Source organism: Labeo rohita, chromosome 18, assembly GCF_022985175.1.
Source record: "Labeo rohita strain BAU-BD-2019 chromosome 18, IGBB_LRoh.1.0, whole genome shotgun sequence".
In the NCBI taxonomy this organism is placed as follows: Eukaryota; Metazoa; Chordata; class Actinopteri; order Cypriniformes; family Cyprinidae; genus Labeo; species Labeo rohita.
Window position 1 is genome coordinate 3840594 of NC_066886.1, and position 144179 is coordinate 3984772.

The window sequence follows — 144179 nt, forward strand, 5'->3', positions numbered from 1 at the left end:
GCTCAAACTTTTTTCTGACCAGTTCAATATTGGATGTTATGTCGTCAAAACATAAATAGTTACTGTCATGGTTTCAACTTTGGTTTAAACGCATTTTATCTTTAAGATAACAGCACTTTGAGCAATGTCAACAGACAGCGCACAAGATTTAGCCATGAAAGCCATTGTTTAAACACTTAATAAAACCATCAAAATTCAGAAGACACACACAAAAAAATCTGTCCATTTTGTGGTTTATTTAAGCAATAAAACATGAGGAAGAGCGTTGTTGTTGCTCCAAACAGCAAAAAACAGCAGGACTGCCAGTTTAATATTGCTTGTACACAACAGTTCCATAAATAAGAGTTAATATTGAGTAACTTACTTAATAATTTACCCAACTTCCCAGATACTTTGTGAATATTTGCTTTCAACAAAAATAGTTCCAAACAAAGCGATATTAAAACACACCTTAAGCCTCTCTGTGCAACACACTGCAAGTGTTTAGCTCCTCAGTAAATCGGTGTTTGAACAAATCGGCTGAATAAACAGTTCAATGATTCATTCACAAAGTGTTACATGTTTGGTTCCTGGATGAATCAGTGTGTTTGAACAAATTATTTAAATGAATGATTCAATGACTCACTCATAAAGGCTTGTTTCAGTTCTGAATAAATCACGTTTTTTGAAAGAATCAAATCACAATTCAATAAATCATGAAGTCACTTAATCGCCACCTACTGGCTATGTAACCTGCAAAAATAGTCATGGAAAAATCCCCAAAAAACAGCTGTTGAATAAAACAATATAAACACATTTAAATGTTGAATGACATTTTTGTTCACTCCAGCAACAAACAAATACTTGATGTTCAATGTAAAACCTGCATTCTGAAGCCAAACCAGATGAGAACCACTGTCATTACTGTACTCTGCCTCTGAAACAACACTCACTCCAAACAGCTGAAAGAGGTTTGGTTTTGAGGGTAAACCATCTGTGTTTTTTTTTATAATTGAATGAGAGGTGAAAAGTGGTGTGGAGGTGGAAGGGATCAAAGGGTTTTGTGCACGGTGCACGATTGCAGGAGTTGCACTGCGGAGCGTGCGTGCTTCAGTCAATAGCACTTTACGACTGAAAGTGAATCGATGAGCCACAAAGGTAATGCAATGCAAGGCCTTTTCCTGAGAAGATGGACAGATGCCTGAAAGAGTAAAGCTCGCTGGCATCACACGGTAAGAGCTGTAGCGCGGAGGAAAAATGTATGTGCATGGGGGTGTATTCAATAGAGAAGGTAGGTACAGATGGATGATATTCAAGGTTTGACTTTGAGAGCGCTGTATGGAATCCACTTCAGGTCTGAAGTATAAGATGACAGGAAAAGAGCTCTGGTTGTATTTTAGCTGTGTGTAACAGCAAGAGTGTATTGAAATCAAGATGCTAAAAGCTTTCAAATGATTGCAAATTGATGTTTGCTACCAGTTTTAAAATACTTATGTAATGTGATGCATTTCAATGAGAAACGGGATATCTAACAAAAAAAAAAAAAAAAAATGTGAGTTGGGACTGCATTTTATCCACTAGGATTTGATTGGATTGTGAAATTGGATGATTTCACAATGACAGATCAGAAGGAAAACATGCAAAAAGCAATAGCTAAACAGCTATTTGGCTACTGGTCAAGGCTACAGCAATGTCTTTTTATTTTAACAACTTCCATAAATAAAGAATTGGATTTCAATGGTTTTAGAAAAATAATGAAAATGAAATAAGAACAGTAAAATAACAACAAGATTTGTTTTTTTGTTTTTTTGTTTTTTTTTTTTGTAAAATAACCATTTTTTACAATATTTGCAAATATTTTTGTTTTAAAAAAGGCACACCTTCAATCTTACTTGTATAACTAACATGTTAAAAATGCAGAAAAATGCTTCTTATCACATTCAATTATGAATTAGGCTACATGAAGCAATAGGGCCCTATGAAATCTGTTTTATTTTTTCCAAATTCCATTTTTTCCATTTTAATTTTTCTCAACACCTTTGTTTTGGTTAAACTAAATTTTATTAATCAAAGAGCATGTCTAATTAATTAAAATCATGAAACTTATACAATTTCACATCAATTTAATAAAGGTTTAACAAAAATGACATGTTTAGGGCCCTATGAAATGTTTTCTTTTTTCTCACCATATGTTTTATTGTTATCAAATTTTGTGTTTTAGGAATTTACTATTAAAATTAAAACATGGAAGAAATGTTGTGTAATTACACCCTAAAAAAATAATGTTTGTTTCATTTTAGTGGTCCACTTCCAGAACAACAATTCAAAACATTATCTTGTCATCCAAGATGTTTATGTCTTTCTGTCTTCAGTCGTGATTAAACTATGGTTTTTGAGAAAAACATTTCAGGATTTTTCTCCATATAATGGACTTCATTGGTGCCCCAATTTTGAACTTCCAAAATGTAGTTTAAATGCAGCTTCAAAGGGCTCTAAACGATCCCAGCCAAGGAAGAAGGGTCTTATCTAGTGAAACGATCTGTCATTTTTTTTGGGAAGATACATTTTTTAAATACTTTTTAAGCACAAAAGCTTGTGTAGCACAGGCTCTGTGCTGTGCCTTTTGAAGCTGCATTTAAACTACATTTTGGAAGTTCAAAATCGGGGCACTAATGAAGTCGATTATATGGCTTTCCTCAAAAAACATAATTTCTTTTACGACTGAAGACAGAAAGACATGAACATCTTGGATGACAAGGGGGTGAGTAAATTGTTTATAAGTATTTGTAAATTGTTGTTCTGGAAGTGGAGTTCTCCTGAAACTGAAAGCAGTTCATGTAAACGCCCCTAAATAATGTCAATGGAAAAGCAGACAAATCCATTTAATTTGGTATTTAGAATAACATCCACAGTAAGACCAGTAATTTTCTTTAAGGAAGTAAACAATGGTGTGAAATGGTGCTATAGTACTATAGTTTTTGGTGCAACACCAAGTCTAAGTGACATTGCAGTTTGGTTCATTTGGCTGGCAAGAAAGTGGCTTTTCTTGTTTGTTTTTAAACATAAACCAGATGTAACAGTCTGTCAAAGAATGGCTGTTTAACTGAGTTTTTTTTTTTTTTTTTTTTTTGGCACCGTTGGGTCTGAACCCATCACAGCAGGCCACACCGCGGCCCCATAAGTGAAGGTGATTAATGACACCTTTTAATTTTCATTGTTCATATCGTCCCTAACCAAACATTGGCATTACATGCACTAAAAATGTCAGCGGTGACCCTTTACTAAACAGCTCTGTGTATGTTACAGAAGGGCACTCAAAAGTGGCCCCTGAACGAAATTGATTTCATCCCCGAGAAGCGCTGGAAAGGAAAGGAACGAGTGCAGAAAGAAGGGTCCTTTAGAGCCAACGTCGCAGAACGCCTGAGCAGCAAAAAATGGCGGAAGGCTTGAAGATTCAATTAACTGGACTGAATTAAACTTTGCCTTTTTGTTACCACAGAACCTTCTTCTATTGCCCCTGGAGTTTTTAATTAGATTTCCACTCTCCTTCAGGCCTCTTATAGTGAACTGCTTTCTGATGGATTTTGGATGGAAGAGGCGGATGGGAGTTCTGTCAAGAGCCCTACGCTCTCCAAATCTGCCAATCAAAGCCACACATAACCAGACCGCACAGAAATGCTACGTGAGAATTAAAAATTGGAGAAGACCTTCCACTTTAATGTATTTCAAACTACATTTTTGAAAGAAAATGTGAGTGGTGTTCTTTTAGCTTACCAGTCCAAGTCAAAAGAGTCCACTTCCATATCTGTACATTATTAGAGGATAAAACAGAGATAACTAGTTACTACTGGCACTCAGTTGACATAAAATAACATGCATTAAAGATGCTATCAAAGGTGGAAAGTAATATATAAATGTGTTTATCGCCATGCTGAAACGTGGTGCTGGAGAGATAAGAGTCACTGTCTAAAATAACAAGGCCTTTGTGTTAAGGCTCACTGTCAACTCTTTTAACACCCAATTTGCTGTGGAGGAAGTTGTGTCACCGATCTTGTTAAGCATATAAAGAAAAAGCCACATGCAGGACCATACCGATGACACAAAAACATCCAAAAACTCCAGAAATGTGGTGATACCACCTACTGATGCCTGGCGTATATCAGTTAAAAAAAAAAAAAACGGGTTGAACATCTAATTTAAACCTACAAAACAACAGTTTTAGACTTTGATATTAAAAAAATATGTAAAATAAATGAGTATATATCACATATTATATCTAGGTCACAAATTAATTGACTTAATTAAAAAGAAGGAAAAATAAAATGAATATATATTTTTTTATTTAATTAAATTCACTATACATTTTATTTTATATAAATTGTATTGAATGCATTTGTAATAAATAAAAAATAAATAAATAGGAATATTTTCACTTGTGGTCTTGTGAACAATGTAACAATTTTTGCTTGTCAATTTTATAAATAATTACAAAGAAACACCCAAAAGTATTATTGAATTAAAACAAAATTAATAAATAATAAATTATATATATACATATATATAAGTATATTCATTATATATATATATATATATATATACACACACACACATATATATATAAAATCTATGACCAATTGTTATTTGCAAAAATAATTTCTAACTAGAAAGACTGAAATAGTATTTTCTTGTAAAATATTTGTTGTATTTACATATGAAAAGCCATTTTTGCATTACAAAAATTCCATTATGGAGGGAAAATTATGTATATATATATATATATATATATATATATACACATATGTATATATTATGTATATATATATATATATATATATATATATATATATATATATATATATTTTTTTTTTTTACCTTTTTTAGGACATTAATCAAAAAAAAACATGCACATGACCATGACCAAAAAAATATCCATGCATATGTATATAAAATCAGTTATTCTCAATCGGAGCAATTGTTACTGTTGTATTTGAGCAATACAACAGTGTAACAAATGCGCAAGATGTTAATACACAATAAATGAACGCTTTTTGAAGAATTGGTCCCTAGGTAAGGTTCAACAGTTCTTTTGACCTGTTCCAGTGTTTTCAGAGCTGATTTTAGATCTTTTTCATCAAAAAGCACTTCACATTAGCCACACATTCAACAACGCTCAACTCTAAGTCACATTTGACAGCTTCAGGTCACTGCGGCATCCGCAGATGCATTAAACATTAAACACATAACTAGTTAAGAACAGAATAGATTATAATGAAGTACATCAAATGTTAGTTAACAGAGGCATTATTTGCCCTCACATCTGGGACATTTGTGAGATTTCAATTGCTATTTTTTAGCATGGTTAACTTCTAACCCTGCTGCCCACGTTTTTTTTTTTTTTTTTTTTTTTGCTGCTGTGCAAAACACTGTCTAAAGGTGCAACGGTTAAAACAATTCATTAAGAGGAAACAGCACATGCACAAGGTTAAAACCAGGCATGAATCCAATTATAAAGTTTCACACTTTCAGACAAGCAGCTGATGGCTGACGCAAAAGTGCAGCGTTCGCCACGTACGCTTTCAGCTGCTCTCAACAATTATAAAAATAACACCAGTGCTGTTGACAGCGAGGCAGTATGGATTTCTCCCAACCTTTAGGTGACTCGAGGTAGATGGGAGATACAGAATCAGTATTTTGCTGAGAGGGCAACTCTATTGATCGACATCAAGAAATACATAGAGATTTATCGATCTGATGTCTGCGGAAGGGCCGGCTCACCGTGTAACCGCCTAGCGGCTGAAATTTCGCTTAGAAAGGCCCACACAATCATTGCGATCATTAAACTGCCATTTCCCGCACAGAAAGAGAGTTATTAATGGCAAACTGATTATAAATGAATCCGTCTATGAAAGATAAATGCACTACATCAAGACGCAATCCATTATATTCTCTTCAAAAGACTTATTTCATCACTCTTCTTCCAGGTGGAGCGATTCTGAGTCGGCCAAACCAATTTGAGAAGAAATAATAACGACGTGCTTAAGACAATCATGCAGAAACTCTTTTAATGAGCAGCAAACATTAAAAGTTCACTTTATGCTCAGCTCAACTCTGAAAATAGCTCAGCGGTAGTGACAAAGGATAATTGATTTTAACAGCAAGGCAAAGAGAAAACCATTTTTAGATAGTAAGGAATTATTTAAAGAACAAAGTGTGGATGATTTAAAGAGTAAAACACAAGGCGGGTATCTCTCCATCTCCTCATTTCTTTCAAACCTCTTCGCTTTAAAACTCCTATAGTGTCTTTACTTGTTCGGTCCCCTTTGGTCTTTTATATAAAATAAAAGTGCAAGCACAAAGTTTTATATAAGTTTGCTATACAAAGACAGAGAGATCAAATGGAATAAGGTTTTGATGCTCTCTGGTGGCTGAAGTTCAATATTCCAGTGTCTCATTAGAAGAAAAACAGTGTTATTTGTATTTGAGAAAAAGATGAGGGCAAGTGGAGATCACGTCCTCAACTGAGGCCTGACTCTTCATTCTGTCAGATGAGCACTGTTTAGACAAACACATACAGCATTAAAGAGACAGTTCAGCCGAAAATAAAAATTCTGTCATCACTTATTCACCTTTAAGTTGTTCCAAACCTGTACGAATTTCTTTCAGCTTGAAGATTAAAGATATTTTGAAGAAAAATACCATGCAAGTCAATGGCTAAGGTTGAAAGTTCAGTTACCAACATTCTTCAAAATATGTCCTTTTGTGTTCAACAGAAGAGCAACTTAAGCACGAGTAAATTATGGCAATTTTCACATTTTTGGGTAAAGTCCATTCAGAAATAGTTTTTAGAGTTGATGCTGTATTGAAAGTGACTAATCACATGTTGAAATGCTAGAAAAAGTCCAAACAATCAGAACTTTTTTTTAGACTGACGAAATTTCAATAATACTCAATGTAAATTTTGAAATCCCCAATACTTATTTTAATCAACATCAAGATTTTAGGTTAAAATGAATACACTGTTAATGTAAAATAAAAAATAAATTAATTATTAAATTTTTTTTTTTTTTTTTTTTTTTTTTTTTTTTACAAAAGTTGTAAATAAAATGATTGAGGTTTTATTTTAAAAATACTACTTAATTTGAATTAAATGAGAAATTTTGAAGTAGAAAGGCTGTTTTATTCTTTTTAATTTTTCATTCATTTATTTATTTATTTTCATACAATGAAAAATAATTGGTCTATAAACAAGAAACAATTTGCACTCAGAAATTACTAGTAAATTTCACAAATAATTACAAAGAAGCTGCAAGTAACACACGGAATTAATCATCATCACAGGAATAAATTACATTTTACAATGTATCACAAAGAAAATAGTTATGTTAAATCTAAAATAAGTTTTTACTGTATTTGTGATCAAATAAATGCAGCCTAGTTGAGCATACAGATTAATACAGAACAATTTTAAATCATTTAAAAACTTTAAGTATTAAATTTATAGTAAGTAAAAATGTATACACTGTTTAAAAAAAAAACGTTTTACAAAGGTGTAAATAAAAGAGATTATTGAAACATGTTTTATTATTATTATAGTATATTGTTAGTATATTATTTCTACTTTAAAGAAAACATTACTTGCTGTTTCTTTACATTTTTGTGAAATTTACTAGTACGAGTGAAAGTTGTTTCTACGCCAATTGTTTTTCAGCATATGAAAATTAAAAACAGAAAAATGAATGAACAGAAAGTCTCTGATTTAAAGTATTTGTTAATAAAACAACAGTTACTCGAGTATGTTTTAAGACGGTACTATTTCAGGCTTTCTACTTTAAAATTTCACATTCAATTGTGTTGTCTTTTGTAATTATTGTGAAATTTAATAGCAATTTCTACGTTTTTCAGTGTGCACTTTGTTTTTCTTCTTCACTCACAAATTGCTTGTAAATTTCACTATTAATTATAAAGAACCACCAAGCAACACAATGCATTAAACATGAAATTAAGTAGAAAGACTGAAGTAGTATTTGCTTGTAAAACATGCTCTTTACAGTAGATGGAATTTATCATATTTTTATGATTGCCTTTGTATAAAAATGTCTTTTCAGTTTAGTCAATTTTGGCCATATTCATTCTTCCATTTCCTTCAGCATTAAAAACCTAATTAAAACAACCTTTGTCAACCTGTCATCTGTTATTCTGTCGGTAGGTTAACACTGAGGTTCACGCAGTTTCTCTTAGTCATTCTCATCCCCTCCAAACACGCAGAGTGAAAATGTGAATCCTCACTCAGCCACATCAGCGGGGAGTTTCCATCAGAGCCAAAATGAATATCAAAAGCAAAACACGACTCGTTTATTTACAAAAGCCTCTCTATTATTTTAGCTTTACCCCCAGAGTAAACAGATAGAGAGAAACATTAGGAAGAGACCGAAACGCTGTCGCCTGCATCTTTTGGATGTGCACGCAATGTTAAAACTCAATCAAAATTTCAGTCAGTTTTCCCCGAGCTTAGGAATGTGTTAAGATAAGCTGCCCTCCTGTAACTGCAAGTGAGACTCAATCTAGAAAGAAAAACAGACAGGGAGTTGAGTCATTCTGTTTAACTTTGTATATAAAGTGTATGCCTTGAATGGATAAAGTGACTTTGGATATAGCCTGTGTCTGCCAAATGCATAATAATGTTGATTACCACAAAAAATTAAAAAATACATGGGGTCTGACAATAAACAAATAAAATACACAATTTTAAAAGTATACTTACAGGAATTACATTAGTAGCACATCCACTTATTTAAAATATGTTTTGTTAATTGACTGACTGCCTCACTTTTCATTTCCATGCTTGCTTGCATTAATCTTTGGTTGCACAAGTTAATCTTTGTTTATTTGTTTGATTTTGTGGTTGTATGTTTGTATTTTGTTAATGTTATCTATAAACTTGGGTTTATGAAAGGCGCTATATAAATAAAACATTACTTACTTACACTTAGAAAAGTATTTCCACTTTAAAATAAATAAATAAAGACAACTTTACAGCTCAAATAATAATTAATAACTTAACTTAATAAATAATCATAATTTAAATAATAATTTTAAAATATTACTATTCAAATGTTTGGGGAATTTTTTTTTTTTTTTTTTTTTTTTTTGAAAAATACTTTTATTCAGCAAGGATTATTAAATTGATCAAAAGTGAGAGTAAAGACATCTATAATTTAACAAAATATTTTTATTTCACATAAATGTTGTTCTTGTGACATTTCTATTCATATGAAGCAGCACAACTGTTTTCAACATTGATAATAATAATAAATGTTTCTTAAGCAGCAAATCAGTATATCAGAATGATTTCTGAAGGATCATGTGACACTGAAGACAGGAGTAATGATGCTGAAAATTCAGCTTTGCATCACAATAATAAATTACATTTTACATTATATTTACATAAAAAAAGAGGTATTTTAAATCATAAAACATTTCGCAATATTGATGTTTTTACTGTATTTGTAATCAAATAAACAGCCTGGTTGAGCTTAAGAGACTTTTAAAATCATTAAAAATTATTGTATCTGCTTTCAAACACTTCAAAACAACATGACTTATTTTAAACTAAAGTTATGCTAGTTTTAATTACTTTACTTGCGTGAATTATTATGAATATACTTCCCAAAGAGCAAATACATAAACAGAAATATATAATTATACATACCAAATATCATCAAAAAGGCTGACAAATATCGAAGTGTATTTTTTTAAGCTATATGGCCCAACCCTAGCCTACAGTGAACTGAGTTATAAAGACTTAAGAAGTTTGTGAAGCTGCTAATTAGCAGCTGTGTTTTTGAAATGACAAACCCCAGAGACTCGACAACGCAAAACTGCCACAACTAAGAAGACTGCATGGCAGTAAATGAAAACCTGCTGCAGGCCTTCACTGCTGTTGTTCCTCACACTCAACTTGCTGGACTGGGGTAAACACTGAGGTTGTGAGATAAAAAAAAAAAAAAAAAAAAAAAAAAAAAAAAGAAAAGCAGCAGCCCTTTTATTTCATTTTTAAAACACCCCTCTGGAGGTTAGAGTACACCAGTTGTCGTGTTTCTTTTATAATGTCGAATGGAAGTTCAGAAGAAGTTCATTTGGAGTTTCTACAGCTTTTAAGAAGAGTGTCTGTATCTTTTCTTCGTTTTTCTTTTATCTGGACCTTTTTCCTGGACTCTTTTGTCCGTAGAGGTCAAACCATGAAAGAATAAAGCAGCGGTCACAAGCAGAGAGTGTCTCTCCAAAGACATTATCCTTCCTTAATACTGTATGTCCCGGATCAAAGCACAATCCCGCAGTAACAGCTGGAACATTCGCTCTGGAAAGAGAGAAAGTTCAGCTGTGTGCTCGTCTAATCTTCAAAACGTGCTTCGTCTAAACTGGCCCCTTTCTCTCATATGCTGCACTGGGATGTCACACTAATTGCAGTGAATTGGTTCATTTGTACGCTTCGTATAATTCAAGCTGCTGGCAAAGAACCATCTGAATTAAACTCTTCACTAAAGTGAATCAGATTTACTGATTATTTTTTTTATTTATTTAGAAAACCAGTTAATTTTGAGCAAGTGAAGTTGAATTTACATTTGTTGGTTCAAGTTCAATGCCATCACCCTAATTAAGATCTATAAAAATAAATGATATAAAAAAAATAATGTATTTATAAAAATGTGTATTTTTTAAAAAATATATTGAAAAATATAAAAAAATTAAAATTTTATTTTGTATAATTTTAAGTTATATTTTAAATAATATAACTTTTCTTTTAGATTTTTATATATATATATATATATATATGTGTGTGTGTGTGTGTGTGCGTGTGTGTATTTATACATGTACATATATATCTATGTTTTTTTTTTTATTCACTAACTAAAATAATTCTTCTAAAGCTTAAATTAGAGATGAATCATCTGTCTAGACTCTGTTACTCACAAGACAAAGACAGGTCATAAAACTAATGTAATGTCTTTAGGAAACTTAATGGCAAAATAAAAAGTGCATTTAAATGATTACAATGTTCTAGATGTGGCTAGAATTCATGACTATTTGATATATTACCCAGTCTAGTCCTGCATATCAACAGCAGGTCCATATTGCAAATCCCTTCACTTTGTTTCTATTAACACGGAAGAATAAGTCTATGATCTTATTCTGTCAGTGTGCAGTTCTTTGCCTGCTTCCCCTTTATCTAAATTAACATACTCACTCCCCATTTGTACACCTCACAAAGAAGCTGAAAACAAATGACAAAGCCAGACAGGAGGTGAAAGAAAGAAGGTAGCAATCAGAGAAATCGATATCTAGAGATATTGTTCAGTGGCACATAATGAGATTTTCATGACATGATGGGGGAGTTATTGAATTTGGTGAGACAGCAACATGCTTTTGATGACTGTCGATCTGTCCAGGATAAATCTGAGGATCAAACACATTGTTGGTCATTTAACCTTCTCACCTGCCCAGTCGATGTTTCAAGCGTGTCGCATCGAATTAGCTAGCAGAATTCACCCATTCATCTGGCTCTGATTGATGCAGAAGAACAGACTGGTCAAGTCAAGAAGATGAAGCTGCAGTAGATGGCAGCTGTTTCTACACATGAAAATCCTAAGAATGAGAGAATGAAGGAGGTTAATTGTCAGTCATAAGGTGACATAAGGTTTTGTAATTAGAAAATACTGAAAATGTGTCATTTTTCTGGGAATAATGGATAATTCTTCCGTCTAAATTCTTTCTTTGATGCACACTGGCATAATCTTAACCACACAACAATAAAAGGAGTGAAAAGTGGGAGCACGAATTAGCTGTTAATGAGAACACAAAGCATCTGCTGTCTCCTTGTCACAATAGTTTCCCCAATTCATGCATCTGCTGTAAACACATTTCAGTTTACCCTGGCCGTCCTCTCATTCAATCAGAGACCGAAGAGACTCTATTGTGTACAAATGCTATTTTACAGATCACAATTAAATTCCAGTCAACGGATCTGATTAACTTTTAATAAGCCTACTAGCCTAAATTGTAATCCGTCTACTTCCGGTGCCACTAGTCTCACTAAGCGAACTTACAAGTACACAAATGAGCCTTTTTATACATTTTTTAATACCTCAGGAATCCATACTGCAACTAAAACGGCAGCAAACGCTCCAAATAATAACATCAAACACAGAAAATAAATTAAAATACAATCAAGACACCTTTGTGTGTGTCCTTACCAGTCAAATCTTGCGTCAGTGTTTGGCGCTCAAACTAGCACGGCGCTTGACGTGATATCTAATTCGTGAACAAATGACTCTTATGAATCGGTTCATTTTTAATGAGTCAAACAGATTCTCGTTCGTTGGTAAACGTTTTGAATCTTATACGTTGGTAAACGTTTTCACTCAATCGTTCAAAGCCGTTACTGACTCTTATTAAATCGCGAGTCATTTTAAAAAAAGAGTCTCGTTCGTTGGTAACGTTAAACATTTTGAATCAGACTCACTCGGCTCACTCACTCAATCGTTCAAGGCCGTTACTGACTCCCTTACTGAACCGTTAATCATTTTAAAAAGATTCTCGTTCATCGGTAAATGTTTTGAACCAGACTCACTCGACTCACTCATTCAATCGTTCAAGGCCGTTACTGACTCCCTTACTGAACCGTGAATCATTTTAAAAAGATTCTCATTCATTGAATCAGAATCAGACTCAATCGTTCACTGACTCCCTTATTGAACCGTGAATCATTTAAAAAGATTCACGTTCAATCGACTCACTCGGCTCACTCACTCAATCGTTCAGGGCCGTTACTGACTCCCTTACTGAACCGTTAATCATTTTAAAAGATTCTCATTCATCGGTAAATGTTTTGAATCAGACTCACTCGGCTCACTCATTCAGTCGTTCAAGGCCGTTACTGACTCCCTTATTGAACCGTGAATCATTTAAAAAAGATTCTCGTTCATTGAATCAGACTCACTCGGCTCACTCACTCAATCGTTCAGGGCCGTTACTGACTCCCTTACTGAACCGTTAATCATTTTAAAAAGATTCTCATTCATCGGTAAATGTTTTGAATCAGACTCACTCGGCTCACTCATTCAGTCGTTCAAGGCCGTTACTGACTCCCTTTACTGAACCGTGAATCATTTCAAAAAGATTCTCATTCGTTGAATCAGACTCACTCGGCTCACTCACTCAATCATTCAAGGCCGTTACTGACTCCCTTATTGAACCGTGAATCATTTAAAAAAGATTCTCGTTCGTTGAATCAGACTCACTCGGCTCACTCACTCAATCGTTCAGGGCCGTTACTGACTCCCTTAAACGTGAGTCAACTTAAAAAGATTCTCGTTCGTTGGAAAACGTTTTGACTCAGACTCACTCGGCTCACTCACTCAATCGTTCAAGGTCGTTACTGACTCCCTTATTGAACCGTGAATCATTTAAAAAAGATTCTCGTTCGTTAAATCAGACTCACTTGACTCACTCACTCAATCGTTCAGGACCGTTACTGACTCCCTTACTGAACTGCGAGTCACCTTAAAAAGATTCTCGTCCATTGGTAAATGTTTTGAATCAGACTCACTCGGCTCTCTCACTCAATTGCTCAGGGCGTTACTGACTCCCCTATTAAACCGTGAGTCATTTTAAAAAGATTCTCGTTCATTAGTAAATGTTTTGAATCAGACTCACTCGGCTCACTCACTCAATCGTTCAGGGCAGTTACCAACTCCCTTATTGAACTGTGAGTCATTTTAAAAAGATTCTCGTTCGTTGGAAAACATTTTGAATCACATTCACTTGGCTCACTCACTCAATCATTCAAGGCCGTTAATGACTTCCTTATTGAACCGTGAGTCATTTTCTGTTTATGTCTGATTCTAAATGAATTAGGAACTGTTAATTCGTGATACTGGTTGCTGTAATTAAAAAATATGTCCACAACAGATCTGAGTTGCAATAAAGTGTATTTTAACAATAATACAAATATTTCACAAAAATACTGGTCGTTTTTTGTAAAGTGAAGTCAGTTTGGAACATGGATCTATTGTTTGGGATTGGTGATGCTTGGAATCATATTCAACACAATTATTTTAATAATATATTTTTTTTTTTTAAGTGATATTTAAATGACATACATATAATCAAGTGGAAACTATTTTTAAAAAGTAAATGTTTAATGGGCTTTTTGTTTAATGGGTTCTTTTTTACAACAATTCTGTTTCAAAAAGGAATATGTCAACACAGCTTTCTGTAATAAGGATACTGTACAATCCTTTGGATAAAAGCATCAGCTAAATGTCAAATTAGCAATTGGCACAACTCGTTGTGTCTGTACAAAAGGAAGAAAGCTGTCGTCGGTCTATCTTGTGTTAGGTTCCAGTTCCCTTTTGCCATTCGAGTCACACACAGACTTCAACTAAACGCAGCATTTTAACACACTTAATCTCAAAGGCCTGGTGACGAGTGAGGGCACACAGGTCAAAGCACACACTCAGTCGCTCCATGAGCTTTAATTGACTGTCGCTGGAGACGTTCATGCGTTCTCTTCCTACACCATGCTTGAGAGGCATCGCCCCACTATATAAAAAACCACTGTAGCCTTCATAGTGACCATTCAGGATTCAAGAAATTAGGGAGCTGTTTGAGACATCTCTTTACCTATTTCCCACAGAGAGAAACATCTTGATGTTCTAAGCACAAGGATAAAAGACCTCGACGACTCTCCACGGCTTCCACATCCCTCTGAGATGTATCAATACATCACTAAAATGGATTCTTGGCCTAATGTGTTTAACTACTGTAGCTCTACCCCTCCCTCCTGCATTGGCACAGTCCAGGTTACTGCGCTGGCAGCAGCCAACTAAGGGAAATGGGGGAATACAAGGTTAATAAGAAACCCATCTTCTTGGCACAGGATTGAGTCCATCGGACTAATTAAAATCAGGTCAAATGAAATGATGGGAGCCTAATGTCATCCTGCGTATCCATGTGTATCATTTCTCTGTGTGCATAAAGAGATGATGGTTTCTTGCTTCTCACAGCAAAATTTACAGTAACGGTTGGACAGACACAGAACATTTGATTCTGATTGCTCAATCATAGCACATATTTTTATATAATGATCGCTAAACTGTATATTTGACCTACATACTAATGCTACTTTCTTCATAGTGCAAATTAGAATTGCTCCTTGTGACTCAAAATGACTGCACAAAAATGGCTTTGAAGAACTTCAGTGGACTAATTATCATCAACACTCAATAAGTATGAAAAATAAACACTGTCAGTGTTACTCTCAACAGCTATAAACTATTGTGAGAAGTCATTAGAAATCAGACGCAACAGAATAGAAGATTTCATGTCCAATTAGATGAACGCATCAAGTGTATTCAATTTACTGCCATTAAACATACAGTAAATTATTGAACTTTTTTCAATGCAATATAATCAAATATATACATGCCATTCTTTATAAACAAAAACAGGATTTTCTGAAAATAAAGTAGCAGGAAGCATCTAAAGTTGTAAATACAATAGTGGTCAAAAGTTTTGAGTAATTAAGACTTTAACATCACTGTTGAAAAGTTTTTATTTTATTTTATTTGAGCAAAAATATAGTAAAAATCTCATATTGTCAAAACGTTTACTGTTGTGGAAACTGATTCTCTACCATTAAAATGTGTAGAGTAAGATTTTTAAAAATAAATTAATACTTTTATTTTATTAAGGGTGCATTAAATTGATCAGAACTGACATTAAACGTTTATAATATTATAAAAAAAAAGTTAAAATAAAGCTTTTGAACTTTCTATTCAAGGAATCATGAAAAAAAGAAACCTTTTTTTATTTTATTTTATTTTTATTATTTTTATTATTTTATTTTATTTTGAGGGTTGTTAAATAAGTCTCTTATGCTAACCAAGACTTCATTTATTCGATCAAAAATATAGTAAAAATCTCATATTGTCAAAACGTTTATTGTTGTGGAAACTGTGATTCTCTACCATTAAAATGTGTAGAGCAATATTTTTAGAAAATAAAAATAAATTAATACTTTTATTTTATTGAGGATGCATTAAATTGATCAAAACTGATATTAAACATTTATAATATTCTAAAAAAGGTTACAATTAATCTTTTGAACTTTCTATTCAAGGAATCAAGGAAAAAAAGAAACATTTCTTGAGCAGCAAATCAGCATATTAGTATTATTTCTGAAAGGATCATGTGACACTGAAGACACTGTATTTTTTAATTTAATTTAATTTAATTTAATTTAATTTAATTTAATTTAATTTAATTTAATTTAATTTAATTTAATTTAATTTAATTTAATTTAATTTTGTGGGCTGTTAAATAAGTCTCTTACGCTAACCAAGACTTAATATATTAGATAAAAAATGTAGTAAAAAAATCTCATATTGTCAAAATGTTTTTGACGCTTAATATTTTTGTGGAAACTGTGATTTTCAACACTGATAATAATAAGACAAATTTCTTGAGCAGCAAATCAACATATTAGAATGATTTCTGAAGGATGTAATGATGCTAAAAAAAAATGCAGCTTTGCATCACAGGAATAAATTATATTTTAAAAAATATTCAAATAGAAAATTATTTTAAATTGTGAAAATATTTCATAACATTACTGTTTTTGCTGTACTTTAAATTAAACAAATGCAGCCTTGCTGAGCAAAAGAGGGTCTTAGAGACCCCAAACTTTTAAACAGTAATGTATTTTGTAAAACTCTTGCTCCATTTTAAAATCAAACTAACGGTCGCTAATGAAACAGGTCGAGTTGTCCTCCCTCATTTGTTTTCTGCTATTCTTGTCTTCAGTAATGAGAAGCACCTGTTATCTGGCCCCTGTCCTCAGTGCCCATTACGGTGGTCCGCTTCAGCTCTCCCACCCACTGAGAAAGCACCACACACCCCGTTCATTAGCTCATCCTTCCCAGCACACCTGATTGGAGGACAATGAGACGCGACAAATAAACAGCCTACGTGACCTTCCGGTACATGAAAGAACGGTCTAATGAAAGCACAGCGAGTGCCTCAATTAGCTCGCAGATTGTTTGTTCATGCAACAAAACTTGTTGGTGGTGCATAAATAAGTCATTTCTGTTCTAATGTAGAGGCATATGAGGTTAAATGTTGCCAGTAAAAAACATTTACTTGTTTTATAGGTTTACTTTCAAAACAAAAGTTTTAGCAAACATCAATTATACTGTAACTTCTCCAATGTTCATTTATCTCGCAGGTCCTTTTGAAGGACGCTGACTCATTCCTTCGCCACCTTATTTTCTTTTTTCCATCAGCTTCTTTCTCTTTAAAGAGGGATTGTTGTTCAGACCACATTTCACATCTCAGACAGACCTGATTAGCCTTTACAAGACGAGGCTAAATAATTAAGAACAGAATGAGTCTGGTTCTTCTATACGCTCTGATCTTACACTGTGTGACTGGGTGACTTTCAGTGGATGATCTATTGGGACTGAGATGACTTAGTTTACATCAAATACATTTTTAATCAGCTTTACTGAATCACATCCAGTCACATCACATCCTTTACAGAGTTCACATCCATGGAAGCCTGAAAAAAAACAACAAAATGTTTTATGATTCTCAACAAAAGCGCAACTTTTCATCTTGCAATATAATATATTTCACAGTGTTGTTACTTTAGATTAAAATCTTATGAAAGTTTTATATTACTTAAGGAATCTTGAGAAAAAAATTATCCACAAAACATAAATATATAAAGTATGTATGTATAATAAAGTGTGTGTGTGTGTGTGTGTGTGTGTGTATATATATATATATATATATATATATATATATATATATATATAATATAAATAAAAAAACATATTTGTTTATTTATACTATGATTAAATAACAATGTTTTATTGCAAAAACTTTTTTGGAGACAGTGATTGTTTTTCTCTCTATAATTTGTTTAAACAGTGATTTTTTGTGTTTTTCCTTAAGATACACATATTTAATAATTTTATTTTTCATAATTTTTTTAAAATATTTTTCATTGTTTTGTGGAAACAGTGATCATTATATTTATATATATATATAGAGAGAGAGAGAGAGAGAGAGAGAGAGAGAGAGAGAGAGAATTTTTTGTGTATTTTTTCAGGATTCTTGGAGGAATATAACACTGATGTGTTAAAAATGTCAGAATATATATTTTTATTTCTATTATGACTAAAAGACAATGTTTTATTGGAAAATAATAATAATAATAATAATAATAAAAGCAAAAATACTATACTGAATATTAAAAAAAAAAAAGTATGACATATATGAAAGCCTGTTTCTGTCTGAGTAAAAAATTAACTGAGATAAAAGGGTTTAATAAAAAATATCACTTTGTAAAATATAGGAAATACAGTTTTGAGAAATAAATTTGCAATTATGAAATAAAAAGTTATTATTTCCATTTTTTTTTTTTTTTTTTTTGTTTTGTTTTGTTTTGTTTTAATTCTCTGGAATATATATATATATATATATATATATATATAAACTTCCATATAAATATATTATGAATTTACTGTATTTAATTAGATTTTTGTTGTAATACTAATACTTACGTTTTTAACTAATTTACTTAATTTACCTTTTAGTTTTAATAAAACACTGATTCAAAATAAGCATTTAATAAGTATATTGTGGTCTAAAAAAATAAATTTATTGTATTTAGATTTTTTTCTTGCTGCTGCATGTGACAGCTGTCTCTTTCGCTCTGAATGTTTAATACGTGTAATCCCTGTCCTTGTGGTCTACATTTCTGCTCATCAATTTCTAACTACACAGTTTGTCCATATTTGACCATCGCTTACGTCTGATTCTGGATTTGTGGATGGGATTACAGAAATAAACACTTCACTGTATGCTGTTTGTTCACTGCATTACATTTAGTCACGCTCACATATAAGTGCAAACACGAGTGGACGCAGACATAAACATGTAGCTGAGTGTAAACATATACATCAACAAACCCCCTGTGACATGTAATGGCATGAGTGGGTTTGTGAGTAATACCTGCTGCTGTTCTCCAGCGGCTGGATTATGCACAAGGTGGAAAAAGCTGTGTGGGTCCAACTGGAGAGACCCGTCACTGGAATGATAGATCAGCTGTGGAGTCACAAAGCAAAAGGGAAAATGTATTCATAAACACACAGAGGAACTACACATGCATTTGGACGGCAAATAAGTCATTTCAGCTTACCAGTATGCAATAAGTGCACATTTCAGGTGACAAATGCCTCGTTTTTATTCCAGACATGCTGTCGCTGCTCCAGCCATTTCTGTCCAGCTGTCTGTCAGAAATAAAATTTTGTTTTCAAACATTATATGCATTAATTGATTGCAGCACCATGCATCATATTTGCAGAATGAAATCTAACGCTTGTTTCTCATTTTGGGCTGCTGATTTCCAAAATAGAGTCTCTTGCATTTCACAATCAAGGCATTCTGGCTTTTGATAACCATTTGTAATGTGGAGAAGTTTTATATTATACCATAATCAGCAGAAAAACTACCACAAAGACATGATTTCTGTCTTGCTCTGAGCCAGTAGAACCATTTATTCAATTCACAATTTCAAGGATAGATTTATGGCCAGAATTATTTATTAATTAATTATGGCATGAATTAGAATTAATGCAAACACAACCGAGGTGTTTTGCTACATTTTGCATTTATTTTGTAAAGTTATTTGATATTAAATGGAGAATACATTTGAATATATTTGGCTACTTTGCAGAGTGTAAGTTAAATTGAATACTTATTTTTACCATTAAAATTATTTTGGTAACAAGTGCATTAAAGCTAATACATATGTCATTTAAAAAAAAAAAAAAAAAAAAACCGGAAGGCACAATACAGTATGTAAGATTTTATTTATTTATTTATTTATTTTATAACTATCCAAAAATCACTAGAACAGTTACACTACCAGTCAAACGTTTTTGAACAGTAAGATTTTTTAAAATGTTTTTTAAAGAAGTCTCTTCTGCTCACCAAGCCTAGATTCCAAAGCACAGCAAAAACAGTAAAAATTTTGTAATATTTTTAATATTTAAAATGACTGTTTTCTATTTGAATACATTTTAAAAATGTAATTTATTTTTGTGATTTCAAAGCTGAATTTTTAGCATCATTACTCCAGTCACATGATCCTTCAGAAATTATTCTAATATTCTGATTTGCTGCTCAAAAATAATTTATTTTATTTTATAATTTAATTTAATTTAATTTTATGCTAAAAAAGATTTTTATTTCAGATAAATGCTGATCTTTGAATCTTTCTATTCATCAAAGAATCCTGGAAAAAAATGTACTCAACTCTTTTAAATATTGATCATAAAAATAATAATAAAAATGTTTCTTGAACAAAAATGTTAAATTACTTTTCGTTATTGTTACATTTTGTATATAGTTTTAGTTTCTAATTTTGCATTTTAATTTTTTCCATCTATTTATTTATTTATTTAAATTACCAAAAACATTTTTGAATAGCTGTTTTCTTTGTTGTTGTTGTTTTGTAGTTAACAATAACCACACCATATGGTTACAGCATTTTATTATTATTATGTTGAAAACAGCTGAGTAGAATTATTTATATTATATTATTAGAATTATTGAGTAGAAAGTTAAGAAGAACAGCATTTATCTGAAATAGAAATCTTTTGTAACATTATAAATGTCTTTATCATCACTTTTGATCAATTAAAAAAAATATATACTGACTCGAGGCTTTTGAATTGGTATAATGTTAAAAAAGACTTTTATTTCATATAAATGCTGATCTTTGGATCTTTCCATTCATCAAATAAATCCTGAAAAATTACTTGACTTACTTGAATATTGATTATAAAAATAATAATAAAAAATCTTTCTTGAACAGTAAATCAGCATATTAGAATGATTTCTGAAGTATCATGTGACACTGAAGACTGGAGTGATGATGCTGAAAATTCATCTTTGATCACAGAAATAAATTACATTTTAAAATATATTCAAATAGAAATTATTTTATTTTAAATAGTAAAAAATTTTCACAATATTACTGCTTTTGCTGTATTTTGTATCAAATAGATGCAGCCTTGGTGAGCAGAAGAGAATTCAAAATCTTACTGTTCAAAAACTTTTGATTGGTAGTGTAACACTGTTCTAGTGGTTTTTGGGTATTTTAATTTAATTTTTTTTACATATATTGTGTATATATTTTTACTTGTCTACTTACATTATCCCAAATGTATCCAAAGAATGTTTAAACCCAGAGAAATAGCTATTTTGAAGAGTCCACATATTCCAACTCCAGCATTTGAAGAAGTATGTATTGCTGGTATAAGGAAGGACAAAAAAAAAATAAGGAGAAAAAAATATTCTATGTGGTGTGTGTGTCCTCTGGGCAAAAGCTTGTATGAGTGTTAAAACCCCAGCAGCTATTTCCCACAATGCACTGAGAGTGAAAAGTGAGAGTGTTGTAAGAAAGAAAACAGTAGTGTTTTAAAAATGTAATAGCGTGTATCCGTCACAACAGGCACTTTCATACGCTGCCTCTGCAAGCCCGTGTCTGATAGGAATCAATGAAGCGGGTCACGGGCCGCATCTCTTGTGTCTGCTCTGAGAAAACAGACCCGGTGAAGGGTGAGAACTATAAAAGCCATTATTTTCAGAGAGCACGAGTCCACGGCTGCAGGAACTCGCTGTCCTGGGAGAACGATGACCAAGTTAATTCTCACGTTCACCGGTTATGAAGGCATCAGGATGGGAGACAAAGAAAAATCTGGTCATTTTGATCCTCCTGAGCTGTTATTATTGTGATGTCTTTCTGGTACTTTGAAATTATTTTAAGTGCTTCAGAGAACATCAGTAGGGTTCCTAAAGTAAAAATGCCATTCAAAATTACCATAGAGAGATTGATTTGTAATGATAATGGATGAACTTTTCGAGACAAACTCACCATGACTTCTAAAGTTGTTAAAAAAAAAAAACATAAAAAAAAAACATACAACCTCAGACTTGAACTTAATTTTTTTTAAAAATACAGCAAGATATTTGAGGTTAGATATTAGAAAAATACATTTTCACATCATTCACAATCCTGTATGTGGGGTCAGAAATAAATAAACAAATACATTCATAAATGCTAAAAAAAAAAAAATAATAATAATAATAATAATATGACTGAGTCTGTATATTTTTTAGACTTTAATGTGACAATTTTTATTTTATTTTATTTTATATTTATTGCCATTTTTTAAATGCTATTATGTTATAATGTTGGTTGCTTTCATTAGCAGTTTATATATATATACATATATATATATATATATATATACACATAAAAATTTGTATGGAGAAGATGAATGGAAAATTGGTCACATGATAGCAGGGAAAAAGAATGCTATTATTAACAATTAATGTTATTACGACTCTTATGATGATGATGATTATAATAATAATAATAATAATAATACTAATAATAATAACAATAATTCGATTCTATTACCATATGGCGTGGTTGTTGTTAACCACAAAAAAATAAAAAATAAATAAATAAATAAAAAATAAAATAAAATAATGTTTTCCATAGTTTAAAATTAAATAAAATAAAACAATGTTTTCGGTAAAATAAAATGAAATAAAAATTAGATGGAAACAAATTTAAACTCAAAACTAGAAACTAAAACTATATAAAAATGTAACAATTAAAAATAATTTAACATTTTTGGTCATTAAAAAAATCTAAACTAAAGTAAAATAAAATAAAATAAAATAAAATGTCTATTGCAAATAATTATTATTAACAATTCTTACTCTTATAATGATGTTATGATGATGATTTAAAATAATAATAATAATAAATAATAATAAAATGCTATTACCCTATGGTGTGGTTATTACCAATACATAAATACATGGGAAAATGTAAAATTAGAAACTAAAACTATAATTAAAAAAAATACCAATTAACAAAAATAATTTAACATCTTTGGTCATTAAAATAAAATAAAATATAAAATAAAATGCCTATTGCAAATAATAAAACAAACCATATGTTATAATTGCTCATTAAATTTGAAAACAAAAATGTTTCCAATGTCTTTTGTTCTGGCTGTGTGTCCAATCAAAATATACTGTATTTTTGCCACAAATTAATCTGTCACTAAGCAGAATTTACTGTAGGTAAATTTGATAATATACCAACAAAAAAATAACCTACAGCAAATGTAATATATATTACAAATATAACAATAATAAGTCAAAATAAAACATTACAAAATATATTAAATATAAAATAAAAATAAACATATTTATAATTAAAAGATCTGTTTATTTGTACGTCAGTGTGACTGTTAATCATTATTAAGAAAACCCTGGATATGCGAAGGTGTTGTAAAATATTGATATTTTAAAATCCCAGTGGGAACTTCAAGTAAATATTTTACATCTAATGGGCTCAGGTGACAAAAACGTTTGGGAAGCTCTGGTTTGAATAATATAATAAACAGGCCAACTAATAATGCATTTCAAAATTTAGATTTTAAAGACTGTTTATACTGAACATAGCCATTGCAAATAACGCCCTACTGAATTCAAGGCCCATCTCCTTAGTCCTGGACTCGCCCGATGTCCTTTAAAATGAGGACTGCTCTCTCTCTCGGTGTGTCCGGCGGGAGCACTTATGTCAGCGCTAATGGTTTCCTGTCTGCACTCAGTGACCAGTGGCGGATTCTCTCTCTCTTTAGGGGAAATCCCTCTGCTTTCCATGCCTTCATTTGCACGCTGCCGCTTCATGCAGTCTTCAACGCTTTCATCTTCCCTTCCTCCAGAACCCTCACGAACCCTGTCAAGCCATAAGCAGCTAATTAGAAAACTTAAAACGGCAATTGGATTCTTGTCATTTAGCGGATACTTTACCAGAGAGCAAAGCAACACTTTCCCAGCGTCCAGCGGCGATGGAGGATGAATCCAGTCTGTGAATCACTCTAAACAGTTTCTATGAAAACAAACTGAACATTTTTGCAATTTAAGACCAAAACTGTAACGATATGAGGTGTATGGTAGCATCTGCAGGGCTTTGATTTTGATTGGCTGGATTTCAGGAGGAGAGGGATAGTGCTGTAATCAGGGCCTGGAAATCAGTCTCAGGTCATCAGACGCCCTATAGCAAGAGCACTGCTGATGAAGATCTCCTCGTCTTCATCTGTGTGACCCTGTCAATACTCATGCCACATCAAAGACAGAGACGAGGCTTTGAGCCGCCGGCGCCTGGAAACAACTAAAACCTGCACACGCACATATAAATTGGCAAAGAAATGTCTAGAAAGAAATGCCATGTCACCTCTAAATCAAAAAAGGCAAGTGAGAAACATATTTTGCATAGAGAAAATCAAACATTGTTTTATTTTCATGCGAACGAAGTACAAATTCCAATAACTGTAAGGTCAAAATAATAGTAATAATATGAACAATCATTATAATTATTATTATGACTCTTATGATGATGATAAAATTAATAATAATAATAATAATAATAATTGAATGCTATTACCATATGGCTGTGGTTATTGTTAACCACAACAAAAACTATTTAAAAATGTATTGTAATTAATATTGTAAATTAAAAATATAAGATGGGAAAATAATTAAAAATGTAAAATTAGAAACCAAAACTATTGAATAATAATAATAATAACTATAATAATAATTGAATACTGTTACCATATATTGTGATTATTGTTAATCACAACAAAAACTACTCAAAAAATAGTTTTCTGTAATTAAAATAAAATAAAACAAACGTAAATGTAAAATACTTAAAAACTTCAAATTACAAACTAAAACTATTAAAAAAAATAATAACAATAATTTTAGTCACTAAAAAAACAAAAATAAAATAAAGATGAAAAAACTTAAACAATAGAATGTTAGAAACTGAAATAAAACAAGCTGAAATTTAAGTACTAAAATTACTAAAACAAACTAAAATCATTTTAGTCACTGAAAAAATATTTAAAATAAAATAAAAAAAAAAAAAAAAAAAAGGTGAAAAATTTAATTAGAAAGTGAAATTAACAAGTTGGAATTTAAGTACTAAAATTACTAAACCAAAATAAAAATTAAGCTAAATAAATAATAAATAAAATAAATAAATATAAATAAAAGTAACAAAAGCATATAATAAATTCTTGTATAAAAAAAATTTGTATAAAAAAATGTTTTTGGTAATTAAAAAAAAAATAAAGAAAGAATATTAGATGGAAAAATAATTAAAAACTTTAAATTACAAACTAAAACTATTTTTAAAAAATAATTTTTAGTCATTGAAAAAAAATCTAAAATAAAATAAAAAGTTGAAATTTAAGTACTAAAATTAGTAAAACAAACTAAAAATTAAGGTACATAAAAAATATAAAAAACTAATAAAAGTGACAAAAGCATATAATATAATAAATATAATAAATTCTTCTGTATAAAAAACTACAATGTTTTTGGTAATTAAAATACAAATATATATATTAGATGGAAAAATAATTAAAAACTAAAAATGACAAACAAACTATTTAAAAAATCATTTTTAGTCATTGAGAAAAAAATCTTAAATAAAATAAAAAATAGTAAATGTAAACAAACAAAATTAGAAATTAGAATCAAATTAAGAATTAAATTAGAATAAAACAAGTTGAAATTTCAGTACTAAAATTAGTAAAACAAACTAAAAAGTTAAGTTAAATAAAAATATAAACAAAATGCAGCACTATATACTGTATGTATATATATATAAAAAGGCAAAACATTAGAAACATTATCAAATAATTATTGACAATGATCAAATTACTCTTTGTACAGACATTCAGATCATCTTGCTTCCACTGAAGCACAAAATTGTCTTTGGATCATCTCAAATCATGCTGAAGAACATGATTATTATCAGCATTTGTTCGTGTCATCTCATATCCTTATCCCATATTCATCCTAATTTTTTAGTTCATCTTAAAACTGTACTTCTTTATGCAAACTGTAATTTCTCATTTGATTTTGGAGTGAAATAACCAGGACATTTCACTACAGTTCTCACCCACACACACATGCTCTGGCTGCGCTGACATGAATGAAACATGAGTCAAAGTGTGACAGATATAAATGTTCTTGTTTGTGAGGAACTGTACAGAAAGTGAGAAAGAACATATATAAGCGACAACAGTAAAGATGCGCTCTGCGTGAGCTCAGCTCTGGGCCAGTCTGAAAGTGTGTTGATACTCACATACACACACGGAGAGCGTGTTCAGCAGGCCTTATAATCCCGTTACAGCTCCATACAGCACACTAGCCTCCAAAAGCAAAGCAGCAGTCAGCCTCCAGCAGAGATTTGTCTGTCTAATCGAGCACAAACACGTACACAAAGCACACGAATACACATAAACACAACCGGGGCTCACAGATAACGCCGTTTTGCAGGCAACTCTTCAACTACAAAACGCCTGTCCAAAACATGCCAAAGCCTTTAGACATGCTAATATTTCATTACGAGCATAATGTTGTCAGGAAAGGTAAAGCAACGCTGCTGGAAGAGCGATGTGTAGCATCTACACCGTCATTACAGCAACAAACAAACACACTTACATATATAATAACTCTTACATTATTGCTCAAAGCAAGCTGTCATGGTTAAAGGTTTACAACCAATGCTTTAACAAATGCTTGTAGCAATCTCGAACTTCAAGAACGTGGCTGACGGCAACAGAGGCGAGAGACGTTTGGCGAATCTGGAGCTTGGCTTTCTACCTAGACAACATTTTAGTGTAGATTACCTTCTAAGACAGCTTATTTTGAAGTCTAGGGCACTGCATTCATGTATATATTTAAGAAATGTTTCTTGAGCAGCAAATCAGCGTATTAGAATGATTTCTGAAGGATCATGTGACACTGAAGACTGGAGTAATGATGCTAAAAATTCAACTTTACATTATAGGCTATGTTAAACTAGACAAGTTAGGTTTGAGAACAAACTTTAAGTTGGCTTGAGAAAGCCTAGTCTGAAAGTTTGAAGCAGTTGTGAAAGTATGAAGGTTGATGTTGCTAGCATGATTTAGCACATTGCTTACATGATTTATTATGTTGTTAGCATGTTTTAGCATTATTAGCATGTTGTTAACATGTTGTTATCATGATTAGCAAGTTACTAGCATGTTGTTAACATGATTAGCAAGTTACTAGCATGTTTATAACATGTTACTAGCATGTTGTTAGCATGATTAACAAGTTACTATCATGTTAACATGATTAACATGTTACTAGCATGTTGCTAACATGTTATTACCATAATTAGCATGTTGCTAGCATGTTGCTAACATGATTAACAAGTTACTAGCATGCTTATAGCCTTATTAACAAGTTGCCAGCATGTTGCTAGCATGTCTCTAACATGATTAGCATGTTGCTAGCATGTAGCTAGCATGATTAGCATGTTACTAGCATGTTGTTAACATAATTAGCGAGTTACTAACATGTTGTTAGCATGATTAGCGAGTTACTAGCATGTTGCTAGCATGATTAGCAAGTTACTAGCATGTTGTTAACATGATTAGCAAGTTACTAGCATGTTGTTAACATGATTAGCAAGTTACTAGCATGTTTATAGCCTTATTAGCATGTTGCTCGCATGTTTCTAGCATGATTAACATGTTACCAGCATGTTGCTAAAATGTTTCTAACATGATTAGCATGTTACTAGCATGTTGTTATCATGATTAGCAAGTTACTATCATGTTAACATGATTAACATGTTACTAGCATGTTGGTAACATGTTTTTACCATAATTAACATGTTGCTACCATGTTGCTAACATGATTAACAAGTTACTAGCATGCTTATAGCCTTATTAACAAGTTGCCAGCATGTTGCTAGCATGTCTCTAACATGATTAGCATGTTACTAGCATGTAGCTAGCATGATTAGCATGTTACTAGCATGTTGTTAACATAATTAACGAGTTACTAGCATGTTGCTAGCATGATTAAGACGTTACTAGTATGTTGTTAAAGTGATTAGCATGTTGCTAAAATGGTTAGTAAGTTAGTAGCATGTTACTAGCATGATTAACAAGTTAATAGGACTTCTTAGCATGATTAGCAAGCTACTAGCATGTTGCTAGCATGATTAAGACGTTACTAGCATGTTGTTAAAATGGTTTGCATGTTACTGGCATGATTAACAAGCCAATAGGAGTTCTTAGCATGATTAGCAAGTTACTAGCATGTTGCTAGCATGATTAAGATGTTACTAGCATGTTGTTAAAATGGTTATCATGTTGCTAAAATGGTTAGCAAGTTAATAGGAGTTAATAGGAGTTCTTAACATGATTAGCAAGTTACTAGCATGTTGTTAGAGTGTTTTTAGCATAATTAGCATGTTATTAGCATGTTACTAGCATGTTGTTCACACGATTAGCACGTTAGTAGCATGCTTATAGCCTCATTAGCAAGTTGCCAGCATGTTGCTAGCATGATTAACATGTCACCAGCATGTTTGTAACATGTTTTAACATGATTAGCATGTTGCTAGCATGTTGTTAGCATGATTAACAAGTTACCAGCATGTTGCTAGCACGATTAGCATGTTACTAACATTTTGTAAGCATGATTAGCATGTTGCTATGTTTTTGCTAGCATGTTACTAGCATGAGTACCATATTACTGGCATGTTGTTACCATAATTGACGTGTTACTAGCATGGTGTTAGCATTATTAACAAGTTACTAGCATAATTAAGAAATTACTAGCATGTTGCTAAAATGGTTAGCAAGTTAGCAGCATGTTATTAGCATGATTAACAAGTTACTAGCATGTTGCTAGCATAATTAACATGTTGAAGCTGAAACCAGTTGATTCTGCAAAAAAAAAAAAAAAAAAGCTAAAACTGGCCTAGGCTGGTTGTTTACTCTTACCTGGTTTAAACTGAGAATAGCTGGTTTATTCTTGGCTGCTTTTAGCAGATTTCCCACCATGGCCAGCTAAGACCAGCCTGACCAGCTATAAAGTGTCCAAAACCACTTTAAACCACTTTAAAACCAGCCTGGGAGACCAGCCAAAGCTTTTTTAGCTTAGGCTGGTTTTAGCTGTTTATTTAAGTTGGAAGTTGTTCAGCTTTGCTATAGCAATAAACAGCTTAGATGCACCATAGGTCTCTTTGTATAAAAGTTTTCACCCCCTCAATGAAAGTCTATGGGATTTTAGGGGGTTTTGATAGTCTGGTTTTTGAAAACCGTAAGACGGATCAGAAAGAAAAGATAAAGCAATTAACTTCAGTCCAGTCTGAAGGTCTGACTCGAGTTTGGTGGTTGTAGCTTTAAAACTCTAGAAACGAGATACTGACTAAGTTTTGGCTCAGAAGAAGCAGCAGCTTATATAGCAGATCAGTAAGTTGGCTTTCTCAAGCCAACTTAAATATATTCAAACTAAAAACACTTATTTTAAATTGTAATAATATTTCATTTGATTAAAATTATTTTTAATCAAATAAATGCAACCTTGAGACTCAAAAACTTTTTTTAAACTGTAAAATCAAGCTAGATTTAGCTGGATTTGTGTGCGTGTGTGTGTGAGAAAGAGTTGCACCTCAGCGGTGGGTCTCGCCAGTTGTATTTGTGTGTAAGCATATAAGTGTGTCTGTTCACCTACGGGATGTGAATGAATGCTGAAATAAGCAAATTAATCAAGGCTGAACGCGTGTGCTGGGCTAGAGAGGCTGTTTTAATGAGTGTGCACACTGAACACTAATGAGCTGACTCTAATAAGGGGATCTAATGAGCGAGTTGCCACGGTAGCAGGTACCCGGCATGTGGTGTGCGCTTTTTTTTGTGGGACACGTGCCTCTCTGAACCTCACGTCACAGACCGGCGGTCAGGAACATAAGTGTGTGCTAAGGGAAAAATTATTAACTTATTAATGTTGTAGGTAGCACTTTATAAGGACTTTCATTAATCATTCATTATAGTTATTATCAAATATTCTAATGATGTTCTGTACATTTAAATATTAATTACACACACACACACACACATATATATATTCATATACACTACCATTCAAAAGTTTGGGATCAGTAAGATTTTTAATGTTTTTAAAGGCATTTTTATGCTCATTAAGGCTGCATTTATTTGATCAAAAATGCAGAAAAAATTGTAATATTGTGAAATAATATTGCAATTTAAAATAAAGGTTTTTTGTTTGAATATATTTTAAAATGTAATTTATTCCTGTGATGCAATCTGAATTTTTAGCATCATTACTCCAGTCTTCAGTGTCACATGATACTTCAGAAATCATTCTAATACGCTGATTTATTATCAGTGTTGAAAACTGTTGTGCTGATTAATACACATAATACACATACATATAAGATTAATTGAAAATAGGAATGTATTGTAACAATATACACTTTCCGTTCAAAATTTGGCGGCCTGTATATTTTTTTGTTCTTTTATTTAAATGAATATTTTTACTCAGCAAGGATGTGTTAAATTAATTTAAATCCTGAAAAAGGTATGAGGGGTACCAAAATAAAATATATAGCAGCACAACAGAAAATTCAGCATTGCACCACAGGAATAAATTAAAAATTTAAAATATATTGAAATAAAAAACAGTTAAAACTGCAGTAATATTTTACAAAATAACTTTTTTATAAAGTTTTTTTCAGTATTTTTAATCAAATAAACGCAATTAAAAACAATTAAAAACTTACTGATCCTGATGCTGAAAATTCAGCTTTGCATCACGGGAATAAATCAAATTTTAAAGTATATTAAAATAAAAAACTGTTTTTTAATATTGCAATAATATTTCACAATATTACAAAAAAACAGCTTTGGTGAGCATAAGAGACTTCTTATAAAAGTTATTAGAAATTATAATAATATTTCATAATATCAACATTTTTACTCTATTTTATTATAAATAAATTTGAAAACAAAAATCCAAATATATGGATAAAATATAACAAATAAATGCATGTAACAATCAAATGTATAAATATATAATACTACTTTGTATATATATAACAGTATTATAAAGTGCTACCATACCATATTAAAATAGAACTTCATTGCAGTTCGTAAGATGTTACAAAATTAACTTTTATTATGTTATTATTCAGTCAGAAACAAAAGCATCAGAATTCACTCTTAATATATATATTTTTATTTTTGCATAATGCAACATGAATAGCCTTTGATAATTAGTAAAACTTTCCATTATAATGTATAAAAAGAAGGAAAAAATAAATACTACAATTTATATATTAAATACTACAAAAGCCGCTTCATACTATATAGCTGTTTAATAGACTAACTACAACTACAGACCTAACTTTTATTTCTTCTTGTGCTCTATTTATATTCAATTATTACTAAATTCAATCAAAATCTATAATGTACGTAATTGCAGTCCAGACAAATCTAATCCACTGGAATGTGTCCGTCCTCACCCTCATCTAATGGTGTAGTGCTCATATTTCTGAACTCTTCCTCAAGGCAGGCCAGAGCCAGGAAATCCTCCTCATCCTCATCAGAGTCCTGAAGATCAAGCTGCTCCACGGTCTGGACCTCCATGATCTCCTGAGCGGCACGAGACAGCGGCTGGCTTGTCGGGTCTGGACGACTGGTCCCTGCACTCAGGGGCCGAGAAGTGATGGGAGAACATCTGTTTACAGTGCCTAAAAAAGAATAAGCGCTGGATGAGTTTATGAGAGAAACAAGAAGAAAGCATCTGCTGATTTGAGGAATTATTCAAGTCTGGATGAATTACACATTGAAGTTTAATAAATGCAGTTAATGATTTGTTTAGATCTCTAACGTATGAGCAACAGCAATAGTGATGGTTGCCTACGATTATACTACTAATTACAGTGACTAACGAAAAACAGAGAGATGATGGGAAAGGGAAACAAAGAGAGATGTTAAAGCAACTGACAGAAAAGCACACGCAGAAAGACAGTGCTGGGATTGCCGGATTAAGCTAGTGGGGTCAGTATTATTTACTGTCACACGTTGGCTTAATCAGCTTCAATCAAACAGAGCTTCAAATGCTCTCTGATCCAGCAAATCACAATAATACACTCACACACTTCTCTCTTATCTGTGACTTTTTCATTATATTCCCTAGCTTCTTCTTGTCTTGTGTGATCTTTCTCTTGCTGATAGTGAAGTGAACTCCAATTAGACGACTCTGTGTTCACCAAACAGCGCTCAGCTAATGTTACAGTAGTGGTGAGGAAACTGATTCAGATGTTTGAATCTTTTGAATCAGTTCACAAAAAAATAATACACCAGTGAGTTTTTATGCATAAAACGAGGAGTCATTTAATAATTTACTTATCTGATTCCTTCAAAAACAGTGTTTAGGTATTAGCATTTTCTAAATGAATTATATCAGCAAATGTACTATTTTGTCAACGTCTGAGCTTTATCGAGCAATAAAAAAAGACATCTATAGGTGAAATTAATAGATTACAGCCACAAGTTAACTCAAAACTCAAAAGTGAATCTCAGTGCATACTGTATAAAAGTTTGGGTTGTTTAGATATTTGAGAGAAACCAACGCTGCATTTATTCGATCAAAAATACTGTAAAAACAGCTAAATTGTTATATATTTTTACAATTTAAAATAACTGGTTTCTACTGTAATATATTTAAAAATACAATTTATTTCTGTGATGCAAAGCTGAATTTTCAGCATCATTACTCATGTCACATGATCCTTCAGAAATCACTCTAATATGCTGATTTGCTGCTCAAGAAACATTTCTGACTAATATCAATGTTGAAAATAGTTGTGCCACTTCATATATTTGTGGAAACTGTGATATATTTAAATTCAAGATTCATATTTCAATAAAAAAACAGCATTTATTATTATAAAAAATAAAACCCAATTTAAATGTAATTTTGTAACATTTAAAAAACTTCATTACTGAACATATTAATACATTACATGTACAGTATGTACAATAGTGTACATTCCTCTAATACCTTACCGCAACTGCAATACTAGGCGTAAGTTAAAACATCCACTGTGTGCTATTTACATCTTTCCCAACACAAATGCATCCTTTATGCTCTAATAATAGAGATAAGACATTTGGAATGCAGCGCTTATGTGGTTCCAACACTAATATATGACCACGCTTTAATGAAAACCACAAACATCTCTCTTAACAGTGCATTTTTAGCCGCTCGTGTTATTTAGATACCTAATTATTGCATACTTAGATGGATTGGCCATTGAAGAGAGCTGCTAGCTTAAAGATGAGTGTAAATTATGCCTCTCTCTTATGCATGCATTAATTTCCTGGCATTATCCTTTAGCTCCTCAGCGTTAATGTGCTATAATTATTTCTTATATAATTGAAGTCAAAAGTTTACATACACCTTGCAGAATCTGCAAAATGTTAATTATTTTACCAAAACAAGAGGGATTATACAAAATGCATGTTATTTTGTATTTAGTACTGACCTGAATGAGATATTTCACATAAAAGATGTTTACATATAGTCCACAAGAGAAAATAATAGTTTAATTTATAAAATATAAAAATGACCCTGTTCAAAAGTTTACATACGCCTGATTCTTAATACTGTGTTGTTACTTGAATGATCCACAGCTGTGTCTTTTTGTTTAGTGATAGTTGTTCATGAGTCCCTTGTTTGTCTTGAACAGTTAAACTGCCTGCTGTTCTTCAGAAAAATCCTTCAGGTCCCTCAAACTCTTTGGTTTTTCAGCTTTTTGTGTATTTGAACCCTTTCCAACAATGACTGTATGATTTTGAGATTCATTTTTGTACACTGAGGACAACTGAGGGACTCATGCAACTATTACAAAAGGTTCAAATGCTCATTGATGCTTCAGAAGCAAACACAATGCATTAAGAGCCGGGGGGTGAAAACTTTTGGAATTTGAGTGTCAGGATAAATTTAACTTATTTTGTCTTGTGGGGAACATGTAAGTATCTTCTGTAGCTTCTGAAGGTCAAAAAATATGATATTTAGGCAAAATAAGAACAATGTACACACCTTCATCCTGTTCAAAAGTTTTCACCCCCCGGCTCTTAATGCATTGTGCTTCCTTCTGGAGCATCAGTGAGTGTTTGAACTTTCTGTAATAGTTGTATATGAGTCTCTCAGTTGTCCACAGTGTGAAAAGATGGATTTCAAAATCATACAGGAAAGAGTTCAAAGAAAACAAGGGTTTAAAAACAAAGAAATGCTGAAAAACCTTCTTGCAGATTCTGCAAGGTGTATGTAAACTTTTGACTTCAACTGTATATATGTTATATAAAAAAAAAAAAAAAAAAAAAAATTGTAACATTATAAAACTCTTTACTGTCACTTTTGATCAATTTAATGCACCCAATTATTGTATCGAAAAGTACTGTATTAGTTAATCACAGTGTTTCATTCACTGAAAAGTTCTATTTAAAAACGAAAAAATGCCCAGGTGACATAGCAGGAGTGATCATGTATTAGCTGACATCGCTTCCCACGATTTGGACTCAGGAGGCCGACAGCTTTGAGTATCCTCTGATGCAAAAGGCTCAATCTAGCATGTCTAACCTGACACAAGTATATGAGATACACAGAGAAAAAACGGGAGACAGAAAGAAACAGAAAAGCAGGCAAGAGAGGATGGCCGGATATCTGAGGCTTTGATTTGCACCAGCCGAAATCACAGCTGTCATGCTGTTAAACAGATTATTTTTCCCTCCTCTGCAGACCTGCAAGTGATGAGCCGAGAGACAGGGAGGAAGACGTGTCGAGAGGTAGAGAAAGCAAGACTGATAAACCGAGCTAGCTAGCTGAGCTGATCTGAGCTGAGCCGAGAGATTGAGGAGCGCGCCGTTGGCCGTGTTCCCTGCACTCCCGCACGCGGCAACACACAGTAATCTCTTTATGAAACCTCAGCCGCGTGTGCTGGCGCAGAAAGCTCAGGAATCAGCTCGGCTTTAATTACGGGCGCGAGCCAATAAATCACGCCACGGCCGAGCGTCAGCGCGACTCTTCTACAGCCATGTTATTGATGTCCCGTTGGCCCTAACGCCGTGTCCGAAGGGCTGGTGGAGGCTCTCTGTAAATGATCGTTTAGTCATGGCAAAGACGCAACATCAGGCCGGCTCAACATTTTAAACACAGATTTAGCCGTATAAGTCTGGATTAAGTCTGCAAACAGAAGGGAAATTAAGAAGAGAGGCGGAGGTTTTATTTTATTTTACAGCTTTGATAAAAGAGACAGTTCACCCCAAAAAATAAAAAAGAAACTGTCATTGTTCACTCATCGTCATGTCATTCCAAAATAAATGTTTCTTGAGCAGCAAATCAGTATATTAGAATGATTTCTGAAGGATCATGTGACACTAAGAGTTGGAGTAATGATGCTGAAAATTCAGCTTTGAATCAGGAATAAACTAGATGAGTACAGTTTGAGAACAAACTTTAAGTTGTCTTGAGAAACCTAGCCTGAAAATTTAAATCAGTTGTAAAAGTATGAAAGTTGACATTGCTATCATAATTTAGCACATTGCTTACATGATTTAACATGTTGTTAGCATGGTTTAGCATGATTAGCTTGTTGCTTGCATTTTTATAGGCTGATTACAATGTTGTTAGCATGATTAGTATGTTGTTAGCACGTTACTAGCATGTTGTTAGCATGATTAGCAAGTTAATAGCATGATTCTAGCATGTTTTAGCATGATAAGCTTGTTGCTTGCATTTTTATAGGCTGTGATTACAATGTTGTTAGCATGATTAGCAAGTTCTTAGCATGATTCTAACATGATTAACAAGTTACTAGCATCTGGTTAGCCTGATTGGTAAGTTACTATCATGTTTCTAGCCTGATTAGCATGTTGCTAGCATGTTTCTAACATATTTCTAGCATGATTAACATGTTACTAGCATGTTTTTAATATGATTAGCATGTTACTAGCTTGTTGCTAGAATGTTTCTATCATGATTAACATTGTTAGAATGTTTTTAGCATAATTAACATGTTACTAGCATGTTGTTAACATGATTATCAAGTTACTAGCATGTTGCTAACATGATTAGCCAGTTACTAGCTTGTTGCTAGCATGATTAGCAAGTTACTAACATGATTAGCATGTTACAAGCATTTTATTAGCATGATTAGCAAGTTACTAGAATGTTGCTAACATGATTAGCAAGGTACTAGCATGTTGCTAGCCTGTAACTACCTTGTTGCTAGCATGTTTCTATCATGATTAACACATTACTAGCATGTTGTTAGCACAATTAGCAAGTTACTAGCATGTTTCTAACATGGTTAACAAGTTAGTAGCATATTGCTAGCATTATAAGCAAGTTACTAACATATTGCTAGCATGATTAGCAAGTTACTAGCATGTTGCTAGCATGATTAGCAAGTTACTAGCAGTTGTTAGTATGATTAACAAGCATTTTTTCTAGCATGATTAGCATTTTTAAACTAGATAAAACCAGTTGATTCAGTAAAAACCAGCTAAGACCAGCTGGTTGTCTAGCTGGTTTAAGCTGAAAATAGCTGGTTTAACCTTGGCTGGTCTTTTAATAGGTCTATGACCAGCCTGACCAGCTAAAAAGTGTCCAAAACCACTTTAAACTAATTTAAAACCAGCCTGGGAGACCAGCCAAAGCAGCCATTACAGCCTTGGTGAGTATAAAAGCATAATCTTCTTTCAAAGATTTAAAAAATCATACTGGTGTATGCTCAGAATTTTGCTCAGTATTTTGTTTTCAAAATGTTTATTTTTGGCCTTTTTTGACAGACACTCTGAGAGGAGGCATAAAATGATGAAAATGATGAAACTTGATATGACACCACATGTCAACAGGAAAGATATTTTCAATGTTTTCTTTTCTGAAAGACTGATACACCGGTATGACATATGGCACAGAATGAAGTTATATTCTTCACAGCCTCTTTTTCATTCACATCAAATTAAATCTGGTGTCTACACCCATGTCTGTTGTTGTACCAGAAAAGCAAATTACCTGAGAAACACAGCCTCTGTGATGACATTCTGCTACGGCCTGGTGTGAATGGACGAGGGGTGCTACTGACGGGCCGACCGTTCATCAGCGCGGCGACCAGCTCTTCCTCTGCGTGATGTTGAAGACTGCTGAAGGATCTCCAGGACTCCTGCCCTACAACTACAAATAAAACAAACAATGAGACCTCCACACAGCGAGCCATCCATCATCATGTGGTCTTGAAGATAATCCACTATCAGAGCTAACATACAGTTTACTAGAAGGCCCACAGGTTATTGTACATCACAGCTGTAAATATCCACATTCAACATACACAGTACACAGTATAAACATCCCAGTAGATGCAGACCTAGATTAAATGTACTCGGCATCAGAAGGCAAGAGGATCACATTCAAACAAACACAAAAGTTGCAAACGTTGCCAGTAAATAAAAGTTGGTCATTTTTTCAAAAACCTATACAGCATTTGTATGCACACAATGCACCAGTTTATCTGACCTCTACATCCACTTCTCTTCATCACCATCAGCTAAGGTTAAGGTAAGTATTGTGCTGGTAATATTTTAACTCATGATAAATAGTTAACTTCACAATACCAGCTGATATTGCACTGCACACGACATTGAAATATGTTGTCTTATTTTCATGCAATTTTGGATGCTAAAAGAAAAAGTAAGGAAAATTAAAGCTACTTTAATAGTTTTTGCATTATTTTAATGACATTTAAGTACATTTTTTATCATTTTCTCATTCTCATGAAGGCAGTTGTTTACTTTATAACATATTTATAATTTTTGTTTTATTTATTTTTATCATTTTGTATTATAATGTTGTATTATAAAGTTAGGAAAATGTAAGCTACTTAAGAGTTTTTGCATTACTTTTCCCATATTCTCATTCTCATATAAGCAATTGTTTACTTTATAACATATCTATAATTTTTTTAATTATTGTATATCTTTTTGTATTAGAGTCAGTGTTATGTTATATTACATTATATTATATTTTATTATATTTTATAGTTTTATTAGTATTTTTAATCAGTTTTTATTTTTAGAAATTAGTTTTCATCTTAATTTGAGTTTTAGTAATTTAACTGTGTTTCTTCATTTTTAGTGATTTTTTTTTAATTAATTTTTATTTCAGTTATTTTAGTACAAGTTCTAAATTAAAATGAGAAATACTGTTTTGGCAAATGAAAAAAAAAGTTTGATTTTTTTTTTTTTTGTTTTGTTAAAAAATTCATATTATTTCAAGCAAATTTTTTTTTTTAATAATTTTAATTTCAAATTCAGTTGTAGTTTTTTGTTTACCGTAATAACCCTGATCACAGAAATAAGAATTTTGTGGGTAAATGTGCTTAATTAAAATAAATTAGAAATCTTTCTTATTGTAAATGCAAATAGCCTTTGTTTTCTTTAAGCAAAATATAATTTCTTATTTATTTATTTTTTTCATTTTGGTGTGAAATGTGACCCGGGCATATTCCTGACAACATAGTGATTTATTCTTATAATAAATGACTGATCTAACCTTTAAATTTAAAGGCACAATATATAATTTTCGCCGCCAGAGAGTGCATATTCAAAACAAACAACGAAACAAAGGCGTAGTTTAATGACGCCATGATTAAGTGTGGAACCGTGGGAGATGTCGTCTTCAACCCAACAGCCGATGCAATCCGACGGGACTCGGCAAGAAGTCATGTTCTTGGAAACATTTGGGAGTAATGTAAGCACACACGTTTTTTGAATATTATAATCAAAAAATCTTACATATTGTGCCTTTAAGTGACTTTCTCATGGACACCATAGCAGTTCATTGCACACTCATTTTGGGCTTCAGACCAGCAACTGGTAACAAACCCCAAACTTTAGCTGGAAAGCCACATGCGCCTGCGACAGCCTGACTTGACATGCAGACAGTGAGTGGTTGAAGGTTAAACATGTGTGCCTTCCATCGCCATCTTAAACGCCTGCTGTAATTAAGCCTTTTTCCGGCCGACTGGCCGCTGCTCCTGTCAGTGCACGTCAGGGATTGCAAATGCGCAGACAGGCCGATAAAAACGGCTCGACTGTGACAGAGACAAAAAAGATGGGAAAAGTAAAAGACTGCAGGAAATTGACGGAGAGACTCACCAGCCAATAAAAACAGAGATGACAGAGACGGAACTGAAACAGGGACTTACTTGTCCTTCGTTTTCATTAACCTTGAAGCTCAATGAACCAAACAGATGCTACATTTTTCACGGTATATTAGATAAAAAAGTGCCTTTTGCATACTTAGATATGCATACTCAAATAACAGCTTTAAATAGAGCTGTTTAAAAAGAAATATTAGTGTTTACAGTCAAGCTAATGGCCTCGCCAAGGTAGGACATTAACGTTGAGGAGCTAAAGGATAATGCCAGGAAATGAATGAATGTATAAGAGAGAGGCATAATTTACACTCATCTTCAGGCTAGCAGCTCTCTTCAATGGCCAATCCATCTACGTATGCAATAATTAGGTATCTAAATAACACGAGCGGCACAAAATGCACTGTTAAGAGAGATGTCTGTGGTTTTCATTAAAGCGTGGTCATATATTAGTGCTGGAACTGCATTCCAAATGTCTTATCTCTATTATTAGAGCATAAAAGATGCATTTGCGTTGGGAAAGACGTAAATAGTGCACAGAAGATGTTTTAACTAACACCTAGTATTGCATTTGCGTTAAGTAAGGTATTAGAGGCATTAGGTATTAGAGAGCGTGTACACTACTTTTTAAAAGTGTTTATTAATTTTTTTAAAGAAATTATTATTAACATGATCATTTATGATATTTTTTAAATGTTATAAAATAATATTTGAATTAAATTTACGATTTTAAAATATATTAGTATATTTTAACCATAGTTTTAAATTTAAAATTAAAATTTTGTATGTTTGTAAAATGGCATCTGATCCATTATGAGGGTTCAGACTTTGTTGGTTTGAAGAGTTTCAGAGGCCAAAAATTTTATTTAAAAAAAAAAAATATATATATATATATATATATATATATATACAAATTTTAAAATATTCAAATGGACCTTACTTTGAAATTTAAATTGTGAAAATAAATTTGTATTTTTGTATAATAAATGCAGCCTTGGTGAACATAAGAGACTCCTTTTATAAACACTAAAAATCTTTCAGACTCCAAACTTTTGAACGGTGGTGTTTATGTTTGAAAAATGGCATCTGATCCATTATGAGGTCTCAGACTTTGCTGGTTTCAAGAGTTTCCAAGGCAAAAAATTATATATGTAAATAAAAATTGAAATAAAAATTTTCAAATATATTCAAATGGACCTTACTTTGAAATTTAAATTGTGAAAATATTTCACAATATTGCTGTTTTTACTGCATTTTTATGTGCATGTTTTTAAAATGGCATCTGATCCATTATGAAGGTTCAGATCTTGCTGGTGTCAAGAGTTTCCAAGGCAAACTTCACTGTGAAATTGTTAACCTCTGATTTGTATTCCATTATGTGGAATTTAACAGAGCTCTGTCATTTCTAATAAAATTCTTATTAAGCATACTTCAGTGAAAGATAATCTGCTGCGAGGTCAGATCTTACAGAATAATGTACTGTTTGTACAATAACACTTGACTATACTGAACTTACTAAGGTGTAGACAATATTTCACATCTCTAAGAATGTTATTAAAGCATCTTGACCCAAACATCTCAGATGTGCTGTGCACAAAAATGTCAAGAGCTTCCTCAAAATCGCAGGCTCCAAGCTGAATTTATAGAATTTCCATTTGTTTAATAGCTGTATCTTGCCCTCTAATCCTTTCTTTTTTTTACATACCTAGAGAATTCCCCGTATGGTTCTCCTCTCTAGAGGTTTGTGCTGGAGCTGGGTTGGGCTGCAGGACTCCAGGGTCCAGTCCCAAAGTCAGGATCCCCTCTAGATCTTGGTACTGCCCCAGCTGGATGCCCTGTCGCTGGGCTACAGAATGAAGGGCCTGTGGGGGAGAAGAAAATAGTTAGAAAGAACATCAGTCATTAGTGGGTCAATGACATGGCACTAATGTATTCAAAATGACATAAAAAAGCAATTTATACAGACAATGCCTTGAATAGTTCTCTTATAAATTAACTTTTCTGTCAGGCTTAGAGTGCAAAAATGTCTGGATGGTAATTGTCGTGACATCATAATAAATAAATATGAAAACATTGTAATCAAAAAGCTAAAATTGTTAGTTTTACTAATTATTAAGGGCTATTAATGTTACATTATTAATGTTCACTACTGTTCAAAAGATGTGTTTGTTTTTTTTTTTAATGAAATTTTTGAAACATTTTGAAAATGTTACAAAATTACATTCAAATTAGATTTTACATTTTTTAAATATATTCAAACAGACCATAGTTTTAAATTTAAACTTTTGAACGGTGGTATTTATGTTTGTAAAATTACATTCGATCCATTATGAAGGTTCAGACTTTGCTGGTTTCAAGAGTTTCCAAGGCAAAAAATAAAAATATATGTTAAAACAGTGAATTCTAAAGCTGCTTTTTGTTATTTATTAAGTACCAAATTAATAATTTGATATATACCTACTCATATCCATATCATATGGTTCAGCAATGAAATTCTATTCTAATATAGTAACACTCTTACCAAGGCTGCATTTATTTTATATAAATACAGTAAAATCAGTATATTTTAAAATGTAATTTATTTCTTTGATGCAAAGCTTAATTTTCAGCATCATTACTCTAGTCGTCACTGTCACATGATACTTCAGAAATCATTCTAATATGCTGTATGTTATTTGTGCACAAAAACAGTTCATTTTATTATTATAAATGTTGAAAACAGCTGTGCTGCTTAATATGCAAGATACACTTTTTCAGGATTCTATAATAAACAGCATTTATTTGAAATTTTGTAACAATGTAAAAGTTTTACAGTCACTTTTAATCAGTTTTAGTATTAATTTCTTTTAAAAGCAAAAGCTAGTGTACTCTACCTGTTTATGGTTTTCTTTTGCTGACTTCTGGGCATGTAAGCACACTTAAGTTTTTTCTCTTATGCAGGTTAAATGTGGGCAAATTTAATTTGTCATTTTCAGACAGAGCACATAGACAGACAGAAATCGTTTTAAAAGAAAAAAATTATATTTTTAAACTGAAAGGAAATGAGAAACAATTATGTTTTGATTGAGTCCCAGTCGGTGTCCTTTAAATGGAAAATGAGGTAGGGGGAAAAGAATCGGCGGGTGGTAATTAAGGACACAAATTTTCCGATCGCCAGACAAAAGAGTAGAGATAAGGCCGTTTTCTGATCAGACATTTAATTCAGGTGTTTAATATAATTCATTTTCTTTTCTCTCTTTGTTACGCCATTAAACTCTGATAGTCCATTTGCAGCTGACTTGACGACTCTGTTTCCTCTTGCCCCTCATCAGCTGAGTGCATGTGAGAGTAGTCCTTGCCTTTTCCAGCTATTACCTCTAACACAGCATGAAATCTGCAATTAAATTACATAGGAGTAATATCTAATTGATCAAGTCTTTAGTGTATGAGTTTCCAGCAAGGCCATTCAGTGTGAGCTACAGAATTCATTTTATAATTCTCATACTCTCTTTTTTATACAATATTTCCAGCAAAGAGTCTGAAAGCTCATTTTTTTTCACAACATCATTGTGGCTGCATCTCCATCTTCATAAAATGCATACACTACCAAACGTTTGGGAACAGAAAGATTTTTTTTTTTAAGAAACTAATACTTTTATTAAGAACGGATGCATTAAATTGATCAAAAGCAACTGTAAAGACATTTATAATGTTACAGAAGACTTATTTTTTAATTAAATGCTTTTTTTTTTTTACTTTGAAATGTGACGTGACTTGACATTTGAATTTTGAATTTTGAATTCTGAATTCTGAATTTTGAAATGTGAAATTTGAATTCTGGATATTTCAAAATTGATAATAATTAATATTTTTGACAAGCAAATCAGCATTTATATAATAATATTTCACAGTTTTTTTCTGTTTAAATTAATGCAGACTTGGTGAGTATAAGAGACTTATATAACAGCCTAAAAATGTAAAAAAAAAAAAAATAAATAAATAAATAAATAAACACAAACTTGTGTCTTAACTGGTCTAAATAGCGGGTTATGGGTAACCTGTTACAAGTTATAGATGTTGAGGAATCTACAGGTCTCTGATCACCTTAGAAGATCCTGTAAACAGGTCAGATTCTGTGTTGTCATGTTCTGACTTTGTGAAAGTGAAATGAGGGTCTGCCGGAGGGGTCATTGTGGGACACGGAGAAGCAAAGCCATTCCTTTCTTCTCCTGCATCTGTGATTCGTCTCAGTTCTTCATCAGATGAGTCTTCCTCACTAGGCACCAGGCAAGAATCTTCACCTGTCGTTTCTTCTTCTGAATCTGAGCAATGACAAATAGCGAGAGAGGAGAAACCATGAGAACAGGAGAAGAGAAAACACCGAAACGTTCCGGCAGGAGGCCGGCAGCGAGGATGCAAACACGCGTCCTTATCTAACGCTCGCAGCGAGCTGCCTGGACATGGTCTAGCAGAGCTTGTGTGTTTCTCTTCTGCTGCTTCCTGCATTAATAATGCTTATCCTACACAGCTTGAAGTTCCCATCACTCCGCTAGTCAGCAAATACTGCAGAAACAACCGCTGTGTGAATGAAGGCTGATGTCTACACTGGTGTTTTCTCATCATCTGTACTCTCTGATGCATATGTGCTGGACACCAAGGGATAACAGTTTTCTGTTTTAATATACTTTAAAATGTAATTTATTTCTGTGATGCAAAGCTGAATTTCATTAGCCATCACTTCAGTCTTCAGTGTCACATGATTCTTCAGAAATCATTCTAATTCAATGCTAATTTATTATCAGTGTTGGAAACAGTTGTGCCACTTACGTTTTTTATTTTATTTTTTTTATTTTTTTTCACTTTTTCCAGAATTCTTTGATGAATAAAAAGTTAAAAGCAAATTCAATAAAGACTTTACTATTTAACATTTATAAATATATAAATATATATAAAATTATTTAACACATCCTTGGTGAATAAAAGTATTAGTTTCTTTCAAACAAAGAAAGAAATAAAACATTTACTGACCCCAAAGTTTAACGGTAGTGTTTATTGTTGCAAAAGATTTCTATTTTAAATAAATGTTGTTCTTTTTAAAGTTTTACTCATCAAAGAATTCAGAAAAAAAGTATCAGAGGTTGCAAAAAATATTAAGCAGCACAACTGTTTCAAACATTGATAATAAATGAGCATAGAATGATTTCTGAAGGATTATGTGACACTGAAGACCGGAGTAATAATGCTGAAAATTAAGCTTTGCATCATAAGAATAAATTCTATTTTAAAGTATATTAAAAGGGAAAACCACTGATTTAAATTGCAATAATATTTTACAATATTACTGCTTTTTTCTGTATTTTTAATCAAATAAACACAGCCTTGATGAGCAGAAAAGACTTCTTTAAAAAACATTGAAAATCTTACTGATCCTAAACGTTTGAAAGGCAATGTATATATCACAATGGTTATTTTTGCTTTAAATAAGTCACCAGTGTCTAAATTAAAAAAAATAAAAAGCTCACTGAAGACATATAAACAGTCAGTGATCAAATAAGAAACCAATTACAAGCAACAGGACAAAAAAACTATACTAGAACAAATAAATAAGAACGCAACATACATTGAATAAAGTAACCAAATGAAAAAAAAAAAAAAACACTGTATTTTCTTCATTGTGTAAATTACATATCTATTTCCTCGTATTACAAAAGTGACTTAGTCAAGAACACTAAGAGATTTTCTCTCTTTTGTTGTTTGATTAACGAATGACAGACAGCAGGAATATTAGACTGCTGTCACTTTAAGAGCCGCCCGGATCCAATATACTGTTACACACGTGTTTTCTTTCTCAGCTGTTTGCTTGTATGTGGACATTTTGACACATACAAGTGTATGCATTTAACCATTCTAGGCCTATAAAGCAGCAAAAAAACTAATTTCTGACAGAAATGCACATGTGCATAGCGAAATGAGTTCTCTTTTGCTGCTAATTACTCTTTAACAGCTTAAAATCACTTGTTTTTAAACCGCAATGCTTAAAAACACATCCAAACAATATGTTTTTGTGGCCAAGTAACGTCACGTGAGCGTGTAGCCGCGATAGAGTACTCAAAATTCTCTACCGCAGTCAAATTTCTACCAGTTAATAGTGTCTACTGGTATATCGCCCGCCCCATTAAAAGCTTTACATTTTGCCTACAAAATCTCTTAAGCATGGTAAAATCACTGTAACGCACAGCTTCAAGTGGTATACTTGTTTTAAAATTATTTAAACTGCTATTAATTACATATGAATCAACTTTCATAAATTTAAAGTCATACCAACCTGACATGCTCAGCTGTAGGGAGAGGACTGTAGTTTTGGGTGACCTCCGTGAGCTTTTTAACCATTTGGAGGGTGGAGGTGAACGGTGACCCTCAGTATGAAATGATTCGATTTTCGGCGTCGAGGACCTGTTGGAGTCATAGATAGGTGTACGTCTATCGGAGACTAATCCAGACTGTGATGATTCTCTAAGTGACGGCTGTAATGACGAAACTGGGGAAGCGATGGCACGTACTGGAGACAACTGAGCTAATTTCAGTTTAGAAACAGGTGTTGAATGAGCAGGTCTAGATTGGATTCTGTTGACTGGAGAAGAAACTGATCTACACCTTGGGGACAGAGAATCTGGAGGTTTTGGACTTGCTTTAGAGATGGGAAAAGCAGGAGAATGACATTGAGAGGACCTAACAGATGGTTTTCTACGAGGAGAAGGGCTGAAAGTGGAAATATGGTCTTCAAAGCCTGGGAGAGTTTGATTTAATTTGGTTTTTGGGAGTGATGACGTTGGCAGAATCTCTGAGGATTTGTCCTGTTGTGCTGCAGAAGATCTCATCCGTGAGCTTGGTTTTGGAGAGTCCACTTTCTGGTCTGCTGTTCGCGAATTTGACAAAAGTGATTCTGAGGTAGTCGACAGGTGCTGTGATCTCTGAAGCCTCGTCTGAAGTGCAGAAAGGCTTTTTGATCTTGATGATGATGAAGATTGTTCAGCCTCTCGAGACGGCAGCCAAGTCTCAGGAGATGAGTTGATCTTTATGTCAGAATTACATTCGCCGAATGTTTCTTTGGTCATCTCGGAGAAGGACGGTGTGGAAGGTGAAAGTGAATATCCAAAATCTCCTCCTTCAGATAAATCTTCATTTCCAACAGCTATAAACCTTAAGGAAGAAAAACAGACTTGCATAACATCTAACAACTTACTCCCACAGTCTTATTTTAAGTCTAGTTGTGCCTGATATAAATGAAAATGTCAACATGACACGGTATTTGTTGAGAAAAACACAGATACTTCAGTTACGACACTGTGAACTTTTCTGTCGCTTCTTTTCAAAAAGTCTAGTTTTTTGCCTTGATCTAGTGTTTCTTACATTTCGCTCTCATTTCCCTTCTCGACTCCAAAGGATCTGCACATTGTAGCATCTCCAACCATCACCTGGAGAAATTAAAGTGCCAGTGACAAACAGTGACAGAAGAAATGTAAAAGACAGAATGATAAGTGTAATGAAACATCATTGAGGAGTCATTCGCTGGCTATCGCCCAGCAGTCCATTAGAGAAACTAGGGTGGTAGGGTTCAGAACTACCTCATCTAACTCTACGATGCTTAAATAGGATTCTGCAGGGCTGTCCGCTTTCCCAGCATCCTCAGCGGGAGCAGTTGTGAAGAGAGAGGTAAAGTATTTATGCAACTCCATCCGCTCTGCTGCAAATCAGAGATGTAGTAAAAGAGATTTATGTTTAGAGTTAAACATTGAAATTAAATCAGCTCAATGATCAGTATGAACGCATTTATTCATAATACAGAGTGACAGATATTCAGATTTATTTCAGTCCATGCCCTGTGAAAATGATTTTTTTTTAACCTATTTATTTTCTGAATAAATACCCCATCCATTCACACTTCATTCATGCATATTACTTAAAGAAAAAAAAAATGTTTTCATAATATTTCAAAAAACACTACTGTTTAGAAATTAGAATTTTTTAACAACAGTAAAGACAATGTTACAATTTTTCAAATAAATGGAATGCATTTTTTAAACAAAAAAAATGTAAAACATCTTTTGAACTTTCTACTCATTAAAGATACTATATTTTTGATCAAATAATTGCAGCTTTGGTGAGCATAAGACTTTTTAGAATGATCGAGTATAACAAATTTTCCACCTTTGAAACAAAGTGTTTTTTTATGATGTAAACAAAGCTGTGGGGAAAAAATAACAATGATTTAATGATTCAATTCTTTCCACGTGTTCTGTTTACCATAAAAAATTCCACCTATTTCAACCTAAAAAGTTGAGTTCAGCTGATTAAAGTATAATATATAATTTTAAACAGTAAAATTTTTAAATATTATTACCATTCAAAATAACTATTTTGTATTTGAATCTATTTTAAAATGTATTGTAATCCTGTGATCAAAACGAAATTTTCAGCATCATTATTCCAGTCTTTAGTGTCACATTATCACTCATTATAAAATGCTTTTTTTGCAAGGATGTTTTAAATTGATCAGAAGTGATAATAAAGACATTTATAATGTTACAAATAATTTCTATTTCAGATAAATGCTGTTCTTCTAAACTTTCTATTCATAAGAGAAACCTGAAAAAAATTCTACTCAGCTGTTATAATAAAGTAATAATAATAAATGTTTTTCTGAGCAGCAAATCTGAATATTAGAATGATTTTTGTAGGATCACGTGACTGGAGTAATGATGCTAAAAATTCAGTTTTGAATTCATAGAAATAAATCACATTTTAAAATATATTCAAATATAGAACATTTACTTTAAATAGTCAAAATATTTCACAATTTTACTGTTTTTGCTGTACTTTGGATCAAATACATGCAGGCTTGGTGAGCAGAAGAGACTTCAAAAAACATTAAAAATCTTTTGACTGGTAGTGTATATTAAACCGACTAAAAAAGTTGAATTTTATATAACTTCAAAGAGTTGAAATTTCTTACTTGATTAGTTAAAGAAATGTCAAAAACATAAGTTCCCATAACTTACTGATCATATTTTTTTTCAGTGCTGCAGAAAAATGTCACATAACAAAAGTGAAATGCTTTGTGAATGTCGTTTCATGTTTTTAAATGCAGGATGAATAAAGACAAGCTGTCTACAGAGTGAACAGGTAATGACCAACCAGCAGAATCCAAATCAGACGAACCATCAGAAAGACGCCTTTGCATTTGAAAAAGTGACTGAAATGTGTTTTGGGGCGTGAGCATCGTGGAGATGGGCTTTAGAAAAGACACGTCAGGCTCGGGCTGTGCCGACGAAGAGAGACGGCGCTCATCATGGGGCTGTTTGGGAAAAGCTGAAGGTGGTCAGTTTTTTGACAGCTGTGATCAACTGGCCTCCCAGCAGCACCTAGAAACTTCTCTCAATCAGCTGTCGGAGTGCTCTGTCAGACGATCGCCCTCCCTCCAGTGTAATAAGAGCTCTGTGATTACCCTTCAGGGACGCAGTGATGGATCCGAGCTGCCGGCTGTGAGAGGAAAGCTGCCCTCTGCAGTGACTCTTACAGCTCATTTCTCCAACTTTTTGGAGAGAGTGCACTTGTACGGGTCTGTGTGAATCGCAGCATGTACATGACCGGTCACCCACTATTCCTTGTCATCCTTTGTCTAAACCAGGTGCCATGACAAGTTTCCAGTGGCAAAAATATGTATAATAATTATTTTTCAACCATTTTTTAATACATACAGTACAGTTGAAGCCAAAAGTTTACATACACCTTGCAGAATCTGCAAAATGGTAATTATTTTACCAAAATAAGAGATGCATGTTAGTTTTTTATTTAGTACTGACCTGAATAAGATATTTCACATGAAAGATGTTTACATATAGTCCACAAGAGAAAATAATAGTTGAATTTTTAAAAATGACCCTGTTCAAAATTTTACATACACTTAATTCGTAATACACAGCTGTGTCTTTTTTGTGTGATAGTTGTTCATGAGTCCCTTGTTTGTCCTGAACAGTTAAACTGCCTGCTGTTATTTAGAAAAATCCTTCAGGTACCACAAATTATTTGGTTTTTCAGCATTTTTGTGTATTTGAACCCTTTCCAAAAATGACTGTATGATTTTGAGATCCATCTTTTCACACTGAGGACAACTGAGGGACTCATATGCAACTATTTCAGAAGGTTCAAACGCTCAATGATGCTCCAGAAGGAAAAACAATGCATTAAGAGCCGAGGGGTGAAAACTTCTGGAATTTGAAGATCACGGTAAAGTTAACTTATTTTGTCTTCTGGGTAACACGCAAGTATCTTCTGTAGCTTCTGAAAGGCAGTACTAAATGAAAAAAATATGATATTTAGGCAAAATAAGAAAAATGCACACATTTTCATTCTGTTCAAAAGTTTTCACTTCCCAACTCTTAATGCATCGTTTTTCCTTCTGAAGCATCAGTGAGCGTTTGAACCTTCTGTAATAGTTGCATATGAGTCTCTCAGTTGTCCTCAGTGTGAAAAGATGGATCTCAAAATCATACAGTCATTGCTGGAAAGGGTTCAAATACACAAAAATGCTGAAAAACCACAGAATTTGTTGGACCTTAAGGATTTTTCTAAAGAACAGTGGGCAGTTTAACTGTTAAGGACAAACAAGGGACACATGAACAACTATCACTAAACAAAAAAACACAGCTGTGGATCATTCAGGTAAAAACACAGTATTAAGAATCAAGAGTAAGTAAACTTTTGAACAAGGTCATTTTTATAAATTCAACTATTATTTTCTCTTGTAAATGTCCTTTATGTGAAATATCTTATTCAGGTCAGTCCTAAATTGTGTTATATGAATGTCTAAGTTTAATTGCACATGTGTCTGATGAAACAGGTCTCACCTGTCAGTTTTCGGCTCAGTTCATCCATCTCTGCGGGTGGAGGTGTGGGTGGCTCTGGTTGGCTTTGGACGACAGACTGGGGCTGAAATTCTTCAATTTGTCCTCTGAGGGAGAGAAAAAAATAACGGTGTTCCCAGTAAATCACACTCAGAAATTTGAGGATAATTAATCAGGCTCCCTTTCCTCAACGGTGCAACTATAAATAAACAACATTTCAGCACAGCACAGCACTTTAGTAATAGCTTTATCCTCCTCTGAAAAATATTTCCCCAGTAGGAAAAAATAACATTAACCAATAATGTAATTGCCTGACATGTTTCACTTTTTTTTTCTAATCGATTCCTGATGTATAAAATCAAATCCTACATTATTTTAGGGATGTGTGCAACTACACATTTTTCAAAAACAGCTAGTTGGTGGGCTGTCAACTAGTCAATGTTAATGAAGGTCTGTAAAATTAGTTCTCCAAGTTCTCCAAATACAATTTTTTTACCAAAGGTAAATATATTAATATTATATTAATAATAAAATAATTAGCAATATACTGACGCTAAGAACAGCTAAGTGATACCATGATTTATGAATGTGACAAATATGTAATCCCTCTTAATATTTTTCTTGTTTTGTAGTATAAATATCTAAACATCCTTAAAACAATTCGCTTTAAGAAGCAAAATGAGATGTTAGCTCTAAAAGATCTTGAGGTTTATGCTGAAAGCGAGAAAAACCTGTTTGCCATAATTTGTTTATATATTATTACTTTAATATTTATAGCACATACTGATAATAATTATTGTAATAATAATCATGAAAACTAATAAAAGTAATATTTTTAAGAAACTTTTTTGTTCAACAGGGCTAATAATATTAGTAATATTGTAAAAAAAAATTATTGCAATTTAAAAGAACATTTTTATTTCAAAACATTTTAAAATATAATTTATCCCTGTGATGCAAACTGAATTTTCAGCATCATTGCTCCAGTCTTCAGTGTCACATTATCTTTCAAAAAACATTCTAATATGCTGATCTGCTGCTCAAAAACATTATAATCATTATCATTATTAATAACAGCTGTTCTGCTTAATATTTTTGCAGAATCATGATATTTCAAGATTATTTGATGAATAGAAAGTTCAGAAGAATAGCATTTGTTTGAAATACCAATAATTTGTAACATAATAAATGTATTTGATGTCACTTTTGATCAATTTAATAAAAATATTTATTTATTTAAAAAAAATATTACTGGCCCCAAACTTACACTACCAGTCGAAGGTTTTTGAACAGTAAGATTTTTAATATTTTTTAAAGAAAAGTCTCTTCTGCTCACCAAGTCCGCATTTATTTAACCCAAAGTACAGCAAAAACAGTAAAATTTAGAAATATTTTTATTATTTAAAATAACTATTTTCTATTTGAAACTATTTTAAAATGTAATTTATTCCTGTGATTTTAAAACTGAATTTTTAGCATCATTACTCCAGTCACATGATCCTTTAGAAATCATTCTAACAATCTGATTTGCTGCTCAAAAAACACTTATTATTATTATTATGTTGAAAACAGCTGAGTAGATTTTTTTCAGTTTCTTTGATGAATAGAAAGTTCAGAAGAACATAGCATAGTGTAAAATGTTATAAAAGCTTTTTATTTCAGATAAATGCGGATCTTTGGATCTCTCCATTCATCAACAAATCCTGAAAAAATGTACTCAACTGTTTTAAATATTGATAATAATAATAATAATACATGTTTCTTGAACAGCAAATCCGCATATCAGAATGATTTCTGAAGGATCATGTGACTGGAGTAATGATGCTGATAATTTAGCTTTGATCATAGGAATAAATTACATTTTAAAATATACTCAAAAAATATACTATTATTAAATAATAAAAATATTTCACAATATTACTGCTTTTGCTGTATTTGGATCAAATAAATGCAGGCTTGGTGAGCAGAAGAGAATTCTTTAAATAAACATTACAAATCTGACTGGTAGTGTATGTTAACTTATGAAAGTTACATGTAAATGCTATTTCAACATTCTTTCTTCAGTGCATACAAGAAAAGCAACCTCATTTCAATCCAATAACAAATGAAAGAGGCTGAAGGAAGTTGATGACCTAGACTTCCTGTGTGAGAGTAAATCTCAGCTCAGCCAGATTCCCCTGGCCCACAGGTTTAGTCCTTTAAACCTTTTCCTTCCTTTTCCCGGTGATTTACCATACAAACGCATTAGCAGAAAAGCCATCAACCCTCTGTCTTTCCCAAACACAAGTCTCTCTCTTTTATTCGTTGTGCTCTCGCCTCCCTTCCCGAAGCCAACTCTTGCTGCCTCAGCAGGACAACCTGCTTTCCTCATTGTGTATGTGTGTTTGTGAGCGTATGAAGGGATTAGACACCCCTATCACACACTCCATTCCTCCAGAGTGCGAGCTGCAGCCCTGGGCCACGCGTCTGCCCTCCTCCCACAGAACCCAAACACACACGCGCACACGCTGGAAAAATCCAGCTTCCTGTTCCGTGATTCTTCACACACCCGGCCCTCAAAAGAAGGCAATTTGACGGATTCACAATTAGAGACCTTCTTGAATAGCCGACCTAAATACCATCGCTGCCACAGATACCATAACGCTCAAGGAGCCCGAGACGCGGTTCAAAGCGCTTAGGAGGGTTTACAGATTCTGTGTTTGTGTGTTTTGCTCGCTTTTGTCAGGCTTTTTCATTTCGTAGGCGAGCATCGCAATCTTTTGGGTGGCAGAACAAACGTTTCAATGGCTCTGTTTCAAACCTATGCTGCCTACATAGGTAGCTGTCTTCAAAGGCAGCACCCTACAACTACAACAGAACCTTCTTAATGACTGATATAGAATTACTATTACAGTCTTTATTAACACTTTAAAGTAGATTTATTTATATATCTACATTTTTTATTTTAATTTTAGCTATTTTTAATGTGCTTTTGACATTTTTATTAGTTTTTATTTTTTAGGTTTATTTTAAAAAATGTTTTTATTTCAGTCATATTTTAGTCATTTTAGTACTTTCATTCATTTCACCATTTTACATTATTAAAGTTTTCCATCTAATTTTTGTATTTTATTTATTTTCGCTTAATTTAAATGTTTCAATTATGCATCAATTACGTTTCTCTCATTTCATAAATTCTGAGTAATTTTTTTATTGAGCTTATCGCAGTGCAATCTGGGATCGCATTCTCTAAAAGAGTAAATCAGTGTCCGCCCACTTTTTCCTGTGCCATCGTTTCCGTAAATACTTTTTCATTAATTTTTCCCATTTCAAAAATTTCTTTATTAAAGCATTAAAGCCATGAACCAAAAACTACCAGCTATGAGGTGAATCACCACATAAAAAAAAAAAAGAAAACTGTACAAAAAAGTTACAAGACTCTGTACTAAACAGCTTTAGTGAGGGGGAAAAACTACTTGTATGAAACATAATAGAATTAAAAACAACAGTAAAATATAAAACTATTTATATAACGTTGTAGAAACTTAAGTTTACTGCAAAATTTACATATACAGTTAAAGTCAAAAGTTTACATACACCTTGCAGAATCTACAAAATGTTAATTATTTTACCAAAATAAGAGGGATAATACAAGATATTTCTTTCACCCCCCCGGCTCTTAATGCATCATGTTTCCTTCTGTAGCTTTTCCTTCAAGCATCAGTGAGCGTTTGAACCTTCTGTAATAGTTGCATATGAGTCCCTCAGTTGTCCTCAGTGTGAATAAATTGATCTCAAAATCATAAAGTCATTGTTGGAAAGGGTTCAAATACACAAAAATGCTGAAAAAACAAAGACTTTGTGGGACCTGAAGGATTTTTCTAAAAAACAGCGGGCAGTTTAACTGTTCAGGACAAACAAGGGACTCATAGACACAACTATCACTAAACAAAAAAAACACAGCTGTGGATCATTCAGGTAACAGCACAGTGTTAAGAATGAAGTGCATGTAAACTTTTGAACAGGGCCATTTTTATAAATTCAACTATTATTTTCTCTTGTGACTATATATGTAAATCTATTTTATGTGAAATATCTTATTCAGGTCAGTACTAAATAAAAAATAACATGCATTTTGTATGATCCCTCTTATTTTGGTAAAATAATTAACATTTTGCAGATTCTGCGAGGTGTACGTAAACTTGACTTCAACTGTACATACAAATATTTAAGTATTTTGAGAGTGTAAACAGACCGACTCAATTGCATAATTTACAGTGCTTCATAGGAGTGGGCGGAGCTAAACAGAGTTGATGGGTGGAATTTTCTGTAAAGCATCATGGGTAATGTAGTTTTTCACCAAAATGCCACTGTTAAACACGATTATTTTAAAATAAGTTTAACAGACCATCGATTAACAACCTCAGAGCTCACAGCAGGTCTGTTTTTAAAGATTTATAAGTTATCATTACAAATCAATGGAGTTTTTACTTCTGTGATTAAAAAGTATATACATTTCCATTTTTAATCAATCTTTTCACTTGATATGACCCTTATTTCTCGGCTCTGATCGTGTAGAGCCCTTTGAAGCTGCATTGAAACTGCAATTTGGACCTTCAACCCGTTGGTCCCCATTGAAGTCCATTATATGGAGAAAAATCCTGGAATGTCTCAAAAACGTTAATTGTTTTTCAACTGAGGAAAAAAAAAAAAAGGAACATCTTTGATGACGTGGTGGTGAGTAAATTATCAGGAATTTTTTACATGTGCCGGTGTTTGTTTAAGAAAGATTTCACAAAGTTAAAGCAACACCACAAAACTGCTTTGGGGCTGATTAGCTCAATAAATTTAAGTGACTAGCAACCATAAGTCATTAATTGATCTTAAATGGACCTTAATTGGGGCCTGGGAAGGTAAATGAAGCTTGTAATGCTCTTATTCAATGTGTGTCTGTGCGGTTATAAAGTGTGAGGTGTCAAGCGTTAACCTGCGGTGCTTTTTCAGGAGGAGTTTCTCCATGTAGCTCAAAGTGTCCTCCTTGAACTCCACATAAATTATCTGCTGGGATCCTTTCTCGGTTTGTGTTTCCATCACCGACACTAGAGAGAAAACGACACCAATCAGGTCTTAAGTCCAAACGGTGTGTGTACAGAATGGGCAAATAACCATATTTACCTTAAGGTGTATGCAGCAGTTGATCAGACATTTATAACCTGATTTCTTATTAGCTTCAAGCTAACCACTAAAGAATTCATATTTAACTCATACTCATGAGACTAAATGAAAGAAATAAGCTGTCTGCTGCACAATTCAAGCAGTACTACAGACATAATTTCGTCTTTGTTTTGAGAGTTATTTTGCTGTATTGTGAGAATATAAAGGGCGGTTAGACTTCAGTGCATTTGAAACCCCCTTAACACAGCAGTCATTATCACAGTGAGCACAAGCCAAGCAGCACTGCAGCGGGCGAGACTCCTGCTAGCCAAGTACAGAAAGAGAAGGGAGGGAGAGAGAAGAACAAACACAAGGAGTCTGACACATGATAAGGACTAACTTTAGTTTGCTGCAAGGTGATCTGACCATTCCGTTTCATGCAGTGTAAGAACATCTGTCCTATTTTGCTTTAAACCCCCAAAATATGTTTGGAATAACAGGCCAGCATACTATCTTCCTATAGCTGCAGTATATATGAAGAGTTCAGATGCAAAACCAGCTAAAAGCCATCTCGGGTCAAAAATTAGATAATGACACTGAGTGAATGCTCCTGACACATAGTATACGTCCATCAAATACTTTTACTTGAAAGTCGCTAAATTCCAGCCTCAGCCCAATCAGAAGTACCAGTACTTACATAGAAACCTATACAAAGTAGCCAGAAAGAAATGCTAATTTTAAAGAAATAGGTCAGATGGATTTAGGGGCTTTTGCATCTGAACTCTTCATATGTAGAATGTGAATGAATGCATGAAGTCCCATATGAACTATAATATAATAAAATATAATATAATACAATACAATGTCAATGGGAAGACTAATTTTAAAAAAAGTAACAGCTCTGACACTTAGATATAACCAGTTTGTTACATCAGAATAAGACTTAATATGGCATAAAAACATGATCTGTGGGAGTTTTTAGTGAGTAATCAGCTTGGTGAAATTTAAGGTAAATCTCCATGTCTGTGACCAATATTTACAGAGCTCTAATGACTGATGATCTGAAAAACTCAAAAATAGGTAAAAGTTAAGTGTTAAAAGGAATAGCTGAACATAGGTTTACAAATAAAATATGTGACCCTGGAACACAAAACAGTCTTAAGTAGCACGAGTATATTTTTGGCAATGGCTAACAAACCGTATTGGTCAAAATGATAAATTTTTCTTTTATGCCAAATATTATTAGGATATTAAGTAAAGATCATGTTCCATGAGGATATTTTGTAAATTGCTACTGTAAATATATCAAAACTTAATTTTTGATTAGTAATATGCATTGCTAAGAACTTAATTTGGACAACATTAAAGGTGATTTCTCACTATTTTGATTTTCTTGTACCCTCAGATTCCATATTTTCAAATGGTTGTATCTCGGCCAAATATGGTCCTATCCTAACAAACCATACATCAATGGAAAGCTTATTTATTTAATTAAAAAAAAGAAGAAAAACCCTTATGGCTGATTTTGTGGTCACATATATTGTTTAAATGTTACTGTCTTGAGCTATTATTTTGGAATAAATGTACAATGCTTAAAAACACTAACTTGATAAGATTCATACTTGGCTTTAATAAATAGAATATTGATTACATTGTTAATGTAAAAATATAAAATGGAAGAGTTTTTCTGATCTAGTAATGTATATAAAAGTAATATATTTAAAATGCATTTATTTTATACTAGATATAGTTTAAGTCTACTAACATATTTACTGACATATCACTCAAGACTTACTGATTGTAAGTCTAAAATGTATTTTAAATGTATTTTAGTATATTTATTTTTCACTAGGGTAGCTAAATGTTAAAAACATTGTGGTGCTTTTTTTGTGCAAACAAATGAATAGATTAAAATTTCAAACAAAGTGGTATTTAAATAAAATAAATATACTCTTATACTCTAATACACACACACACACACTTGCACACATTGATCTTTATTTATAAATGTGTAATGCATGTAAATGCAAATTATTATTTCAGATGAAAAGGGGGGAAAAAAATGAAACAGACCATTTTTGCTTAAATGCAATTATTTGTTTCAATGCTCTTTTTTTTTTTTCATAAACAATTGGGGCAGGGAATAACAAATGAATAAACCAATAAATATATATACAATCAAGTTTCATTTAACACCCTGTCTACACTGAATGTGACATGTGCGTCATGATGCATCACAATAAATTGCCCCTATTGACATGCTGCAGAGACACTCAAGTCACTTTATTCCCCGTCTGTATGAAATAAAATGATTTTGATTACAAATTTCATGATAGCTACGAATTTGATTAATTCTGACGTTACATCAAAGCCAGCTCATGACATTTCTTGTCTCTGGTTTATTAATTTAAATAACATTTCACTTCTGATCATAAGTGCATGCAGTTGTAGCAGTACTATATCCTTAAAATAAAAATTAAACAATGCATTTGTATTTAAATAAAGTAGGATATTAAGTTACTCATCCACTTTAGCTTTTATAAAGTCTAGCATCTAAGAACTTTATTTTTTGCCACTAATTAACTGCAAGTGAGATCAACGTGATGAGGTTGTGACATTCATCACGGCATAAAGTACACCAAATTATATACTATTCCTAAACCATGGTAAGTTTAGAATTAACAGTATGCACTAGGCTAGTATTTGATTTCCAATAGAGCACAGTGATTCTCTTAAAGAAGATCCTGAAGTCAAGTGCATGGAAACTTCACGTCTGCTCTCATTTAGCAAACAAATATCCCGCTGTTCTTGACTAATATCCCTAGCAGATTGAATTTCTTGTGACCTGGCATCATCATTCAAGTTTCTGAGAACGGTTTCTCAAACTCATTGAGTCATATGTTGTCAAATCACGGAGGCATTTCTGCAAACCACACGCGTGTAGTCAACGAGCACATGTTTGTCATGCATATATGTAGTTACCTGGCAACCAATCAGCGGCCCTGTCACACTCATGGCGTATGTTATTTCAGTCAATGCCACACATGAGTGTGCTTTATGAGAGACTGTTTGTGTGTTCTGACAGCCTGCCAGAGAATGTACGTGGCAGCTCACACGAACCTGACAGCATGTCACTTTATTACCGCGGTTTGACTGTAGCACATCCACACGCACTCTGATGCATGTGTATGTGTGTGTGTGTTACCTGGTCTCTGTCCTCTCTCTCTCCACTCTTTCAGAGCCTCCTGGAAGGACCTGGCTGACTCCTCTTCATCAAAGCCTCCCCTCAGCAGAGAGCTGTCCTCTTCCTCACCAGCCTCCTCATCCTCCACGTCAACACCGTCATTCACGAACAACACCTGAGGCGAGACACAGAGAACACAATGAGAGTGACAGAGCGAGTGAGAGAAGGAGAGGAAATTAAATGGAGCACATGGCCAAGTTTCCACACCGTACAGAAAGTTGAGAGCAGTTTCGTGTTCAAATGTCGACTGACTTCCTGCCAACAAGAACTTACAAATAAAACTGAGTCTACCCAGAAATAGTATGAGAAAGAGACAGGCAACTAGGTGGGAGATATCAATCAGCCATAAAGCTGGCTAGAAATGTTTATTTAACAGGTTTATGAGGTGACAGATGTGCAATAAAACTACATTTCCCATAATTCTCTGTGGAAACACAAGAAGGATAAAATGCATTGATAAAACATCAGTCAGACAACTAATGCACATCCTTTGCTCTTCATTTTGTTTGTTTAAAAGTTTGGGCTTAGTACGTTTTTTTTTTTTCTTAAATAATGTAACACTTTTATTCATCAAGGACGCATTAAATTGATTAAAAGTGGCAATAAATACATTTATAATGTTGCAAAGATCTATATTTCAAAAAAAAAATGCAGTTCTTTTAAAAAGTCCCGAAAAGAAACAGCACAATGTCATTATTTTTTAACATAATAATAATTGCAAATGTTTCTTAAGTAGCAAATCAGCATATTAGAATGATTTATGAAGGATCTTGTGACACTGAAGACTGAAGTAATGATGCTGAAAATTCAGCTTTGCATTACGGGAATAAATTACACTTCAGTTCAATAAATTTTGAATGATATTTTACAATATGGTAACATTTTACTTAAAGTCTTCATATATAATGCATCATAAAAGTATTTTTAATGCATTAATTATGGCTTGTAATGCACCTTATAATGCACTGTATGTTCATCTATCTATTCATTGTTACAGGAGAAAAGTCATGCATTAAAACACATTACAAACAAACAATTTCAGATGTACCAAAACTGCAAATATAATGTATTTTAACTTTGGTTACAATTATTTATGAAAATATACTGTATAACACAATACATTATGTACATCATGAATACCTTTATAAAGCATTACACATAAAGGCATCAATTAAAGTTTTACCACTGTTTTACTGTATTTTTGAGCAAATAAATTTACCTTTAGTCAGTAAATGCATGCTAGGTTATATATATTAGGGTATGTCAAAAAACTCTGATCGTATTTTCTCCCTCAACTTCAAAAATTTCAAAATCATCCTACATCGCTGCAGAAGTACCGACCCAGTCTTTGCAAAGTGAATATGCAAAGAAGATCAAACATTCTTAACAAAAAAGGTAAAACAGTGATATAGGACAATTTTGAAGTTGAGAGAGAACATGAGATGGTAGTTTTTCGACATACCCTAACTGTCATGAACCGGGAAAAAAACAGAGCTCAGGCAGAGCAAGACAAGACGAGTGTTTGACATTAAAATGCATTAATGCATTAATAATGTCTTGCAATGCACCTTATAATGCACAAACCACCCGTTTCAGATGCAACAATATGCATACATAATATTATATAATGCATAACACATTTCTATCCAGATTTGACCTGAAGAATTTAAATGTATGGTATGTCTTTAAATGTAGGACTTTTATGTACCACCCAAAACAATCAGTGGCTCACCTGTGTGTGTTGTATTTTGTTATCAGACATTAGCTGAAGGTTCCCAGCAGCTGATCCTTTCTCTGTGGCTTCAGTTTCATCAGCAGATTTGTGGGATGCACCTTGTGCATGTTGACTCTCCTCACAGCTTACCTGCTGCTGGAGGCGGCCCAACACATCCCGAGTGCTGACAGGGGTCTGGAGCTCTGCCTGGAGGACGAAGCATAGATTTCAATCAGACCTTTAATTCAAAGTGCACAAATGCATCCTGTTAATGATTTGGCTAATGTACTGATGCAACCGAATGAATGCACACTCTCTATAGGTAAAGCCTTCATCCAAATCATTTAATAGATGTCCTGTGTTCAACACAAGCTTTATGGACAGCATCTGTGGCACACTGTCGGTTCCAATGAAAAATTCATCTGCCAGTTCGTAGAAACAAGAAGCAATCGTTTAAACGGTAATGCACTGACAATGGAAGTCTACAGGGCAGCAGAGTAAAAAACTAGGGATGTGACGACATTATTAATATGGTGATATTGCAATTGCAAAATTGTCTTGATATTATCACGGTCACATGACGATATGAATCAATAGGTCTTTCAGGCAAAAAGTGTAGTTTATAAAATATATTTAAACTTCCTAACATGAAAAGTCTTTAAAATTTTGTTTTGGGCCATTATGCTTTGGCACAGTATCTGTCAAACGAACTAAACCCAAAAGCACAATATGGCTTACTCCCTTCATCAAGTCTGTTTGTTTTCCATGCTTTAGTACGGCTCAGTTCACAGTGAATAAATGCAGTAAACTCGTTTATTGCATGTACTGAGTTTAGTGTGTGTTTGGGAATGCAATGGCCACCAGTTCTGCTTTATTTTCATGGCAGATGATTACAGCATTTCACTATATTTGTAGTGATGCGTGTTTTTGTAAGCCTGTTTTTATTGAAGCTGGAGTTTTTCTTCAAAATAAAAGCTCTACTGCCAAAATAAAAAAAAAGAAATTAAGAAAAATAAAAGACTGAGACAGTATATCACAAACAAAAAGGAGGTTAAGTTCCCTTTAAAGTCAGTTCACTGACTTTTTTCTAACTTTTTCTGAAGTTTTCTTAGTTAAGAACATGGGTTGGAGCTCTTAATTTTGAAATGCACAAATTTTAATTTTTTTTCCAATTCATTTATTTTATTTTTTAAATATCGCAATAAATATTGTATCGTTGACTTCATATTGCGATATTATCCTATCGTGAGATTTTGATATAGTTACATCCCTAGTTAAAACTAAAATTGTAATAAATTAAATAAATTAAAATAAAATAAATAGGTCATTTTTATTTAGTTTAACATAATAATATAATATACTAAGACAACTGAAACTGAAATAAAAATGTATAAAAAAAATTATACAAACATTTAAAAAATAATAAAAATGACAAAACCACAACAAAATGGCTAAAATGAAAATTGGAAATACAGAACTAAAAAATATTTAAAAATATATAATAGTATACTAAAATGACATTGAAATAATACTATGGGGCAGGACAAAAATTTCAGGATATATATTTTGGAATTTTGAAGTGGAAAAACTGAAATAGTATTTTCTTGTATAACATATTCCAATAATATTTATCAGACCAAGTCTGCATCTCATTGCTAGCTTTACTTGATCTTAGTGTTACATTCGACACTACAGATCATGACATACTCATTGATCGATTACAAAATTATACGGGTATTTAAGGGCAGGCTTTAAGATAGTTTAGATCCTACCTGTCTGATTGTTATCACTTTGTTTATTTAAACAGGGAATCGTTTTAATTAATGCCAGTAAAGTATGGTGTGCCGCAAGGCTCTGTCTTGGGCCCTCTGCTGTTTTCAATATACACTACCATTCAAAAGTTTGCGGTCCGTAAGACTTGTAATAGTCTTTAAAGAAGTCTCTTATGCTCATCAAGGCTGCATTTATTTGATTAAAAATATGAAAAAAAAACAGTAATATTGCAAAATGTTTTTACAATATAAAATAATGAAATTTTGTAATGAAATTTTAATGAATTTTGGAACCTGTGATTTTTTTTTAAGGATTCTTTCATGAATAACAAGTTTAAAAAGTACAGTGTTTATTCAAAATATAAATATTTTATAACAATGTAAATTATTTATTATTAACTTTTAATAAACTTTTAATTATTAACTTAATACATCCTTGGTGAATAAAAGTATTAATTTCTTTAAAAAAAAAAAAAGAAAAAGAAACATTAAAAATGTACTGACTCCAAACTTTTGAACGGTAGTGTACATGTTGCCCCTTGGTAATATTATTAGAAAATACGGGATTAGTTTCCATTGTTATGCTGGTGATACTCAGCTGATAAAGCTGCTCTGCAACTCATACAAACGTGAATTGAATTGAACATTTGTTTTACTTACAACATTGAAAAAAAAAAAATCTGTTCACTTTTCATTTTGAAACAGATAGTGAAACCTAAAACCCAGAAAATCCAATATTTACGTGTAGCTTGATATGGTTTCTTTCATTTTATTACATTCACACCAGGTAATTGCTCTTTTTATTACGGATTACTGCAAACATTATCAAATCTCTGCGTAAAAAGTGCAAATGAATAATAGCCATAAAGAAAAGCTTGATTAAATCACATAATTCACCCAATAACCGGTAGCCAGACGACTAATTCCTCTTTATGACATTACGTCCTTAAGATAACATTGTTAGTGGCCATTATGGTGGTCTGGGCTGCTGAATAACGTTTTCTCTTACCTCACCAGATAAGACCTTGACTGTCTCGTGAATACATTTTTATTATGCACTCAAACTACAGTAAACATTACCAAATGAATTAGTTTATCTCTGCACATCGATTTGCAGACAATAGACAGCAATAGGAAACTATTAAAGGCAGAAGAAATGCTTGCAATTTGAAAACGGAGATAAAAGAGAATGAATCAAAAGCAAATGGGGAAATGCTTCTTTATCAAAGACAGACGAAGACAAACCAAGATTGCAAAGAACAAACCCGGGGACAAAAAAATTAATATTTGTTCCCTTTTTCCCCCCACGGACACAAATTAAACAGGATTAGGATGCATAAAGCTGTGTCAGAGATGAGTGTAGTTAAATACAATTCTCAGTTTCTTGCCAAAACTGCGCACTTCCTTCAAGCAGAGTGCAAAGTTGTGACTGCTCTCGCATTCTTTGATTTTCTCTCTGTTTTACTTAGTGCACCTTCTTAGGCAGCATTTTAAGACATCATAATCAATCACTTAATGAGAAGATTAATTCAAAAACACTTCTTGTTTTGGCCACACTAGGTAATAGTATATAGAGTAAATACTACTAAAATAACACAGCAGACAGTGAGGAAGCCCACTAGGTTCATGAACAGAGCTTATGGGTTTTTCTGCTTCTTCTCCATCTGGACTGGTTTGCTTGTGTTTGTGTAACTACTTTAGCATACTTTCAGCATGCGGCAGTGTCGTGCAGATAGAGAAGTTTGGTGGTGCACATGTGCTGCCTAATGCTGCATGGACAGGCTGTAAACATGAGGACAGATGTGAAGGGCTTATGTGGGTCGCTCAAGGTCATTTTCTCCCCGGAAGACCCAGCGTCCACACCGTGCCAGCATACCTGTAGTATGCAATAATTGGAGCACCTCAAGTGCTACGATCAACACTGACACACACATGATGATGCCTAAACATATTTGTATGCCTGTGTGGAGTGCCTTGGGTCATAGGGGTCAGGGGGTCATGGTGAAGTATGCTCCTTGTACGCCCTGGGGTCAGTGCTTAGCTTGCGATGGAGACCATAATGAGCTGATTTCTCCCAGTTGACTCAACGCAGTCTGCATGACCCTGAGGGTCAAGTTAAAATGTGGCTTAAATGATTAAAACTGGATCTTACTGTATAAACGCATAACTAAATGTCAGAAACTTTTAAAATATTTTTGGAAAAAGCCTTTTTTCCTCACCAAGGTTGCATTTATTTGATCAGAAATACAGTAAAAACAGGAATATTGTGATATATTATTAGAATTTAAAATAACTGTTTTCTGTTGTGATATATTTTAAAATATAATTTATTCCTGTAATCTAAAGCTGAATTTTCAGCAGTCTTCACTGTCACATCATCCTTCAGAAAACATTGTAATGTGCTAATTTGCTGTTTAATGTTTTAATATTCAAAAAAATTGAAGGTCAGTAATGGTGCAGTGAATTGATCAAAAGTGACATTAAAGACATTTATCATGTTGTGTTTCATATTTTGATCAAATAAATGCAGCTTTGATGAGCATACTAGAGAGTTCAAAAACACTAAAAAAAAAAAAACCTTAATGATACCAAACTTTTGACCGGTACTGTTTATGCTTTTCTTTTCTTAGAAGAAATGTACTAATTACGGATGTACATAGTTCGGTACACTGAAGGTAGAGTAATTAGTGTCAACCTTCATTTCCTTACCAATCAAGTCACTGTAGTTCAGAGTGATACTATAATAGTAAAATCACATGAAGCTAAAAGGTAATTTAATGAGCAGTTATTTTTACGTACCTAGCTAATTTAATGGGAACAGAAAGAAATGAAGAAAACAGAAAAATATTATGCTGCTTATTTGTATTATTGGCTAAGGCAAGCATGTATTAAATCAAAAATCCCTTTTAAAAAGCAGTAACCCGTCTTGAACATGAATGAAACCTCTAATCATGTTGCTTTTTGAGAAGAGGGGTTCAGGTACTTCTCTAAGTGGTCAGACTTGCTTGCAGAGAATATATATATAGTACATAGAATAGTACATAGATATGTAGGTCAATTTTTTTCACTTAGACTAGTAAGCAGCAACCCAGAACATCCTACTAACCGCATACAAACACCCTAGCAACCACTAGTTATGAAATCACCTAGCAACACCCTTGCATCTGCAAACAAAACACTATAAACCACTTACGCTAAGTGTCATAGTGGAAACAAATTTTTTTTCAGAACAATATTAGTTAAACACTTAACTAGCATTCTTAGTCAACCAACTTAGCAAAACATCCTTGGTAAACCAGCTTCAAATTCACACTATCCATCTATCCGTTCTCTAAACTCTCTTTTGAATTTTGAATTTGAAATCTGAAATTGAATTTTGGCTTTTGAATTTGGATTTTGAAATTTGAATTTGAATTCATTTGAATTTGAATTCATTTGAATTTGAATTTGGATTTTGAAATTTGAATTTGAATCTAGAATTCGAATTTGGAATTTGAATGTGAATTTGATTTAGAATTGTAAATTGGAAATTTGATGACAGGAATGACACGAAGAGGAATTTACAGATTGTCCATAAATCTATGTCTGTTAGGCATAATGAAACCTTCTAGACTTTTTAAACTTTTTTTTTTCTTCCCAAAGAGCCAATCAAGTGTAGGTTTAAAATTTATTTTAGACTTTTAATTTAATTTAATTTATTTATTTATTTTTGTTAAAAATACTTTATTTCTCAAACCAACCTTAAAGTTTGTCTTGACAAACATTTTTGTCTAGTTTAATGTGTTACTTTTAATTTCTCTTGTGAAATTTACTTGCTATTTCAAAATTAAATTTAAAGTTTTTTTTTTTCATTGTAGTTCCTGTTTTTCCACCTCAATTCAACTAAATTCACTGCAACTGAACTGGAATTTAAAAAACATTCTCAATTTAACTCCTAATGACACATACTTTACCTACAGTTCACTAGTTAGTTCAGAATCAGTCCAATGAAAATTCCTGCAGCTCTGTGTTGGTGGCTCAGCAGGGAATGTGAATGCAAAGACTGAAGAAACACTAAGCTCTGTGCGTCTTTTGCTAACAGGACTGTAATAGTCCCAACAGAACCCCCTCCTCGGGCACTGATGGTCTGATCCGGTACGATGACGGATGTATTGACCATTTCATAAAGGCTTCAATCAAACACCTCACCACGAGGCCGCTCAAGCCACTAAAACAAACTCCAGCGGACGAGAGCGAGACATCAGCTGTGTGTGTTTGTGTGGCTGCTCTCTAACCTGGGAACAGGTGTGTGTAATCAGAGTTGGGTTAGAGTGAGCAGATTGTCCACTAATGGTGACCAGCGTTCTGCGTTTCTGAGAAAACGACACGGAGGAGGAAAACTGAATCTGGAGGTTTGCGCCTGGCGCTGCTGTGGGCGCGTGTAGGTGTGTGTGTGTTTGTGTGGGATGGATGGAGGTTGTCAGAACACCTCCTCACCTGTACGGGAACCATGTGATGGCGCTTCAGTGCCCCCTTCTGGTGGAATCTGACGAAGCAGCCCACGCAATAATCCTCTCCGCATTCCGCACACATCTGAAACAGATCAAAAACAATTAAATAAACGCAGGGTGCGTACAGCAAGGTATACCCACCCCAAAAACTTTAATATCAGCAATGTATATTTAAATATCTTGCACTTTTTGCTCAACACGATACATATTAAAATGGAGAAAAGGGAGTTGCATGTATCTTAAGGGAGCTCATTATTTTGTTACCGATTGTAAATGAGTACGGACGGCGCGTTTGATGGACAGACGGGTGGAAAGACAGACGGCATAGCAGCACAGGAATTTAAAAGAAGGTCTATCAAACACGCAGCTGAAGAGCCACTTGTAAATGAATCCAGCCTGCTGTCTTGATTAATTCGGTCTGAACGTCTGCATGTCTTCTCTGTATGATGATGCAGCACTTCAGCTCGAGAGATGCATGATGCTTGAAAGAGTTTGAATTTCTTAGGACAGACTTTGGATATGTTTGGAATAATATTTCTGCAGTCTAAATGAACGTACTTGCACAGTAGGTGGATGTTTGCACTGAATATCCACTTAACCGATGACATTTGCCAAAATGCGGATGCAAAGCACACTGCATGAAATTCTGTATCCCACAATGCAGTGTGCTCTACTTGACCTTCTTTTAGCAGCATGACAAATGAAACAGAGGCCTCCTTTTACACTTAAGACTTATTTTCCACAAAATTAAACAACAACAACGCAGAATGCTATAGTCAGTGTTGTCATTGTTAACCAAAACTTGAACTGAAATGAAATAAAATATAAATATTTGATGAAAGCCTTGAACATTAAAACTTTTCCTCGCAACTAACTGAAATAAAATAGGTTTAAGTAATAAAACTTAAATGTAAAAAAATTAGTGCTGGGCAACGATTAATCGCGATTAATCGCATCCAAAATAAAACTTTTTGTTTATATAATATATGTATGTGTACTGTGTATACTTATTATGTATGTGTAAACATACACACATGCATATATATATTTAAGAAAAACATGTTATGTTTATATATTAAATACATTTATATATAATATAAATATACACATGCAAATAAATGTAAATATCTAAAAAATATATACTGTATCTGTGTGTCTTTATATATACATAATAACTATACACAGTACACACACATATATTATATAAACAAAAAAATTATTTTGAATGCGATTAATCGCGATTAATCGTTTGAAGAGCACTAAAAAAAATTAATTAAAGCTAAATAGAAATGTATAAAAATAAAGACAAATGACCGAAGCATATATAACTAAAAATTGCTACTAAAACTTAAAAAACAAAAATATTGTTTCGACTAAAACTAAAAAAAAATAAAATAAAATAAAATAAAAAGAACTGTGTGCATAAAAATTATTACTAAAATTAAAATGAAAATACAAAAATGAAAGCTCATCCAAAATATTACTTTAATAGTATATAAAAGACTACTAAAATAACACTAACTACAGTCTGAAATAGTTTAGCAACTTAAAATAAAGCAATATTTCGACGAGATAAGGATGAGTAGTACTGGATTCTATTCTGAGTTTAAGAAAGACTTTAGATAAAGTAGTAAACACCAACTCATTGAAATGAGTGGAAGTGTGCACACTTTGCAATGTCTGTTTAAATTTTATTACTTCAAAGCCGAAGATCTGCATCTTCGTACTGTATATACCAGACATTTACAGATAATTTCACAAAGCTTAATATAAAGTTCTGCTTGTGAATATCTGGTTTTGAGTTTACTTTCAAATAACTACTGGCACAAGCCAGAGAAACTGGAGATATCAGACATTTCTGTGTACAATATGCATTTGATTTAAAATCATGATGTCTGAAAAGTATATTTCACATGTTGAAAAATTAAGTAGGCAGGCAGTATCTAGTGTACACTAGTCATTTTGCAGTAAACAGTATAGTACATTTTATTCCGTACAAAACAACAGCTTTCAGCTCAACTTTAGCTCCTGTGGGTTCCTCAAGGGTTGTGTGAGTGAGCACCGAGTAACCCCTTTAGGAAGCCTTGGCTCTACACATCCATAAATACATCGAGACACACACACACTGAAAATTCGCTTTAACACACTTGCTGTCTTCGACAGCCAAATGCCTGTGTGCAAATTCCACAGGTACATTTCCCCTCGAGACTATCTGTCTCAGAGCACTCGAGTCCCCTTCACACACTCACTCACACTCGAGCAATGCATGAAAGTCCCAAATCTCCCAAGGGTGACAGGGTCCCCTTTAATACGGCCACACAAACACGCACACACACACAGAGTGAATAAAGAAAAGGGTAAATACAGTGCTGCTCTGTGAATCTACAGCTGTGCCCATTACCGGCTCCTTTAATGGCCACATAAAAAAGGTCTCATTTCAGCACGACACCGCGGAAATAAATCACAGCAGCGGCATTCTCCCCAAACTGACTACAGAATCTGCACTTCATGTCTTCTTTGCTGAAAAATCCTGTCGTTTGAGTAGGAATATATTTGCAGCACTGTATTTAGCAGCAGTTCAGTCTACTGCTGCCAAAGTAAAAAGTGCAATCTTACTTTCAGGAGCTAAGGGAGCTCTTTTATTCGAACTGATGGAGGATAACAAACCCTTGTGTCATGCACTTTAGTCTTGAAGAGCCAGACTTTAACCATCGGTATGAAGCCTGGTTCACACTGTAGCTTAGTCTGCTTAACTGCGATGTCTAGGGATGGGTTTATCTGAAGTTCATGGTATAACTATAATAGTGTGGGGAAAAAAATAAAAAATTAAGCAGCATGGCAGTTTTCATGAAGAGTTGTACAAAAAGCATCTGTGCAGAAATGATCATTTCACAGAAAAAACAATGGAATATACTGTTTCTCAAGCATATCTTGTTTACTTGCTACAAAGTTGCACAAAGAAAACTACTGCATGTCTTATATTTTTTGAAAACCTCCTAACCCTAAGTATTCAAATCTAGCGCATAACTCATTCTTAACTTTTAATTAAGCACATATCAAATAGTGGGAAACAAACACAAACAGTGCATGAAAGTCTCTGCCCTACATAATTCACACAGATGGAGGTCGACTTCATTTGTTCTCTAAAGTAGAATCACCCCGAACTTTGCAAACTTAAAAAAGAAAAGTTTTGGGGTCTGCAACATGTTTTTGGAAAGCAATTACTGCTTTTATTCAGCAAGGATGCATAAATTGATCAAAAGTAACAGTACATTTACATTGTTACAAAAAATCTATTTTAAATAAATGCAGTTCTTTTGAACTTTCTATTCATCAAAGAAACCTGAAAAATGTTCAAAGTTTCAACAAAAAAAATTAAACAGCATAGCTGTTTTCAACATTGACAATAAGACAGTTTCTTGAGCACCAGATTGGCATATTAGAATGATTTCTGAAGGATCGTGACATTGAAAACTGAAGTAATGAAGCTAAAAATTCAGCTTTGTGTCACAGGAATACATTTCATGTTAAAATGCGTGCAATTAAAAACACTGTAATTTTAAACTGTACTAATATTTCATAATACGACTGTTTTACTGTATTTTGATCAAATAAATGCAACCTTGATGAGTTTCAAACACACTGAGTTGTACAAAAAGTATCTGTGCAGAAATAATAATTTCACAGAAAAAAGGAATGTACTGTTTCTCAAGGATATCTTGTTTACTTGCTCAAAGAAAACTACTGCATGTCTTTTAAAGTAGAATGACCCTGAACTTTGCAAACTTCTGCAAATACTCTGATTAGCTTCCCCAGAAACGCTCACACATTTCATTTTGGAAAGCAAAAAATGCTTTTTTCAGCAAGGATGCATAAAATTATCAAAAGTGACAGTAAAGACATTTACATTGTTACAAAAAAAAATTCTAATAAATGTTGTTCTTTTGAACTTTCTATTCTCTATATCTTGTTACAAGGACGTTTACTTGAAAATACTGTAAGTCAGAAACAATGATCAAGAAAATTACTTTTTGCAGGGCAATTTCTGTGTTAGGGGTCTGTAACATGTTTTTGTAAAGCAATTAATGCTTTTATATTTAAGGACGAATAAATAGATCAAAGTGACAGTAAGAACATTTACATTGTTACAAAAAATCTATTTCAAATAAACAATGTTCTTTTGAACTTTCTATTCATCAAAGAAACCTGAAAAATGCTTAAGGTTTCCACAAAAATATTTAACAGCACAGCTCTTTTCAACATTGATAATAAGACGGTTTCTTGAGCAGCAGATCGGCATATTAGAATAAATTCTGAAAGATCATGTGACGCTGAAGAAAAAAAGCTTTGCATCACAGGAATGCATTTCACGTTAAAATGCATGCAAATAAAAACACTGTTATTTTAAATTGTACTAATATCTCATAATATTACTGTTTTTCCGTATTTTTGATCAACCTTGATGAGTTTCAAACACACTGAGTTGTACAAAAAATATCTGTGCAGAAATAATAAATTCACAGAAAAAAACTGGAATATACTGTTTCACAAGGATATCTTGTTTACTTGCTACAAAGGTGCTTAAAGAAAACTACTGCATGTCTTTTAAAGTTGAATCACCCCGAACTTAGCAAACGTCTGCAAATAGCAAATACTCTGATTAGATTTCCCAGAAATTCTTAAAGAAATCAGCTTTGCATCACAGAAATAGATTTCATGTTAAAATGCATGCAAATAAAACACTGATATTATAAATTGTACTAATATTTCACAGTATTACTGTTTTTACTACATTTTTGATCAAATAAATCCTATCTTGATGAGTTTCAAACACACTGAAAAATTCTACCAACCTCAAACTTTTGAGCAGTATAGTGTATACCTGAGACATGATGCATGGTGAATGAAAGGCATGGATAGTTTGAAATGAAGTACAGTTCTGTTCATGTAACAGAACAGATGAAAACTCACCAGTCCGGCCAGCTGAACTTCACACTGTCCACAGACTTTTCCCCTCAGGTTGAGCTTCCTGTTAGTGCCATATACCTTGGCAGCTGGTTCTGCTATTACCTGCTTCTGTACTGCTATAGTTATACAAACACACACACACACAAAATTCAGAATTCTACACATGAACTGGTATCTTCTGAGAGAATCATGTGATCTGACTGATTTGGAATGTTTTTTTTTTTTGTCTTCTAGTATTAATATGTTAGCCTTATGGTAATCTATAAGCTATTGTGTTTCAAAACAATGACAAAATTTGCATTTACAAGATATAAGCATTCAAAGCTTACAGTCTCTAACTTCCACCAATATGGATCAGCGATTTTGATGACATCACCCTACACTTCAGCTTCTCATCAAACTTTCTATCCAATCAAATGCAAGAAAAGTTTAAATGCAGCTTCAAAGGGCCCTAAACGATCCCAGCCAGGGAAGAAGAGTCTTATCTAGCAAAACGGTTAGACAATGGACAATTTATACACTTTTTAACCTTTCAACGCTTGTCTTGTCTAGCTCTACGTGAACTCTGTTTTTTCCGGTTCAAAACAGTTAGGGTATGTCGAAAAACTCCCATCTCGTTTTCTTCCCCAACTTCATAATCGTCCCACATCGCTGCAGAAGTACCGACCCAGTGTTTACAAAGTGAACATGAAAGATGATCAAACGCCTTTTACAAAAAAAAGGTAAAGCAGCAATGTAGGACTGTGAAGTTGATGAAGATGGGAGTTTTTCAACATAACCTAACTGTATTAACAGAGACAAGACAATCATTTGAGGTTTAAAAGCATATAAATTGTCAATTTGTTTCAAAAATGACCGACTGTTATACTGGATAAGACCCTTCTTCCTTAGCTGGGATCATGTAGAGCCATTTGAAGCTGCATTTAAACTGCATTTTGGAAGTTCAAACTTGGGGACACCAATGAAGTCCACTCTATGGAGAACATTCCTCAAGAAACATAATTTCTTTACGACTGAAGAAAGAAAGACATGAACATCTTGGATGACAAAGGGGTGAGTAAATTATCAGTAAATTTTTGTTCTGAAAGTGAACTAATCCTTTCAGTGGAGCATTAACAGATCATCACATGCATTACACAAATAATACTCCACATGTGAAACTTGACTAACAGTCACAGTAGATTCCAACAGAGCTGGTTCATAGCATGTTACTAGGCTAATGACTCAATATAGCAGCGTATTGAGGCTACTGTTCAATAGCTTAACCCTGGGAACAAAGGATCTTTTGTCATGCGTCCATTATGTGCCATATAAATCTGGCAAAAACAGGACCTTGCATAAAAGAAACTTCTGGGTAAAACAGCCAATTTTTTAATTAGACGGAGCCATTTTAATTAAAACTTTGCAGTACTGAATAAAATACATTTATAATTGACATTTCACTTGTAGCGCTTTTTTCAACTTGCAAAAGATCATTATTGCTATCTTTCTTTCTTGTTTTCAGAGAATATATTTTAAATTAATTTTCTAACCATTCTAGCTTTTTTTCCTTGGACAAATCAATGTACAAATCTCACTAAAGCTTGTCTAATTTCTTTTTAAAACAAGAACAGTTTGCCAGTGGGCTAAAAAAATAATAATAATAATTCAATAGATGTTCTCTGAAAACAAACTGTTTATCTTGTTATAGAGATATTTACTTAAAAATAAGGAAAAATAATGATCAAGAAAATTACTTTTTCTGTGACAGATACTGTACATGTGATAAGTTTTAGGTCAGAAAATAGTTAGCTTATTAGGGTTTGGAACAAATTTAAAGATAATTTTGACCATTGTGAAAATAGATTTATGACTTGTGTGATGAATTTGAAGTAAAAAAAGGAGTTCAAAACAAGCCAGGCAAACACATCTCAGATTCCAGTCCACCCACCTGGCACAGGCTCGTCCTTCAGCACTCTAATCTTCATCTTGCCTGGAGAGAGCTGCCCGAAACAACATATTTCAAACACCACATTATCACCAAAACCAGCGGTGAACCGCTCATGCAGTTAATTCTAGAAAGTGCGTCCAAGGTTTTGGACCGTCCCTGGCGTGAATAAAGGTGAAGTCGGGCTGATTGAGACTGGATATTTTAAACAGATAGACAGGCTGACTTTATTTGTGTATCTGCATTCAGTCTAGTGAGAAAACTCTTACTCTGTGAGGTGAGTTCTCCTTGTTTGTCCTGACGCTTTGAACCCCGGGTTGTGCTGAACGCCAGTGAGAAGCTCCCATTTTCCTGTGTGGAAATATCACAAAAAATTACTAAATTCAGCACAGAACTACAACTAGTTGTATAAGCTAGTGGTGTCTAAAATATTTTTTGAAAACCTCCTAACCCTAAGTATTCAAATCTAGCGCATAACTCATTCTTAACTTTTAATTAAGCACATATCAAATAGTGGGAAACAAACACAAACAGTGCATGAAAGCTTCTGCCCTACATAATTCACACAGACGGAGGTCGACTTCATTTGTTTTCTGATTTGTTGTTTTGGTTGCCACATCAAATCAACAGTCTAAATAATTCACGCCGTGATTGCGGGGGAGGCCGTTTGTTTAGAGTGGGCTGTCGTGTTGGCATAAAGCCGCGAGCCTGAGTGTGTTCAAAGGATGGAAATGTATGTAATGTGTGTCTGCTTGTTCGATATAATTTTGCAAGAAGTAAAGAGGTAACCGTGCTCTTGAAATGTCTCTTTCTCTCATGTGGGTTGTGAAACAGTTTAGTCGGTCACCTGAAAAATTCTGAAACAATAAATCAGGAATGAGACTGTTTTCTTATAAACACCCCAGAGGAATGAGTAGTTGGTGACAGGTCATGTGACTTTGGCACTGAAATGCTTGAGTTTAGTGTGTTTACATGCTCAGATGAAGCAGGGCAGGCACTCATATTTGAGTTTTTGCTAATTATTAATTTACTAAGTTGTCAAAGCAACTTACTGTTTACTAATTAGAGACGGCCCTCTTGGAACAATCTTAAGGTTAAGAGTCTTGCTCTGGGGCACAGTGGTAAAAGTTTAAAAGCTACATCAAGCCAAACTTATGAGGTGACCCCAAAAGTATCCAGACTTAAAATGGCAAATTATTCTAGAATTACAGTGCTAAAGCTAAATTATTTATGTTGTTCAAACGTTGAGAGTTGGTTAGACTTTTTAGAAAGATTTTGAAGTATTTTATGCGCACCAAAACTGCATTCATTGGATTAAATATACAATAAAAACATAATATTGTAAAAGATTATTAGAATTTATGGAAAGCAAAAAAAAAGAAAAAAAAAAGTTCAAAAAAGTAAAAAAGTTCAAAGTCATTTATGCTCACCAGAGTTGCATTTAAATATACATTAAAAACACTAATATTGTGAAATATTATTAGAATTTACGGAAGTGCCAGTAAAAATTAATGTAATTTTTCAAGAAATTATGAAAATATAAACTGAAACTGTCTTTAAAAACAAAAAAATTAAAAAAAAATTAAAAAAGACAAAACTTTTCTTTTTTTTTTCTTAAAAAGAAAAGTTTCTTGTGTTATTTTACTTCGTTTTTAATACACTGTATGTTTTGCTAACTGTTTTCTCATCTTTCTTTCGCTGATCTGCACTTACAAATGCGCTTCCAGAGTTTTTCTTTTTCGCTTCTGAAATTTTCGTTCGCTATTCTGGCACAAATCTCACGTGAGGGCGGGGCTAGCAGCAGTGTGTTCTCATTGGCTACTGAGTTTTTGATTGACAGCGTCGTGAAGGCATCAGTGTTGCGCCTGTGTGGTTGTGAGCATCTGTTAGCGTTGATGAGTCAGTCAAAAAAAAAAAAGTCAAAGATTTCACCTGCGATTTATTTTGTTTCAGTTTCAGACATTTGAATCAGTTTTAAGTTTCTTGAAAAATTAAACTCATTTTTATTGGCACAAAAGTAATTCCATGGGAATTTAAAATAACTCTTTTCTCTTTTTCTAAATATTTTTAAATGTAATGTATTCCTCTGATGCAAAGCTGACTTTTCAGCATTGTTACATCAGTCTTCAGTGTCACATGATCCTTCGGAAATCCTTCTAATATGCTGATTTGCTGCTCAAGAAACATTTCTTTTTATTATCAATACTGAAAACAGCTGTGCTGATTACTATTTTTGTGGAAAACATCATACATTTTAGCTTTTACTGCCACTTTTGATCAATTTAATGCATCGTTACGGAATTAAATTATTTTCTTTAAAGAAATAAATCTAAATATATAAAATTTTTCTTTAAAAAAATCAAACTAAATATAAACATATACATACAGTACTGTGCAAAAGTCTTAGGCCACTAGTATTTTCATCAGCTAAAAAATGGTTTAAAGTCAGTTAAAGTCTGTCTTTTGCTGTAGTGTGTCAGTAGGAAATATCAGTTCACATTTCTAAACATTCATTTTGCCATTAATTATAGTAATCCAGTGAGATTTTTGTATGGAGCACAGGCTGTTGTCAGACTCCTTGTGCAAACAGAGATCTGATCTCTCCATCATTCAATCCAGTCTGTCATAAGAAAAAGAAAAAACGGAGACAGACTAAATCCAGAAGAACTGTGGCAACATCTCTGAGATGCTTTAAGAGACCAATACCTACAAAACTACAGTACTGTTAAAATTTTTAGGCAGTTAGGCACATAAAATGAGGATGCTGTCAAAAACAATGTCATAAATAGATTTTCTTTATCAATGAACTTCTATTAACTAAAATAAATAAGCATTTGATGTGACCATCCTTTGCGTTTAAAGCAGCTTTTGCCCTAGGTGCACTTGTGCAGAGTTTTTCAGGTAGCTTTGCAGGTAGGTTACTTGAAACACCTTGGAGATGTTGCCACAGTTCTTCTGGATTTAGTCTGTCTCAGTTTTTCGGTTTCTTCATGTCATTCCAGAGACAGACTGGATGATGGTGAGATCAGATGTCAGTGTGGAGCACTGGCTGTTGTCAGACTCCTTGTGCAAACAAAATCTCACTAGATTATTACAATTAATGGCAAACAGAATGTTTGGAAATGTAAACCGATATTTTTTACTGACACACTACAGCAAAAGATAGAAATAACTTACTTTAAACCATTTTTTAGCTGGTGAAAATACTAGTGGCCTAAGACTTTTGCACAGTACTGTATATTTAACAGAATGTTATCTCCTGCCAGGCAAAAAAATAAATATAATCGCTCAGGACAGTAATACTGTAATACTTACAGTCAGAAGTTTGTTTAAATATCTAACCCTAAGTTTCAGCAATAGGAAAAGTCATGAATAGATCGAACTAAAAATACACAGCTCAGCAGCTCCTCTAAAATCCATCTCATATTATAAAAGACTGAAAAAGTCATAGACTTTTGGAAGGGGCCAGCAGGGAGAGAGGACACTTCCTCTGCGTGCTGTCCACTCTCATTAAGTGCTGTTTATGTGCTGGCCTTTATCAGTCTGATGGAGACGGGCGTTTGGGATGGGGATTAACCGCGCTCAAGCCTGCCTGTCAGCATTATGGGGAAACGCACAGGCAACGTGGCAGTTGTGCTAACAACTGGCGGATTACCATCGTGCGCACACTGAGTGCCAACCAACAAGACAAACACTTATCTCCTGTCAGGGTCACAGACGTCAGACTCTTCTGCGACTCGACTTCATTGTGTGGCAGCAGTGTGACAGGTGAGAGGTTACACTACTGCACCTTGTGTTAAATCAAACTTCAGAGTGATACAACAACTACCTCAGGAGGGAAGTCAGATTTAACTCCAGCCCATTGTGTTTTCGCAAGCAGCAACGGTGTACCAGTTCTAACGCTATGGCAAAAGTTCCAGCAAAGCATAATAAACTGTTCTGTCGTTGACTGCACAGGTGAGCGCAGAACACTATTTAGCATCCCAGCCTCAGAGGAGACAAGAGAGCAGTAGATTTATTAAATTATTTACTGTATGTTCTGCTGCTGCCACATAGCATAACATAAACGTACAATTTCCTTCCCAGCTGTTTAATTTCACAAACATGACCGACTGTTTTTGTAACTAATGTTTGTTTTTAACATAAACTTGTGTGTATTTGTCAGTTTAAGCTCAATAAGACATGAAAGAGTTTAGTACTCACATGCCACGTAACAGCCACTTTCTGTGTGGCACGGCCCTATTCTAGAAAAGGAGGCGGAGAGCAGCAGCTCATTTGCATTTAAAGAGACGTACAAAAACAACGTGTTTCTGTTTCTACTCAAAATAAGCATTTTTTAAAACGGAGTGACTTTTTACACTAAGTGCAAATAGCCTGCCTTGTTGGCAGAGGGTATTTACACTAACTCCACCCACGAACACACGATTGGGATAGTCAACACTACAAAAGACTCTTGCTAAACAACAACTCCATAATTTAATAAGCATAAAAATACACAGAATAAACATTTGCTAAAATAGTCCATATTTTAATTATCCTGAAGTATTTATATTTTACAAGTTAAAATGACTGTTTTCTGTGGAAGCTTGTTTTGGCTATACAAAATCAAGAAGAAAAAAGGTAATTGCAAATTTCTAGCTCTCAGTTCTGTAACCTTTTTTTCATCATAACATTTTTTCTCAGAATTCTGAAATACAAACTCACAATTGCAATAAACGCAGTTATTAACTGTTATTAAGTTATTAACTCACAACTCTGAGAAAAAAAAGTCATTCATATTGTGAGATAAAAAGTCACAATTATTATTTTTTATTTTGTGGTGGAAACAAAAAACACATTTGGCAAATTTCGAAATAAACTCAATTCTACTTTTTTTTTTTTTTTTTTACTTTTTTTTTTTAGAATTGGAAGTTTATATCTCAGAATTCCAAGTTTTTGTTTCTGAGAAAATTCTGAGGAAAAAAGTCTGAATTGTGAGATATAAACTGACCTGAGATAAAAAGTAACTTTTTAATTTTTAATTCTCTGGCAGAAATGGACTTCCATAGTTTTCTGTCTTAAATGTAATTTATTCATGTGATGCAAAGATTAATTTTCAGCATCATTACACTGTAAAAAAAAAAAAAAAGAAAAAAAAACAATTTGTTGAGTCAACTTAAAATAATTTGTCACCCTGCTGCCTTAAAATTTTAGATTTTAGGTTTAGTCAACACAAATAAGTTTAGTCAACTTGAAATGATAAGTTGTACTAAATGATAACTTAGATATTTGAGTTGACTAAACAAAATTTCGGTTTGTTAAACTTAAAAGCTGGGCTTGGTACCCAGCTGCCTTAAAATTTTAAGTTGAATTAATTCAAATATCTAAGTTGTCACTTAGTACAACTTAACATTTTAAGTTGACTAAACTTTTTTGAGTTGACTGAGCTTAAAATTTTAAGGCAGCCTAGTTCTGAAGGGACAAGCAACAACAAAGTATGCAAAGAAACTACAAGTTTCCACTTTGTAAGTACAGTTTATTCACCCACCGAGCTTAATGCCAGAGCCCATAGGCTCTCATCTGCTCTTAAGAATTCACCTGTGGCCCTTTAGTCCTCTGCCTTTGCTACAATAAACAGCGAGCAGGTTGAGCATGGAGGACGATAACATCAACCATTCCCAGCGCGGCACCCGCAACAGAAGTTCTGCCTTGATTAATGGCAGCCGATAAGAGCTAATCTAAAACAGTTTTATTTAAAAACGTCCGCATGGAGGCAATCGTAATTTAGATACGGTACCGCTTACATCCCTTAATATGACAGTTCCAGTACATGGCCCAGATCTTGCAGACATCTCGTCTATAGCTGCATTCTTGCTGCATTCATTCATCTGATTATCGCAAAAGTGCCGTATGTTATTGATACAGGTGCAAATGGTGCTGTCCATCCCCGTGAAGAACTCACAGGAATAGCTTCATGCTTTTGTCTTTCCACCTCACTGATATATCCGCTTTTGAGGCACAAATATGTTAAATTACGGATAAATTCATTCTTCATGCTGACCGACTGCATGTATATGTTTGCACTGGTTCGGAAGTATATGGAAAATGATGTATTCACTGCATCTACCCTATTACTGTAGTGTTTCCCTCCCTTGCTGAATTATGAGCTTATATGTAAGCCTAAAACAGCCGCCACTATAAATTCATGAGGTGGACCTACACAGGTCACATTTTAGTGTTATTAATGAAGAGCTGAAGGAAAGGGGCCGGGCCGAGAAGTAAAAGAGAGAGAGAGAGACATCAAATTAATAACTACTGATGTTATTTTTTCCTATTCTTTTATTTTGACAGAAAACTAATTTCCTGCCTTCCTCGTTTTGGCATAGGGTCCCACTTAATCTTAATTTGTTTGGGAGAAATGGGAAGACAGGCATGGCGGTGCAGCGAGAGCGGAGCTGCTGGAGCTGAGATGACTCAATTTCCTTCCACTCGATGGCTATGCTGATTCCATCACACCAGATCGCTCTGAAGTCAAACCATCACCCGAGATTACCTGCAGGAGCTGCATACTCCATGTGACGATCAGATTTTAAAGCTAATGGCATCTCTGTCACTCCATTTCCACTTCTGCTTTACCTTGGCTACATATACTCACATGCCTTTTCCTCTCACGTTATCCGAAGTGTCAAAGGGTACGTTCAAACCGCAAGTCGGTTGTTGTTCACAACGAAGTTTTAAATGTAACCATATCATATGCTGGTCTTAAAGGTATAGTTCACACAAAAATGACTGTTTGCTGAAAACTGACACCCTCAGGCAATCCAAAATGTGACCCTGGACCACAAAACCAGTCATAATGGTCAATTTTTTAAGTTAAGATTTATACATCATTTAAAAGCTGAATAAATTTGCCCATTGTTACAAATATACCCGTGCTACTTAAGACTGGTTTTGTGGTCCAGTGTCACAAATGTAAGTTTGTTTCTTCAACAGATTTAGAAAAATATAGCATCACTTGCTCACCAATGGATCCTCTGCAAATGTCACGAATCTGGTCGGTGTCCCGCTGTCCGCTCACCACCAGATGTCACTCTCGCCCTTTCACACACAGACTGTTGCACCACACCCCGGACTACATTTCCCATCAGCCATTACACTTGACCCACGACCAATCAGCGGCGCTATAAAAGCCCCGGACTTTCCATGCTAGTCACGGATTGTTAGATTGTATTGTTGTTGTGTTAGCGTTCCCTGGTTTCTGGTTCCCGTGTTTTTGACTTCTCGCCTGCTCTTTCGTTTACGTCTGTCTAGCCGCCTGCCTTGGATTATCGCTCTTGTTATCTGGATTATTCTCTCGATCGCCTTTGTTATTCCTGTTTGCTCCCGTCTCGACCTTGCCTGTACGACCATGTCTTTGTCTCATCCCAATAAAGGCTTGCATATGGATCCGCTCGCCTCTCGTCCCTCACTCCGTGTAACAGAACAATCCGTCAACAAGGATCCAGCAGCTCAGAACCCCGCAGTACAGATCATGCTCCTCAAGCAAGGTGAGCGACCAGTTGAAAAGTTTGTCATGGACTTCTACGCATTAGCACAGCAGACTTCGATGAGTGATCTGTGTCTGATGATTTTTTCCGTGGAGGTCTCTCTGAACCTTTCGGCTCCTTAATGCCAATGTATCAGCCCCAGTGGACGATAAGCCAATATCTGAACATTGCACTCCAGATCAGCGGTTCCTTGCTCACTGTGGGTGTCGCGGGAAGCAACGCGACATCGCGGTAACGCCGGCAGCGCAACCGGCCCGTGTAATGGCGGCCGTGCCGGTGCTCGCTCACCAGATGACGGCCGCGCCGGAGCGCGTTCATACCACAGCAGCGACAACAGAGCCTGTGCACAAAGTAGCGGCGACAGCGGTGCCCGTTCACAAAATGGCGGCCGCGTCGGAGCGCGTCCACACAATGGCGGCGACGGCGGAGCCCGCTCACAAGATGGCGGCGATCACAGAGCTCCGTCACGTCACAGCTGCCATACAAAAGCCATTTAAAGGTACAGTTACATTTCCTGAGTCAAGTCAAGTTTCCAAATCGAGTCAAGTTGCAGCTCTGTTTCCTGAGTCCAGTCAAGTTTCTGAGTCAAGCAACATTACAGCTGCTGTTTCTGTGTCAAGTCAAGTTACAGTCATCGTTCCCGAGCCAAGCACTGTCAAGATGGCTGCCACGCCAGAGCCACTGCACAAGATGGTTGCCACGCCAAAGCCTCCGCCTGCTAAAGCCCCGTCAGTCAGGCCGGCGCCCGCTAACGCCACGTCAGCCAAACCACAGCCTGCTCAGGACATCTCCGTCAAGTCACAGCCAGTTCACGCCATGTCTTCTGCTCCTGAGTCTGCACCCATCATGGCCGCCCTCCCTGAAGCAGTTCCCGAGTCAAGCAAAGTCACAGCCGTGGTTCCTGAGTCAAGTCACGTACCGCCTGACATCCCAAGATCGCGGCCTATCATGATGGCACATGTGCTGGATTCACCCCTGATGGCTGTACGGGCAGCTAAAATGGCGCTCCTTCACGTCGCGGCTGCTACCCCAGGGTCAAGTCAAGCTTCCAAGTCCGGTCAAACAACAGAGTCAAGTCAAACCAAAGCTCTTGTTCTCCACGAGTCAAGCCAAGTCACAGCTGTTCCTCATGAGTTAAGTCACGTTACAGCTGTCGTCCCTGAGCCAAGTCACGTCACAGCTGTCGTCCCTGAGCCAAGTCACGTTACAGCTGTTATTCCTGAAGCAAGCCAGGCCTCTGCAGATCCTCGTGAGTCAAGCCTAGTTGTCAGGTCCTGTCATAATGCAGCTTCCGTCTCCAGTCAAGCTTCAGCGCCCAGTCAAGCTTCAGCGTCCAGTCAAGCTTCAGCGTCCAGTCAAGCTTCAGCGTCCAGTCAAGCTTCCAAGTCCCGTCAAGCTACAGCGTCCAGTCAAGCTACAGCGTCCAGTCAAGCTTCCAAGTCCAGTCAAGCTTCCAAGTCCAGTCAAGCTTCCAGGTCCAGTCAAGCTTCCAAGTCGAGCAATGTCAAGGCGGCTGTTCCAGAGTCAAGCCACGCCCCGCCTGACGGCCCAGAGTCAAGCCACGCCCCGCCTGACGGCCCAGAGTCAAGCCACGCCCCGCCTGACGGCCCAGAGTCAAGCCACGCCCCGCCTGACGGCCCAGACTCAAGCCACGCCCCGCCTGACGGCCCAGACTCAAGCCACGTCTCGTCTGGCCACCCAGAGCCTTACCATGACCCGTCTGACGGCCCAGAGTCAGGTCATGCCCAGTCCCCAAGTCAAGTCACACCAGACCCCAAGTCAAGTCACATCTCGTCTGACATCCCAAGACCACAGCCTATCGGGATAGCCAGCGCCCTGGACCCACCACAACCTCCCGCTGCTGCTCTACCCTTAATGGCTATTGCCATCTGGTGTGTGTGGGCTGCACATTGTGCTTCTGGGGTCACGTCTGGTCTCAAGTCTGCTCCAGAGCCCCCGTCTGGTCTCAAGTCTGCTCCAGAGCCCCCGTCTGGTCTCAAGTCTGCTCCAGAGCCCCGTCTGGTCTCAAGTCTGCTCCAGAGGTCCCGTCTGGTCTCAAGTCGGCTCCAGAGGCCTTCCCCGTCGGAGAAGCTGCGCCAATGCCTCCAGAGGTGTCAGCGTCAGCTGTAGAACCTCCTATGGAGGGGGCGTTTCCCTTTGAACTCTCTGCTTCTCCCTTTATTCTGTCTGGCTCCTCTGTCTCTGCTTTCCCCAGGTCCCAGACCAGGACGCAGCCTCCTGTTCCGCCCGGAGGGCTGCGGTGCCTCCTGTTCCGCCCGGAGGGCTGCGGCACCTCCTGCTCCACCTCCTGTTCCGCCCCGGAGGACTGCTGCGCCTTCTCCTATTCTGTCTGCCTCCTCTGTCCCTGCTATCCCCAGGTCCCAGACCGTGACGCAGATTCCTGTTTCGCCCTGGAGGGCTGCTCCACCTCCTGCTCCGCCTCCTGTTTCGCCTCGGAGGGCTCCTGCGCCTCCTGCTCCACCCTGGAGGGCGCCCGCGCCTCACGCTCTGCCTCCGGCTCCGCCCTGGAGGGCTCTGGCGTCGCTTGCTCCGCCTCCGGCTCCGCCCTGGAGGTCTCCTGTGCCTCCTGCTCCGCCTCCGGCCCCACCCTGGAGGGTTCCTGCTCTGCCAGTCCTGCCTCAATCACCGGGTCCTCCGCAGGAACCTGGCCCTCCAGCCCTCGCCCTGTCTCACTCCCGCCCCACCGCTTCCCTGGACTGTTACTCTGTTGGAGCGTCTGGAAGCCGCTCCTTGGGGGGGGGCTATGTCACGAATCTGGTCGGTGTCCCGCTGTCCGCTCACCACCAGATGTCACTCTCGCCCTTTCACACACAGACTGTTGCACCACACCCCGGACTACATTTCCCATCAGCCATTACACTTGACCCACGACCAATCAGCGGCGCTATAAAAGCCCCGGACTTTCCATGCTAGTCACGGATTGTTAGATTGTATTGTTGTTGTGTTAGCGTTCCCTGGTTTCTGGTTCCCGTGTTTTTGACTTCTCGCCTGCTCTTTCGTTTACGTCTGTCTAGCCGCCTGCCTTGGATTATCGCTCTTGTTATCTGGATTATTCTCTCGATCGCCTTTGTTATTCCTGTTTGCTCCCGTCTCGACCTTGCCTGTACGACCATGTCTTTGTCTCATCCCAATAAAGGCTTGCATATGGATCCGCTCGCCTCTCGTCCCTCACTCCGTGTAACAGCAAATGAATGGGTGCCGTCAGAATGAGAGTCTAAACAGCTGATTAAAAACATCACAATAATTCACAAGCAATCCACACCACTCCAGTCCATCAAGTAACATCTTGTGAAATGGAAAGCTGCATGTTTGTAAGAAACAAATCCATCAAGGCATTTTAACTTTAAATCGTTGCTTCTAGCCAAAATACGAATCCATAATCCATAATAACACTTCCTCCAGTGAAAAAAATCCACCAACACATTTGTTTAGAACTGTTTTTGTTTGTAAACACTGCTTGATCTGTGCATATTTCTCTCCTAATTCATACAAAACAAATTTTTTCCTGGAAAAAACAATATTGTGAATAGCTAGTTTGTTTTTAAAAAGAAATGCCTTAATGATAGATTTGTTTCTTATAAACACACAGCTTACCACTTCACAAAACATTAATTGATGGACTGAAGTCCTGTGGATTATTGTGATGTTTTAATCAGCTGTTTGGACTCTCATTCTGACGGCACCCATTCACCCCAGAGCATTCATTGGTGAGCAAGTGACGCAATTCTAAATTTTTCCAAATCTGTTTCCATGAAAAAACAACCTCATCTACATCTTGGATGGCCTGAGGGTGAATTTTAATTTTCAGATTAACTATTCCTTTAAACTAACCCATACGTTTTCATCAGACAAAAGTGAAATTCTATGCAACAGAATAAAACTGTATGGATGTGCAATAGTTGGTGTCTTTGAAAACTTTAGGTTGTCTTTGGCGACCTTTAACTATACATGTCAGTTCTTTTCTGCAAGGCACTGCATTTAGGTGACCTACACCCTTGAGAAAGCACTTATGCACTGGGATTGATTGACATTGACATTTTATGACGAATGTCAAGTTAGATTAATGTATATTCACAAAGTCACATAAAAGTGTGCGCAAAAGTGTTGCAAAATATAAAAGTGGCTCTAACAGGAAAAGAAAATATTATATAGTTCATATTTAAAAACAAATGTGACCCTGGACCACAAAACCAGTCATAAGGGTCAATTTTCTGAAATTGAGATTTATTATCATCTGAAAGCTGAATAAATAAGTATGTTAGGACAGGACAATATTTGGTAGAGATACAACCATTTGAAAATCTGGAATCTGAGGGTGCAAAAAAATCAAAATATTGAGAAAATCGCCTTTAAAGTTGTCCAAATGAAGTTCTTAGCAATGCATATTACTAATCAGAAATTACATTTTGATATATTTACGGCATTTTTACTTAATATCCTATGATTTTTGGCATTAAAAATATATATAATTTTGACCTATACAATGTATTTTTGGCTATTGCTACAAATTTACCCATGCTACTTTGTGGTCCAGGGTCACAAATATGTATAACTTTAAACTTACATATTTTTGAGTTTATTTATATTTATTACAACTTAGAAAAGAGGGCCTATGCAATGTCAGTCACACTGGAGAAAAGTGTCTGCCAAATACATAAATGTAAATGTATGGCTTCAGAAGATTTTTGTGATATGGACTATTTTTATGGAGATTTTGTTGTTGTTTTTTGGAGTCTGACAGCCATAGCCACTGTAAACTGTCATTGTATGGGGAAACACTCAAGAAAAAAGTAGTTGCATTCAGGTTTTGGAAGGGTGAAAAACCACGGACAGAATATTAATTCTGTATGAATTATTTGTTGAAGTTCCTCTGTCTTTGCCTCCACACCTACCCTCACGGTCTCTCATTCTGTGCCTTTCACTTGCTATCTCTTCCTACATTTTTCATTTTATTCATTGCCGTTTCATTGTTTACATTTCCTCCTTTATCTCAACGCTCTCTGTCACAGCCATTGTTTGGCTGGTTAATTTATTCATCTACTCACTCATTCATTAATTCAACAAGATGTCCCTCCCCTCCCTATTTTACTCACTCCCTTTCCTCTTTCTCCTGGTTCATACGCTGTCTGAGCTCCTCCAGTCGGTTCTCCATCTCCTTGGCATGTTGATCCAGCTGCACTGTCTCCATACGCAGCTCCCGAAGATTCCTGGGGGAAAAAAATCACATATATAAATACACTTTTTACATGCTACATTTTTTTACTTTCACTTTTCTTAGTGTCGGTCTGCTTAAGACAATCATTCAGCTGAAAACACAAAATCATGTTATTCTGCTAAAATGAACAGACTAAGTTACTCTAAACATTTGGAGCGCCGCCATTTGCAAATGCGACGTGTAACGTGCTAATAATGTGAAAAATGTGAAGCGTGAAAAGAAACTCGAGGGAACCGACTGTTCAAACCTGACATTTAACTTCATTGACTTGGGCTTGCTGGGAAGTACCACAAAGTTGTTTAAATTCATGGTGCTCTCTGATCAGACTGTAAGCTTCACAGGCTGTAATTTCCACTGAAGTGTCCTGAGAAAATAGAGTGAGAATGAGAATGAGAATGAGAAAACGCACAGCACACAATAGGACAAATTTCACTGAATTAACCTACAAAGAGGCCAATGAAATGAATAACAGCAGCAAAGCTTGTCATGGTGTAAGAACATGGTACTGAATGATTAGCATATTTAACTATGGTATTTGCATGGTATTCCAAGGTACTTAAAAGAATACCAGGGTACCACCATGGCAGTGCAGTTTTGTTACTGCATACATTTGACATTTGATAAAATACCATGGTATTTGCATGGTACTCAAATATACATCAAACAATACCATGGTACCACCATGTTTTATGGTCAGAGAGCCATGTTAGCAATGCAATGTGTACATTTGACATAAAATACTATGGTAATTTGCAAGGTACGTCAAAGAATACCATAGTACCACCATGTTTTATGGTCAGAGAAATAGCTAATGTGTACATTTGCATAAAAATTTACGTCAAAGAATACCATGGTACTACCATGTTTTATGGCCAGAGAACCATGGCAGTAATGTAATGTGGACATATGACATAAAATACCATGGTATTTGGTAGTCAAATATATGTCAAAGAATACCATGGTACCACTATGTTTTATGGCCAGAGAACCATGGCAGCAATGTAATGTGCACATATGACATAAAATACCATGGTAATTTGCATGATACATTAAAGAATACCATGGTACAAACATGTTTTATGACAAAGAGAACAATCGTAGTAATGCAATGTGTACATCTGACATAAAATACTATGGTAATTTGCAAGGTACGTCAAAGAATACCATGGTACTACCATGTTTTATGGCCAGAGAACCATGGCAGCAATGTAATGTGCACATATGACATAAAATACCATGGTATTTTGCAAGGAACGTCAAAGAATACCATGGTACCACCATGTTTTATGGTCAGAGAGCCATGTTAGCAATGCAATGTGTACATCTGACATAAAATACTATGGTAATTTGCAAGGTACGTCAAAGAATACCATGGTACTACCATGTTTTATGGCCAGAGAACCATGGCAGCAATGTAATGTGCACATATGACATAAAATACCATGGTATTTTGCAAGGAACGTCAAAGAATACCATGGTACCACCATGTTTTATGGTCAGAGAGCCATGTTAGCAATGCAATGTGTACATTTGACATAAAATACTATGGTAATTTGCAAGGTACGTCAAAGAATACCATAGTACCACCATGTTTTATGGTCAGAGAACCATGGCAGCAATGTAATGTGCACATATGACATAAAATACCATGGTATTTTGCAAGGTACGTCAAAGAATACCATGGTACCACCATGTTTTATGGTCAGAGAGCCATGTTACCAATGCAATGTGTACATTTGAAATAAAATACTATGGTAATTTGCAAGGTACGTCAAAGAATACCATGGTACCACTATGTTTTATGGCCAGAGAACCATGGTAGCAATGTAATGTGTACATTTGGCATAAAATACTATAGTATTTGCATGGTACTCAAATATACGTCAAATAATACCATGGTACTACCATGTTTCATGGCCAAAGAACCATGGTAGCAATGTAATGTGTACATCTGACATAAATAACATGGTATTTTGCAAGGTACGTCAAAGAATACGACTGTACTAACATGGCACATATCTAAAAACATGGTGTTATCATAATTCCTCGCTTTTTGTGTACTTTAAATTTTTAAACTGAAAGAAACGGGAGATAAAAGACAAAATCTGGCAAATGTATTCTCAGTCTTGTTTGCTACACATTTTGGCGTTAGAACAATTAGAACTTCCTAAAACAAAGGCGGGAGCCGTTAAAAGGAACTAATTGTATTTGTATTGTACGAATTGTATAACATACTTTATCAACAATATTTTATCAAATGTCACGGGTTTTTAAAAGTACTTACTTCAACACTTCGTCCTCCAGAACTGCCGCTTCTGGAAACTGTTTACATCTGTCGTTATAGCAACACGTCGCCAGTAGCAGGCACGCGCACGTGCTCGTGCATTGACCTAACTGATTACCATGACAGGTTTTTTTTTTTTTTTTTTACACGTAATTGTACAGGGGATACATACAACAGAAACATTGCTTAAAAGAACAGAATGTGACTCAGGATGATGCAAAGCAATAAAATATACACAACCAGAACCAGATCCACTAAAATAACTAGCCCAAAAAAATAAGATATAATATAAAAGAAAAGAAATACAAACAGAAAAACACATAGATACAAAACCTGAAACAAACAGCATTATTTTATATTATTATCAAAATTTAAAGCAGTTGAGTAGATTTTTTCAGGATTCTTTGATGAATAGAAAGATCCAAAGATCACCATTTATCTGAAATAAAAAGCTTTTGTAACATTATACACTATACCAATAAAAAGCTTGGAGTCAGCAGGATATTTATGCTTTAAATTGATCAAATGATTTAAACAAATCAAAATATTAAAATGATCATGTGACCAGAGTAATGATGCTAAAAATATATTTTCTATTTTAATATATTTTAAAATCAAATTTTAAAATATATTAAAATAGAAAACAGTTATTTTAAATAATAAAAATATTTTAGAATTTTACTGTTTTTGCTGTAATTTGGATCAAATAAATGCAGGCTTGGTGAGCAACAGAGACTCCTTTAAAAAAACAGTAAAAATCTTACTGTTCAAAAACTTTTGACTGGTAGTGTATTCTTTAACCTTTGTCATGAAAATAATGTTAGAAAGCTCTTAAACTTTATTTTTTTATATAAAACTTTTGACTGGTAGTGTAAATAAATAAATAAATAAATACACATGAAAATATCAAAACATTCCAAAAATAACCAGAAGGTATTACAACGACAGACTGGAACAAAAAGGAACAACAGAAACAGCAACAACAACAATAATAATAATAATAATAATAATAATAATAATTATTATTATTATTATTATTATTATTATTATTATTATAAAAAATAATAATTAGCATATATATATATTCAGCTTTGAAATCACAGGAAAATTTGATTTTAAAATATATTAAAATAGAAAACAGTTATTTTAAATAATAAAAATATTTTAGAATTTTACTGTTTTTGCTGTAATTTGGATCAAATAAATGCAGGCTTGGTGAGCAACAGAGACTCCTTTAAAAAAACAGTAAAAATCTTACTGTTCAAAAACTTTTGACTGGTAGTGTATTCTTTAACCTTTGTCATGAAAATAATGTTAGAAAGCTCTTAAACTTTATTTTTTATATAAAACTTTTGACTGGTAGTGTAAATAAATAAATAAATAAATACACATGAAAATATCAAAACATTCCAAAAATAACCAGAAGGTATTACAATGACAGACTGGAACAAAAAGGAACAACAGAAACAGCAACAACAATAATAATAATAATAATAATAATAATAATAATTATTATTATTATTATTATTATTATTATTATTATTATATTATATTTATTATTATTATAAAAATTATAATTAGCATATATATATATTCAGTTTTGAAATCACAGGAAAATTTGATTTTAAAATATATTAAAATAGAAAACAGTTATTTTAAATAATAAAAATATTTTAGAATTTTACTGTTTTTGCTGTAATTTGGATCAAATAAATGCAGGCTTGGTGAGCAACAGAGACTCCTTTAAAAAAACAGTAAAAATCTTACTGTTCAAAAACTTTTGACTGGTAGTGTATTCTTTAACCTTTGTCATGAAAATAATGTTAGAAAGCTCTTAAACTTTATTTTTTTATATAAAACTTTTGACTGGTAGTGTAAATAAATAAATAAATAAATACACATGAAAACATCAAAACATTCCAAAAATAACCAGAAGGTATCACAATGACTGACTGGAACAAAAAGGAACAACAGAAACAGCGACAATAATAATAATAATAATAATAATAATATATATATAATTTGATATATATATATATATATATTTTTTTTTTTTTTTTTTTTTTTTTTATGAACTCATCATTTACCTATGTTGACAATGTTACAACAGCGAAATTACTGGCTGGAACTCAGGACGGATGTTGAGGTGTTTTCAAGTGAGAGTGTGAACTTCCAATATGAGAGGTTGTTAAAAAGTTTCTTGAGGGAAAATAAATAGCAGAGTTTTACTGTTTTCTTTGTGTTTGGCAACTCGTGTCTGTGCTAATGAAGTCCTGACGTACATCAAGCGTCCTGTGGCTTTCTGACACGGAGGAGAGAGACCTCTGTTGCTCCTGTAATTACGGACAGCTTGATTTCCCTAATTAAAATCATTTCAGCACTAAAATCAAATTTCATGTGGATGTTTTGATTGCAGTCATAAGAACCCTCATTAAAGCGTCAGCACCGTATGTCTCAATTAGTCTACAAAAATTAGTCTACTGTTTTGTTTTCACCAGAGTTTTGTGTCAGCCTTTTCAGCATTATGCATGTTTTCCTTCATCAAATTCGCAATACATTTTCAAATTTTCATCTTTGAATAATCATATATTCTACTCAAATTTTTTTTTTTTTTAAATCAGCCACAGCATATAATTAGTGTAAACTTGCAAGACACTTTTATTTAAAAATGTCTGCCCATTATATGTGTATATCACTGGCCACCAGCCAAATTATCCAGATGTAATTAAATTGATTGCCCGAATAAACGCTTAGAGACACATGCAGATAGTTTGAACCTGGTGTTTATTAAAAATCATTCTCGTTTCAAAACATTTTTGCATATTGATGCTAAACTGTATAATTGAGCATCGTCCCAGCAAAATGATTTTCAGCACAGCTGTGCTAGTTTCAACTCACTCTCTTTCTGCTCACATAATAAACTAATTTAAAATCCAATCAATATTTCATGTCCATTTATTTATTTATTTATTTATATGCGGCCGTGTAATAATCACTCGTTATTGAAAACTAAACCCCAACATGGTGATCAGGACCCTGACGGGAAGTGTGGAGAGAAACTCAGCCTTTACAACACAGCCTGTCCTCATTTGTATTCAGCTGCAGTTCAAACTTTCAGATCTGCTATTGCAAAGGTATTCTTCCAGATCTGGTCTTGCCTCTCCGTTCCTTTTTCCTTGCTGCTTCCCTGCCTCTCTCTGTACCAAGACGAAAGAGAGAGGGAAGCAGGCTTTGCCCTCCCTTTCTCAAGCCTACACAAATGGAAGGTTGATGGTGGATTTTGCCTTCCCCTTCTCCATCTCACCTTCCTGCATGAACCGTACCAAAGAGTTTGTGACCCACAGACGGATCCTGTTCTGTGTGTGATGCTTTATATACACAACAGTTATCTACCTATACATACTTATATGTGACCCGGGATCACAAAACCAGTCATAAGGGTCATTTTTTCTATATTGAGATTTATAAATCATATGAAAGCTGAATAAATAAGCTTTCCGTTGATGTATGGTTTGTTATGATAGGACAATATTTGGTCGAAATACAACTATTTAAAAATCAGGAATCTGAGGGTGCAAAAAAATCAAAATATTGAGAAAATTGCCTTTAAAGTTCTTCAAGTAATGTTCTTAACAATGTATATGACTAATCAAAAATTAAGTTTTCATAAATTTACAGTAGGAATTTTACAAAATATCTTTATGGAACATGATCTTTACTTAATTTCCTAATGATTTTTGCCATAAAAGAAAAATCAATAATTTTGACCCATACAATGTATTTTTGGCTATTGCTACAAATAAACCCCAGCGACTTAAGACTGGTTTTGTGGTCCAGGGTCACATATAGAAAATAAAGTTTGATTTTAGAATGATTAAGATTTTTCATGACTAAGGTTAAAAAATACACTACCGGTTAAGTCTCTTCTGCTCACCAAGCTTACCTTTTACAAAGTACAGCAAAAACAGTAAAATTTTGAAATATTTTTTTCTATTTAAAATAACTGTTTTCTATTTTAATATATTTTAAAATGTAATTTATTCCTGCGATTTCAAAGCTGAATTTTTAGCATCATTACTTTAGTCTTCAGTGTCACACGATCATTCAGAAATTGTTCTAATATTCTGATTTGCTGCTCAAAAAACATTTATTATTATTATTATATTATTATTATATGTTGAAAACAGCTGAGTAGGCTTTTTTTCAGTTTTTCATTTCTATAATAAATATAATTTCTATAATAAATTATACTTTTAAATGTTACAGTGTATAATGTTACAAAAGCTTTTTATTTCAGATAAATGCTGATCTTTGGATCTTTCTGTTCATCAAAGAAGCCTGAAAACTGTTTTAAATATTGATAATAGTATTAAAAACCTTTTTAAGCAGAAAATCAGCATATTAAAATGATTTCTGAAGAATCATGTGACACTGAAGACTAAAGTAATGATGCAGAAAATTTAGCTTTGAAATCGCAGGAATAAATTACATTTTAAAATATATTAAAATAGAAAACAGTTATATTAAATAGTAAAAATATTTCAGAATTTTACTGTTTTTGCTGTACTTTGCATCAAATAAATGCAGGCTTACTGTTCATTAACTTTTGACTGGTAGTGTATTCTATGAAAAACTATGAATCTCACAAAAATACATGTCTAGGTCACATTGCAGTAAAATGATTGAGAATGAGATTGATTGATTGGTGGATTAGGTCCTTCTTTATATTACACATCTTCAATACGAACTTACAAAACATGCAAAACACTACTGCTACTGAGGTGGTATTAAAATTCTAGCCATTTTTTACATTATTTGCATGACAAAGGTGAAATTCTCTGCGAACAAATGGAATTGCAAAAATAATGATTTGTTGTCAGAAAAAAGTCCCAAACATTCTTCGGCCTACAGTAATGAGGATGAGATTTATTTAGTTATTTATTTATTTAGAGTAATAAGAATCGGGGGGAATGTGCTGTAATAATGTCACAGTGCAAAACAAAAATCGTGGTGGCCCTAAAAATAGGCTTCATTTTCTTTAAGCAAAATATAATTTCTCATGAAATACGACCCAGACGTGGTCTTGACAGTTTTGTGAGATTCACTCTAATATCTATTCAAATCTATCCGATGCCACAACTTGGGCTCCAGCCACCAGCAAGATAGTAAGACTAGGACAGCATACAAATGAGCCGGACATCACAATCAGAGAGAGAGAGAGAGAGAAAGAAAGGGAGAGAGAGATTAAAAGCACAGAGGTCATGTGGTGTAACAGTGACAGATGAGAGGTAAAATGTGGCGCATGTGTTGAAATGTCAGGGCTATTTAATCCATTATGGTGCTCGATCACAGCGGCTGATTCAAATGTCATTTGTTAACTCTGGCTTTCATACGGGACGACTGATTTTAAAATATTGTGAAATGCGCTGAGCTATGACCAGAGGGCGGTTAACAATTTAAAATCATTAGTCTGACTAGGCGGCAATCTACCATATTAACAAGACGTTCTATTTCTAAGCATTTAAACCCATATTGTGCTACACATACTGTACGTTCCCAAAAATTGCAATTCTGTCTATGTTTTAAAAGGGGTTATTGAATTAAAAATAAAATATTGAAACGGTCAAGACATTTTAAAGGCATCATAAGTTTGCTCAGCTATGCTGCTTTCTAAGATATGATTTTTTGGCCATCTTAGTCAGAGTCTCATGTATCTTTTGTGGTAAATGCAATCCCAGAATGCACAAAAAGATGGGGTTTTTTCTCAAGATAGTGAATGAGACAAGAAAACTGATGAAAAAGTATAGATAAAAAAGTATTAAAAAGTATAGATAAAATACAACATTGAAAAAATTTAAAATTTTCTGCAAAAATATGGATACAAATTTTAAAAGTGACTATTTAACTAGTATTTCTCCACACTATTTATTTAGAAGTGATTTTAAAAATTAATTCAAATTAATAAAAAAAACAAACAAAACAAAAAAAAAAAAAAAACTAACTGAAATGTATACTGAAAAAGTATGGAAAAAATACCAAAATATGACTATTTAACCTATATTTATGCACACTATTTATTTTAAGTTATCTGGAAGTTCACTGAAAAATGTTTAATTATCTGAAAAAACACGGATACAAATTTTAAAAACAACTATTTAACTAGTATTCCTGAACATTATTTATTTAGAAGTGATTTCAAAAATTAATTCAAATTACTCCAGAAAAAAGAAATGAAAAGTATACTGAAAAAGTATGGATAAAATACCAAAATATGACTTTTTGACCTATATTTATGTACACTATTTATTTTAAGTTATTTGGAAGTTCATTGAAAAAATTTAATTATCTGAAAAAATATTGATACATAAATTTTAAAGGTGACTAGTTTAACTAATGTTTCCGCACACTATTTATTTAAAAGTGATTTTAAAAATGAATTCAAAGTAGTCAAGAAAAAAATGAAATGTATACTGAAAAAGTATGGATAAAATACCAAAAATATGACTGTTTAACCCGTTAAGTTATTTGGAAGTTCACTGAAAAAAATGTAATTATCAGAAAAAACTATGGATACACATTTTTTAAATGTATACTGAAAACGTGTAGATAAAATACTAAAATATAACTATTTAAACCAATATTTGTGAATGCTATTTATTTGCTTAATAGTTCAATAAAGTTCAATCAAAATAATGAGCGCTGAAAACAGAAAACTTAATAAAAATGTTCTAGGATAAAATAATTCACTTAGAGCAACTGTACAAGTATGTATTTTTGCGACTTTAAAGCCCCCTATAGTTAACTGTAATTACAGTAGATTGCTGTACACGCACATGTTGCATATGTTGCTGCCGTAAAGCAATCCGCCCATTCGTGGAATTTCGTACCCGCTCACCAAACTGGCCATTCGCCTTATTAAAATTAGCTGTGTCCCATCAGAATGATTTTGAAACTGATATTTCAAGGTAAAGAACTTACATTCAGTTGCTTAAAACCGTGACTATTTAATATTTGTGCATGCTATGTGTTTCTTTGCCTCAGCTACGAAGCTTCCGGTGCCATAACACTTTAGCTGTACAAAACAGCTCGTTTTACTGCTTGATATTGCAAACTGGCGTGTCTTAGCATATTATTTTAATGTATTATCTTAATTATGAACACACTAGTTTGTAGTGCAAACAGTTTTACCGTTTACTGCACTTTGTTATTCTGCTCGTTACAGGGCTAATGAACCGGAAGTCTCGCACGTACACCGAAAACGGCTTACTTCCGCGTTGAAAAGTTAACTGGACAGGACACAGGAGTTGCTGCCTATGTAGAGCGTTCAAAATCAATTACTTATAAGGTTTCATTTCAGTTAGGATGCTGCCTGTGGAGGCAGCAGCCATGTAGCGATGACCTGATCATGGTGCTTATAAAAGCAAAAAGACATACAGACCTTGTAATAGCTGCTGTGGTGGCAACATGATGGGTCAGTTTGACAAGATAGTTCATCCCGGTCAGATTTTTCTCACCACTCAGTGACCTCCACCATGCTGCCAGTGAGAAGAGGTCAAGAGGTCGTCGAAGTCCGAGGGTCAGATTGTCAGAAGCGTCAATCTCGGAGCAGCCAGAGATTAACGTGATATCGGGGCAAAAACGCATGTAGTGCTGACCGCTCCGGGAAAGAGACGGGAAAAAGTGACCTTTTCACTCGCAAAGCAGACGCTCTTTTTGACAGCAGGATTTCCAAACTCACCACTGTTAGTGAGAGAGAGAGAGTGAGAGAGAGAGAGTATGGGGTTAGAGAGATAAGTGTGCTATGAGAGGCAGACTATGGCAGAGTGAGAGATTATGTTGAGAAATATGAAACTGATGGAAATCAGACAGGCGTGAAAGTTCCTCTGATCAGGGTCTGGCAGTCTGTGGACCATTGGGCTCCACAAAGACACGGGCCTGAGCCAAAGAAGCCGGTTGTGACAGCCTAACGTTGTGATGCTGCTGTCACCGGCTCACATCCACTGACATCGAAGGGTGTGTTTTTACTCTTCACGTTAACACAATGCCCTGTCCTGACAGTCCTCCTGAAATTTGGAAACACAAACATTAGAGGACACGGTTAAAGTCAATATGAAAGCAAAACTGATGTTGCTGGTCATACTGGTCATGAAGCCTCCTGGAAGCACATTCGAATGCACTAAAACAAGTTAGTTGAAAAAATTCTTTCAAGATTATGGAGATGTGGAAAATATTTACAGAAAATGCAAAAAAAAAAAAAATAAATAAATAAATAAAAAAAATTAAAAATTAAATAAATTAAAATATATATTTTAAACATTATTATTATTATTTTCTAAGTTAATTGAAAAAATATTGAGGATCGTGGATGCGGCGTGAAATTTAAAAAAAAAAATTTAACCAATAATTATTTATTTATTGAATCTAATTAATTTATGTAAAAGGTCAAAAGTATTTGTGATAGTGGATGAGATAAGAAAAATATTAATTAAAAATATATGAGAAATGAAAACGATGAAAAATATTGATTTGTTTATTTATTATAATTTAATTATTTTAGAAGGTCACTGAAAATAATCCTTTAAGATAATGGACAAGTATACTAAAATACAGAAAAGAACAAATAAAATAATTACTTTAAAATTTGACTTGTAAAAAAGGTTTATTTATTTACTGAAAAATTTCAGAAGGTTTTTGAAGGTTGTTGAAATGACTATTTTAATAAATATTGTGTTTATTTATTATAATTTAATTATTTTAGAAGGTCACTAAAAACAATCATGATCATCGACAAGTATACCAAACTACAGAAAAGTAGTTTTAACATATTTACTGAAATTTTTTAGAAGGTCTTAGAAGATAATTAATGTATATTATAATAATATTATATTATTTTAGAATAATATTTATATTATAAGTAATATTTGTAATAAATAAATAATAAAAAGTATACAAAAATACAGAAAAGTGCAGATAAAATACATTTCATTTAAATGTGACAAATTTATTTATTTAGAAGGTCATTGAAAAAAATATATATTTAAAACAGTGGACAAATCAAGAAGAAAAATGCAAATGTATAATAAAAAAACTGAAAAATATAAATGATTTTTAAATTAAAATGTGACTATTTTAACCAATAATTATTTATTTATTAAATGTAATTAATTTCCTTAGAAGGACATTGAAAAACAGTATTTAAGATATTTAAAATATTAAATAAAAATATGATTAAATACATTTTATTAATGACTATTTCAACAAATATTGATTTGTTTGTTTATTATAATTTAATTATTGTAGAGGGTCACTAAAAATAATCATTTAAGATAATGGACAAGTATACTAAAATACAGAAAAGTACAGATAAAATCATACTTAAAATTTGACTTTTAACAAAGGTTTATTTATTTACTGAAAATTTTTAGGAGGTCTTTAAAAAACATTTAAGATAATTAATTGATTATATTATAGTTGGCTAATTTACGTTTTTATTTATTTAGAAGGTCATTGAAAAAATATTTAAGATATAAAAATGTAAAAAGTATACTGAAAATACCCAAAAAGTAGTTCTCTTTAGGTAAAGAAAGATGAGAAAAGTGAGGAGTGATGTACAATAAAAAACAGATCGAAAAAAGATAGTGTTGCATCTGTAAAGGAGTGTCTGCTAAAGCACTGACACAGGGATCTGCCAAACATGTCAGGCCTCATCCTGTGTTTCAGAGCTGACAGACAGACAGACATCTCTTGAGCAAAGCCCCGGGACTTTGAGGACACACTTCTATACTCCAGACAACGTCCATTTCCATCCCGTATAATCATTTTCAGGGCGTGACCAAACGACTTTGTTATGATGTTCATGAAAATTTATGATGTTCCTATTTCACCTCTGGCGAGTTTCAGGTGCTGCTCGGCGTCTGAGGGAGTAAATCAGCCCACAGCCCTCGATAAAAGCACTCCGGCACTGCTTCTTCCTTCTGGGATGTTTTCATATGCTGCTCATTATAATCAATGAAAACAACATCATTTGACCTTCAGTAACCTTCCCTTTTCAAACATTTTCTGAGCATTGAACCTGTTCAGGTTACATAGAGCAATTTAAGCTTAGCTTAGAAACAGTCAGATAAATGTACTTCACTGCATTGCTCAGCTAAACTGTTTTAATAAGCACACTGCCATCTAGAGATCACTACTGGAACTCCTAGGACACCATTTGTCCAGATTTGACCAGAAAGACTTCTCCACACGATGTCCATTTTGCCATTTTTCTAGCCAGAATTGATTCAAAACCTCAACCCGTCCCTTCTAAGTCAAAGGAGATTAGCATGTGTTTGATCCTGCATTATTTATTTATTTGGCCAGCAGGCTGGTTTCTCACCTGAGGTTTCATCTAAGCAGGATTCTTCTTTTTTTTCACGACAGCATGAAGATAAGTGTGACGACCTCTTCAGAGTCAGGGCTGCTGTGGGGCGATAAGACACGTGTCCTCATGTGACCAGTGGCCGTGGACGTCCAACACGGGTGACACCATTCACCAGGTGCTGATAGTCTAGAAAGGGGTTTCTTTTAAGAATCATCTGACTGTATCTGCACAAACGCTCAACTACATCTTATGAGAGTTTACCATGGGTTTACTGTCATAAGACTCACTGTAGTTCCTATAGCATTTAAGGCAACAGACATGAATGGTTTCTCAAATCATGCAACTTGTTGAGGAGACATACTTGGCGTTAAAAAAAAATTATTGGGAGAATACAACTATGATACTTCTAATACAATATTATTACATTAAAACTCTAAATAGAACCCAGCCACGCAGTGTAATTACTAATTGCCCAGCAATGTCCTAGTAACCACTTTAGCAACGGTCACAAATTGACCAGATTCTAAACAGACTTTCAGATTTTGTTTGCTAATGTAATAGACATGAATTTGAAATCTGTTACATGTTTTTTTGAAAGGGTTAATCGGATGCAAAGTTCACTTTTTCATGTTGTTTGAACATTAATGTGTGTTGGCACATTAAATCGAGCCATTCTAAGATGCCTGTCTTTGTGGCGTCACACCGACAGAGGCCACTTCCATGATAGATGATTGACATGAGCGTCTTACCTTAGATCAGCTGTCACAGTCCGACCTCCATTGTTTCAATGCCGGAGCAGGGATGTAAGTTAGACAAGAATATCTCCGATTGAGTGATTGAGGTGTTGTGTTTCTGGATGTAATAATGAACATAGTGGTCGTCATTTACTCCCGACATCTGAGCCGCTGAAGATGCAGTGGATTACATTTGTTTGTGAATGAGAAGCACCTCCCGATCTACATAAATGCGTCTATGTTCGCGCAAATCATTCATGATCCAGCTTCACCTACAGCAGAAGTGAGAATAAGGTTTTTTTTATGAATCTCTGCGATCACCTTTCCTAATAACGTGCTAATTAGCAAGTTTCACAGATAACGCGCTAAATGTGGCTAAAGTACACAAAGTACACAAGATAGATAAATAGATAATTAGATAGATAGATGATTGAATGATAGAATGAGATAAAATGATCTAACAATAGACAAAACGATAGATACATAGATAGATAGATAGATAGATAGATAGATAGATAGATAGATAGATAGATAGATAGAACAAGAGAATGATAGATGCGATAGATAGAATGATAGAAAGACAGATAGATAGATAGATAGAACAACAGAACGATACAGCGATAGATAGATGGATAGACAAAATGACAGATAGATAGAATGACAGATAGATAAAACGATAGATGATAGAATGAGATAAAATTATCAAACATAGAACGATAGAATGATTGAACAACAGACAAAACAATAGAGAGATAGATAGATAAACAGAATGATAGATAGAACAAGAGAACGATAGAAAGATAGATAGATATAGATAGAACAACAGATAGATGATAGAACGATAGAATTAGATAAAATGATTGAACGATAGATAGTCGATAGATAGATGGATAGATAGATAGATAGATAGATAGATAGAACAACAGAACGACAGAATGATAGAATGAGATAAAATGATCGAACAATAGATAAAAAGATAGATAGATAGATAGATAGATAGATAGATAGATAGATAGAACAACAGATAGATGATAGAATGATAAAATGAGATAAAACAACCGAACAATAGATAGAACGACAGAATGATAGAGCGATAGATAGAACGATAGATAGATAGAACGATACAGTGATAGATAGATAGAACGACAGATAGATGATAGAACGATAGATAGAATGATAGAATGAGATAAAATGATCAAACAATAGATAGATAGAACAACAGATAGATGATAGAACGATAAAATGAGATAAAACGATCTAACGATAGATAGAACGACAGAATGATAGAACGATAGGTAGATAGATAGAATGACAGATAGATGATAGACAGAACGATAGAGCAATAGATATAACAATAGATAGATAGAACAACAGAACGTTAGATAGAACGACAGAACGATAGAACGATAGAACAACAGATAGATGATAGAAGATAGAATGAGATAAAATGATTGAACAATAGAACGATAGATAGAACAACAGATAGATGATAGAACGACAGAATTAGATAAAATGATCGAACAATAGAACAATAGATAGATTGATTGATAGAATCAATAAAACAGCTTACCTACTAGCATACAATCAAGTATCCGTTGTTCATTTTTACAACATTTTCATCATGTTAATTCTATTTCTAATGAAACTATTCTCTTTTCTTGATGTTCCAGCAGATCTTTTGGTCAGAGTTTAATTATATCATACTGTTAGTGCGGCACTGTATCGTTTATAGAAGTTTCAAGCATCGGTAGCAATTAAACAGAGAGCCACAATTACTATCAAATCAAGTCTCAGTGGCCTCTGGCACCTCACATTAATTAAAAATGTGTTATGAGTATCAAATGTTCTGCGAGAAAAAAATTTGTTTAGTTTGGAATTGACTATGGAAGCATGCAGGAGTCTCTATCAGCACCGCAGGGCTGCAGCGTCCTGCATCTCAACAGCCTCTGATGGACCACTAAATGATGCTGTTTTCCTATAAGGTAATTTTTTCATAATGGATGATTTGAAAAGTGATAAAGTGCCCCTCGAAGGAAAACCTGACATACACCCAGTACTTTTCTCTCGCCTCTGAGCACAGTGATTATTATGGCAAATAAATGGCTTGCATTATTTATAATATGTAATAAAACTTTGGTGATACAATGCATCATTGTAATCTTCTTAGGATAATCTTTTAATTCCCTCATTATGAATTAGCGCAGAGTCTTACCTCAAGAGTAAGCCGGTGGAAACATTAGCTTAGCCCTGCTTTGATGTGTTACTGAGATTTAATTAGCAGAGTAGGCATGAGTCAATCTCCCCCCACAAGATAAACAAACCAACAATGCTTTGTGCCACGGTAGAAAGCTCAACAACAGTGCCGTCCTGCGCAGAGCCTCCTGGAGTTTTCAATTGTTTTGATATAGTACCATCTCCTCTGAAAATTTTGAGCTGTTTCTGCCTTGTTGAGTCCAAAATGATTCTGTATTATAAACTTCATGATAAAGCATGTGGAGAAAACACTGACAATACAGCGCTATACACAACCCCCACAGCGTCTATCCATTTCAGACACAGTGTTTTTTTTGTTTTTGTTTTTTTTTTAGAACTTATTTTTTAGAAAAATATTATCCATTTCATGGACAAAAACACTAAAGGTCAAAAGATGTGATTATTAACCAAGAAAAAAGCATTATCATATCCAAAATTAGGAAGAGGAAGGAAAGCGAGTGAGATACAAAGACAAAAAGAAAGCGACCTACAGAAATGAAGGCAAGTGCACAGGTGGATGGGAATTCAAATTCTAAGGATTTTGATTCAGATTCTTTTCAAAGATTCTGCCTGGAATTCAGAGGGGGAAATAAATACTTAATGACATTCCAAACATTTTTTTGGGAGGAGTAAGTACTCGCTCGTCCGAAATATGAAATGGTTTAAAAAATGTTGCTAAGGTGGTCTAAGTGGTTTTACTACACTCTAAATATGCTGGGTTAAAAACAACCCAAGTTAGGTTAAATATGGACAAACCCAGAGATTGGGTTGTTTTGACCCAGCGGTTGGGTTAAATGTTTGACCAACCTGCTGGATGGTTCTATTTAACTCAACTACTGTATAAATATGACTATATTTTTTGCTTAAAATGAACCCAAAATGTTCAATAAATTAACATTTAATAATAAGTTTAATGGTTTTTACAGTAAGGTGTCATTTATTTACATTGGTTAATGTATTAACTAACATGAATGAACAATTCATGTATTACAGTATTTACATTACAGTATTTAATATAATAAACCATTACAGTATTTATTAATTTTGTAAAAGGGGTCATCGGATGTCCATTTTCCACAAGTTGATATGATTCTTTAGGGTCTTAATGAAAAGTCTATAACATACTTTAGTTAAAATTTCTAAGCAGTAGTGTAAAAAACACCCTTTTTACCATGTCAAAATCAGCTCTTCAGAAATCAGCCCATTCTGCTGCATGTTCGTTTAAATGCAAATAAGCTCTGCTCACCAATTCATCGACTGGCTGTTAGAAACTGGCTGCAAAAAGTCAATCCCATAGACTCCCCATGTTAAAATGCCCAACTTTACAGCAAAAAAAAAAATATGTTTACAGCCTGGTACAAGTGGTTAAAAGTGGTTTTGGTCTATATAGCTAATTTTGCCCTTCATGTCAACTGTGAGGGGGGTAAAAATTTTTTATAACTCATCCGTTTAAATTATATTAAGCCTTAAAGTTCTGCATAATTTAGGGCGTGGCCACTTGAGTGACAGGTGGATTGCTGCTGCTGTCACTTTTCACATTTTCGATTATCAGGGAGTGATGTGCAGTGATGCGATTCCAAGATGGCAGCGGCCGACTCCCACCCACTAAGAGCTTCAAAAATGCTCTTCAGATATGGGTGACGTCACGGACACTACATCCATATTTTTTACAGTCTATGGTGTTTTATCATCCACCTGGTGAAAATTGTAAATTTAGTTGCTGAATAGCATATCTCTTTATGGAAATCCATGCTCACCATGGGATAAAACAATAATAATAATTAAAATAGGTAATAATCACAATTGGACATTCTTGAAATTCTGTGTTCATACTGTATCTCACAATTTGGACTTCTCAAACTTTTGAGAAAAAAAAATTGCTTAGAATTGAAAAAGGTTTATGACTCACAATTGTGAAATGTAATCTGACAATTCTGAGTAGAAAAGTCCACATTGGGAAATACAAACTTAAAAAAAAAAAAAAAAAAAAAAAAAAAAAAAAAAAAACAGAATTGTGAGATGTAGAATTACAATTCCGAGAAAAAAAAATCAGCATTGTGAGAATTGTAAAAATTAGAGAATTGTACAAAAATTGTAAAAAATTCAGACTTTTCTTCTCACACGTCTCACACTTGCAATTCTGAGTTCATATAAAAAATTCAGACTTTTCTTCTCACACTTTTTAGAAAAAAAACCCCACACAATTGGTTAGAATTATGGGATATATTGCAATTCTGAGTAGAACAGTACAAACTCGCAGAACAAAACAAAAAAAACAGAAATGTGAGATGTAGAATCAGAATTCCATGAAAGAAAAGTCAGAATTCTGAGTTCATATCTTGCAATTCTGACTTTTTTGTAAAAATTAATTTAATTGGGAGATAAAAAGTCATAATTACCTCTTTATTTTTTAATTCTGTGGCATAGAGGGGTTTCCACTCCTCTCCTCAATAAGCTGTTGAAAACAACAAAGCAAAACAATATTTATTTTATCATATTTTCCACCTGCAAAACCATCTGAAGTGGAATATTAACAATAGACATTTTTAAACACATTTACCAAGGAATCACAAATGCTAAAAAGATCTTCTGTGGTCTTAATACAATACATGCACCGATCGCCATGACAACGGCGAAGACCTTGTTACACAACATTCCATCAACAGAATAATACAGACATTCAAGTACCATTAACAGAAATGAGGTCATAAAATTAATTTGCTTCTGGTATTTATTCGAAATAGGGATCCGGTTCTTGATTCCCAATTCTAGTCTCAAAGCAACCGAGACCAGTCTCTTGAAATGAGTGCTTGCTGACAGCACCCTATTTGTGTGCGAGTTTATTATTCGGCGCTCGGGTGTCTCTCCAGGGACTGCGACCGCAGTGGGAAGCAGAGGAGAAAGACGAAATGTTCTGTATGCATAACCCTTCTCGTGCCCCTCTGCCCCGTGCCCACAGAAATTGGACAAGGCGAGATATTAGAGCTGAAGTTATATCTGTGGACGTGGCCGAGGGGCTGCACTGTCACACTGCATTCTGGGAATTTTTCAGGCAGAGGAGGTAAAAGCCATAGCTCTCCTGAATGATTTAACACACTGAAATGACACAGCACCCACAGAGTAATATCCAGGCGCTAATGCATCTCCTTAACGCTCCCGTGTCGTCTGAACGGGAAAATGCAGTCTGCTATATCCTCTCCGCTGGCGTGAGAGATACACACACCGGGCGGCATTATACATTCATGTTGACACCAAACGTGGGAAACTTGTAGTGCAAAGAGTTCATAGGAAAGTCTCGGGTTATTTACAACTTAATGTGAACGGACAGCATCAGCAACCCGCTGCCTGTTATCACAGAAAATGATTTCGACTGTGTAAATACAAATGGGAAGCTTGTTTACAGTAATGCACAATGCAAGGAGGGTTTAAAAGCCAAAATGTGCTGCTTGTATTGGTTACATAAAATCTTGAGTGGAAATGTTTGTTATTTGAGCTGTAAAGTGGTTTACATCGTCCTTTGGGGATGTGAGTAGTTTTTCAAATAGAGAAACTTCTGCTTATGAGTTACTAACTCGTGTAAACAATGCTTTGCAGATATTTACATCATGTCCCATTCATGTCTATTTATATTATTTTCTCATGAGCTGCTTTTCCAGCATTGTGTCAAACAGTTCTCATCGCAAGCCACTACATGTTGAGATGGACCAGCTGGAATAGTTATAGTTTCTTTTTTAGTAATGTGAAAACAGAATATGTGCTGTTCACACATAACATTTTTGCAATCCACTGTGCTGATTTTCAGTTGTTTTTCTATGTAAACATGCTATACAGACACGTTTTTGCATCTTTGCATTCGAAAATGTGGTTCTTAAGTTAACAGAATTTTTTTTTTTAATTTGTCCAATTTTTTTATTAAGTTTACTTAATGTTAACTTGAGTATTTAAAGGTTTTTCATCCCAGTTTCTACCTTGCAATTTTTTTCTTGCAATTATGACTTTTTTCTCTCGGTTATGACTGTCTTCTTGCAATTCTGAGTTTCTATCTCGCAATTCTGACTTTTTTTCTCACAATTGAGAGTTTATATCTTGCAATTATGACTTTTTTTCCTAGCAGCTGAGAGCTTATATCTCGCAGTTTTTTTTTTTTTTTTTCATTGCAATTATGACATTTTCTCACAATTCTAACTTTTTTTCTAGCAATTGCATAAGTTAAGTTTCTGTTTTATTGTTTTATTGTCTTCCTTAGGAGAAATTTGTCTTGGGTAATCAAGAGAGCAGTTCCAACATACAATAATACAAAAAAAAAAACATATCAATTCAAAACCATATATATCACTTCTACACAATCCTAAATAATACACCAACATTACATATTACCCATCACATTACCTTTGCAACTTTTTTCATTGCAATTTAGATTTTTTTTTTTTGTTTGCGATTGCGAGTTTATATCTCGCAATTCACTTTTTCCCACAATTCTGATTTTTTTCTTAAAGTTCCAAGTTTCTGTCTCGCAAGAAGACTCAGAATTTCTCAGAATTGCAAGTTTATTTCTCAGAATTGTTTATGAGTTTATGTCTCGCAATTCTGACTTTATAACGTGCAATTGCGAGTTTATATCTCACTTCTGAGACAAAAATGTCAGAATTGTGAGTTTGTATCACGCAATTGAGAAAAAAAGACAGAACTGCGAGATGTAAACGCGCAATTGCAAGAAAAAAAAAAGTCAGAATTGTGGGATAAAAAGAGCAATTACCAGAAACTCACTTCCAAACTGCTCAAAATACAGGCTTCCAGTGACTTTCAAACATCAAGGCACCTATAACGCAAAAAATCTGGGCAAAACTCATGTATTGTATTCCAAGGCTTCCGAGAATTCAAAGCCTTGTTCAAGTGAAAAAGCAACTAGAATCATGCTCAGAATGGTTATGCACAATGGTTAAAAAGTGACTTTAGATACCAAAAAAAACAAAAAAGTACATAGAAAAATCAATTCTGAATCTGATGCCCAGACTTCATAAAATTTGCAAACTCCTTTATTTGTTTATCCTTATTATAATTGCATTTTGAATTTTTGCATAAATTCCTCACAGCTCTGTTTAACACATTTTATCATATGCAAATTTTACTGAATTTCCCCCTTACAATCAACAGAGAAACTATGCCAAAAGTGTACAGATTCTGTGTAGGCCTGGTTAGAACTTTGCACAGCCATGCTCGATAACAGTTATATAATTACCCGTCGCATGCAAACGCATGTAATGTTTAATAGTTGCATTATACTTTCGGTAACACCGTGTAATAGCTGCATATTTTAAATATTCATTTAAGGTGCTAGCGATGCCTGAGGGACGAGTCGAAATTATGTTCTCCTTCTCATAATGGACAACATGCCTCAGAAGAGGTGCACGGATATTAGGCGGTTTCACACATGAAACCCATTAAATTGCCAAACCACCTTTTCTGATAAATGCACCTGTCTCTCCATCTCTTTAGTAAGAATTTTTAACAAAAGACTCCATCTATAAAAGGGATTGTTCAACCCAAAAATGAAAGCTCTTATCATTTACTCACCCTCATGTCATCTAGATGATTTTCATCTGTGGAACACAAAAGGAAAAGGAAATCATCTGGTTGGGTGAATTCAAATCATCTGACAGGTAAATGTGTGGATCTGTCTTATAAAGAACATAAAAAAACAGTTAATCATAAATCAGTAACCTTGAAGGTGGCTGCAACAGTGTCTCCTTATGAATGAACCTCACACACACATGCACAATCTATCAATCTCAGTTGGCGATTGGTCGGCATAATCATCTGTCACTGTCCTGATGGCCTCTCCCTCACGTCAAGATGATGAAAGCATGGGGCTGACGAGGGATAGCTTGGGAAAAGAGTGTGTGAGGCTTCGGATCGGTTCCCCTCCTCATTAACCTCAGTGATGGTCTGACAGACAGCTGTCGAGATGAGCAGTTGACTAGTATCTGTAGAAGAAGAACGGCTGGGTGGAAGAATGACAAAGGAAAGGTAGAGAGAGAGCAGGGAAAGAGCAATGAGAGACCCAGCAGATGAAATCAGGCAGAGAAAGATTGAATAAGCTACTGACACGTCATTAGCTTCACAAAAAGATCTAGATGAAAAGTTCAGGTCAAACTCAACCGACTAATCCCACAGGCTGCTCTTTCATAACTCAATGACTTAATCGAGTTCTCAATCATGCTTCATTCAAGTATCAAATGTCTCACAATGTTCTATAATTGAATTAGAAACTAGAACACTTGTGGGGAAAAAAAGAATGGTCCTCATGAGTTGTCAGATTGTTCCTATGTTTGCTCTGACTGGTTTTTGTAGTGCGTTTTTTGCTATGTGGTTGTTCACTAAAATTTGGACTGTGTCTCCTCGTAGAGTTTTCAAGCTACAACCACCAAACTTGGGTCAGACCTGCGGGCTGGTCTGGCTCGGGTTGCTATATCTTTTCTAACTGATCGGACTTACGTTTTTTGTTAAACAGAAGATCCAATCTACAGTAAAATCCCATAGACTTTCATTGAGGGGGCCAAAACTTTTGTACTTTTGTTTAAAGGCTATCGTAGGAGAACATGCGAATTCATGCTATCAAGCATACTAAAACATGTTAGCAACATAGTAATCATGTTAAAAGCATACTAGAAACATGTTAATCATGCTAGAAACATGCTATTAACAGGTTAACCATGCTTAAACATGTTAGAAACATATATGCTAATCATAGTAAAAACATGCTAGCAACAGGCTAATCATGCTAGACAAATGTTAACATGTTAATCATGCTAGAAATATGCTAGCACAATGCTAATCATGCTAGCAACGTGTTAATCATGTTAAAGGCATACCAGCAACATAATCATCATAACTTATTAAAAACACGCTAATCATACTAGAAACATGCCAGCACTACATGCTAATCATATTAATCATGGTAAAAACATGCTAGCAACATGTTAATCATTCTAGAAATATGCTAGCACAATGCTAATGCTAACAACAAATTAATCAAGTTAGAAATATGTTATTAACAGGTTAATTATGCTTAAAACATGGTAGCAACATGTTATATTTAGCAATTATGTTGAAGGCATACCAGCAACATGCTAATCATAACAAACATGCTAAAAACATGTTAATTGTGCTACAAACATGTTAACATGCTAGAAACATACCAGTAACGTGTTAGATATGAATCATGGTAAAAACATGTTAGCAGCTTGCTAATCATGCTAGAAATATGCTAGCACAATGCTAATCATGCTTAAAAAAAATGCTAGCAGCATGCTAATCATGCTAAAAATATGTTAACAATATGTTAATCATGCTATAAGTATGTTAGAACAACGCTAATCATGTTAGCATTGTGTTAGAAATATGCTACCAACATTAAGTTTGCTTAAAACATGATAGCAGTATGCTAATCATGTTAGAAACATACCGGCAACATGCTAATCATGCTAGCACCATGCTAATCATGCTAGAAGCATGCTAATAATGATTAAAAATGTGATAGCAACATGCTAATCATGCTAGAAATATGCTAACACAATGCTAATCATGTTAGAAAAATGCAAACAACATGCTAATCGTGCCTATCATGTTACAAAACATGTTAACAACATGCTACTCATGCTAGAAACATGTTAGTCAATTAAACACATGCTAGCTACATGCTAATCATGCTAACAACATTCTATTCTTGATAAATACATGCTAGTAGCATGTCAATCATGTTAGAAATACTAATATGTTACTAATTATGTTTAAAAAAACATGCTAGCCACATGATAGTCATGCTAGTGACATGGTGTTAAAAACATGCTAATAATGCCAAACAAGATAATAATGCCAAAACATGCTAACAATTAGCTAATCATGCTAAAAACATGCAAGCAATGTGCTAAATCACGCTAACAGCATAATATTAACATCTACCTAATCTAAATTTTTAAACTTAAAGCTTTTACAACTGCTTCAAAAATTCAGGCTAGGCTTTCTCAAGCCAACTTCAAAGTTTGTACACAAACTTTACTTATTTTGTTTTTATAATTAGTATAGTAAAATAACTTTGAAGCAGGGAGAAAATCTTTTGTTGATGTCAAAGACTATGCATCCAATAAAACACATTACTTTTGCACAATTCATATTTAAAGGACAATTTAGTTTCAGACAGTTTAGGTCCAAAGCAAAACCAGATGGGCAGTACTGATGTAGGAGAAACCACTGAGATATAAAATAGATCTCATATGTGGTTTTTCTTCCTCATGGGCCAGTCCACTGAGGGTTCGGCATGAGTGAGTTTCACTACACACGGTTTCAAACATCTAAGCCGCAGTCCTAATCACTCTGAAGTGTGTGTAAGTAAGTGGGCATACGTGGACACTGGTGGGCTGTGACAGTCTGGCCACCTCGCGGTAATGAGAGTCAGGAAGAGGGTGATCAGAGACGAGGAATCACATCATTAGGACCACATTCCCTTGCAGTCAAGAGCCAGAGAGAGAAAGAGACAGAGCAGTCAGTCACTCCGCTGAACAGATCAAACTCTAATGAGCCTGTCTCTTTGTTCAGCACCCAGACCTCTGATGCACTCCTGCTACACACACACACACACACACACAGACAGCAAAGGCAGAAAGACAAATACTCAAATAATTGTCTATACATGAAGAGACTCTGTGCATCTTTATTTGTCAGAGCTATGGCAGATTGCATAAGGAATAATGGCTCTGTTCCAAAACCTACTGAGCTGCTTTAATAGGCAGCATTTTAGCATTATAAACATGTTCCTGAGGCAAAGTCTGTTCTGAATCGTTGCCAGTAATGTTATGCACCTTCTTTGGTCTGATTCTAAAGTATTTACTTTACTTTCACTGGTAGAGTACATACGTTTAGTGCATATTACAAGTAGGCATTTGGAATGCAACCTGTGTGAAAAACGTTATTTCAATAACATTAAAAAAATATATATTTTGGGGGGTATGACTTTTTTTTTTTTTTTTGCTCTTATGCTCACCAATGTTGCATTTATTTGATCAAAAACAATAAAAACTGTAAAATTGTGAAATATTACAAATTTAAAAAGTGACAGAGGACCACAAAACCAGTCATAAGAGTCATTTTTTTAAATTGAGATTTATAAATCTGAAATTTATCTGAAAGCTGAATAAATAAGCTTCCCATTGATGTATAGTTTGTTAGGATAGAACAATATTTGGTCAAGATACAACTATATTTAAAAATATGGCATCTTAAAAATATTGAGAAAATCATCTTTAAAGTTGTTCAAATGATGTTTTTAGCAATGCTTATTACCAAGCAAAAATATTTACAGTAGGCAATTTACACAATATCTTAATGGAACATGATCTTTACTTAATATCCTAATGATTTTTGGCATAAAAGTAAAAAAACAATAATTTTGACCCATACAATGTATTTTTGACTATTGCTACAAATATACCCATGCTACTTATAAATATATTATATTACTACTTTAAATATATTTTTATGCTACTGCATAAAAATGCAGTTCATACAGACAATGTTGACAAAGTTTTGAATACTTTTCTTGTTTAATAAAAATGTTTTTAATTCCTGCAATAAAATTACTTTAACATTTTTATGAATCTTAAAGTAAAAAATTTTTTTAGAAAGTATAAAAAAAAGATCATTATAAAGCAAAATATGTAATATGTAAGGTTGAAATTGTTAGAAAATCTTTAAAAAAAACAACAACAACAAAGCAGTGTTATATTTATTTCACTGATGTATATAACAGTTCAAAAGTTTAATGCCTTGACTTGTTTAATGCAATGACTTATAATGCATTACAAGTACACATTTGATCAAGTTGCATTTCCTTGAGAATTTAACATATGATCCTTGCATTGCTAGTTGTTTACTGTTTGAGCTGCAGGAATTGCCGGCAGAGTTTTCGGCTTGGAAAGCTAAGTAACTTTGGGTTTTAAAGTCTCTAAAATGTCCTACCTGTCATCTCTGAGCCTTCAACCACAGGGTCAAAAATCCCCCTGAGATTTAGGAAAAGCATAGGCTTCTGAAATGCTAGGAAATAAATGTCAGTTAAAGCATTTTCATCGGGCAGATGTGCTTATCCAAAGCGACTTACAGTGCATTCAAGGTATACATTTTATCAGTATGTGTATGCCTGCTTGAGCAAAGGGTCTGTACTCATTGCTATCAGAAATACTACTCTACTTTGTCCAGACTTCATCAGTGTGCAGTTCACCGCATGTGTACAGCACTTTCTTCTTTATGTGCCTTCTACTTGAAAGTGTGTTTTGTTCTTATTACCAGCAAAGGCCATCGCTTCATTCCTGAGCCTCTCATCTGCCTCTGCCGGCAGTGAGACGTGAAGAGGCACTTTTGACACCTCTTCCCCGTCTCTGCTCCACACAAAAGCCTCCTGAACAAGTTCTCTTCAGATTCCATTTGCTCTCAGCCTGTTTATCTCCCCGATCGCCCGCCGTCCAGGGGAAACCCCGCTCTTATCTGAGCAAAGAGACAGACAAAAAAAACATGTGCGCTTTGAGAGAAAGAGACAGAGAAGGAAAAGTAGTCTCAGATCTCGTTACCTCTGCGCAGAAGTGAGGAAGACAGGCGGCTGAAATATATATCTCTTGACGTCTCACTAATGGACTCCCTCCTCTTTTGTTTCTCTACTATCATTCAGCTCTGCTCTGTGGACCAGAAGCTTGCCAGACTCCTCAAGAGCCCCGCTGAGCGTTTACTGTGAAAATGCAAACCGGTGCATGTATTATACCTCAGTTGGTGATCTTCTACAACTTGTAACATTCACAGTCTGTGGTTTTCACATGTGTATGTGTTTCTAAAACAATTTGGCGTGGCACCTTTCAAAATCAAATCGAATATAAAATATATATAAAATTATATAATATATAATTACAAATGAAAAATTCAATAAAATGAAAAATGTTAAAAATACATTTTAAGAAGGCAGTCCAAAATGACACCTTTCATTTTAAAATAAAATAATAAAATTAAATAAAATTTTTAAAGTCTTAAGTGTACTTGCTCAGAAAAATTTAAAAACTATTTTACTTATTAAAAAAATATATAATTAATTATTTAAAATATATATATATATATAAAAATTATTAATTCAAATTGAAAAATTAAATAATAAAACAAATAAAAGTGTCCCAAAGCAGGCCACAAACAATACAAAATAGCACAAAAAAATTAAATAATACAAAAATAATGAGATAAAATAATAAGAAAATAAAAACTAAAAGTGTCTTTAACAAGTGCTTGCTCAAAAATTTTTAAAAATAAAATTAATTAATAAAATTACAAATTATATTAATAATAAAATTAAAATAAAAGCCCCAAAAAATCTGAAATGGCACCTTAAAAATCTTTTATTGATTCTTTTTTAAATTAAATTAATAAAAAAAAAAAAAAAAATTAAATAATTAAAATTGAAAAACGTAATAATAAAATACAAAAAAACTAAAAAGCAGGCCAAAACAATCCAAAATGGCACCTTTAAAATAAAATAAAACAAAAATAATTAGACAAAATAATAATAAAATAAAATAAAATAATAATAAAATTAAAAGTTTGTCTTTAACCAGTGTGCTTGCTCAAAAAATGAAAAATAATTAAAATTGAAAAATTAAATAATATAAATTAAAATATATTAAACAAAAATGCCTTAATAATAAAATAAAATGAAAATGACATTTTTCAAATTAAATTAAATTATATTATTTAATTACAAATTAAATAATAATACAATTTAAAAAACAATTTAAAAAAAATTACTTGCCCAAAAAAAAAAAAAAAAAAAAAAAAAAAAACAATAAATAAATAAAAAAAGTTATTAAGCTTACTGCTACTTAATGGCAATGTTTTCAACTTGAGCAGCAGTGGTTCAAGAATTAATGAAAGCAGATAAACACACTTTTTTGCATTTGTTTTCCAGCAAACATATCTGTTCTCGGCTACAAATAGCACACTATGGATGGTTAATAGTTCAAAGTTCAAAAAGCTATGACAGAGAACCTGTATTAAAAAAAAATATTTCACACACCTATTCACAAAGCACTCTATTAAGCCTAATTGGCAGAAATCATAGACCGCAGTCCTATATATACCAAAATGACAACTCCATTAGCAACTGCAGTGCGTGAAAGGTTATGTTTACTGGCAATCAAACAGCAAATAAAAATGTGAATCAGCAAACCAACGCTAACGACTTAATGAAGAGCCGTAAGTGGTTTCTGAATTAATTTGCATAAAAAGGGGCAAATGAGGACGGCATAAATGGCCCAATCATATTATCTTTACACTTAGATTCTGCATCCCTCAGGGTTAACAGGCCGGTTGACTTACAAACCACCTCTATGAATTTACACAGTTCACCTTCTTTCTAGTTCATAAACATAAAGAAAAACTTGTTTACAGTAATACATTTATAACGGAAGACTGAGGTGATCATGCCAGAGGCTTTCAAAGTAATGCTGTTTTTAAAGCACTTATTAGTATTTTTATTTTCAAGGAAGATAATTACCAAATTTTCAGATCGCCGAAAAATCTGAAATGGCACCTTAAAAAATTACATTAAATTAAATTATACATAAAATTAAATAATAAAATAAAAATATGAATAATAAAATGTAAAAAAGGCAGGCTAAAATCCAAAATGGGACCTTTAATTTTTAAATAAAATAAAATAATTATTAAATTATGAAATTAATTAATTAATTTTAAAGTCTTAAGTGAACTTGCTCAAAAAAAATTGACAAATAGAACAAAATAAAATAATTGAAACCAAAAAATCAAATAATAAAATAAAACAAATAAAAGTGTCCAAAAAAGCAGGCCAAAACAATGCAAAATGGCACCTTTAAAATAAAATTAAAAATAACTGGCAACCCAGTGTGTTGAAATCCTATTGGGTAAACTAGCAGTGGTCGGAGTCAAAGGCCGAAAAATTTGAAATGGCACCTTAAAAAAATTACAGTAAATTAAATTAACATAATAAAAATTGAAAAATTAAATAATAAAATAAAAAAATATCAATAATAAAAAGTGGGAAAAAAGGGCAGGCTGAAATCCAAAATGGCACCTTTAATTTTTAAATAAAATAATTACTAAATTATGAAAATAAAGTCTTAAGTGCACTTGCTTGAAAAAAATTGAAAAATAGCACAAAATAAAATCATTAAAACTGAAAAATAAAATAAAATAAAATAAAATAAAATAAAATAAAATAAAATAAAATAAAATAAAATAAAATAAAATACATTAATGAGCTGATTTGTCCATGTTTTACTATTCTTCTGGTCATATAATATTTTTTTTTAGATTGGGTAGAATCTGCAATCACTGACCTAGTTTTTTGCTTTGTTTGCTGTGTTTTCCGCCAACTGGCAACCCTGGGTGTTGAAATCCTATTGGTTAAAGTGGGCAGAGTCACACAGACCAAAACAAACATTCTAACACAGAACACACATTTCAAAACAGAATAACTGGCTGTAGCACTATTTTTCAGAGAAACAAGTATGCAAACTTAGCATGTTTCGTAAATACCTGCAATTTTATGCTTTAATACAGTCCAAAAAAAAGTACATACAATACCACAAACCCACTCTATGTCAGAAGAAAATAGAGATAATATATCAGCAACAACTGGGCTAAAGAAGCAACTCAACCAAAGTAAAACCTGCAGAACCTTTGAAGATCGAACATCATCCCAAATAAACAGCTTCTGCTACTCTCTACTAAGCATCTACAGCGAAGTGTGTTTGACCTCAAATCCTGCTGTATATACATATACATGACTTTTTACATGAACATTTAATGGAGATATAAATATTCATTCTATTGCATTATACATGCATTAGGATTTCCATATGAAGACTGTGTTTTAAACAGAATACCATTATGTGTAAACCCCATGAAAGCTCATTAAACATTAAATTGACATTTAAATCGAATTGTTCATATACGTTTAATTTTCTTGTAGCAAAGGATAAAATATTCTGTTCCTGTTTGATCATATGCAAGACGAAGTTCCTGGTTTTCTGCACACAATCTGTGAGTTTGTGTGTGTGTGAAGAAGCATCTCCTCACGTAGAGTAATCTGCATAAATTTCAGCCCCCTCAGCATTGCACTTGTGATTTGAACAAAAATTCAATTAAACTATTTTTTTTTTCCTCTCCCTCATATAAAATTGCTTAATAACAAACAACAATAATGGCATCGTATCAGCAAGTGCTGTGAGGAAGGACAGAGAGTGGGCATTAAAACACCATCTTTGATGCCTCGTTAATGTTGTGACAGTGCAGAGGATCGTTAGGCCTGCAGTAGGCGGAGGAGATCCTTCTAACGTTTATTAATCTTACAGGACATGAAATTTTATTTGCCCAAATTAACCACTTCTGTAATGGGTGTTGGGAGAATATTAAAGACGACATCAATTAAAAAATAGTTTTGTGGTTTTTAGTCCATATCTGTTAGCTTTAAGGATAATTTGCATACTTGTGCAACTTTTAGAATATATACATGATTTAAATTGGCGACATTTACATCAGTGTTACAAAATACTCATGTGCCGTCAAAATGAGAGTCCAAACAGCTGATAAAAACAATACAATGATTCACAAGTAATCCACACCACTCCAGTCCAAAATCTGTATGTTTGTAAGAAACAAATCCATATTTAAGACATTTTAACGTCAAAACTGTTGCTTCTGGCCAAAATATGAGTCCATAATCCATAATAATGCTTCTTCCAGTGAAAAAGTCCATTAAAATCAACCCACATATTTGTTTGGATCTGTTTATGTTTGTAAACAGTGTTTGATCTATGCATATTTCTCTCCTGATTCAGATTAGAAGCAAACAATATTATGGTTAGAAGGGTAAAAATGACCTAATGATGGATTTGTTTCTAAGTTTTTCACTTCATTGATTCATTGATATTATGGACTCATATTTTAGTTAAAAACGTCTTAATGATGGATTTGTTTCAGCACCTATTCACATTCATTGGTGAGGAAGTGATACACATTTCTCCAAATGAGATGAAGAAACAAACTCATCTACATCTTGTAACACTAATGATCTGAAAAGATGACATTTAATAGCATAGACGTCATTCCATCGCTTGCTCACCAATGAATGTGAATGGGTGCCATCAGAATTAGAGTCTAAACAGCTGATAAAAACATCACAGGTTAGTCAGTTAACATTATTGAGAAGACAAAAGCTGAAACAAATCCATCAAGACATTTTTAACTAAAATACAAGTCCATAATTCATAATATTGTTTCCTCCAGTAAAAAAGTGATCTGGTCTGAATCAGGAGAGAAATCTGAACAGATCATAACAGCTATAAAATCAAACATGTGGCTCGATTTTAATGTGAGAGACAACACAAGATGGACTTTTTCACTGGAGGAAGCGTTATTATGGATTATGGACTCATATTTTAGTTAAAAACGTCTTGATGGATTTGTTTCAGCACCTATTCACAATCATTGGTGAGGACCTGATACACATTTCTCCAAATGAGATGAAGAAACAAACTCATCTACATCTTGTAACACTAATGATCTGAAAAGATGACATTTAATAGCATAGAAATGTCATTCCATCGCTTGCTCACCAATGAATGCAAATGGGTGCCGTCAGAATTAGAGTCTAAACAGCTGATAAAAACATCACAGGTTAGTCAGTTAACATTATTGAGAAGACAAAAGCTGAAACAAATCCATCAAGACATTTTTAACTAAAATACAAGTCCATAATTCATAATATCGCTTCCTCCAGTAAAAAAGTGGTCTGGTCTGAATCAGGAGAGAAATCTGAACAGATTATAACAGCTATAAAATCAAACATGTGGCTCGATTTTAATGTGAGAGACAACACAAGATGGACTTTTTCACTGGAGGAAGCGTTATTATGGATTATGGACTCATATTTTAGTTAAAAATGTCTTGATGGATTTGTTTCAGCTTTTGTCTTCTCAAAATGTTAACTGATGGATTGGAGTGGTGTGGATTACTTGTGGATTATTGTGATGTTTTTATCAGCTGTTTGGACTCTCATTCTAACGGCACCCATTCACTGCAGAGGATCTATTTTTGTGCAAGTGATGTAATGCTACATTTCTCCACATCTGTTCTGATGAAAAAACAAACTTGGAATGGTTGGAAACAAATACTGAAGTAAAAAGAGTTTGACTGCAAGACAAATAACGGTAGTCTCTTGAAAAAGAGCACCAGAAGTGTTTCCACTGCTTGTTTAAGCACACAAGTCAATTTGAAATGCTAATACTGGCACAAGTTCACATGCGCAAGACTACAAATTTCCCTTTCAGGCAATTACTGCTTTTGTATTTCGCCAAAAGCTGTATGCAGCCCATATATTATACGCTGTGGATAAAATTAATTGAGAATTTGGGCCTCAAATAATTCGTACGGGGCGAATTTGAATTTCAGATGAGTGCAGCGGCGTATTTTCCCCCTTCATGAACAAGCTTCTTCAGGCGGCTTGAGGAAGCTCCGAGTGTGCAAAAGAAGTGATGCGAGAATGATAATGAGTTTCGCAGCATTCATCCAGCATGCATTACTGAGATCATTCTAGCAGATTAGTTAAAGTGAAACCGCTGCAGCCAACAGGCCATCCTAACGGTGGCAAAATGGGGCCAAACGCCAGTGAGTGAGAACGACATGCGTAATGAGATCGAGAAACCTCATGCGATACCTCTTAGAAGAGCCAGAACTGGAAAAAATGCTGACAGTGAACAAAAAAATTTGAATAAATGAAGACTAAAGGGGCATTCACATTAGATTTTAGGTGCGTAGTTAGTTCAGGGCCTATAATGAATGTAGGCAGGATATAAGGCTTATGTTTCGAATAAATAATTATAAATTCACAATGTTAAAATCTACTTCAGTGTCTTTTCTTAACTGAAGTGTGCATTCTTTTTAACCTGTATTGCCAAAACAAGAATTTCAATCTGCGGATCTATACATCCTCTACTGCTCTTTTCATTATGCAGATTTCCAGGTCCAAGTTCACAAGACTTGAACATAAATGACAATGAACTGGACATAAAGTCTAGTGTGATCATCCATTTAACAAGGTTTTTACTGCCCACGCAACCTTTAATGGTTTCCATACATTTCATGATGTGAAGATGCAATTAGTCTGGAAATGGACTTTTAAGGGACATTGACTGCACATATAACATCTCACCTTTTTGCTATAGAAATGTAGGGCCCTATAATTTCCACGATGCAGAAAATGAGGACTGAAATGCGGAATTCACTCATACTTGAAATTTACTTTACAATAAGGAATGAATCACGATATGGAAACATTACGTTGAACAAGTGTGATAACTTCAAGTTCAGAGCAGCTCTGAGAGTCACTTTATCAAATATGTGACCCTGGAAACCAGTCATAAGTAGCATGGGTATATTTTTAGCAAAAATATACACAAAAATACATTGTATGGGTCAAAATTATAAATTTTTCTTTTATGCCAAAAATCATTAGGATAAAGTAAAGATCATGCTCCATGAAGATATTTTGTAAATTTCCTACTGTAAATCTATGAAAACTTAATTTTTGATTAGTAATATGCTTTGCTAAGAACTTCATTTGGACAACTTTAAAGGTGATTTTTTTTCAACATTTAGATTTTTTTGCACCCTCAGATGTCAGATATTAAAATAGTTGTATCTTGGACAAATATTGTCATATCATAACAAATCATACATCAATGGAAAGCATATTTATTTGTGGTCCAGGGTCACATATTGTACACACAGAATATCAAAGGTCTTCACTAGAAGAATTTTCATTTTTGGGTGAACTATCCCTGTAACTTGAAGGAAATAGAACAGAAATGTATTACTATTGTAGAGCAGAATGCACTTCTCAAAGTAATAATAACAACAACAATAATAATACAGTCAATTATTAACTGTAATCCACAGCCTCAGGCAACAGGGAATTACGATTCTTTTCCATGAACTGGTTCTTTCAGACAGTTTGTTCCAATGAACTGGTTCAATTCAGTAAACTGGTTCAATGACGAAACTTATATGCAATTATATTATTAAAGCACCCAAAAAAGTCTAAAGCATATGAAATAAATAAACTAGTCTTCATCAGATGGCCTTTTTACATAAACAATGAGAAAGCATAACAACCTTTATTTCGCCCTTTCATTCAAGTGCACATATCAGAAGCTCATCGATCTTCAGCATCATAGGATCATACACTCTTTAAAATGAAGGGTGTTTTTACAGTGATGCTATATAAGAACCATTTTTGGTTCCCCAAAGAACTTTTCAGTAAACAGTTCCTAAAAGAACCATTTTAAAGAACCTTTTTTCGACTATAAAGAACCTTTTCTGCATTTGAAAGGTTCCATGGATAGTCAAGGTTTTTCACAGAACCACTGTCGCCAATAAAGAACCTTTATTTTTAAGAGTGTATACACCGATATTTTGGCTCATTTTGAGTCTGACTGTCGGATATCCAAAAGTGAGTTTTGATTAAGTAACTTGTAGATCTGTGCTGCTTGAGTTGCGAACTGTTCAGACGGTTCAGTCCAGTTTGGTGAACTGATTCATCCAGTTTAATAATGTCCAATCATTTTGCTTCGTAAGACCTCAATATATCATCAGGAGCCCCAGGTATTAGTTTTGTGTTCCTTGATACTCTTTTTTTTTTATTCTCAAAGACATCCGCTGACTTGCATTTTATGAATCACCAAGGATCACAGTTTCAGCTAAAAATCTTCTTCACTGTACAACTCAAGAAAAAAAAAAAGTCACCTACATCTTGAATGGCCTGAGGTTGAGTAAATTAAAAGATGAAAATGTCCTGATAATTTACTCACCACCATGTCATCCAAGATGTTCATGTCTGTCTTTCTTCAGTCGCAAAGAAATTTACGTTTTTTTTTTTTTTTTTGAGGAAAAAAAGGAATTTTCTCCATATAGTGGACTTAAATGAAAGCCAATGGGTTGAAGGTCCAAATTGCACTTTCACTGTAGCTCTACATGATCCCAGCCGAAGAATAAGGGTCTTATCTAGCAAAACAATCAGTCATTTTCAACAACAAAAAAAAATTATATTGTTTTTAACCACAAATGGTAGTCTAGGTAAAGTTGGTAACGTCATAAGTGGGTAGTTCTTTGCCTGTGTATTTGGTATAAAGGGGAACGGTAGGGCGAAAAACTCAAACATTGTTTTACTTTTTTTTTGTAAAGGGCATCAGACCTTCTTTGCACGTTTGCTTAGGACACACTGGGTCGGTACTTCTGCCTAGGTCATGCATGCACAATTACGTAATGCACAAAGTCCAGCCAGTGCAAGACAGGCATTTGTGGTTAAAAAGTGGACAAATTGTAATTTTCTTTTTTTTTTTTTAGAAAATGACCAATCGTTTTGCTAGATAAGATTTTGATTCCTCAGCTGGGATCATGTAGAGCCCTTTGAAGCTGCATTTAAACTACAATTTGGACCTTCAACCTGTTGAGTCCCATTAAAGTCCACTATATGGAGAGAAATCCTGGAATGTTTTCCTCAAAAAACATAATTTCTTTTCGACTGAAGAAAGACAGACCTGAACATCTTGGATGACATGGGGGTGAGTAAATTATCAGGACATTTTTCATTTTTGGGTGAAATTTAAAGGACCTTTTGTGGAATGTTAAAAGTTCTTCATGGAACCATTGATGCCAAAAGAGAACATTGTATACACTATATATGCATTTATTCTTTAGTTAAGTTGTAATCAACATGAGGGTCATCTGGTTTCCATGGTGACCGTCTCTTGTCTCTCAGGACTCCAGAAGCAACAGGTGCACTCAGCATCTGGAATACATCGCACACAGGAATGATTTGGTTAGTAATTGGCTTCTATCCACGTCACTGTTGACTTTTAACTCCCATCCAAAAGTTGCTCAACTTTAATTGACTCTTCTGCCGGTGGGGGCACAGGCGACGTGCGGCGGCGTGGGCGTCTGTCCTCATTTCTCTCGTGGTTATTTAAACCCTCTGTGTCAGCCGAGAGATTAGACGGGCGTACGGAGCCATCAATAACAGCGTTTCTGCGCCCGTCTCCCGGGCCGGCACTGATGATGGAGCGAGCGGAACCGTTGCTTGGTAACGGACGGATGGTCTTATTCACGGCAGAGTCACCGCTCTGATGAACTGCGCCCATTTTTTCTCCCACAGACTGGCACACGTCCAAAACGCCAACCCAATTGCTTCCCGCGCAAAGCCGAGTAGGGGAACTTATCTCGGTTGAGTTTGGTAGCCCGATTTTTAATTTTCTTCTCTTTGCTTTGGAAGCCATAAAATTCCGAAACCAGCATTGCTTCCTGTTTCAAAAAGATAACTACATCTGTTTCATTGTACCTGCAGGAAAAAGGACTGTAGTAGTCCATTTGGATTCCTCCATATATTTCAGATCTCCACCTGAGAACTCATTGCACAATAATGCAGAGGTCATTAACTTCAATAATTAACTGCAGAGCTATTATAAATCATTCTAAAGATATACTGCAAACAAGTTCTAGTCATTTTGGACGTCATTGACATCATTTTGGGTTTACTTTAGGAGTTTCAGACTAGTACTACTTTGTCAAATGTATAATTACAACTTGGAAATAAGAAATACTACGAAATTGCTGACTCTGTAACATAAAACCAACCAAAACAACAGCAGTTTCAAGGCAAGTAGCATTCACGCAAAGTCTATGTTTTTTTTTAATAAAGCACACATATACATATACTGTATATGAGTGAACATTTTAAATGTAATAATAATAATAATATTATTATTATTATTAATTAAATAAGAAGTAATTAATATCAATATTAAAACCTGGAAAAAAGTTGTCAGATTATTTAATTTAATAATAATAATAAACAATAACAATTGTTATTATTATTATTAATAATAATAATAATAATAATAATAATCATTATCATCATTATTATTATTATTATTATTATTATTATTCCATCACTATGGAAAAAGTAATTTCAATGCAATACCAATAATAATAATAATAATAATAATAATTACAAAAATATATTAAAAATATAAATATAAAATAATAATTTAAGTGTAATAATAATAGTAATTATTATTATTATTAAATAAATAATTAATATCAATATTAAAACCAGGAAAAATGTTATTAGTTTATTAAATTTAATAATAATAATAATAATAATAATAATAATAATAATTTATATTATTTGAGTATATAACATTAATAATTTATATTATATGAGTATACAACATTATTATTATTATTATTATTATTATTATTAATTAAATAAATAATAATAAATAATTAATATCAACAGTAAAACCTGGTAAACTTTTTAGATAATTAAATTTAATAATAATTATTATTATTATTATTATTATTATTATTATTATTGTTGTTGTTGTTGTTGTTTTAGTGCTGTTGTTATTAAATTTTATAATATAAAAACCTGTTTCCACTATATAGAACCATTTGTGGAATGAAAAGATTCCACATAATAATAATAATAAAAATAATAATATCTATAAATAAATAAATGAAGTAAAAACCTGTCAAAAAAGAAAAATGCACACAAAAGAGACTATTTGATTTTGATTTTAAAGTGATTTTATGGCATCTTCAAATCAAATAGAGCTGAATTAATATTGTGAAATCTCTAATCTCACACATTTTGTCATCATTACAACAAAGCCACACATGGATCCATTTGGCATCATGTGCATCACCACGGAAAGGAATAATTGATGAGTGAGGACTGAACAGATTGGAGTTGATGTGAATGTAGGATAAGCCAAAACCACTTTCCAACTTATATTAGCATGTGATCTTTACCCTAGTGTTTAGTGAGTGTAAATCAAAAGCTAATGTTCACATTACGTGAAAGCATGTTCTGAATCTGAATATTATATATGTCATTAAGTCGGCACACCACCGGCAACATCCTGACAGCATGAAGCTAACTGCTGCAAGAGGAGTGTTTTAGCAAACACACACACAGAGAAAGAGGACTAGATGGACACTTACACAAAAATCTTGAGAGGAGATCTCAGGAATTTGTTAATATACTAACTCAAGGGCAGGGTGATAGGATCACAGTATGCTGAGACACACACCATAGCATCTGTTCAGCGTGGCCTGCCAAAACACAACACCTGCACACATAAACACACAAATGAACAGAGGAGCCAAGAGGGATGTAAATCTATCCGATACAGCTGGATTCTCTGCTACTGTTCTACAAAACAACACAATCACTAGAAGCTCGTTCATTCCAAAGAAATATTACCAAAACTTATTCAACCTTAGAAAATGACATATTTGTGACCATTTCTTTGAAACAGCATTTAGATATTGTGAGCAATGTTGAAACTACTACTACTAAGAAGAAGAATTTTGCAATGATTACAACAAAGCCACATATTGATCCATTTTGGCATTATTCCATTATCATAGAAAATAATAATTTATATATTTTTTTTAATAATAATAATGAAAATAAAATTAATTAATAATAATAATAATAATACATATATAATCATGATAATAAATTGTATTTTAAATGTTATTAATAGTAGTATTAGTATTATCATGTAATAAATACAATTATATAATTAAAATAATATGAACTATTAGTAATAATATTATAATATTAGTATTAATATTAATTATTATTAAAAAAATACACTTTCATAACCATGGTAAATAATACATTTATGATTAATATATGAGTTTAATTATTATTACAAAATAATCATGATAATAATAAATTGTATTTTAATTATTATTAGTGTAGTAGTATAAGTATCATTATCATATTACAGATACAATTATATGAAGTAAATAATTTTAACTATTAGAAATAATATAAAAATATCAGTAATAATATTAACTATTATTATAATAATTATTATTTCATCACCATGGTAAATAATACATTTATGAATTGTTTAATAACAATAAATATAATAATTTACCAGATTACACATTATTACATATTAACTTGTGTAATATAATAACATTATTATTATTATTACACATAAAATTATACAAAGTAAAAAAAAAAATATATATATATATATATATATATATACATACTCGACACACACAAACACTATATATATATATATATATATATATATATATATATATTATTTATATATATATTTATATTAATCAGTTAATAATGATAATAATAATCATTATATTATTTTAGTAGTAGTATTACCATCCTATTGCAGATACAATTATATAAACTAAATGATATTAACTATTACAGATAATAATATATTACCTATATAGTAAATATTTCATCACCATAGTAAATAATACATTTATGAGTTTAATAATAATAATAATAATAATAATAATAGAAAAATGTGCCAATAAATAATAACATTATTATTATTATTATTATTATTATCATATTACATATAAAATTATACAGAAAAAAAAAAGTAAAATAATATTAACTACATTGTAATAATATTGTAATAATACTAATTATTACAATAATAAATCATACATTTAATCAGTCAATAGCAGTAATAGTAATAATATTAATAATAATAATACAATATTATATTACCCAAGTTAATATGTAATAATGTGTACTCTGGTAAAGTTTTCTGTGTGTGTGTGTGTGTGTGTGTGTGTGTGTGTGTGTGTTTGTTTTTTTAACCACCAAATTCATAACTTTTATTCTGGCTCTGATTTAGCCTTTAATTGAAAACAACAGTAAAGCAGAATCCTGTATCTTTTTACCATCTCGAGTAACCAGGACAAGTGGACCTCCATGGCTTGCCAATATTCAAATGTAGATTGATGGCTCGACCTGAATCCTTTACTTTCTCCAGCACGTCTGTCCTCAACGCAATAAATGTACCTGACAGAGGCAAATGAAACATACAATTAAACTCTCTCACAAAACAACGCTTAATACACCCATCAGTGTATCAGCTGTTAAAAGTATATTTAAAAATGCAAAAAGGCAGAAATTAACACATCAAGCATTTCATACTTAAACTCCATTTAAACCTAAACTCCAAAAGAATTTTCACACTCTAAATACATTGCTGGTTGCATTCATCAGTGCACATATTTTTAATATTTAAAAAAATATATGTCTTTGTAACCTTTCATCAGAATAAAATAACTTTCTTTTCAGCTGATGTCATCAAGGCCACACAGATTAATTGGTCAAGGTCAACTAACAGACAAATGGCTAATTAGACATCGCTTTAATGACTTTGGTATTTAACACCCACGTTTCACGAACAAGCGGAGAAAACAGAAACAGGTGCAGAAATCTCACCTCTCAAGTCTAAGGTTTTTTTTTCTTTATAATTAAAAATCCTCCATGCAAACGCATACTTTGAAAACCTAACTAGCAGAAAATTAGCACACATCAATACATTCAGTTTAGCAAGAGCAACAAAATCCCAGATTTATGACACAATGATTACTATTCAGTATTCTGCAACATGAACCATGCCAGTCATCATAACAGAGGTCATATAAAAACCATATACTTTAAAAGCCTCTTGATTCCTGTCAGCTGCATCATGTACAGCCAAAACCGAGCAGCTGTTATAGAAACAGACACGAGTGTAAAAGGACAAACAGGTGACCAGCAGGTCTGTCCAAACATCTGCTGTGACTAAGACACACATCTGGACAAATCACCACATACACAGACTCTTGATTCCTCTGGAGGAGGTACGATTCATTTGGATGCTCACATAATACAGCTTGTCTGGGTCTTTAGCTAGCTAACATTGATTGCAAAGACAAACACTTTTGAAAAGTCTCAAATGAAAAACATGAATAAAAATGTAGTCAGACATTCTGAAAGAACACTTTTAAAGAGTCTTTTGACCTGAATGGGGAGACTTAACGTCAAGTTCACCTTCCAGAGCATCTCTGCACAGTTGAAGTCAAAAGTTTATATACACCTTGCAGAATCTGCAAAATGCATGCTATTTTTTTATTTAGTACTGTCCTCAATAAGATATTTCACATAAGAGATGTTTACACGTAGTCCATAAGAGAAAATAATAGATGAATTTTTAAAAACGACCCTGTTCAAAAGTTTACATACACTTGATTCTTAATACTGTGTTCTTACCTGAATAATCCACAGCTGTGTGTTTTTTTAGTGATAGTTGTTCATGAGTCCCTTGTTGACACAGTCATTGTTGGAAAGGGTTCAAATACACAAAAATACTGAAAAACAAAAGAATTTGTGGGATCTAAAGGAATTTTCTGAAGAACAGCAGACAGTTTAACTGTTCAGGACAAACAAGGGACTCATGAACAACTATCACTAAACAAAAAAACACAGCTGTGGATCATTCAAGTAACACAGTATTAAGAATCAAGTGTGAACATGGTCATTTTTATAAATTCAACTATTATTTTCTCTTGTAGACTATATGTAAACACCTTTAATGTGAAATTTCTTATTCAGGTCAGTACTACATAAAAAAAAATAACATGCATTTTGTATGATCCCTCTTATTTTGGTAAAATAATGAACATTTTGCATTTTGCAGATTTCCTTTTCTAAATCTGTCCATATTTGCTATTAGCGCCATAATTTATGCTGTTTATCATCATGTACTCATCTGAGAAACTGAGCATTACATCACCTGCTCACCAATGGATCCTCTGCAGTGAATGGGTGCCGTCAGAACGAGATTCCAAACATCTGATAAAAACATCACAATAATCCACAAGTAATCCACACCACTCCAGTCCATCAATTAACATCTTGAGAAGTGAAAAGATACATGTTTGTAAGAAACAAATCCATCATTATGATGTTTTTAAGTTAAAAATGCTGCTTTAGGCTAAAATATGAATCCTCTATACATAATATTTCTCTCTTCTAAAATTAAAACGCCTTAATGATGTATTTGTTTCTTAAAAACATGCAGCTTTTTACTTCACAAGATATAAATGATGGACTGGAGTGGTGTGGATTACTTGTGATGTTTTTATCAGCTGTTTTGACTCTCATTCTGACGGCACCCATTCACTGTAAAGGATCCTTTGGTGATCAAGTGTTGGCATGCTACATTTCTCCTAATCTGATAAAGAACCAAACTCATCTACATCTTGGATGGCCTGAGGGTGAGTGAGTTTTCAGGAAATTTTCATTTTTGGGTGAACTTTTTATTTAAGAATGTAAACTGAACAAATTCTGCTTCCATGTCAGAGATTAAATGAAAACAGCCGCTACACATATTTAGTATTTGTTCCTGTGATACACACGAAAATCCTTGATTCTCCTACATCCGTCAGAATAATTGATCTCACAAGAATCCTCAGAGAATTATTAACCCTGACGTAGTTTTCAAGAGACATTCCTCATATCCGCTGGAAATCTCATAAACCTGAGCGATCCGTTATCTTCTGCTCCGTCTGCGCGAGAAAGAACTTTAAATGTCACAAAAGTCTCTGCAATCAAACCCGAAATGTGATGAGGCCACTGGATCAAAGGATAAACGTGGAAAATAAATATATATCCAAACCATGCTGAAGTTACCAGCTTCTCATAATGAATCCAGAGGTCATCCTGAATGCTGACTTAAGCTTCCGGCCCCTTATTAAAAATGCATCTGCTTTTCAAGTGCACATATTCGGCTCAGCATGATGTAGGAGGTTAATCTCACTATTTGTCAAGAGCAGATTAGCACATTGCTCAGATCCAGCACGTTTAAGGCTTGTCCTGACACGGTATGCGTGTTCTCCTGCAGAGGAGCAATGCAGGATGTAAATAAGCTCTTCTATATTTCATCACACAGATTATTAACAGGAAACGTACAGTTGTAAATAATATATGCATTTGAAACAGAAAGCATGAATCTTGCTGCGTTCTAACTACTCTTCAGTTCATTGAGGTATTATTATGGACTTTTCTGTAAATTATGGATAAGTAATCTCCTGACGTAAAATTATTTTGACCAGAAACTGCATTCCTACGCATAATATTCAAAAGTGTGTTTAATGTGGTTCCTTCAAGAAATTAAAATGGAGATTTTAAATGCAATTTACAAACAAACTGTATGTTTAAAAAAAAATAATAAAATGCTGCAGCAAAATAATGCATTCACATGTGTAAATGTTTACAATTAAGAGCAAAATAAAATAAATAAATATTTGTAAATAAAATTAAGTTGCGAAAATATTGCTTTTTTTTTTTTTTTTTATATACAATAATGATTAATTCAAATGATTGATTCACTCATATATTTGAGTAAATAAATAATATTTGTAAAATATTTTAATAAAGCAATAAAAAAGCAAGCAAAAATGTAAAAGAAAACAACAACCCAGTCCCATGTGTAAATGTTTACAATTTAAAAAATATATTTGTAAACTAAAATTAATTATAGATAATAAAAATAATTTGCTGCAGCAAATTAAATCATTTCATTTTAGAGCAAAATAAATATAAATAAATATTTAAATAAAAAGCAAATGTTGCAAAATTATTGTATATAAAAAAGGTAATTAAAAAAAATTAAAATTATTTACTTGTGTACATTTAATAGCAAAATAAATAGTAATATATATATTTTTTTTTTTGCTCACATTTAATAGCAAAATAAATACAGATTTTAAAAAATATATTTTTTAATTATTTTTATTATATTTTTAATATATTTTTAATTTATTGCAAGCTAAAAAATAATAAATAAAATAAAATAGAATAGTGAAAATACACATTTTTTTAATCATATTTGCATATTTTTTATCTCATTTTTAATTATTAAAATATATTTATTTTCATGCAAGAAACAACAACAAAAAAAAAACTACACGCATATACTACAACACATGAAGCTGCGGTGTGTAATTTCCAACTCTGACTAAAACAAATTAGTCTACTACAGTTGTCAGACCAGAAACAAACTTTGTTTGTAACAAAAATATTATTCTTTGTTAAAAATGCAAGAAATTGCTGTATATCATATAGTCAAAGCATCTTACGGTCGCATACTACGGTAGTGGAGAACACCAATAAACTAGCCTGACCTTTGACCCCTTTCCACAAAGTTAAGTTTCTATGAGGCAAATAAGTTGAAACGTGACTTTGTATCTCATCACAGAAAGACAGACGGGTGTTTGAACCGCTGCCACATCCTCCTGGAGAGATACGGTAGTAATCCATTACATGGTCTGTTAGGCCATTACATCAAACAAGCGTGCTGTCGAACAGCTAAATGTGAGGCCACAAATTATCATGAGTTGTTAAAGCAGTAAAATGAGAATGAATATCCAATCCATCCTCATTGGAAGGAGCGGTTATATTTCGGCAAAAGTTATGAGAAATTGACAAACACCCCGCTCCCGAGTCATCAATCACCCTATTGTGATGTCAGGGCCGCTTTGTCTCTCAAGGACAAAAGGGTACATCCGACAGTAGCGCCGATGAGCGCCAACATTTCTCTCCGAAAAATATCACCCGTCATGAAGATGGTAATGATTTTTTTGAGTTGTGCTTACAAGCAGAATCGATGGATTTAACCGAGAGGGAGGTTTATAGGTAATGTGTGAGACGTGCATCAGCCTTCATTATTATCATTCATTCAGAAGACACTTTTCCATTTGTAGCAACTTAAAGTACACGTTAGGAACACTTTCCCGAAGCAACCTGGAGTTAAAGGAACAGTTCACCCAAAACATAAATTCTCCCATCATGACATTGTTTATTTAGTGAAACTCTGAAGAAGATATTTCCTCCGCTGGTACTGCAAAACAACGCTAGATCTGCCCTCCTGTGGAAGACAAACTTCTAGGACTAAGAGTTAAGGTTATGGTATGAACAGACCGACTTTATATTAAGTGACTTCAGCTACTTCCTTTTAAATTGATCATTCAATGCATTTATTGTGTACATACATGTTTTTACATTGTACTAATTTTATTATTTATTTGAATATAAATAAAGTAAAAACAGACTGTTTTATATTTAATTTATTTTTATCTTTTTATCTGTTGAACAGATACAACAGTATTATTAAATTGTGAAATAAAATAGTGAATACAAAAATAATGTGAATAAAATAGCTTTTGTATTTAATTTTTTTTTTTTTTTTTTTAAATCATTCATTCTTTTTCAAATCAATGTTGGTTAGTATAGTTGTGGAAACTTTTTTTAGAATTCTTTGATGAATATAAAGTTCAAAAGAAGAGAATATATTTTTTGTTACATTATAAATGTCACTTTTAATCAACTAAATGCATCTTTGCTGAATAAAAGTATGAATTTCTTAAAAAAAAAAACACTCTGACCTCAAACTTAAAGTAACACCATGCTTTTACAATATAAAGACTATCATTGTACCATTATCATCTGTGACTATCTTAATGCTGTTACACCTTTGAATGAAAATGAAGCAGATAAATGAGCAAAATGAGGATATTATGAATTGTCCACTCAAGTCACGTCGGAATGATTGTATTTACAAGTTAAGCATGAATTAACGAGACCATAAAAACATAATGAGCACTGGATATTCTTCCAGCAATGAATATGAAGAATAAAAGAATTATGTCAGAAGCAAATTAGTATCAATCATAAGTCTTCGAATGTGATTGCTGTACTCGTTTATGTACTTTTAATGAAGAATAGCGAAGAAGCTTGCCAGAAAACACTACTCATTTAGTCAGTTTATGAGCAGACAGACTTGTACAGCCAAACAACATTTCTCCTCATTCTCTGTGACAGCACGAGAATGATAAAATGCACAGATAAAGATTCAATTACACACCGAATGTGCATCCTTTCCTCTTTTTGTTTTGTTAAGTGCTGCTAAAAAGCTTTCTGGGTTTGTTAGTAAGTGACAGAGAGAAAAAGAAATGTGAAATTGCATCCACTGTGCAAAATCACCTCTTAAAGGAACAGTTCACTCAAAAATAAAAATTTGCTTAAAATGTACTCACCCTCTGGCTGTCCAAGATGTAAATGAGCTTTTTTCTTCATCAGAACAAATTTGGAGAAATATAGCATTTCATCACTTGCAGTGAATGGGTGCTGTCAGAATAAGAGTCCAAACAGCTGATAAAAACATCACAATAATCTACAAGTGATCCACACCACTCCAGTCCATCAATTAACGTCTTGTGAAGCAAAAAGCTGTGTGTTTGTAAGAAACAGATTCATGCATAACTTAAAACCATTGCTTCTGGCTAAAATACAAGTCCATAATCCATAATAAAGCTTCCACCAGTGAAAATAAATTCATCATTTTCACTTCACAAGATGTTAATTGATGGACTGGAGTTGTCTGGATTACTTGTGGATTATTTTGCAGGGCTTTTGCAAATGAAAAATACTGCGTGCGACTATGAAAAAATATATTTGTGTTTGTGCTGAGAGGAGCTTCAAAGGTTTCTACGTGTCTTTGCAACGTTGAGTAATCTATCACAGACATATCTGACGAATCTAACAAAGTGTAGAGAGAGTGTAAATAAGAGATTGATTGTGCAGTGTAGAGAGCTTCATTGATTATAATGGAACTTTGTGAGATCGCGATGAAGATGAGTGACAGCTTTTAATGATTTTTAAGGGAGTTTGTAAATGAGATATTGATTTAATACAACAGTTAAATAAACAAGAAGTTAATATTAAGTGACATTGTCTGACTATAACACTATTGCTTGATTTTGCTCTATTTCGTTCATCTGTAACAAGTCACAACTGAGCCGCTGCGCATCTCCATTTAAGCACAGCGGTGTTTCATTTATGAATGAACGTGCGTTTTTAAACAAATCTAGTGAGTCAATGATTCAATTTCTCATTCATAACGACAGCCACTTGCTTTATTCCTGAATGAATCAGCTGTTCGAACGAATCACATGAATGAATGATTCAGTAATTAAATCAGCGACTTGCTGCCACCTACTGGCAGATTTAGTTTCATTTTAAAGTTTTTTTTTGGTTATTTAAATCCTTTAATATTTTTGTATTCGAAATTTGATATTTAAAACATTAATCTCAACATGAATTTATGAATTTGATTGCACTCATGCCACCTCTGAGCCTCATTAAACATGAAAATACACCTACAAGCCACTTTTGTGTTCTTCTATGCCACCTCTCTAGTACAAATTAATTTTGTTAATACTGATTTCATTTGATCGGTAACTTTTGATTCTTATTCTGCTGTTTTAATTAGCAATTTTAAAAAGCTTAAAAAACATATTTTTAAAAAATATTGTCATATTTAAGTACACGGAACACTTTCCCGAAGCAACCTGGAGTTAAAGGAACAGTTCACCCAAAACATAAATTCTCTCATCGTGACATTGTTTATTTAGTGAAACTCTGAAAAAGATATTTCCTCCGCTGGTACTGCAAAACAACGCTAGATCTGCCCTCCTGTGGAAGACAAACTTCTAGGACTAAGAGTTAAGGTTATGGTATGAACAGACCGACTTTATATTAAGTGACTTCAGCTACTTGCTTTTAAATTGATCATTCAATGCATTTATTGTGTACATACATGTTTTAACATTGTACTAATTTTAATTATTTATTTGAATATAAATAAAGTAAAAACAGACTGTTTTATATTTTATTTTTATCTTTTTATCTGTTGAACAGATACAACAGTATTATTAAATTGTGAAATAAAATAGTGAATACAAAAATAATGTGAATAAAATAGCTTTTCTATTTAATTTTTTTTTTTTTTTTTAAATCATTCATTCTTTTTCAAATCAATGTTGGTTAGAAAAAAGAATTTTAAACAGCTTAAAAAACATATTTTTAAAAAATATTGTCATAAAATATTACATACTCTTAATAAAGTTAGAAAAATGCCATTACAAAGGTAAAAACAAAATTCCCCTGTAAATCACTTTCAGGAGTCAAATATCACCTCAAAATTTTGACTCTCATTCTGACGGCACCCATTCACTGCTGATCCGTTAGTGAGCAAGTGGTGTAATGCTACATTTCTCCAAATCTGTTCTGATGAAGAAACACTCTTCTACATTCTGGATGGCCTGAGGAAGAGCAAATTAAAATGTTTAATTAAAACGTCCGAGCCCCTATGCAAACTTCCCAAGTGGACCAAAGAGCAAAGAAGAGTAATAAGCAGTGACCTTTCCAAAACTGTATTGATATTCTTCTCATTGAAAGGTCTGGTTGAAAGACACAGCATTTGACATCTCACTTGTTAAGTTGCAACGTGTTACAAAGTTTCCACAGGGGGTTTTCAGCGCTGTTTTTCCATACAATCATTTCGCCGTCACAGCTCCTAACAAAAAACATCATCAAACTCTCATTTCCGAACATTCTCATTATGCGTGTCAAACTCAGACGCAGATCACACGAGAGCAACACGAGGAATGTTAAAGATGTCTGTGTTATGGCTTCTGGTGCGGAGAAAATGAGCTACGGCACTCAACTTCCATTATTCATCTGCCCACTGGCCATCTACTTATTCAAGGTCCCGAACAACTGTCCCATACACGCTAGTCATCCATTCCAATCAGTGTGCTAATGCAGCCGCTGAGGTGTGCAGAAAAGGCAGTGGCCGGCATCTCAACTCTCCTGAGTGAATATCATATACTGAAACCTTGTGAGTCACAATGTTAATCTGTGATTATGTCGAAGGAGTAGTTTACCTTAAAATAAAAAATTGGTCATTTATTCAAACGAATGCACCCAGTCAGAGACCGTAAGGCATGGTGGAACTAGTTCTTTTACATGCAATAATACTGAATGGGAACTGGGGCTCTAAGCTTTAAAAATGATAAACAGGCACCATAAAATTAACCTGCATGATTTGCATGCTATATTTCAAGTATGTTTTTAAGCAGTAAGACAGTTTTGTGTGACAAAACTACAGAAATTTATGTTGTAATTAAGTGATAATTGGATGATCAGATCACTGAATCATTTGAGCTAAAAAAAATGAATCAATCCAATTTATGAACGATTCACTGAGATCAGTTTTGTATCAGTTTTGAGTTATTGATCAAATCTGACTCAAAAGAATGTCACAAACTATATAAATACATTTATGTTCAAAACTTTGAGGTTGGTATTTTATTTTATTTTATTTTATTTTATTTTATTTTATTTTATTTTATGAAAAAAAAAAATTATTCAGCAATGTTACAATAAAATGATGAAAATATTTTATTTTACATATTATTTTATGGGAAAAAATGTAAGCATTTGTGTATTAAAATAATAAATATTTTATATTTATTATATTATTATTTACTTTCTTATCTATTTTATTTTATTTTATATTATGTAAAAAATATAGAAAAGAAATACTTTCATTCAACAATGATGCATAAAAACGATCAAAATATTTTATTTCATATTTTATTTATTTTGTAAAAAATATAAAAAATAAATATTTTAATTCTATTTTTTCTTTTCTTTTATGGAAAAAATATATAAAATAAATACTTTTATTCAGCAATTATGGATTAAAATGATCAAAATATTTCATTTTATATTTATTATTTTATTATTTATTTTATTTTATTGTATTTTATGAAAAAATATAGAAAATAAATACTTTTATTCAACAACGATGCATTAAAATAAATTTTAAAAATGTAAATATTTGTTATGTTATTTTATGAAAAAAAGAAAATACATACTTTCATTAAACAATTACGCATTAAAATGAGCAAAATATTTAATTTTTTATTTTATTTTACTATTTATGTATTTTATTTTATTTTATTTTATTTTATGAAAAAATATAGAAAATAAATAGTTTTATTCAGCAATGATGCATTAAAATTATCAAAAGTGACAGCAAATATAATGTTACAATGCTATTTTTTTAACTTACCATTCATCAAAAAATCCTAAAAAACGCACAGGTGCAAATAAAACATATGAAGCAGCACTAAGAAATATTACTAGAGCAAGATTATGTGACACTAAAAAAATTCAGTTTTGCATCACAAGAAATTTTTTTAAAGTATATTAAAACAAAAAACAGATATTTTAAATTGTAATAATATTTCACAAATTTACTGTTTGAACTATATTTTCGATCAAATAAATGCAGCCTTGATGAGCATGAAAGTAAATATCTTACTGACCTCAAACTTTTAAACAGCACAGTATGGACAACTTTCACAGCCCTTTTTAATGCTTTTTCATTTCATTAAAAAAAAGGGGTTGGAATGACACGAGACAACATGGGCCGTTGAGGATTGCTTTTGAGATTTTCATGCCCTCATAGGTCTGAAATTTAGTTATGAAATTTAGAAATGGGCAATGTGTTTTTTTACAAGCATAATCATGGAGTTTGATATACAGTAGAGTCAACAACTACTTGAAGAGCAGCGAAAATGTGTGCGTGTTTGTGTAAAAAATACTCACTACTGCGTGAAGCCACGGTCCTGATGTGCACTTGGCCGCGAGCGTCGCTGTCGTAGCAGCGTCTGTGTGAAAGAAACAGCCAGTGAGTTTGAATATTGATGAGGAGAGGAACAGTCAAAAGAGGCTCCTCTCTTATGCAGATTCACTGCGCCATCCACGCCTGGGACGCTCCAGTAAACATAATTTAATTTGAGCATCAGGATAATCCAGACAGGAGGAATGTTTCAAATAGCTTGTTAGTTATGCTCCGTTCACACTGCAGTGCGTCCTCTCTTTCAGATGCACACACACAATGTTTTGCATGCTTCTTCGTCTACACTTTATCACCCTCTAATTGTCCCCTCAGCATTCTGTGAAGTTTTCAGTTGCAGGACAGACTGAACCCTGGTGCAATCTTTATACTTTTCATGGCTTTCGAAATACTATAGTGTGCAGGGTATACACGGTTCATTCATCTATAAAAAAATAATAAAATGCTGTTAAAACTAGTTTTTAAGAAGAAAATGTGAGTGGTGCTTACCAGTGCAAAGCCTGGTATCATAATAATGCAAGTGCACTTATAAAATGCACAGTTACCTTCAAAAGAAGACAAAATAACAATAATAACAAACAAATAACAACAACATAGCACAAAAAAGAATAAATAAAAAATAAGTATATAAAAACATAAAATATTATAATATTTAACATATTATAAAATAAATATTTTTTACAAATATTTATATTTAAAAATAAAATAACAAATAAAATAACTTAAAAAATATTTTTGTATTTAATAAATATAATAATATAAAATAAGCAACAACAAAACACAATAAAGTAAGAAAAGCAAAAAATAAAATAATTTAAAAAAATTATACATAAAACCACAATAAATAAAAAAACATCATTAAAAACATAATATAAAATAACAAAACATTTAATGCAAGCAAAGCAAAAAATAAAATACAAAATAAAATAATAATAATAACAATAATAATAATGTTACAAAAGATTCCTCAACTTCAAATAAATGCAGTTTTTTACTTATCTTTCATCAATGAATCCTAAAAAAAAATGCATCAAAATTTCTGTAAAAATATACAGTACAAGCAGCAGCAGTACAAAATGTTTTCAAAATTGAGAAGAAATGTTTCTAGAGCAGGATCATGTGACATTGAAAACTCAGCCTTGCATCACTGGAACAAATTACATTTTAAAATTTATTAAAACAGAAAAAAGATATTTTAAATTGTAATAATTTTTCACAATAGTACTGTTTTTACTGAATTTTTGAACAAATAAATGCAGCTTTGATGAGCCTAAAAGATGAAAAACCTCAAGCTATTGAATGGTAACCTACTGCTTTTTTGCTTTCATTATATCAAAAAATACAGAAAAACGTAAGTAGCAGGGGTTGGAATGAGGGTAAAAATAATAATAAAATCATATATATATATATACATATATATATAGTTAAAGTTAAAGTTATCCTAAGACAAGAACAGGTATTGTTTTTGTTTTAGAACAACTTTGATGAAAGGTTTTGATCCACTGCAAATGTTGACTACTGTATATATAAAATAATAATAATAAAATATAAATAATAAAAAACACAAAATAAAAAACAATATAATACCAGTACCAATATATATAAATGAATATCAATTTAAGTTTAAAATAATTTTACTATAAAATAAATAAAATAAAAACATAAACATAACATCAAACAACAAAACAAACATAAGCAAAGCAAAGAATGAAATAAAAGCACAAAAATAATAATAAAATAATGTATATATTTATATATAATTTAAAATAATAATAATAAAATAAAAATAATTTAAAAAAAATCATAAAATAAACAGTGAAAAGAATAAATATAAATAAATAAATAAATAAATATCAGTTTAAGTAGAAATTATTTTATCATGCACAGAAAAAAAAGAGCAAAGGCCAAACAAATTTTGTTGTCACTGACAAAAGGCTCCAAAAACCCAAACCACTAAGCAAAAAATGTTTTTGCCTCTTGAAAAGACTGTGCAGTCTGAGATAACTTGCATTATTAAAGCCAGCGCGCGTGTTTGTGTGCATTCGCGGAGTTGAAGCGGAGTTCATTACGCTGTAGAATATGTATTGTTTCCTTTGGAGGAAGGCAACATGCATTTCAGCATCACAGGGAGGAAGTGAACACACAAACACACAGCCAGCTTTGATAAAACAAGAGCAGCTACTAATGAAGCTTTTATCATTCCCAGATTCTTTTTCAGCACCCCAGCGAATTTGTTTGAGATCGTCTTTGATGAGCACGAGCGTTCGTTACAGACGCACAGACAGACACACAGACAGACAGACAGACAGACTTTCATTTACATAAACGCAAACTGTTCCGTGTCTTTCTAAGACACCCGGACAGAGATAAAAGCGAGTTGTTTTGATTTTCTCTTTGATGAGTCTTGGACAGAGACAAGCGCATTATGTTAAGATGCCAAATAACACTGCTGAAACAGATGAAGCCTCTTCAAACACCCCCTGCTGGTTATATCTTCCAGAAAATGAGGCCGAGCTAGACGAGAGGGCCATAGGGCACAGGAGGACCGCGGGACACGGACAGAATGAGAGATGAGAGGTGGGTTATGTCTGCGAGGAGCGTCAGTGACACTCGCCACCCATCCACCAAAGACCCTTTTCCACCAACAGGGTATCAAAAATCATCTCCACATTGGGCCCTAAAACCTGGTCATGAATTTGATTCGATTTCTATTCAAAGGTTTGCAATTTGGTTCAATATCAATTAATTTGGAAGTACAGTGGATGGAAATTTTCTCAAAGAAAAAAACTCTCAACTAATGCTATAAAATATACATGAGAGTCATGTATATTTTATACATTACAATACTGGGGGTTAAAATTAACAGATTTTTATACAGACATCTTATATTACACTCAATGAAGTTTTTTTTTTTTATAATAATAAAGTTATAATACTAACTTTACAGTTACATAATTATATTTCCACTCCAATTCTGTTTAAACGGTGGCTGTCATAAAAACTTGACGGATTTATTCAAACATGAAATAAATATTCAAGATATCCAATATCAATTAATTTGGATATATATCAGGTACAGTACATGGCAAATTTTCTCAGGGAAAAAACTATTTCAACTAATACTGTAAACATATACGTAAGAGTCAGCAGGTACTACATTACTATAATACTGAAGGTTAAAATTAACTGATTTGTATACAAACACTTGAATTACACTTAATAAAGTTGTTATGATAATAACTTTGCTATCACATAATTATATAAATGGCGGCTGTCATTAAACTTGAAGGATTTATTCAAACATACAAACAAATACTGAAGAACTGCAAAAATTATAATGAATATGTTATATGGTGCATGTATATTTAGCAAAATGCTCCTCTCTAGAATTCGTTTTTCTAGCTGATTAACGAGTTTTTGGTCACCGAATAGGTTTTTTTCGGAGGTAAATCTGACGTTACTTGACATTGTTTATAGACTGTACTTTTGAGGTCTTTCCGCGGTCGAAACACTCAGTGAGCGATTAGGTGAGACAGGATACAGATTTTGGTAAGTTGTACTCTTTCTTTTAACATACCTTCAGGTGTTTATTCGTAGTTTCTTTTCTTTCTTTTCTTCCTAGCCCTCGGAATGCAAATTTTCACCAGGGAAACCCAGAAACCAGATTTTACCCTCCGGAACACGATTCTTGGGATTTAAGAATCGATATAAATTTGTAAAAGTGAAAATCGATTAAAATTGAGAAATCAATGTTTTTTTTACACAGCCCTAATTACAATGGTATTCAGAACTGCTATTACTAGTCAAGCCAAACTCCCAAGAAAAACGCCACTATAAATATCCAATGCAATAAAAATTTAGTCTATTTTTAACAATTAAACACAGCCTTGGTGAGCATAAGAGACTTTCAAATAAATAAATAAATAAATAAACCAGCTCCAAACTGTATAAGTAGTAGAGACTAGTTTACTAGCAAAACAAAACTAAAGAAATATAGGCACAACAACTGATCAACAATTTACCTAAGTAACACACAATAATTGTAACAATAATATTTGTCTATGGATTTTGTGTTTATATGTATTTAAGTAACTGTTTTTGGCAGTAAAATTTTTTTAAAGAAATTTAATTGATCAAAATAAGTAGCAAAGACATTTCTAATGTCACAGACAACCTAAATTCTGTTCCTTTAGAACCTTGAATAGAACCTTGAACATTCTATTCATCAAAGAATCAATGAAAATAATTAGTATCATAGTTTCACAAAAATATGAAGCAGCACAACTGTTTTAAACATTGACAATAATTATAAAATATGACATCAGCATATTAGAATGATTAGAAGGATCATGTGACACTGAAGACCGGACTAATGATGCTGAAAATTCAGCTTTGCATCATTAGAATAAATTACATTTTAAAATATATTAAAATAGAAAACAGGTATTTTAAATTGTAATAATATTTCACAAAAATAATTGAACTGCTTTTTAAAAATCCTACCAACTCTGTCACTTTAAATGGTAGAGTATGTCCACATATCACATAAGAGGGGTTACGAATGACCTTACAGTAAGTAAATAATGATCATTTTCACTTTTACATCATCTATTCCTGTAGAAGAGTCAGCTATATTGAAAAGGAGGGAAAACACTGACAGAAAAGAAACGAAGCCAGACAGAGACAAAGGATGCAGATAAAGGAGAAAATTCTGTGTGTTTGGAAGAGATTATGAGATGGGATTTGCCTCAGGAAGAAGCAACACCCCATGCGTGTGTGTGTGTGTGTGTGTGTGTGTGTGTATGTGAGAGAGAGAGCCACAGGCCTCGCAAACCACAGGCAAAAGACAAGCCCAAACAAACATTTTCACTCTCACTGTCGCATCTGCTGCTCTACCTGTTCTTCTCCCCACAACCCACTGAGTAAACGGCGTCTTGACAATAAAAGTGATTTAACCAACAACAAACGACTTTGTTCCATCAGTATGAGAGAAAAATGAAAGATGAAGATGCTGTCAGACACAGAAAACAAATGTTCAGAGAATGAAAAAGAAACACACAGTTCTGTTGTCAACCTCCTGCTCACAGCCTACAATTAGCAAACCAAACACAATTTAAATAGCCTATTTAAAGAACTAAACAGTATAAAATAGTTCAGCATGTGACACCGCAGAACATTTCTCCTACCCATGTATGAATGACCTCTGACCTCCCGCGTCTGCAGTGAACCCGTGTGTCTGCCTGTCATCCAGCGCCGCAGCGCAGAAACCTCTGCTGCCATGACAACGGGTAAATTGGCTGACCTTTTGACCCGCATCCATCAGCCAACACGTCACTGAAAACCCCATAAGTGACCTTTGAGAAGCAGCAGGACGAGAGCATCAAGGATTACATGATCTGCGGTTGTTTCAGTCAAGTATTCAATTAGTGTTAGACTGGAATAACAGTCTAGAGAGCTGACGAGTTACTGTCCTCTAGGTTTTCTCTCACAAAATTATGAAACTCGACTAGGTATCAGCTTTATCTCTGATGTTCCTCTTAGAATTAATTAGAAAAACTGATGCAAATAAGACCATTGTTGTCATACAAACCTTATGGAACCATCAATGCCAATAAAGAACCTTCATTTTTAAGAGTGTAGCATCTCAGTTCATTTAATATCAGATTAATTTGATGGGAGTTGTTTGAGTTCATAATGAGACCTTTGACTTTTGACTGTGGACTAGTAATTATCATTAACTATAACTAAAACCATAGTTTAAAAAAAAATGAAATTAATTTAATTAAACATTAAATCAAATCAATTCCCACCTTCTTTAGTTATTCTTAAAATACTAAAATATAAATAATAATTTATAATAATACATAAAATAAAAAAAAAGCTATATAGACATTTAAAAACGACAGAATTACAAAAAATGTACTTAAAGAGAAAAAATATAAAAAGCAATAATACTAAAATAAGACGTTTCTTGGCAAGTCTCAGCACTATCTGAGACATTGAGAGCTCTTCTGAAACTATAAGGATGATGTGAGATGACTAAGGTATTTTCTTATGTTTAAACAGACTTAAGTAAAAAACCCTACAGCTCATCTCTCTTTAATCTCAGAATAAACAAGTGCAATATTAAAGAAATCTCTCTTTTTTAAAAATAGCATTTTATATAAAAAGTTTTCGTGATGCTTAAACACTAAATCATTATGTAAACATTCCATTCAATGCAATGCTGTGAAATTTACTCAAAAATCACAGGTTTGAGTATGTAAACAAGAGCTGGGCATGATGCGCAGCTCCACACTGCCCCCTCCCATCCGAACACGTAACACTACAGCACATGTTGAATGCATAACCTGTTCATTTTTTCATCTGAATAGGCGCAAAATAATTATACCTTTACTGAAAGAGTGGTAAGAGAGAACTCTGATAACAACATCACAAAGTAAAACAGGCAAATCAGGTGTTGATTGTGTTAAAAATAAAAAACCTGAGTAAATTCTGTCGAGCACAGCCTGAACTTTATCTACACCATCTAATTTTCTCCTGTCGTTTCAGACTTTCTCTACTTCTCACAGCTCACATGTTGACACCTCCTGCTTCCCATCACCTCTTCAGTTCTTTGTCACCTCCACAGTTCCACAGTCTCATTCCCTCCGTCAGCATCTGCCGTTTCTGTCACCTTCCTCCTTGTTTTTCCCCTCCTTTGGAGAAACTGAGCAAATGTGTTTTTTCCCGTCTCAATGAGCCTTCTTTAATATAAGCTTAACATGCATGTGTGCATATATTGATAAATAAGAACAGGCCATCATCTCTCTCCAGGAAGAGGAAAATCAGCAGGTAGTTTGGTAAACGAGAAGAGGAGGAAGAAAATTACACAGCTGAGAGGAAGTAGGAGGGAGCAGCAGGTGTGGGGTGATCCAGTGAGTGGAGGAGACAAACAAATTCAATTCTAACACAGGTAGAGAGGTTGTGGCTAGAAGGGATACAGCTCCGACCGGAAACTAACAATGAAATAAATTGTTCTACCTATTGGACCCAGTAGCTAGAGCTGTATTCCTTCTAGTTTTAACCAGGTAGAGATGATGGGAGAAAGCGAGGAATGACTCGAGAGAGGGTGATACTGAGCAATTATGATTCACCTTTAAACTGAGTCCACACAAACTCACCTCGAACTGATGGGTCTAACAGACAGGTGAGGGTAAATAAAGCAAAATTCAAATAATAAAGTGCAAGTAAACATTTAATGTTGCATGGATTGCAAAACATTGCAACAGTGCAATAGAGGAACTATTTTGGGTTGCTCAAAGGAGGCTTTCAGTGATCTTCAGAATAATCTGAAATGAGTACTTTTCCACTAATAAGAAACTGTTGTGCAATTGAAAGGTTCTATACATGTTAACCCTGGTGAAAAACCAGCATATGCTGGTTAGTAGGTTTTGATGCTGGTTTAAGATGGTCCTTTGCTGGTTTATGCTGGTCCTTAGCTGGTTTAAGCTGGTCCTTTGCTGGTTTTTGCTGGTCATATTGCTGGTCAAGGTCCAGCATGAACCAGCAAAGGACCAGCTTAAACCAGCATCAAAACCTACCTAACCAGCATTCCAGCATCAAAACATACCTACCAGCATATGCTGGTTTTTTCACCAGGGAAAGGCTTTTCATAAAACCAAGATACCAATAAAGAAACTTTATTTCTTTTAAGAGGAGAAAAGCTTGCATATGTCAAAGCTCACTGTCAAAGTGTAGTTTAGTTTTTACTTTTTACATTTTCAAAGTTAATTTATATAAATGTTACCTAACTTTACTAAAAATTATATTATTTTATGCAACATACAAGGACGAGATGAGAGATGAGATGAGATTTTATTCGTTATAATACTGAATTTAATTTAATTTGATGTTAAAATATGTTCTTTAATCTCATTATGAAGTCAGTCTC

At 33.6% G+C, this 144179-nt stretch overlaps 1 protein-coding gene across 1 annotated transcript; it reads right to left on the reverse strand.

The window, feature by feature from the left end:
- Window positions 1-31345: 31345 nt before the first annotated feature.
- zbbx (zinc finger, B-box domain containing) lies at window positions 31346-88481 on the reverse strand. The gene is made up of 18 exons (XM_051134800.1): window positions 88392-88481; window positions 86355-86471; window positions 85986-86099; window positions 73615-73696; window positions 73349-73400; window positions 71422-71534; window positions 66437-66532; window positions 60207-60395; window positions 58436-58589; window positions 55064-55175; window positions 50101-50204; window positions 46819-46937; window positions 46604-46668; window positions 45519-46393; window positions 43298-43515; window positions 40920-41076; window positions 37078-37236; window positions 31346-31744 (listed from the first exon to the last, which is right to left on the reverse strand). Exons 2-18 carry the CDS (start codon window positions 86414-86416, stop codon window positions 31488-31490), a joined length of 2928 nt encoding a protein of 975 aa, XP_050990757.1. The 5' UTR covers window positions 86417-86471; window positions 88392-88481; the 3' UTR covers window positions 31346-31487.
- Window positions 88482-144179: the final 55698 nt, after the last annotated feature.

What these genes read in the sequence shown, in the direction of transcription:
- zbbx (XM_051134800.1), bottom strand. Translation starts at nt 86,416, where the DNA reads ATGAATTTAAACAACTTTGTGGTACTTCCCAGCAAGCCCAAGTCAATG. An exon ending in ATCACATGGTTCCCGTACAG is followed by an intron (nt 60,396 to 66,436) that starts GTGAGGAGGTGT and finishes TTCGTCCTCCAG; the next exon opens with GCAGAGCTCCAGACCCCTGT. An exon ending in CTCCTGAAAAAGCACCGCAG is followed by an intron (nt 50,205 to 55,063) that starts GTTAACGCTTGA and finishes TCTCTCCCTCAG; the next exon opens with AGGACAAATTGAAGAATTTC.